General features: G+C 47.6%; 2 protein-coding genes across 5 annotated transcripts; one reads left to right on the forward strand and one right to left on the reverse strand.

The window, feature by feature from the left end:
* Nucleotides 1-13,000: 13,000 nt before the first annotated feature.
* On the forward strand, nucleotides 13,001-71,157 carry ILDR2 (immunoglobulin like domain containing receptor 2). 2 transcript variants are annotated; one of them, XM_045084639.1, is made up of 11 exons: nucleotides 13,047-13,132; nucleotides 20,511-20,641; nucleotides 26,954-27,286; nucleotides 28,204-28,323; nucleotides 46,482-46,538; nucleotides 49,227-49,373; nucleotides 50,452-50,628; nucleotides 58,472-58,585; nucleotides 62,366-62,582; nucleotides 63,764-64,451; nucleotides 65,626-71,157. In XM_045084639.1, the coding sequence occupies exons 3-11, from the start codon at nucleotides 26,956-26,958 to the stop codon at nucleotides 65,659-65,661; spliced, it is 1,887 nt and encodes a 628-aa protein (XP_044940574.1). In that variant the 5' UTR covers nucleotides 13,047-13,132; nucleotides 20,511-20,641; nucleotides 26,954-26,955; the 3' UTR covers nucleotides 65,662-71,157. The 2 variants fall into 2 exon arrangements, with proteins under 2 accessions (XP_044940575.1, XP_044940574.1); XM_045084640.1 differs by lacking the exon at nucleotides 20,511-20,641 and having other exon boundaries at nucleotides 13,001-13,132.
* On the reverse strand, nucleotides 50,628-73,810 carry LOC123393244. 3 transcript variants are annotated; one of them, XM_045084642.1, is made up of 5 exons: nucleotides 73,604-73,810; nucleotides 69,610-69,768; nucleotides 63,351-63,479; nucleotides 51,916-52,049; nucleotides 50,628-51,132 (listed from the first exon to the last, which is right to left on the reverse strand). In XM_045084642.1, exons 1-5 carry the CDS (start codon nucleotides 73,728-73,730, stop codon nucleotides 51,040-51,042), a joined length of 642 nt encoding a protein of 213 aa, XP_044940577.1. In that variant the 5' UTR covers nucleotides 73,731-73,810; the 3' UTR covers nucleotides 50,628-51,039. The 3 variants fall into 3 exon arrangements, 2 of the variants coding, with proteins under 2 accessions (XP_044940577.1, XP_044940576.1); XM_045084641.1 differs by having other exon boundaries at nucleotides 50,628-52,049; XR_006607981.1 differs by lacking the exon at nucleotides 73,604-73,810 and having other exon boundaries at nucleotides 50,628-54,154; nucleotides 69,610-69,688.
* Between the last annotated feature and the right edge of the window lie 29,744 nt (nucleotides 73,811-103,554).

Here is a 103,554-nt window from a genome sequence, read left to right on the forward strand (position 1 = left end):
TTTAGACAAATTTCAATGTGTTAGGAAGAAAATGTACAATAAGAAGCTAGATTTAAATAATGTCCTTGAATAAAATTTTATAGGTTTCCTCCTAATGGTTGTGTCATTTTTTTGTTAGTTTTATTCCTGGTATGTATTTGGAGCTACTATGAAAGTTTTTGTTTCCACTGCATCTTCTTTGTTTTCTTTTTATTCTTTAAGTTTAATTTAGTTAACATATACTGTATTATTAGTAGAATTTAGTGATTCGTCTGTTGCATGTAACACCCAGTGTTCATTACATCAAATGCCTGCCTTAATGCCCATCACCCAATTATCCCGTGTCCCCAGCCACTTCCCTTCCAGCAACTCTGTTTGTTTCCTAGAGTTCAGCTTCTCTTATGGGTTGCCTCCTCTCTATTTTCATCTTCTTTTATTTTTCCTTTTCTTTCCCTATGTTCATCTGTTTCATTTCACATGAGTGAAGTCACATGACATCTTTCTCTGACTGACTTATTTCACTTGGCATAATACCCTCTAGTTCCATCTGCATCATTGCAAATGGCAAGATTTCATTATTTTTGATGGCTGTGTAATATTACAGAGTATATATACCAAAACTACTTCATCCATTCATCAGTTGATGGACATTTCACCTCTTTGCATAGTTTGGCTATTGTGGACATTGCTGTTATAAACATTGGGGTGCATGTGCCCCTTCAAATCACTGTGACTGAATGGGTCAACCAAGAAATTAAGAATTTAAAAAATACATAGAGGCAAATAAAAATGAAAGCATGAAATTTCAGAATGTTTGGGCTGCATCAAAGGTGGTCCTAAGAGAGAAGTATATTACAATACAGACCTTTCTCAAGAAACAGGAAAAGTCTTAAATATACAACCTAACATTGCATCAAAAGGAGCTGGAAAAAGAATGCCAAATAAAGTTTAAATCCAGTAGGAGAAGAGAAATAATAAAGATTAGGGCAGAAATCAATGATATAGGGAAAAAAAAGAACAGAACAGAACAGACCAACAAAACTAAGAGCTGGTTCCTTGAAAGAATTGATAAGATTAATAAACCCCTAGCCAGACTCACCAAAAAGAAAAGAGAAAGGACCCAAATTTTAAAAATCATGAATGAAAGAGGAGAGATCACAACCAACACTAAGAAAATACAATTATAAGAACATATGAGCAACTATATGTCAACAAATTAGGCAATCTGGGAGAAATGGGTGCATTCCTGGGAACTTATAAACTACCAAAACTGAAACAGGAAGACATAGAAAACCTGAACAGACCCATAACCAGCAAAGAAATTGAAGCAGTCATAAAAAGTGTCCCAACAAACAGGAGTCTAGGGCCAGATGGCTTCCCAGGGGAATTCTACCAAACATTTAAAGAACTAATACCTATTCTTCTGAAGTGGTTTCAAAAAATAGAAATGGAAGGGAAACTTCCAAACTCATTTTAGAGGTTAGCATTACCTTGATCCCCAAACCAGACAAAGGCCCTACCAAAAAGGAGATTTACAGAGCACAGTTGCAAAAATTCTCAACAAGATACTAGCCAGTAGGATGCATGAAAAGGATTATTCACCACACCCAAGTGGGATGTATTCCTGGACTGTAAGGTTCAACATCTGCAAATCAATTGATGTGATACACTACATTAATTTAAAAAAAAGACAAGAGCCATAATATCCTCTCAATAGATGCAGAAAAGCATCTGACAAAATACAGCATCCTTTCTTGATTAGATGCTTCCACAGTGTAGGCATAGAGGGAATATACCTCAATACCATACAAGCTGTATATGAAAAGCCCACAGCAAATTTCATTCTCAATGGGGAAAAACTGAAACTGAAAGCTTTTCCCCCAAGGTCAGGAACACCACACGGATGTCCATTATCACCACTATTGTTCAACATAGTACTAGGTTCTAGCCTCAGCAATCAGACAACAAAAAGAAATAAAAGGCATCCAAATCAACAAAGAATTAGTTACAATAACTCTTACTGTCCTTATCTGTTGAGTCCCTCATCTGTGTCGTTTCTGGGTCTGGTTCTACTGAGTGATTTTTCTCCTTACTGCTTCTTTGCAAGCTTGGTAAAATTTGATTTGATGACAATTGTAGATTTTATCTTTCTGAGTGCTGCATATTTTTGTATTCTTATAAATATTCTTGTGCTTTTTCTGGGACAGAGTTATGTTATGGAAACAGTTGGAAACCGTTGGAGTATAGTTTTTCCTTCTTTTTGAGTCTTGCTTTTATGCTCTGTAATTTGATATCAGAGCAACCTTTAGGGCTAATTTTCTCCTTTGCTGATATAATACCCTTCTTAGTACTCTGCCTGACAACCCGTGAATTTGGAAGTTTTTCCGTTTTGGCTGATGGAAATACAAACTATTTCTAGCCCTGTGTGAATTTCAAGGATTGTTCCTTCTAATCCTTTCAGGTTGTTCTTTCTCTGGCACTGTGTAGTTTCCTCCCACACATGCACAGATCAGTATTCAGAAGGGAGATCCTTAGCACATTTCCAGAGCTCTTTCTTTTTACTGTTCTCTCTTTTTTGGTACTCTGCCCTGCAAATTCTAGTCACTGTGGCCTACCTAGACACCAACTCCATCTCCTCAACCCCAGGGAGACCACAGGGCTCTACCCAGGTTACTCCTCCTGTTGCATTCTGGACACTCCCTCCAGACAGCATCCTGGGGCAATCACATGGCTCACCTTGTTTGTCTCTGTTCTTTCAGGGATTAGTCACCTTGGCTCCTTGATGTCCAGTGTCTGAAAACATTGTTTTATATATTTGATCAAACTCTTAGTCCTTTAAGATGCTGGATAAAGTCATTCCTTGTTATTCTACCTTGGCCAAGATTGCTTTACCTTATTTTGACATTTTAAAACAATATGTAGATTTAAGTGCTAAATTTTTCAATGTGTAATCAGGACAAATCTCTCTGAGGAGATGCCATTTAAAACAAGAAAGCCTGCGAAAGAATAGAGCTAATCATGTAAGGAATTAAAAAAGAGCATTCTAGGTGGAGAGAACAATATACGAAATGGTCTCAGACAACAAATAGTTTGGTGTATCATCAGAATAGACAGAGGATTGGTTGATGTTACAGTGTCCTCTCATGTGGAGAAGGCACATGCTGAGGATGGAGTGATGAGCAGGAATTTGGACATGGCAGTGTCAAGGATTCAAGTATTACTAAGTATGTGGGTGGTCATTGAGAGATATATTTTTAAAAAGTGTCATGATATGGTTTACAGCTGAAGAAGACCAGTCTTGTTACCATGTGGAGAATAGGTTCAAAGCAGTAAAAGTGGGCATAGGGTGAACAGATAGGAGGTACCTTCAGAAGTCCATGTGAGAGGTGATGGTGACCTAGAACAGAAAAGAAGCAGGAGAAATGAAAGGGAGATGATGGCTCCAAATTATACTTTGGGAAAAAAGAACCATCTGATGGATTCGATGTAGAAGTGAAAGAAGAGGAGGAATCCTAGGGTTTTGGCTTGAGTAACCCAGTGGCAAGTCGTGTCTAGCAATAGTAAGAACTGGGGAGGGAAGACAGTGCTGGTACCAAAGAGGGTCCAATGCTCTTCCTAATTTCTATTACCTGCTCCTCTCCTTCTTTGATACAACTGATGTTTTCATCAATCTTACTTACAGTAAAGTTCTATGTGAATGGATCAGTTTTCCCTCTTTCCACCCAGATTGATCTTCTTATTCGGAAATTCTAGAGGGTGGCAGGTGTTGGCTGGGGTATTGAATGGCAGGGGGGATCAGATATGTTAATTTTGAAATGCCTCTTATACATTCAAGTGGAGATGTCAAGTAGGCAGTTTGTGGTCTACGTCTGGTATTCTGCACTAGAGATAGAATTTGGAAACAATTTGGACATAAAGTTGGTGCTTAAATTCATAGAAATGAAATAGATCACCTAGGCTGAGAGTGAAGAGAGGAAAAAAGTTTCTAGGATGGAGTCCTCGAGAACACCAGCATTTAGAAATCAGAATAGGAAAACCCAGCAAAGATGACTAAAAAGGAATGTCTGAAGAAGCAAGGAGAAAACCAGGGAAACCAAGACAAGAGGGTATTTACAAGAAGTGCCTAATTTATTCAATAACTATATATGGAAAGCCTATGGAGTACCAAGCTTAGTTTTAGGACCAAGAACACATTAAACATTACAAAACTTATAACATAGTGAGGCATGCAAACAAGAAAGATAAAACTCTGTATATAATAAGATGTCTGAACACACTAGTGGACAATAAATCTAGTGAAGAAAAATAATGCAGGATAAGGGAAGAGGCACTGATTGAAGGTGAAATTGAGGGTGGTCAGAAAAGGCCCTATTTGAGAAATGAAATTAAGCAAATAGTGGAAGAAGTGAGGAAGCAAACTGTGAAGATGTCAGGCAAAGAGCCTTCCACGCAGAGGGAACAGCATGGGCAGAGACGCCAAGATGGGCACATGTCAAGTGTGAGTGAGGAACAGCAAAGCAAGTCTGTGGGTGCAGGGAGACAGGCAAGTAAGAAAATAGAGAGGGGTTTGGAAAGGGGATTTGGGCCAAACCATGTGGCATTACAAGGCCATTGTAAGAAACTTAGACTTCACCTATATAGGGAAGAAGCCATTGAAGACTTGGAGGACATTTACTGTTTTTTGGGTTTTTTTGTTTTGTTTTGTTTTGTTTTTGTTTTGTTTTGTTTTTTTAACATGAAGTATGAAGAGATTTTCAACCTGGTGTTATGAAACCAAGAACACATGGCATTTTAGGAAAATATTTTTCCTAATGCTAGTTTTTCTTCTGATGCTCGTTTAAGTTAAGGCCCTGACATTGTTCAGTGTGTATCCTGTGCTGATAATAATAGTAATCCCAGTTCATGTTCCTCAAAAGCTACTGTGTCAGACTCTGCTAAGCACTGCACGAGGGCCATCTCCTTTCTCCTTCTCACAGCAGTCTTGTGAAACAGATTATAGAATCATCCCCATTTTGCAGAACAGGAAATTGAGGCTTAAACTAGTAAAGTGACATCCCCAGCTTGCACAGCCCATGAGTGCCTCTGACCTCTATGAGATCCCTGCTTCTTAAGCGTTCTTATTCCAAGCTGTTCCTTATCGATACTCAAGGATGTTTATTACATAACGCTTTGCCAAAGCAAAAAGAGGGATTTCCAAGTTCCTCATCACCTCCAAATGTTGCCCGAGTGCACAACCATACTCAAGTAACTCACCCAAAGCCTCATTGATTCCTCTGCCTTGTTCACTCAGGCCATGCGGATTCTACCTTGTGTCTCCCTGCCATGCCTCTCCCACTTAATGTTTGCTTCCCATTTCTGCTCCCCTGTAGCCTAGTTTTGGTGCTCGTTCCTTTTTGGACTCTTGTAATGAGCTCTCACATGGAAAAGGTTGTCTCTCTTGCCATGAATCCATCCTACACCCTGTGGCCAGAATAACTTGGCTGAAACACAAGTCTAATCTTGTTCTTCTCTGAGAAATCCTTGTGTGATCCACAGCATGTGGAATTGAGTTCAGACCTGGTAGCCTGGCTCCCCTTGGTCTGACCTCAGCCTCCCTTTCTGGCCCTATTGCTGACCCTGCCCTTTGTAAAGCCGTGTCACAGGCAGCAGACCCCCTTCTGCGCTGCACCTGTTGCCTTTGTCTGCATGATCTCCTGCTCCATTTCGGCTTTTAGAAATTCTGCCCAGATCATGTTTGAGACTTAGCTCAGGGATTACCTTTCCTTGAAGAGATCTCTGACCAGCACCCCTAGTGAGTAATTGACCCCTCTCTCTTTGTTCCACCACCATACCTGGCATTTGTCCTAAAATAAGGCCTGTCACACCCTCACAGTTAAAGACCATATGTCTGTCTCTTCCCCACCCCGACACACACACATTGCTGCATCTCACCTGTAAAGTCTTTGACATAAGGGACTGTGACTCATTCATCTTTAAATTCCTTTCATCTTCAATTTCTAGACAGCATGGTATCTAGAATATAGTAGGTGCTCAATAAATGTGTACAGACTAAGTGAATGAATTCAGGGAAGAGAGAAGAAAAGATAAGGAAAAAGGAGGAAGAACCTAAAACAGTTTGCAACTAATTAGACAAAAATCCACATGGTTCCTCTCAGTGTCTAAGGCGCCCACTGAGAACCGGGGTGGGAGTATGATATTAACAGTTCTATGAGAGAGCTTCAGGGAACAATGCCAACACAAAGGTCAAGGCTGCTGTTCTTTAACACCAGCTTTTGAGAGCCCACAGATGACCCCTCTTTTGTTTGAGCTGTTTCCTTTTATGCTCAGTGTTCTGGTTCTCTCATTCTAGCTCCCTTCCCTGTTCTCTGGGGGTGAGGTCATCAGATGACATACATCTTCTGGCTCACTTCCGTCTCTCAGGTCCCAACTTTGACCTGTGCCAGGGAAGAAGGGCTCTAGGAGAATGCTTAGGGCTAAGAAGCAATCCTCTGGCTTAATCATCAAGGCCTTGATAAAAATACAGGAAGACAGGCCCTCTCTCATCTTATCCTCTTTGGGCCAAAGGATACTGCTCCATCACAAAAATGGTCTCTGCTGCTGATCTGGGGGGCTGTTAATGTTGCGCAGGTCTTTAAAGGACACTGACATTGATGCAAAAAGAAACAGAAGGGGGCGCCTGGGTGGTGCAGTTGGTTGAGTCCAACTCTTGGTTTTGGCTCAGGTGGTGACCTTGGGGTCCAGGAATCAGTCCCAAGTTGGGCTCTGCACTCAGCACGGAGTTTGCTTAAAGCCTCTCTCCCTCTGCCTCTTCCCTCTACCCCCGCATGTGCTCTCTCTCAAATAAATAAATAAATCCTTAAAAACAACAACAACAACAACAACAAAACAACAAACAAACAAAAACAACAACAAAAAGAAACAAAAGCAAAAACCAGAGAAAGGGCTCATGAAAGAGAAGCAAGCTTACTTCATCTTTGGCTCTGTAACTCACAAAGAAATTACAGTTGAACTCTCAGTCAGTAAGGGCTCCCAGGGCCTCGACTGCTCATAATTAACTTGATTAACTGCTTAAGACTGAGACAGAATGAGAGCAGGTGCCCGTTTGGAGGCTTTGTATCTGGCTAAAGATACAGGCCTGACAAAACACCTGTCACTTCTTCTCTGTGCCTTTCTCCTTCCTCTAGGGATGTCCCAGAAACAGAGAATTGTGGCGCAGTTGTATCTTTTGTCTAGCAACTTTTTCTATGTTGTATAAAACATTAGAGGGTCTAGAAAATGAGGTAGAAGATAGAAACGAAGGACAGTCCTACCCAGAGATAACCATTCTTAGTCTTCTGTTGTTTCCATTGCCTCTTTTAACTGCATTTTCCATATTTTGGACCATGCTGTAGTACAGTTTTATGCGCTGCCCTTTTTTCTGTACATTGTCCTTGGAAATTGTCCTCTGCAAGGGAATTGTCATTAGAGAGCTAACTCAGGTGGAGGCTGCCCACTGTCAGTGGGGTCTGGCCTCCGGATGGGGCCGGCAGACAACATCTAGTTCAGCACCCTCCACCACTGTCGCTGTCATTTGCTTTGAAGCTTGAGACAGCAGGCCTTTGGGTTAAATCGGCTTCAAGTACATGGAATTTTCAGCACATTTTCCCAATCTTTTACTTATTATATACTTACCACTGTTCTTGGCAGTACAGCTTTTTAAATTTTTTGGCTCTTGCATTCCACATTTGCATTTCCTTTCTTTAAAGCATTTTCTTAATGAAACAATTTATTCCTCAATCTGAAAGGGCTTCCAGATTGAAAATGTTTCTAGTTTCCAGTAGAGTGCACCTAGAATCTCCAATTTTTTTTCAGTTCTTTGCTTCAATTTGGACTTTTTAAAAAAAACTTATAAGTCACTGAAGGTGGTTTGGAAGCTATGGGAGATGAGGGAAGTTAGCAAACCTGAAAGGTAGCCCAAGGGAAGGAAAGCTGAACAAAACTTAGATAAGAAACATGGTATCTATTTCCAAGTCACACCTCATAGATTCTTCCTGGAAGTCAAGATCAGAGAGGAGAAGTAGAAATGTGGTGTTATCTGTGCGCTTTAAAAAGACCTATGTTAAGCAGAATTCACGTACATGCGTGCCTGGGTGCCTGCAATGAAATCATGTTTTAAAGAGGATTCAGCTGAATTATATTTATAACAGTGGGGTTGCTACCAGCTACCAGCATGTCTCCTTGTGGTGGTTCACTTCTCTTCATGTCCTAATTCTGTTCTAAAGTGGGCAGCCTTACTGCAGCCGTTGGCTAGTCCACTCCCCGCTGTATCCCCGTGACACAGGATTCCGCTACGTCTTCCTTCAAGTCCTGCTCTGGTCCCATTCAGGCCGGTGTTCTGACCTGTATGTCTCTGGTTGTAGGAGAGAGTTTGAAGTATTGGGGCTTCAGATCCTGCCAGGGCTGGGAAGAACCAGTCTCTGCTGTCCTGTTCTATCTGGCCAGGAGAAATGGATAATCAGAGCATCTCCAGATCTGAATCTGAGCTCATTTGCAAGCAGCAACAACAATTCCCCGGGGAAACAATAAAAATAATTAGGTAGTAGCTCTTAAACCCTAGAGGGTTTCAGAAGTGCTGTTAAGACAGAGAATTTTCAGGCCCCACCCAGAGTTTCTGATCCCAGTTTTTTATAAGAACCAGGGGATCTGCATTTTAAGCAAACACTTTAATGTGATTTTGATGCGGAAAGTTCAAAAACCACACTTGGACGAGCACCAGGATTCTGATGTGGTACCAGTACCTCCACCATCAGCCCTACAGGAAAATAACACCATGGCTCTGCCTTCTTTCTATTACCATCCCTCAGGCTGCGTGTTTTGAATCCTTAGGTGTACCCTCAAAGTTTCTCTTAACCTTCCATTAGCTTGGTAGTAATGGTGCATTTGGGAGGGACACGCACTGTAATTTCTGGTTTGGCACCTCCTTAGCAATGGCTGGGAGCCCCAGCCACTCCAGAAGATGCAGGCTAGACCAACTGCTCCTTTCCAGCTGGAAGGTAGACATGCAGAGCGATACACAGAAAACAAATGCCCAGGTAGGTGGACAAGGCCCCGGGGTTCTATGACTCACTCTAGCACAAGTTCCTCCCCCAGTGTCTTGAAACCACGTTGACGTGCACACAGACGCATACTTAGAGCACACATCCAAAGCTCACTTCTTCAGCGGGGACTTATTTTCCACTTCCAGTACCTTTGCAGGTTCTCTTTGCTTAGACCCTCTCCCGTTCCCAATTTCTCAACTCTCGAAAGTTGTCCAAGGGTTGCATAAAAGACTGTTGTTCTGTGGGCTTAGACACTAAACACGGCTCACACTTTGGGGCATTATGTGCACCTGCCCATGCACACACAGCCACATGCACGCATACGATAAATGGCAGAGCATAATACAAATACGTCATCCATCGCCCATCAACTCTCTGGTCTAGGCGGTCCTTCCATGGCGCAAGGGCGTATGCGTTAGCATCAAAAGATTTCGTTTCAAATCCTACCTCTGCCATTTACTAGCTACCTGATCTTAGAGAAGTTAATTAAGGCTTGTGAAACACCTAGGACTGTGCTGAGAACCCAATAGGGAATGTTTGGTACCTCCTTTACTCTTATTTTTCTATTTTAATTTTTTTTCTTTATGAAAGAAAGAGTCCTCCAAATCTCTCTCACAAAGCATATTATTCAGGATTCTTAACTGCAAGTATCAGAAATCATCTCTGGCCAAAATACACAGTGAGGGAATTTATGAAAGGATATTGGGTGGCCCACAGAAATGCCAGGAAGGCTGGAGAACTAGGTGCAGAAAAATGGGCTGGAACCCAGAGAGATCTGTACAGCCAAAATCACACCTCAGAGCAATCTGGTGGCCTGACCTCTGTCCCAGCTGCTTCCAAACACTGTGTGCCCCAGAGTGAGACGGTCCCTGGCCATGCCTGTGGCCTGGGCCAGTACCCCAGCTGGGGTGTTTGGGGGAGGTTGTACTAGATTCTGTGGCCTCCACGGTTGGAAGTTTCTAAAAAATAATGATGTAGGCTGGCTGAGTCTGAGGACCCAGAGGGGGTCCTACAGGACCAGCTAAGAGGGTCCTTGGCTTTGTGCAGGATAGGATAGAAATCAAACGTGAGTGGACAGGAAATGAGAACAGGGTTTCCTGACGACAGAGAGAGTAGATACTGACAGAGCATCTGAGGGACTCGGAAAGGAAAAGGAGAGTGAGTCTTGTCTTTGCTTGGGGTCTGAGTATTTTATTGGGGTTGTGGTCTGGTGTGCATGTCTTCTCATACATCCAGGAACCAGTCCAAACAGGATTAGTGCTTAGATGTCCTCCATAAGTTACTTATGCCCTAGAGCAGAAGTCTTGGCATCAAGATGTCTGGAGTTAGTGGTCTACATGACAGCCTCACCCAGTCACTCCATAGATGTGAAATATGGCGCAAGAAGTCTCCAAAGAAATCACTAACTCCTTGACCTGTACGAGGATGACAGACAGTATCTGTACCGTAAGACATGTGTAAGGTGGGGATGTGGGTCTTAGCAAGAATAAAGGCAGGAAAAAGAGCAAAAATGCAGTCCTTCATCCGTCCTTTTAGTTTCCCTGTCTCAATAAGAAGGGAATTCAGTTGTCAAGCAGTCATAAAAGATCAACGTCCGGAGTCTTTTCTTGCCGTTTCTAATGGTCACATCTCATCTCTGTTTCACATATAAATTCGCTGTCAAGTGTGTAGTCTTTCTCTCCAGGAACTCTCCTCACACCTAGAACTACTCTGTTTTTGAGACAATTTTACACCTTTCTGCCTTGTCTCCTTTCTTTTCTCTCTCCAGAATTCCCGATCCTGCCCCCTTTCCACCGCCAATCCCAGTACAGCCCAAATCTTCCCCAGGCTACAAATGCCACAGAAGATGTTACCATTTCTTTCTTGTGGTGCAGCACCTCGTCCCTAGATTGCTCCTTCTATTGTGTTCTGAGGGTACTTTCTTCACGTCTCAATTATCACCTTTGCTCCATTTCACTACCAACATGTATTTAATGGCCTATCCTTCCTCCCTTTCCTGGACAACATGAAGCTCTGGAAGGGCAGGAGGTCTGCTTTATTTACACTGTAGCTTTGGTTCTTAGTACCTAGTAGATGCTTAAGAGAGACTTGTCAACCAAAGCGTAAGTTTCTGCTTACTCGTCTCTTAATATGTCCATTCAGACTCCTTTCCTACATACATGTGACAGATGCTTTTAAAAATGGAAACAATCGGAGCGCCTGGGTGGCTCAGTGGGTTAAAGCCTCTGCCTTCAGCTCAGGTCATGATCCCAGGATCTTGGGATCAAGCCCCGCATCAGGCTCTCTGCCTGGCAGGGAGCCTGCTTCCTCCTCTTTCTCTCTCTGCCTACTTGTGATCTCTGTCTGTCAAATAAATAAATAAAATCTTTTTAAAAATGGAAACAAGCTCTTCGATAAATGGTGCTGGGAAAATTGGACAGCTATAGTAGAAGAATGAAACTCGACCATTCTCTTACAAGTACACAAAGATAAACTAAAAATGGATAAAAGACCTCACCGTGAGACAGGAATCCATCAGAATCCTAGAGGAGAACATAGGCAGTAACCTCTTTGATATCAGACACAGCAACTTCTTCCAAGATATGTCTCCAAAGGCAAAGGAAACAAAAACGAAAATGAACTTTTGGGACTTCATCAAGATCAAAATCTTCTGCACAGCAAAGGAAACAGTCAACAAAAGAGGCAACCCATGGAATGGGAGAAGATGGTACGGACGGTACAGACAAATGACAGTATAGACAAAAGGCTGATATCCAGGATCTATAAAGAACTTCTCAAACTTAACACACAAAAAACAGATAATCATGTCAAAAAATGGGCAGAGGACATGAACAGACACTTCTCCAATGAGGACATACAAATGAAAAACAGTCTGAGGGCTTTGAAGGGACAGAGGGGTGGGAAGTTGGGCCAGCCTGGTGGTGGGGATTAATGAGGGCAGGTATTGCATGGAGCACTGGGTGTGGTGCATAAACAATGAATTCTAGTACACTGAAATTTAAAAAATCAAAAATTAAAAAAACAAAGGGAAACAATCCATGTGCATGCACCCTGCACACTGTGAAGTGTTGGCCACATGCATGGGATCTTAGCCAAAAGGCCGATCCGTGATTTAGAGTCGGACACACGTTAAGTGATAGACTTGTTTATTTCATTCGAGTTTTACATATTTTCTGTTAAAGAGCCACATGCCCTCACTATGCCTCACAGTGTTTCCACAGAAGGTCACAGCGCGGGTCTCCCTCCTACCTCTGAGCCTCTGGTGTCCTTGCATTGCCAAGCAGGGAAGCAGCCCGGGGCATGGGGGGCCCAGCAGAAGCCAACACCTTTGCCCAGAGGACCTGCTAGGCGAAGTCCGGGGACAATTGATGCCAAGTCCCCACAGGTCTCCCTCTGGGTCTGTCTGTCCCTGTCCCGGTTCAGGCTGGCCACAGCCACCTGCGTTCACCCCTCCCCCCGCCAGAGCCCCCACTCCCTGGGTTCCCGGACGCTGGCCTCCCTGGGAGCAGCCCCCCGGCCCCCCCCAACCCCCCCGGCCCGCTCGGCCGCCTCCCGCGCACCCTCCGCCCCGGCGTACTTTGTTCCCAGGCGCGACCTCGGGGCCGGCACGTGACCCAGAAACTTCGGAAGCCCCGGGGCGGCGGGCGGCGGGCGGCGGGGAGGAGGAGGCGGCGGCCGAGCTCCCCCGCGCGGCGGGCTCTGCGGCCGGGAGGCGCTCGCCCCGCGCCGCGCTCACCCCGCGCCGCGCTCGCTGCCTGGGCGTGCGGGAGCCGCGCCGGGGAGCCGCGCCGCAGCCGGGAGCCGCGCCGCAGCCCGGAGCCGAGCCGGGCCGAGTCGAGCCGGGGAGCCCGCGGCAGCGCGCGCCGGGCGGGCGGCGAGGCGGGCCCGGCGGGCGGCGGCGCCGGGGGAGGCCGGGGGCCCGCTCGCGCGCGCGGCCGCATCCCCGCCGCTGCCGCCGGGCTACCCCGAGCCGCGCGCTGCCGCCGGCCCCCGCTTCGCGCGCTGCTCCAGCCGCATGGGAGTTGGGGACATGGACGGGGTCGTGCTGGCGTGGACCGCCGTCTTCTGGCTAACAGGTGGGCGTCCTTCCCGACCCCCGCGAGCAACTTTGCGCGCGTTCCCTCGGGGCCGCGTTCCCACCCCACGCCCGGGTCCCCCCGGCTGGGCTTCCAGCTGCTCACAGGTCGGCGGTGATGGGGGAAGGGGCGGTGTGTGTGCGTGTGTGTGTGTGTGTGTGTGCGCGCGCGCGTGTGCGTGTGTGTGTGCGAGATGATGGAGGAGGCGGGGAGGACCCCGACACAAGTGAGACGGCCGAGGGGCAGGTGTTGCACTCCGCACGAGAGAGCTCGGCATGTCCTCTTCCGCACAACGGCTCTTCTCGGGCTTACCCTGACTTGGTGGGGCTGTGGGCCCTGGGAAGAGCCTGGTTGGCGGAGGGGGGAGGAAAGGAAGAAGGAAGAAGGCTCGGAGGAGACACTGATTAAGAGCACGGGTTTTCTGGAGGGGAGGGGCGCAGGAGCGTGTCTCCCCGATTCCTTCCCCGAGACGCGGGAGACCCCGCGGCGCCTCCCCGGGCTCCGGGGCTGCGGTGGGGCGGGATGAGGGGCAAGATGGGGGCCGGGGCTGATTGGTTGTGGAGTTTCGGGCCCTGCTCTCGCTCGCTCGGTGCCCGTGGGAGGAGCGGTCCCACAGCGGAGCCGAGCCGTCCTCCCCCAGGAAGGAGGAACCGCGGAGACACTCGGAAGGGAGAGCTGCTCCTGGCCCCAGAGTCGCTTGCTCCAGACTCCGTGGTTCTCCCTCCCTTTGGGGGAACTTTCTTCCCACCCGCCTGAGGTCTGGAAAGGTTCTTGTTGCCTGACGCCAGGGTCCTGCGAGGTCGAGGGGCCGGTGGCCAGGCAGGGTGGCTGGCCCTGAGACACTCACGAAGTGACCCAGCTTGGATGCTGGCGAGGTCGGGCGGGAAGGTTCCCGGAGTTTGGAAGAGACGAAGATTCCCAGCAAGGTGGAGACCGAGGGATGGAGAAGGGATCAGAAGGGTTGAGACGACGGGGTGAGGGCCGTGCAGGGCGGGGGAGAAAGCAAAAAACAGCACCCCAAAAATGCAATTCTGTCCCCTCTGGGGGCACCAATCAGAAGATTTGGAAAAATCAAGTCAGTAGGAAGTTTGAAACATCTAAGGCAGTCATTGAAAGAGGGTAGAATGTATTTAAGAAGCAAAGCAAAAGCTCTATTTCCCTTAGCTCCAGAATAAGATTATTGATGGCCCCGTTTTTTTTCCCTGTTCCAGATGAAGGACCCTAACGCTGGCTCTGCTCTGTGCCTCCTTGAGGCGTGGGGGTGGAGGTGGGCAGGCCTTGTCTGCAGGGTTAGCCTCTTCTCTGGGCTGCTCTGAGTTCGTCCCTCCCACATTATTCCAATATGAATCATCTCTAATTTCAGGGTTTGGCTGATCCATGTCTCCCCACTCCCCTGGCCTCCCAGTGCCTTCCACTTCCACCCGCACGGATTCTGAATGTCCTTGATTTGCCTCTACTTCTGTGTTGCCATACTGGGGGGCGGGGGGACTCGGGCCTGAAACTCATGTCACCACCTCCCTGAGCTCAGCTGGGCGTCCTGGCTCTAAGTCAGAGATGCTCTTCCAGACACCCCAGAGTGTGCCCAGAAAAAGCACTTGAGGTATTTGCAGGGAGCAGAAGCAGAAGGGGAACACGGAGCCCTGCTACATGGCTGATAGCATTTTATGAGGAAGGGGCCACGGGCCATCTAGGCCAGCCCTCATTTTCTAGAAATGGAGGCCCAGGGAGGTGATGGGCACACAGCACATGTGCAGCGGGACAGGGACTCGACCCCAGTTCCCCGAACCCCAGGCCGGTCCCATTTGTACTCTTTGAAGCTGCGTCTCTGGGTTTTCTTGGTCGTAGGGAGTTCTGTTTTGTGTTTATTTTGAGGGGAGTTGCTGCTCTGTCCTTGCCTTCTTTGCTTGGTACGCGGAGAAGCCGCCCCCTGCCTGGTGGCCCGCAACAGGTCCTCGCCAGGGCCATGTCAGCTGTCAGACAGCCGGGCTTCCCTGCTCGGCAGGTGAGGCCGAGGCTCGCTTTCAGGATCGCTCTGAGCACGGCAGCACCCCCATCCCTGCTCCGGCTCCCCGCTCAGGCCGCCAGGCCGTCGCGGTGCCGCCCCCCAAGGCCTGGCCTCTCGGCCTCCGCAAGGTGGAGAAGCTAACAATGGCGGCTGGGGGGTGGGGGGAGGAGCGGTCACGGAGGAGATGGGTTCAGGCTCCGCGTGCACAGAAAAAGCACGAGAGGAAAAGGTAAGACATTTCAGTGCGGCCCAACCCATGGATTCTCTCTTGAGGGGGCGGCACGGAGGGAGGGAGAAAGGGAAGGACAGATTCCAAGCGAGTCGGGGCGGGGGCACACATCCATTCTCCTTCCCCTCCCACCTCCTCCCCTGTTCGTCTCTCTTAATGCAGGCTGAGCAATTTCTCATCAACACTTCAGTTTTTTCCCTCAGCCTCAGGCAGCTCCTTCCTTGTCTTTCATTGCGAAATTCTGCTGTATATTTAGCCTCATGATTTCTTATTGTCATCGTGATGCTGCTTCCTGCACGAAATTGTTGTTTTGAACAAACACCGCTTCTCAGCTGCTATTTTAGCAACAGGTGCCATCCAGCAGTAGGACCTGAAGGAGGGTTCACTCGCTCTTTGTTCCTGAACGCGGGTGGCGTCTCCTCCTTGCTGGCAGCAGAGGCTGTGAGGAACGCGGGTGCTGTGTCCACTCGGCAAACACGCTCGCGGGCGGGAAGCAGGCCCTGCGTTGTCCTGGAGACTCTCGGGTCTCTCTGTGATGACGGTTGCTTGCTCTGTTAGCCTTTTGGTTTTAGTCATTCGTGTATCCATCCCTTCCACAAGCACATACTAAATTCCCGTGCTTTCCAAGTGTTGGGCTAGGTGCTGAGGGCAAAGAGAGAGCAAAGACCCAGTCCTTCCCCTCACAGAGCCGTCAGTCTGGTCAGTGACTCAAGTGAGTTTTCTGGTGATTTTGAAGATTTTATTTATTTATTTGACAGAGATTACAAGCAGGCAGAGAGAGAGAGAGGAGGAAGCAGACTCCCCACGGAGCAGAGAGCCCAATGTGGGGCTCGATCCCAGGACCCTGGGATCATGACCTGAGCCGAAGGCAGAGGCTTTAACCCCCTGAGCCACCCAGGCGCCCAGTTTTCTGGTGATTTTGATTGGGAAGCAGAAGGTCTTCCAGTCAGAGCTGTGAGAGCCATATGAGAGGCTAGGAGAGCATGGGCACCCCCAAGCCAAGCCTGAAGTGGGGATGGAGCCATCTTGAAGGGAACTCCTAGGAGAGGTGGTGGCTGAGGGAAGACACGTGTTCATGCCTCGTCAGCGGCTGAGTAAGCCTCTACATCCAGGTGCGGTTGGAACAGCCCTCGCAGTCTGGTGGCAGGACACAGTTATGGAGTAGCTCGTGTCCGAGCAATAATGGAGATCTGCACCAAGTGCAGTGGGGGTACCTCACGGTGGCTCCTAACCCACCCTGTGGGGGGAAGGACATTTCCAAGGGGTAGTTGTCACCTGGTCTGGTTTGCATTCGGGTAGATGCCCGGTGACTGTGTGCCGACAGGCTTGGAAGTGGAGAGTTCAAGTGTTAATATTAGTCCTGGAGAAGGAAGAGTACTGCTGATGCCTCAGCATCCCTTGTCTCCTTCCCTGTCCCGCACGCTTTTCATTTCTCTCCCTCCTCTGTTCTCCTTTTCCCTGCAGAAGAGATCTTGCTCTTACCCGAGCACCTTCTTTCAGCACCATCACAGCCCTCTGCTCTCCCCTCCTTCTCTCTGGACCAGGAGAGAGGGCTTGTTTCAGTGTCACTCTTTAGAGTTTAGACTCACATGATTCTGCTGGTTGGCTCATTTCTACAGGCTTGGAATTAGTAGTTGTAGCGGTTTTAGGGCAATACTGTGCTTATAGTCTTAGGGTAAGTACTTAGTGCTCAGTACTTACCCTAAGACTCAGTGTTCATAGTTTTAGTACCAGAACATGGTTGGTGGGAGGAACCCTGACCTGGGCCTTAAGGTTTGGGTTCTAGTCCTTCCCGCCCCATAGACTAACTCTATAACCATGGGATCTGAGACTCATAATCTGTTGAATGAGATGACTTCGGAGGTCACTTTCAGCTCTAAAGATGCTATGGTTTAGAATCTTGTCTCCACTTAATTTTGATGAGTTGGAAGTCATGACCAAAAAGTGACAGGTCCAGTCTTCCTTTTATAATTCGCCCAGGGAAAAGCCCATTTCTTTAGCCCTTCCCTGTTCATTAATGATTGGAATGAAAGACACCAGCTGGGGAGGGAGAGGTCTTGTTAGGATTTTCAGAGGAACAAATGGAATAGCACTCAGTGCTTGGTGGACAGGAGAGGGTCCACTCTGAACGATGAAATGTGGTCATCTGGGGACTGGTACAGGAAGGTGAGTTTTGGACCACATGGGATGAATCCCACTAGAGCCAACACGGCCCCAGGATGTCCCTTTGGTTTCAGGATGCACACACCTTTTCACTCCTTCCAACATTTTAGCTTTTATGTCTCCTTTTTTTCCCCAATCAAGAATATAAAGCAAGGTATGATGTGGGGGTTGTTCTTGCTTCTTTATATGCTATAATGCTTTCCCATATGTTAAAGGACTTTTATATACATTATGCCTTTTGATCATCCTAAGCAAGAAGGACTAATATTACCTACTTCTACATTAGAACACAAAGGCTCAGGGAGGATAAATAACTTGTCCAAGTCCATGGCATCTTATTGATTAAAAGATCAAGAAACAGTGTCACTGACTTAATATGACTTGGTTGTGTCAAGGACCAGAATCCAAGGGAAACATTCTTTTCTGCTCACAGTGGGTCAAAGTAGAACTCTTGATTTAAGTGAACATACAGGGTGTCTGTTTTGGGGCACTGGGTCGTGAGGCTCAAAATTCACAGAACTCGGGGGAATGTTGCAGGGGAACGTGAGAAAGAAGAGCATTTAGTTTTTCCAGTTAGACCCTGAGATCTAAAGGCAAGGCGTAAATGAGAAGTGAGGCCCAGCAGAGCAGAGGACGTGACCCAGCGACAGCAGATACTGCTGGCATCTCAGAGCCCATCTGGGCCTTGGGGCTGGTGCTGTGTACCCAGGAGCCACGCAGGATGTAGCTGTGGCATGTGCATGCTTAACATTTTGGTCTTCAAGATAGCTCTTGGCTCTCTGAAAGTGGAAGAAGGCATTTTGGATGACTAGTGTTCTTTATGGGCCAAGAAACAAGGAAGAGCTGAGAAGAATATGTTGCTTCCCCTGTTCTCCTGCAGTGTCCGCACTCCTGCAGGAAGTGGTGCCCGGCCTTGGGAGTCGAACCCTCGCATTCAGCTGGGATCCTGCCCTGTCACTCCTCCCAGGCCCCTGGCTCATCGGGAGGCAGACTTAGAGGCCGTGCAGGGAGACGGATTAGATTCAAACTGACCTGGGTTTGAATACTAGCTTAATATTTTACCCTATTTTCTCTGGCTTTAAACATGGGAAATTAATTTACCTGTCAGGGTTGTTGTGATCGTTAAAGTGGATATGTAAAACTCCTAGCGCAATGTTTGGCACACAGTAGGCCCTCAACACGAATTATGAGCCCCAAAGAGGTGTATCAGTCAGCATTTTGATATAGCCATGAGCAGCATCCACATCTCAAACGCTCTGAAGAGCAGATATCTAGTTCTTGCTCAGATGACGTGGGAGCCGAAGTCAGCTTCAAGTCAGCTGTGAATTGGCTAGAATTGGTAGACTTGGCTGAGTTCCAAATGTTTTCTTCTTCTGAGGCCGAGGACGAAGGGTCAGCCACTGTCTGGGCAAGCTTGTGTTGTGGGAGAGGGCTCAAAGGGTCAGGGCGAGAGCCTAGAATGACCAGAGCCAAAGCAGGCACATGCCTTTGAAGCGTTTGCTTGGACGCGTCTTAGAACGTGCAGGTCATGTGGAAGAGTGCAGGGCTCTTGGAGTGGTAAGTGCATTGTGCCTACAGGGAGCAAGGCAAGCTTCTGGAGGGAAAACTAACTGGGAACAAATAATCTGATCTATTAACTGGGTTAAATCATTCAACAAATGTGCTGAGTACCTACCACGCAGCGGAGTCTTTAAAGGCTGCTGGGGAGAGTTTGTCGCTGATGACAGAGACAGAGCGCGGGGAGGAAATTCTCAGCCAACTGCCCTGTCATTCTCTGGGGTGCTGGGACTTCAGTAAGAGCGAGAGGAAACTTCTGGAGGAAGTGATAGCTGAGCGAGTTTGGAGGGATACATAGGAATTCCCCGGGGAAAAGTGGGATGGAAGAAGGGGGATTTACAGATTTAAAGAATCAGGAAGGATGTGATCTCTGAAAATTCCAAATATTTTAGTATGGTTGGGGAATTTGGTGCCACAGGAGGAATGAAAGAGAGCGGCCCTCTCTGAAAGGGGGCCGGTTGTCCCTTGTGCTCCTGAAGTGGCTAGAAGGCCACTTTGAAAGGGTCAGAGCAAAGGAGTTCCATGCTCAGATGTGCAGTTTGGAAATATCGTTTGCATCGCAGTGTGGAGAGTGGGATAAGTGTGGGCAAACATGCAGCAGAGACCACGTGGGAGACTCGTGCAGAAAGAGAGGCAAGGCATACCGAGAGCCCGACGTGACAGGTTGCAGTGAGGATAGGAGAGGTGGACAGGGTGACAGCAGATGGAGGGGTGGTGGGGACATGGTTGGACCTGCACACCGAAGGGGCAGGAGTGCCAGAGACCCTTCAGGCCTGCGGCGTGGGATTGCTGGAGGTGACATTTTGGGGCATGAACTAACACAGGAGACGAAACACATAAGGGAGGGAGATCAAGGTTTGATATTTTGCATTTTATAAAAGTACAGTCTAAGTTGCTACGGCAGAGAAACTCTAAAATGCAGAAACTCACACAAAATAATTTCCTTCTCTTTCCGATAACAATTCAGACGTCCTGGGGGTGCGTCTGCCATTCCCAACATGCGGCTGCCCAGACTGCCCCCGGGACAGCTGTTCTCAGCCCGCCGGAGCGAGGAGAGGCCCAGGGCGTGCAGGTTGGCATGCGGCTCTGGGGAGGTGGCCCAGAAGCTGCAAGTCACTTCTCCTCATGTACCTTCGCCCTGAATATTCGGTCACCACTAACTTCAGAGAAGCTAGGAGACGTAGTGTTTGGTTGGGTTGCCTGGCTGGATTAAACCCGAGAAGTTGCTTCACTAAGGGAAGCAGGCAGTTAGTGTCTCCTTCTACAGAGTGACAAGTTGGAGGTGTCTGTGTCCCAGCCACATGGAGATGAGGTCATGTATTTGGGTCTGGAGCTCAGGTGGGAGATCTAAGCTGGAAATACGGGTAACGAGGTGGTAGAGGTTGGTTAGAACTTTCTTATAGGAGTTTTCTCTGTCCAAACAGCCGGTGCATCCCAGAAAGCTGACCCACCCAGTGAATCAGTGAACCTGTGAACCAGGACAGTTTCCAAAGGAACTCTGCCTTGCAGGACAGGGACTAACCTCTTCCAGTGCAGCTTCAGTCCCACTGGAACGGTAGGTAGGCCAGCTAGACATTACTCATGAGCTCATGTCGATCTCTGGAAGACAAGGCCCATCAAACAGAAAAGAGATCTGCTTCTGGCTTTCATCTGCACGGTGGCAGCTGAGAATGGGAAAGCATGGCTCAGTTGGACACGTAGGACATATGCTTAATGAATGGCAAGCACAGTGTGCACGAGTACCAGCGTTATGGGCAGCAAAGAAGAACTAGACCATGAGCAAGGCCCTCTTGGGCAAGGGCAGTGCTGACATTCACCATAGCACCGTAGAAGAGGGGGAGCTAGCCCTGCCTTTGGGGACTAATAGAGAGAAAACATACAAGGATGCTGTCTTTTTTTTTTTTTTTTTTAATCTCCAAATGGTACATCTGGTCCCCCTAACCATAAAATGGCTTGAGTAGTCAGGTGTCCTGTTAGCCAACAGGAGAAGCTGATCCTGGCCAATTTAGGCAGGAAAGGAATTTGCTGGAAGGCAGGCGATTAACTTCTAGAACCAGTGGGAGAGCTGGATAATCAGGCTTCGATATTAGGCAAATACCAAGGAATGTCTTCTATTCTTTGTAAAGTGTTTTTATTTTATTTTATTCTTAACCCAGGTATATAGGAAGATGAATAGTTCCTCTTTTTTTAGCAGGAAAAGTAGGTCCTATTGGCATGCTCTCTGCCTTTAAACCTTGAGCTTGCCGCCCGACATTTCTCCAAGCACTTTGCTCCCATCCTCACAGTGCTTCTGGGGGATGGACAGGCTTTATTTCCTCATCTGGACTGTGGACCCAACCCAGAGGAGATATGGGATACTTCATACTCATCTCCTACACTTAGAAAACCTGCCCATCGGTTGTCCCTAAGCAGTGTTTTAAGAAACTAGGACAGTCGTTAACAGTGTGAGGACAAAAGATAAACGTCTTAAAGAAGATCTAACTTGAAGCCAGGAAAAGGAAGGTTTGTACCGTCATACTGAATGAAGCGAAACCTTAGGAGTCTGAAGGTCAAGATATCCTGGGAAACATGTGATTCTGAGGTCAAAATCCCACTTCTGGGACTTCCAGACTTAAAAGATGCAGGGGCTGTACACAAAATTTCTGAAGATGCCTCTCTTTACAATGATGATTTTCCATGACCTTCAGCAGTGATCTTTGTTCTATAAAATGGAGCTGTGCGGGGCGCCTGGGTGGCTCGGTCAGTTAAACGTTTGCTTCAGCTCAGGTCACGATTCCAGGGTCCCGGGATCAAGTCCCATGTCGGTCTCCCTGCTCAGAGGGGAGCCTGCTTCTCCCTCTGTCTTTGCCCCTCCCCCTCGCGTGTGTGTGTATTCTCTTTCTCAAATAAATAAATATTTCAAATAAAATAAGGTAAAATGGGGCTGTGCTTCTAGGTCTCCCTCCCAAAGATGCTGGCAGGCAGGAATCGCTTACCAATTAACGAGTGGGGAAAAGGAACTTGCTTCGGGGAAAAAGGAAATTGCTAAAATAAGAACAGCTTTGCTTTAGATGCCGCTTCTGTTGTTCTTGCGGGAACATAGCTCCTTGAGTGTGGGATCCTCTTCTTCACCGGAGAATTGGGGCAGGACCTTATCTTGCTGCACGAGGGGAAGCCCGTGCCTGCACGTGGAGCTGAGCTTCCTTGGCCTAGTGAGCCGCCGAGCTGGGGCCGCTCTCTGAGTGTCAGTCACCCCGCTGCTTTCAGGCGGCTTTTCTAGTAATTTGCCAGAAACCCTTCTGTGCCGGGCAGCCTGCTAAGAAAGGTCGTTTAGACCCAATCCTTCATTTACTCTTCCAATCTTTGATTCCTTCCCGATTGTGGGAGCTTCACGCGTGTTCTGTGGCTTGGCTCTGTCCTGGGGATCAGAGTCAGCTGAATCCTGGTCCCTGCCCTCAGGGACCTTAGAGTCAGAAGTAAAGTTTATATTGAATTTCTCAAGATCGGGGACTGGTCTCTTAAACTGATTTTCCCAGATCTTAACACAATGTTTTGAAATATTATTTTGATTGAATTTGAATTTAATAGTCAAGGGCAGTTTTTCTGTGCATCAAGCGCACAGTGAAAACTACAGGAATGGTTTGGGGGGGTCTGAGAAGGAGAACTCCCTCCCCTGCTAATGCCCAAGGGCACGGAATCTCCAGTCTTCACTTATGACCTTCCCTATGCTGTCTGGACAGCTCTCAGTCAGGAATCCCAATTTTTACAGGTGCCTCCTGTACGGAATGACCCTACCTTGCTTCACTTCCTCTTCTGTCCTTTTGCCGACTTCTCTCGCCGTATCTCCCCAGTGTTCTGCAATACTTGCTTTCATTTGTAGGATGACACCCAGATTCTCCCCACACCTCCATAAGTCTCTTTCTAAGGGCACCGACACAGACGTCCCTTACAGCGTCACCAGGGCCTGGACTCTGTCCCAGCCTTGCAGGACCCACACTCAGTGCTGCTTTCTCTCTGGGCTGCGGGGCCTCCTTCAGTTACATGCTCTCGGGTCTCCCCAGGGAAAAGGAGTGACAGATTGACAGGATGGAAACTGTTTTCGTGCGTCTGGACTGTGCTTGGGGCCAAATCTCAGGGAAGACCTTACATGCCCTCTCTAGGCATTCAGATCTTACCCTGGAAGCAATGGGGAATCCATGGAAGCCTTAAAGCATGGATGGACATGATTCGATTAAACCCGTAACTCTAGATTTGGGCCTGGAAGTATGGAGGCCACTTAGGAGTTAATGAAGGTATGTGTAGAGGGATGGTCAAGGGCTTTGCGGCCTGGGTTCCTACCTGACCGTCACTTGCTAACCCTGAGATGGTAGGGAAGATACACACATTCTCTGAGGTTCAGGGTTTTTATCTATAAAATGAGTATGATAATAATACTACAAAATACTTTATAGAACTTTTGGAAAAAATGATGAAGATACTGCATGAATAATGCTTAACACAATTTCTGACACGTAGTAAGCATCTCATGATTGGTATCTAGTAGAAGGAGTGGAACCCTAATTTAAGGAAGTGACGTGGAGATCGAGAAGGGTCAAATTTGAGAGATGCTGACATTTAGTGACCAACCAAATGTACTCGGGGACAGACAGGAGATCGCCCAAGCTATGACTTCTGGCTGAGGTGATAGGATGGAGGTGCACTGGCAGAGGAGCTAGAGGGAGGCAGGGGGGAGGGATTGCTTTCTAAGAAACGAGTGGGAAAAGGAACAAGACTGGGGTTGGACATGTTGAACTTGAAGCATCTATTAAAACGTGCAGATGAGGCCTCAGAGAGGTGAGAGCCTGAGACTTAGTGATAGTTGGAACCGTGGGAAGGAATAAGGTTTCTTAGATCAAATGCACAGATGAACACCACGAAGACGCAGACCTTTTGTTTACCTGGCATACAAAAACGTTCCTATTAGCCTGTAGAGACTCTAGCAGAAGAAGTACTAGGTTTTGGTGTCTGACAAGTGGTGAAATAGAAAAAAACTCTGGAGGAGTTGGGACCAGAGCTCAGGATAGGAACCTCACCCCAGGGAAGATCTCTTGGAAAAGGGAAGCAGAGGGAGGGTGTTCCCAGGCCTGATCTCAGCGTGTGTGCGGCCTCAGGCATTTTAGTGTTTGCTGCAATTACGCACTGTCTCTGAGGGGCCTGATCTGGAGGTAGGAATGGAGGTCCCATGAGAGGTAGAGCCGGAACAGGTAGCAGAGAAGAAAGGTGGTGTGGTCAAGTACAGAGCGTTGTCCTGGGAACCATGTCTGTGATTAGCTCTCCAGCCTCAGCCAGGGCTAGCTGGTCTCTTCCCCTCTGTCCCTTTTCTGTTACCTGGAAAACTGGAGTGTGAATAGGAATTTGGAGAAGAATGACAAAGTTAAGAACTAATGCAATCGAATTGAAGGCGAAACTGTAAAGAAATCTATTTTCCCAATCCAGCTCTGTGAGTTAGGGAGCAGTGGAATGAACCACATCAATATGGGGGGGGGCGGTGCGGTGGAAGGAAACAATGGAGCCTAGAAAGGGGGGTTCTTCAGTGAGCTTCCAGAGAGGAGTGATTTACCCCTTGATGGGGCTGATCTGCATATTCTGACTGTGTTCAAACCTGTTGGTTGTGAATGTTCATGGATATTCGGGAGCCTTGGTGTGGGAGGTGAGAGAAAAGGCCGGAAACAGGAAGGAGGATTAGTGAGTAGTGGGCATGGTCGTGGGGCTGCTCCAGTGTCTTCTCCCTGTGAGCTGTTGATTTACAGCCCTGTGAGTAAGGATTATGAGGCTCCTTAGGGCCTCATGGCTACTGGATGGCCAGATGGGACTCAAAGCCCTATCTATGTGATTCCAGTGCTATTTTACTGTATTGTGCTACCTCTGACACATTTAACTGGTTTTCTCTACAAAATTCTAGAAATTTCCACAGAAATGACTATTACCATGTGCATGCATTCCTTCATTTATTCTAGGATACCTGGTAGGTTCAAAACACTAAGATTTGGCAAATCTCAAATACTCGCACTTCCTCATTCCGCAGAAAGCAGAAATTGTTTTCTCCTCAGAAGAATTAGAACATAGGAGACGTTCATAAGTAAATGTGTTTGAACCATAAGAGTGAGTGTGTTTGCAGGAGGTCATTTTGAACTCTGGCGGTGATAAAGGACGAAAGGCACCCGAAGGAAATGAGTCCTTCCTCGTGGGTCTCAAGTCCACTGTAATTCTAGAGTGAAATGTTCTGTCTCAAGCTTCCTGAAGCTGACTTGGCAGGCTCCTAAATTTAATTCAGAACCTCTTCACCGTGTCTTTCTATCCATATTCCTTTTTTCTGCCTCTCATCATCATTCTCTTTCTGCTTCGAATGTCAGATCAAGCTAGAAACTCTTGACTCTCCCATCCAACTGAAAGTTCTCTTTGCTTGGAATTTCTAGATCTCACCATTGAGTTAATAGAGAGCTTTTGCCTCTCAAACACTCCCCTGGTCTGCCATTCACTGAAATTTCCCTCTTTCTTGGACACCAGGCCTCAGGTTGGATCTTTTCACCACTTAAACTTCTCATCTGCTTTCTAGCATTTTTTTCCTCACTTTTTTTTTTTCTTGATTACCGTTCAAAGCTTTTGAACTTAGTCTACTGCTTTTGATCGGAAAAGTCTTCATTTCTTTTAAAGCTTTCATTTTCTCTTCATCTCTTTGCTTGGTTATCAGCTGGAAGGGAAGTCACTTCTCCTGAAGTCATACTTCCCAGCCTCATGGTCTTTATTTATCAAATATTTGTTGAGTACTTACGGGCTTCACAAGCTGGGACCATGGCATAAGACACGTTTCTTACCTGACAACTCTGTTGGGGTGACAGGCATGAAAATAAATACTTGCAGAGTAATTATAAGAAATGTCTAAAAGAGGATGCTGAGGTTCTGATGGCACAAAGGAGGAAGTGAGTAATGAATTAAGGGTCAGAGAAGGCCTACCGAAAGCCTTTAACCTGGGTTAAGAAAGGTGGAAAAGAGTTTCCCAATGAAAGAAGTGACGAAAAAAGCATTCCAGAAACTGAGAGTATCACGTGCTAAAGACCTAGAGGTGTGAGCTAGCAAGTCCCGCTTGGGGAACCTGTTACTTATTTGGTTATTCTTGGTGCTCAAATAGAGAGTTTATTCTGGTGCTCACCAGAAATGAGGCTGAGGAGGTAAGAGGGATTCAATGATGGGGCACCTTCCGTGCCTTCCCAGGAACTTTGGGTTCTCTCCTGAAGGCTATGGAGGCCAAGGGAAGGGTTTTAAGAAGGTGGGCCATAGCAGTCCGATTTAGAAAGATCATCTGAACTATATAGCAAGGATGGGCAACTGTAGGTGGGGATACCAGACAAGAGATTATGGTAATACCAGTAAGAAATGAAGAGGGTGCCAACAGAAGCAATGGCGGTGAGGTCAAAGAGGAGAGAAGAGAGTAAAGATATTAAGAGATCAAGTGGAGGGGCACCTGGGTGGCGTCTGACTTTGGCTCAGGTCATGATCTCAAGGGACTGAGCCCCAGGGCAGGCTCCCTGTTCAGCGAGGAGTCGGCTTCTCCCTCTCCCTCTGCACCTCCCCCTGCTTGTGCTGATGCTGTCTCTTTCTCTCTCTCAAATAAATAAAAACTTAGAGAGAGCGAGAGAGATCAGGCAGATACGGCTTAGTGATTGCCTGGATATTGGGAGTGAAGGCAGGTGTCTAGACAACGTGACCCAATGGATATTGATAGCATTAACTGTGATGGAGAAGGTGGGAGAGGGCAGGGTAGGGAGGTGAGATGGAGAGGTGTGCCTGTGTGGCGTGAGGTGCGGTCCAGGATGTGGGTACCATTGGATGTACTCATTCTGTCTTGCAGCCATGGCTGACGGCCTTCAAGTCACGGTGCTCGACAAGAAGAAGGTGGCCATGCTCTTTCAGCCCACCGTGCTCCGCTGCCACTTCTCCACGTCCTCCAGGCAGCCTGCCGTCGTGCAGTGGAAGTTCAAATCCTACTGCCAGGATCGCATGGGGGAGTCCTTGGGCATGTCCTCTCCCCGGGCCCAGTCTCTCAGCAAAAGAAACCTGGAATGGGACCCCTACTTGGATTGCTTAGACAGCAGGAGGACTGTCCGCGTGGTAGCTTCAAAACAGGGCTCGACCGTCACCCTGGGAGATTTCTACAGGGGCAGAGAGATCACGATCGTGCATGGTAATGACACCTCTGCGTTGAATCCCGGAATAGAAGGGAGATGAGTTCTGTTGTCCCAAACACAGGGGGATGTCAGCCTCTCCACCTTGCTACTCCTCAAGATTTTGATTTATGGGAAGTGGAAGCACCAAGAAGCCTAGCAAATGACTTAATGTGACAGCGAGGGGGAAAGGGGGAAGGGTGTAGTATCTAGAAGAGATACTGAGATGAGCTTTGGAAATGGTCTTTCTCAAACCTGACCCCTAGTCTGAGGAGCTTGCTATCAGAACTGAATTGAAAGAGGTTCTCATCAAAGAATGTTCTCAAATACACCTTGACATCAGCCTTTATGGCCTTTCCCAAAGTCAGAGAACAGACTTCCCTAAGAAGTTTCTCTGTTGGGAGAAGGGATGTATGTATACACCGTCCAGAGCCAGGTAGATGCCTCGGCCCCAGCCCCCTGTGGTTCTGTATCACTTCTACCCTTTCTTCTGCTCCCTAAAGTATTGGACAAGAAAAGGGCCTACGAGGCTGACCTGATCTATTTGATCATTTGAATTTCGAAGAACTCCTGTGAAGCCAGCTCATTTCCAGGAGTCCAAAGTAATTCGGGAATGACCTGGCTTTCAAGGACTTCTGCAGACCTAGTTAGTTGAAAGCAATCTTCTATTTCCAAAACTGGACTAGAACTAGACCAGTTTCTGGGAACGCCCTAAGTCTTTCACCTTAGGGATGCTAGTATTTGCTATCGGGTTTTTTATCTGTTTGTTTATTTGTTCATTGGAAGTAAAGCAGACATCTTGTCAACCACCATTTAGGCAGCGAAGTAGAACACGGCAGACATTCCTTCTGGAACAGCCCCCGCTCACCCTCCATTGTCCAGGGCTTGCCTTTCAGGGAGACATTTTAGGAATTGGACCTTCTTTTTATGGTAACAGATGCAGATCTTCAAATTGGAAAACTCATGTGGGGAGACAGCGGACTCTATTACTGTATCATCACCACCCCTGATGACCTGGAGGGCAAAAACGAGGACTTGGCGGAGCTGCTGGTGTTGGGTAAGTGAAAGCCCTCGGCAGCTCGGCCGTGTTAGACCCCTCGCGCTGCTCCCTCCGCTCACTGCTCCCTGCGTGACCCAGCGGCGTGCATACACCGGGCTTTATGTCTTGTGCACAAATGGGCTTTAGAAACTCCTCATGAGCAATAGCCATGTTTATTGCACCTTGTTTCTTTGGCACGGTCCTGATGTCTCTTCTGCTCTCTCAGGGTTGTTTTTCTCCCTCCTTCCCGCTTGTGTCCCCTTAACCCCGATTTCTCTCTGCTCTTAGGCTTCACTTCTCTTTTTGTGCGCTAAGTGTTGAAGAAAATGCCAGATGCCTTTGAAGCAGAGTAGAGACAACCGAGAGATGAGAATTCATTGCTGAGTGAGGAATCTCCCAAGATGTCAGGAATCTTTTTCCATTCAGTTACCTACATGTAAGACGGTCCTGAGGAAGGGTGGCTGTCAGCTGGAGGGTTTAACCATCAAACGTGCTTGATGGAAAGAACTATTGGAAAGTCTGCTAGGGTTTAGTTGGAAGGCAAATGCCTTGAAACCTAAAAGCTTCTGAGTCATTCTCAAAGCAAATAGATCTAATCTTTATTAATATTAATTTCTTTGTAAAGGAAAATTCATTATTTTTGGCCACGCGTCCTCTTTTGCAGATTGGAGGAATGTCAGTGGGAAATGACTTCCTTGTATGGAATTGAAAATTGAGCACATATTTCATGTTCTATAAAATGTTAGTTGTACAACAAAATTAGAATAAAATATACAGAAATTAGGAAAAGAAACTGCATTAGTTGTAGGAGAAAAGGTAAATTCTTGAGGCCATTTTTTAGATGAAATGACTTTTTTTTTTTTGTAGTTTCCAAGAAGCCAGGTGATAACAATGGGAGGAATGTTTCTTTTAAAGCAAATGAGGTTGAAGGTTACTTTTACCCTATGTGAGAAACTCGGGGCCCAGGGAGAAAGTAGAATTTGCTATTTAGGATTTTTAGTTTTACTCTGTGATGACTGTGTGCCTTTAGCAAATCAAGTATTCTGCTGCCTTACTTTTATGGTTTATAAAATGTAATTAAGGTAATTATTTATTAATAACTAACCCTTTAATTAATAATAATTAACCTTTATTAGGGGGCTGACTTAATTCAAATACATATTCCTTGGGTCTAATATGTAAAGCATAGCTGCCGTGATTTGTGAAAATGGGAAGTAGGACAGACATACAAAAGGAGGTAAAAAAGTAAAAAGGCTTATACTGACATTGTGAAAGAATGCAGAGAAATCAGATTTGGGATCTGCAGTGACTCTGTAAATCAGAAAGGAATAAAAAGACAAATTTCTGCCCAATCACACAACTCTCATGGCCAAGTTTGAAGGAACAAGTGGCTCATTGAGCCTGCAATTAGCTAATTGTGGACACAATTATCTGGCCAATGCAGACATTTGCAGAGAAGTAATTGCCTGTGCGGGGGAAAGGGATGCCAGGTAAAAACCACTTTAAATAATTTGTTCCCAATTCTGCAAATGTGGGAAAATGAATAGAGGGAAAGCCTTGTCCGCTGGGGATGTGCTGACCTGCGGGAAGGGCATTCCCCTGGATCCAACCTTGTAGTCATTTGGGGGAAGACACTGTCCTTGGGGCAAAGAGACGTGGGTGAAAGAAAGGCTCAGATGAAAACAGTCACCAGTGATGGGAGAAGAGATGAAGAACAGAAACCAGTGTCACTCTAAAAAGAATGGTAAAGAAAAACGGGGCGGGGCGGGGGGGGAGAGCTGCAAATCAACTCATCACAGAAGAGGCGTGTCTGTGAGATGAGCAGGTACATGCTAGCTTTCTTGGGGAGGAGAAACACATCACTCTGCTGTGTTCCACGTTATTTAGAAATGTTTAGAGCATGGTATATTTGCCATGTGAACTTTTTAGGGCAACACTAGTTGTGCTATTTATTTAAAGAAGTGAGTTTGAAATCAACAAGAATTTTGGGGACACAGGAAGGACTGTATTTACTTCCCAGATGCAAACTTCTGAGTCTTCTGTGTCTTGATACCCTTCGTAGAATGTTTCAAAATATCGTCACAGTTTTTAAAATTCTAACTGTTTGGCTGTTATATCCTACAGGCCCAATGGTTAGGTATCCCTTTCATGTGAGGCCAAGAGAGCAATCTGATGTCTGAGGTCAACCTCAAGGAGATGAAGACTTCAGGGGGCATATAACTGAGTCAATAGTCTGCTAATTGCAACCTCCATGAGCCACTGCCTCAGTCATTGAATATTACATCAGGAATGGTTAGAGGGGCTGGGAAAGCTTGATCTAATGAAGGAGGAATTGGGAAGTATCTCCAGTTGAAATTGGAGGGCCTAGAAACTTACTCTGCCTGTGTGGCTGCATAGTACTAGAACCAGGAGTAGAGGTTACAAGGGGCAGGAGTCCATCTCAAAATGAAAAAAAAAACTTAACAGTTGGAGCCATCTGAAGATGGAATAAGCCTTCCCAGGAGTAGTGACTTCTTTGTCCCAGGAGGGTGGAAAAAAATCTTAGGAGTTGTTATAAATGAGACATTTCCATATAAGAAAAGGTGTTGAGGTTACTTCTGAGATCCACTTCAATTTCAGAATTTGGGGATTGAGAAGTTGAGGAACATGAGGGATGTGACTACTTTGACAAACAAGAAAATGACCTCCCAGGACTTAAGTCCTCATGACAAAGATCGAAGGGGTTACAGGTTGGTTACAAGAATGTACAGGGTGACCCTGATTCACAAGGAAGCCAGAGAGAATAGACTATGGCCTTTTGCTGTAGGTCAGAGTTAAAAGGAATAATCCCACAAGAATGAAAAGAAACTGTTGATGGTGGCTGGAAGGAGCTGAGCGAAGCTCTGAAGACAATCACGAAGTGGGGGCAGAAAACTGGTTGGAATTTCAGCTGGCCAATTAGGAAGGAAGGGCGAGTTAAAGGGATAAAGTAGAGAAGAAGTTAAGAATTTATTTTTTTTCCATCATACAAAGGTGAAGACGAAATGTTGACAGAACAAGATGGTGACGTATCTTATATGTCAGATTAAGAAATTTGGACTTTGTCCTGAAGAATTTGGGGAGCCAGTACAGAAACACCAACAGAGGAATGAAGTGCCATCTCAGGGTCAAAAACACTACTTATCAGCAGGGTAGACCATGCAAAAGAATGCAAGAACAGAGGCTTGGGCTGTGGGGCTGCTGCAGCAGCGTGGGTGAAAGAAAGCCTGTGAGATTCTGAACCAGACCAGTGGCTTGAGAAGTGACAACACAGAAACATTTCAGAGACGGAAGGGATGGATCTTGGTGACTAATGTAAAAAAAAAGAAATGAGAGAGAGGGATGAGTCAAAAGGACACCATGATTTCTAGTTAGCTGGGTAGCCAGCTGTTTCATCAACCAAGAGAGGATACAGGTTGGAAAGCAGGTTGGGGAGGCAGGAGAATGACTTTGGTTCTTGACATGTTGAATATGGGAGGCCTGTGGGAATCCAAGGTAGGGATATCCTGCTGACAACTGGAAATAGAGGTCTGGAACCCAGTGGAGAAGCAAGGATCAGACATAATAGATTTGAGAATCCTTAGTGGTACAGCCATGAAAGAATAGAGGAGTCACCCAGAAAGTTTATATAAAGTGGAAAGGGCCAAGGGCAGAACCTGTCAGTCTTATATCCTGGCTTGCTTCCTGGGAGTGGTTCCCCGTGGTACTGCATTGGTACTTGTCTTGATTTCTCCCACAACACTAGAGGCTTCTCCATAGCACTGGACCATGTGCTCTTCAGAGTAAAGGACTTATGCTCGTTTGTCTTTACATCTGTAATGCCTGTCGAGTATAAAGAGGCTGGTGTGAATGTTTTTTTAAAAATGATAGATAGATAGCATCTATAACTAATATTTTATGCCCCTTAAATGTTGGCAAGTGCTAAGTATATATTTGTTGACTTACAAAGGTCAGTACCATAGATGTCTACAGTCTCAAGTGAGGTAACATGGTTTCATCTCACTGGGCCATAATTCCTTATCTGGCTCTTTCAATTATTACTGGTGGTAGGTCCATCCAGGACTGTGGTTGGAAGCAACAGAGTTGGACTCTGGCTAACTTCGGCAGGAAACTCAGTTGTTGGAAGGGTGTCATAATCGAAAGGAAGGCTGGACAGTCTGTCTCTGAAGAGGATAGTATGCTAAGGTAATGCTTGTTAGCTTCTGTAAAAACATCCCCCAAGTCTCAGTGACTTACTACATGTAGTAGAAATCTCTTACTTCCTCTTGTCCCAGTCAGATATGAGCTAGGAGGCTTACCTGGGTAGCCCCCTTCCAGGTGCTGGAGGAGGGGTCTAAGCTTCTCCATTGTTTGGCTCAGCTGGACCGAAGACATTTGCTCCCACCTTCTCAGAAAGAGAGAGTGAGAAATGTCATATGGGACTTTTTAGGGACCAGGTCTGGCAGTGACATGGGTCACTTCTGCTGTTATTTTGTATTTCCCTGGGAAAAAAGTGAAGATGTTTTGATGAACACCACACAGTCCTTGATGTGTCAGAGATGCTGTAGGGTCTTTGTAGCAAGAATTAGTAAACAATGTCTTTAAGACTCCATAGCCAGAAAAAATCAATTTAACTGTTCTATTGTTTTTTGGGTTTTTTTCTTCATTTTTCCACTCAAGTCAGTCTCAGGTGAGTGAGTTGAGTTAGCCCAGTTTGGACATGCGTCCGCTGCTTAGCCTTGGGAGACCAAGGACTCTTGGCGGCTAGTCCAAGATGTGGAGGAAAATCATCTCCCCAGAGTAAACTGGGGCAGTCTTACAAAAAAAAAAAAAAAAAAAAAAAAAAGGAAAAATCGGGACACCTGGGTGGCTCAGTGGGTTAAGCCACTGCCTTTGGCTCAGGTCATGATCCCAGGGTCCTGGGATCGAGTCCTGCACTGGGCTCCTTGCTCAGCAGGGAGCCTGCCTCTCTCTCCGCCTCTGCCTGCCTCTCTGCCTGCTTGTGTGCTTTCTCTCTCTCTCTCTTTCTGACAAATAAATAAATAAAATCTTAAAAAAAAAAAAAAGGAAGAATGGATGGAAGAGCAAAAAAAAAAAAAAAATAGAAGAAAAAGAAAAAGCAATTCATGTCCACTATTCATAAGGTACACTGATAATAAGTTGTAGTTCATAAATTTTTTTTTTCTGTAAGAGCCATGTAAGGTAGGAGAGGAGGCATTATTTTCCTTGTGTTCCAAATGAAGAAATTAATGTTCAAGTTTTATAATAGTTATCCCTGTCTAAAAAAAAAAAAAAAAAAAAGCAGTGATGATGACCAAACCCAAATGTCTTGGTTCCTAGCCTCATCTCTTTCCACGATACCACAGGCCCTGTCTACATTAAGAGGCTATAGAATACTCCTCTGCAGAAGCCTTGTTTGTTTGTTTATTTATGTAGAGTGCTACGAGCACAAGTGGAGAAGGGGTAGGAGAGGAGGGGCAGAGGGAAAGGGAGAGAGAATCTTGAGCAGGATTCTCGCTCAGCACCGAACCCGACGCGGGGCTTGATCTCATGACCCTGAGATCATGACCTGAGTCGAAATCAAGAGTCAGAGGCTTAACCTACGGAGCCACCCAGGCGCCCTGTAAGCCATGTTTTTAAAATTGTGGTTGCTGCTTGAGGTCGTGGGTAATAATTTTACTTGTCCCAGATTTGCTTTCGTATTTTCACTTTATTTCTTAGGGAAACTGCCTATACCAATGACCTAGGCCCTTCCTTCAAAGGCAGAGTTGTTTTTGCCCGGATTGCATACCTCCCCCACTGAGCATGACCCCAGACATCTGAACCATCTATAAATCACGATGGATGCTTCTTTCAGAGGTTTCAGAAATATCTGAAGACAAGGGATTCAGAGAAATGGGAGGACAACTGCTGATTCAACATTAAACACAAAAAGTATACTGAACATTCTTTAATCTCTTTTTGATGATTCAGAAGGTAAAGTCATGCCAAAGCTAGAGATACACATGGTGTTTTGGGTACATTGAGAGGACTGTGACAGATACCTTAGAAACATTTAGAGGTTTGGGATCATAGAGCCATACCATTAGACAGAAGAAAGGAGTGTCCAGAAATCTGCCACCCTGAGATTAGATGTTGGTCTAAGATCTGTGGCAAGGACAGGATGTTTATAACCTGGAAACATGCCACTGTTTGGATAGGAGCAAAGTCCCCTTGGGCAGCTCCAGCTGGCAGGAAAAGGACTTCGCCATTCAGGAAGGCTCCAGCAGAGACGTTATTATTTTAAAATCTAAAAGCAGCTCGCCTTGTTCTTACGTCTTCCCATGTGCAGTCTGAGGGCTGACCTGTTCTGTCTGATGCCCCATACGGTAGCTTGTTTTTTAAGGGCCTTCAAGTGGAAAAGTGAGGGAAAGGGCCCAGGTGGGAACGTGGGTGGGGGAACATCCGGATTCTGGACTGAGAACAGAGTCAGGGGACATGACCCAAGGGGTACTTAGATTAAAGTGAAGGAAGGCTTTCCTAGGGGCAAATAACACTTTTTAGAAATTCTGGTTCATGAGGGGAATTAGAGAAACTTTGTCTCGGATGAGCTTTCAACATGAAACAGGTTCTCTTGTCTTAGATATTAGGATAAACAAGATCCCTTTCAGAGTCCTTTCTTCCTTTCTATGATTTTGACTTCACTTAGAAGACCCACCGATTGCAGGATTGATTCTCTGTATAGGGTGATGCCTGAAATACTGCTGTTTTGTTTTGCTTTGATATTGTTTTAGAAAAACATGATGCATGTATATTGTAAACATTTCAAGCAGAACAGAAATGTACAAAAGAAGAAAATATCTCCTCAAATCCCGCCATCCAGCTCCAAGGACCGTATTCTTCTGAACTCTCCCAGTTTCAAGGGCTAGACGCATAATCTGGCTTAGGGAAATTTTTTGGCTTAGGGAACTGGTAAGTCCAGGCTCAAGCGTGTCTGAGTCCCAGTGTCCAGATTATATTTTAAAGAATTTGTTTCTTCTGTGTTAGCTTAATTCTCAGGCAGGCTCCCCATCTGGGGCAAAGGTAGCCCCCAGCATTCTAGATTTCCATGGTCTTCAGTGCCTTCCCTCTCAGGAGGATAGATGCCTTTCTCCACGGTGTCGGCAGAAGTCCAGGGTCGGGGGTAGGCCGTGCTTCGGGAAAGGAGGGAAGTAAGCCGACAGCCCCCGTTGAACCGCGCGGACTGAAGGGAGAAAGGGAGAGGAGTAGCTTCCTAAAGGGAAGTTGGGCCGTTGTTTCCAAGTGAAGAAGGCAGGCAAAAACAAACACTGTTCATATTTTGTGGAACTCATCCATTTGTGTTTCTTTATAGGCCCAAAGGCAACGCTATTCCAGGAAGCCAGAAATAGGTTTGCTCCCAGCAGGTCCTTGTGAGTAGGCGCTAAGTCGGGATTGGTTCTCTTCCTGTGACAGTGATGCCACAGAGACACCTTTGTTTTCCTGTCGTGCTTCTGGTTCTCCCTTCGATCTCCTCCTGTGATTTACCCAGAAGCACCTGGGCAAGGGGCGGAGGCACAGACATACATGGATTTTCATAAAATCACGTTGTTACAACACTGGGCCCGAAATTGCTATTGTGGTCAAAAATACATTGTTCAGCCCATTAGTATTAAGAAGCCATTAAGAACACAGTCAGAAATCAGGGAGCTCTTGGGAGGGGACGTCTCAGAACTTCGGGGATTTTTGACAGGTGCGTATTTCGGAGGCTGAGCGGGAACTCACCCCGTGTCAGTGCTGCACCCCCCCCCCCACATTAGTTCTGGCTGTTCAGAAAGGCTACTTGTCGCCCAGGCCCCTCCTCTCCCTCTCCCTCTTCGCCAGCCCCAGCCCGGTGGTGCTGCTGCTAACCAAGGAGATTTGCCGATTAAAAGGGCTTCAGCTCCTAGAGTTCCCATGGCAACAGCCTCCTTGGAGGTCTTTGTTGCTTGCTAAAACTTTGATCTCTCAGAGTGGCTGCTGCTGTTTCTCTCCAAGATTTACAAACAGAAGAAGAGGGAAAAAGAATTGGGGGAGAAGAAAGAAGAAGTTTACTCCTGGCAGAAAGGAGAGAAGGAATTAGTGACGCTCTAGCGTAAATCTGGGATTTACACCTTTGGACCATCTTTGGATTTTCATATTTTCATTTGTAGACTCAATTATACCTCAGAGATCTGGGCCCCACGTGAAAGACCTTAACTAGGTTTCATTCCATTAAAAGGGCGGAACCATCCTTTCTGTCTTCAGTAGACACCTGGGCCTTCAGATTTCCGGAGAAGCCAAGACAACCATGCTGACTCTGTGCCAGGAGAGAGAGAGAGGACTAATGAGGCGTGAGCTCTTTAGGCTTCGGCACCGTCACCTGTCTTCCCAGCCCCCTCTCCCGCGCCTGGTCTGTTCTGCTTACGTAGATTCCTCTGTTGGAGGAACGAGAAAGCCATCCAGGCAGCAACTGAAATGTGATTCTGGTTAGTGACTGTCAGTGACAACCATTCTATGGTGTGAGCCATGGGGTGGGGTGCGTGACTGCTCCAGAGACTTGGGATCAGGCCTTTTCGTCTTCACTGGAAGTCTCCTGTGGCCTTCAGGCCTCTCTACTGCTTAATTGCAACCTTGCTCTTTGATGGGCACTGTGATAGTCAGTTCTGCTTCAAGTGTGATTTACATTTAAATTATGATTTACATTAAACTCGTCTTTTTTGCATACTATGTCCCCAGCACAGTGAAGATACAAAATAAGTGACACTATCTTGTCCTATAAAAATTACTGTCTTTTGGTAAAGATAAATATTATATTTCTGAAGCAATTAGAGAGTACAAGAAAAGATTAAGACTCTGTTTGATATTAAGTATCAAGGCTATTGGTTCTCAAGAGGGGGCTGTTTTGCCCTCCCTCTTCCCCCTAGGAGACCTTTGGCAATGTCTAGAAATATCTTTGGTCATCACAACTTGTGGGGTGCCAAAGGGGCCGAGGCAAGTGGTAGACTTTCTACAGTGCACAGGACAGCACTTTTATGCCCAGCAAAGAATTATCTGGCCCCAAATGTCAATAGTGCCCGTGTTGCAAAGCCCTGATCTTGACCAAAGGTCCATCTCAATACCGGACAAAGTCTTCTGTGAAGTGTATGCGCTCTGGGGTAAGATATCCCTGGGCTCAGGGCAGCGACTTGACCTAGCGTGAGTCGATGTTGATGAGCCTCCGTGTCATTATCTGTAAATGTGGGGAAGGGGTCACAAAGGTTACGTGGAAGCCTGATTGCGAGATGAAACGGCCCATCAGGAGAACTCCCACCAGTTCCCATCCCCCACACTTCATTGCTAGCGTGGCATCCTTAAATCTGAGGGAACCCTCTTTAGAGAATCCTGGGTTCTGGGAATCCTGCTAGCAAGCAGATTTCCCTTCAGCCTGTTCCATAGGCAGAGGCTTTGACGAGCCATCTGCGGATCGGCAATCCTATTACTAATAGATGCACGTTTTCTGCTGGACATCTGCGCGGTGCCTTGCCAGTGGTGACCCTAATCAGCCCTGTGGGACTCTTCCTGCTGGTGGATTTCAGGACATTCTGTCCCAGCATGCTGTGTGTTGGTTACTACGTTCTGGTTGCTGTTGGAAGTCCCCATTTCTCAGCGGATGGCCCCTAGTTAATTACAGGGTGGTCAGTGCCTAGATACAAGCACTCCATCACCCGGACCATTTGACGAAGTCTGGAGGGGCTTGGGGAACCCCTGACTTGGTTTGGGATCTGGAGGGCCCTGGAAAGACTTTAGCTAGGGTGACTTTCTGATTTTCCGTCCAAACCAGGATACCTCAGGGTGAAAAGGGAACAGTTTTAATAATTTATGTCAAGACAACAAGCATAAGCTTGTACGGTCCAGTCAGACCGGTGCGACGGTCAGCCCAGGGACGTGACCACCTTGGAGGTTCTCCTTTGGTTTGAAGAGAGCAGAACATGCAGAGAAGCTGGGGGCAAATTCGTGTCCCTCCTGCCCTCCCGGCTGACTCCTGCGGCCAGCAGCTGTTTAAGTCCTGGAGACCCGGGCACGGGCCCGTCTCCATTCGTTTACTAGAAGCGCGCAGAGGCCCAGCAGAGGGACGTGGGAGATTCCTTGTCCCCTGGGAGATGTCGCACCAGCATGTCTGGGGCCAAGGACGTCCCCTGCGCTCTTGCCGACGCTGGGTCGTTGCGCGAACAGGCGAGGCCTCCAAGGCGCTCTTTGCCTTCGTCTTCCCCAGCCGCCGGCCCGCGCCGCCCGCTCTCCCCTCCGCCCCCTGCCCGCTCGCAGCCTTCACCCCGCCTCACTATTTCTGCTTCACTTGTTGCTCACGCCGCGGGAGGAAGCGGGGCCTTCCATCGCCGCATTCCTGCCCCGCGTTGCCGTGGTTACGCGGGCGCGAGCCGGAGCAGCTGGGTCAGCCCGCCAGCTCCATTGTGGTCCCGGGGCACAGGGGGAGGCCCCGGGGGGGCCCCGGGAGAGCGGGTGTCCCCGAGAAGCCGGCTCAGCCCTGGGAAGAAAGAGCCGCGGCCCTTGAAAGCCGGGCAGGAAACAGTCAATCCCTGTTCCTCCAAAGCCGGCTGCCGCCCTCCCGGGGTGCGGGGTCGCGTTCACACGGGGGGGGGGGGGGCGGTGCCCCCACTGCGGCCCTGGTGGAAGCCCCGCGCTCGCGCTCGGAGAGGGAGGAAAGGGCCGGGACGCTTGGCAAGCCAAGACCTACAAGCAGTGACCCCCTCCGTGTCTGCCTCCAGCCGCCAGGCATTTGGGGGTTAAGTAGCCATTCTTGGTATCTTTGTGTTTAAGTTGCCGGTCGCAGGTGCCCGTCCGCGGAATGGAGCAGAGTGGGCTCAGGAAATCACACCGGGTCCCCAGCGAGTCCCTTTCCTCCTTCCATCAAATCCCGCCTTCCTCCGTGTCATTTTGGAGTCAAATCTAGCTGTCTTCAGCGTTTCCTCGCAGGCCAACTTTTACATGTTCGATGACTGCTAAGGCTTGGCATCTCTTCTCTCTCGGGGGGGCAGGGAGTTGGTTCGCCAGAGCACTTTGCAGAGTACTTTGCCATCATTTCCATTATTGTTTATTAGTTTGTAGCAGCATGGTGAATGTCTTTTAATTAGCTCATACTGTGTTGTGATGGATTCAGTAATCATTTTCTGGTCACAACTTCAAAAGCTGCTGAAAATTTCAACCATCTCTAACATTTCATGTATCCCAAAATTATACTTTAATTATATAAGTAGAGCAATAATGCCACAAACATAAATTTCAGAGTTGCTCTCTGCAAATATTAGGAAACTAGAAAGCTGTTGCTGCACATTTCTAAATTAAGGATAAGCAAATCTTGAGGGGGATTAAGATGTTGGGGGAAAATATACCGGAATGGGGGTGAGTAAACCCAGGTTTTACTCCTGGTTTGATTAGTTGCTGTGTGACTGAGTAAGAGCCTTAATCTCTCTGAGCCTCAGAATTCTGGAAAATATGGGTGGGTTATGGATTAGATGACCTCTGAGATTCTTTCTAGCTGTAAAATTGAATCCTGAAATTCTATGTGAATAAAAGAAGTCAGCGCTGGGGTGTCTGGGGGGCTCAGTTGCTTATGTGTCCAACTCTTGATCTCAGCTCAGGTCTTGATCACAGGATCATGAGTTCAAGCCCTGTGCTGGGCTCCATGCTGGGTGTGGAGCCTACTTTAAAAAAAAAGAAGAAGAAGAAGAAGTCAGTGCCTTAGGCCAACATATAATCACTGCCAAAAAGCCTAAAGCACTTATTAATAGTTAATTGCAGATGGTACAATACTAGTCATTTTGTGGAAAGAATTCACTGTCAGAATTATTCACTATAATTTAAAGTGACCTAAAATGTAAAAGATATAAAAAGAAAAAAGTACACACATGAAATGCTTAAATACACTTTATAAATATATGTAAAAGAAAGGGAAGCTATATTCACATTTGTGATGGACAATCATAAATTATATTTATTGAATGCATGGTTGCTATGGGAATATAGAATAAAAACAGGGATGTGTGTGCACTTGGGAAATTTCCAGGCTATTTGGGATTCCAAATAGCCATAGAAACAACTTTATACTCAAGGGGGCCAGAGAAAACCATCTGCTCTCCTAAAAGACTTAGGAGAGAAACATTTTGGACGGTTAGGAGCTGAGAGACCAGGGGGTGGGTACGGTACATCCCTGGAAATGGATCTAGGACATGTTAGAAAAGCTTGGAAGTGGGATGAAGCCCAGATGTGCCTTAAACAGAAAGGAGAAGAGGGGAATTGCAAGGAACTGGGGAAGAAAACCCTTCTGAACATCTGATCATCCTGAACAGAAAGGTCACCAGTATGAATATTGGCAAACCTGAGGAGGACTCCAAGGTCACCCAAAGAAATGAATGGAGATAACAGTCTATCAGTGGTGGTGACATCATAAGAAGTATTGTTTTTTTTCTCCTTTTTGTGAGTTCCAGGGCCTTAAATAATTTAGTGTCTGTTGTCAGCAAGTAAGTGACTAACAGATCTGGGATCTGAGAACAAGTTTGTCCTAAAGTAGGATTTCTGTAGTTTCCATTGCACTTCGAAGGTTTGGACTAGTAATCAGAGCTCAGACTTAAGTTTTAAGAGTAGAGACAAAAAACAACTTTTTTGGCTGAATGTTGTAGGCTTCTTGTCTCTCTCCATAATGTCTGCCTTAATAACACCATAGCCTGGTAGTTTGTAACTTTTGGGGAGTGGGGTGGAGTGGTGCTTCCATCCCCCTAGATAGCAAGATGTTACAAGGACTAGAGGATGCTCCTGGCAGTGAGCCCTGAGTCCAGTACCTAGAACAGCGCTGAATGAATGAATGAATGAATGTCTCCTTCATGTTCTTAATAAGAGCTTGTTTCCGTCTGGGATAAAAAGTGAACAATGAACTAGAAGTCCAGCCAGAAGTTCAGCACACCGGACCATGGGGATTTGCTACCGGAAACCCTTCAAGGGGCTTCCGTCCTGCTAGTGGAGGTCCACGTAAAATGGCCATGGTAGCAGAGAGATAGGCGCCCTCATGAAGGTGTGTACAGGGTCTTCAGGAGCACGGAGGAGGGAGCACCCTCTCAGTCTCAGGGCAACCTCCTTCCAGGGCTCTACCAGAGTGGACTGGAGAGTGCACATGGTAAGGATTTGAGCAAAGCAGGAGACTGAGAAGTGTCTTAGCTGGTGTTATTAGTGAAGAAAGTAATTCATTCCTGCCTTGAGGAGCCTGGCCTACCAAGAAAAGAGCATCAGAACCTTGGGGAAGTCCCATCAGGACGTGGCTTGTTGTGAAATGTGCGAAGATAAGGCCCGGAGGAGAAGAGAAGTGGGAAACCAGGCAAGGACTGTGTCTTTGGGGAAAGGCCTCTTGACCAGGTGGAATGAGATGTCAAGAAAAAGAAAAGAAATGAGAAAAAAAAAAAGCTGATGATAATTGGATTTGGCAGGAGGAAAGTCCTTTGACCTTAGTAAGTGTGCGGAAGAGCAGCCGGTAACTGCAACTCTTAGACCGACATCGCTGGACAGGCTGCAGGGGCTGGACACGAGCCTCTCAGGCACAGCTTCCCGCCTTTCTCCTGGTCGTGTCCACCGGCACAGCCCACCTTTCTTTGTTGACCCAATGATGAACGAGTTGAGTTGGAGACATTCCAGAAGTGAGTTTTCCAGAAGTGGTTTTCAGGAATATGTCCAGAGAGTCCAGGTGGGGATCACTTCAGTGTGTCAGTGGCAGGAAACAGCTGACATAGGGACTTGCATAGCTAAGATACAGGGTTGAGTCACAATGCATGTTTCTGCCCTGATTGTTCAACCCCAAGTATGAGAATGTTTTTGGCTGCAGAGTTTGTGATGGTAATTGTAGGAAGCAGGCACTTGTGTTTGTGTGTGCATGTGCAAACTATTAGTATGCCTAATTTGTTTGGTCTATTCATGTGGAAATGTCTTAAAAGTAATGGATTCTGCAAGGTTTGGGGAAAACTGTTTTGAGTGCTTACATAAGACTGGTATTTTCTACTGATAGTTTGAGCTGTGGTTTGAAAAGCATGGATGTGGCCTTCTGTTCACAGGTTCTGTTCTCTACCCTTTCCTCAGACATGAAAGTGACTTGTGATTGCCCCTCTTAAACTGAATCCTGGAAGAATGGCAGTGATTCACAAGTGTTGGTAAAGTGCTACTGAAAGCTGGAAAGGATTTACTGGAATTGTTTGGACTTTCTAAGATCAGACCTTCATTGGATGTGATAGAATAGGAAGAAAAGATAGAGTCTTTCCAGCCGGCAACAGCATTTCTTAGGAACTGTTCATCAAGAAGCTGGAAGCAAAATTATTTTCAGAAATATATGATTCCAACATAAATCTACTTTTAAAAATGTCCTTAGCCCCAGGAAAATATAAATTGTGGTATAAAAGCTATAGAGATTTGCACTCTCTCGTTGCTGACATGATACAGTCATATTGTCTGCTATCCCCAAACCCCTTCAGGGTCCTGAAGTCTGAAGACATTACATTTCACCCACCGTATGGCAAGATCCTGTCGCCCATCCTGGGGCCAGCACTACACAATTGCATTATGGGAAAACTTCATCTCTCCCTGAAGCATCAGCTACTCACTGTTGCTTGAGGGCAAATGAGAAGATTGATGTATGTCTCTCTGTTGGAGTGACAAGCTTTGTGGATCTCCTGTCCATATTTTTGATACCACCCTATCCTTAAGGTTTTAAATTACAAATGCAAACATATAATCTAGAAATGAAAATCCCTTCATTGTTCTTCCATGATGCCCATTCCAGCTCTTCAGATTTTCATTTGAACATAGGTTCTTAGAGCTCACACTCACTGACGTTCTGCTGTGTGTAAACAATGTCAGAAGACCAGCAAGGTGATCTAAACAGCCTGTGCGGAAATCCAGCTTTTGTGTTTTATGTGCTCACAAATATCTTGGTCTGTTTATACCTGTCAGTGGTTCCAAGTATGTGATCTCTGGGCCCTATACAGCCCCCAAATATATTTTGTATGGATTGTCCAGTGTTTTAAAAAAATCTATGAATCAGTTGCCAACATTTGAAAATAAGGATATTTCGCACAAAAAGCCTGTGGTCTGGCTAATCTTGAGAAACAAGAAGACCTGCAACTCAGGAGACACATTCCCGTCAGGCAGCAGTTGGCTAGAGGTGAACAGCAGTAGCCCCAGAGACACGTAATCGGCCATTCGCTTTGCCCCTAAATGTTCCCTGGTGTGTTACCCTCAGCTAGCTGCATTTACATGACTTACCTGCTCTCCCTGTAAACAGCTGAGTTTGCAGCTCTAACCATTAAGCACCAGATTTGAGAGCCAAAAATATTATAGATAGGGTGACCGTATAATTAATTGTCTAAAATAGGACACCCTGAGAGTTAAAGTAGTGCTATTAATATTTACACGAGGACAGCAGGCACACACCCGGACATATGGTCTCCCTCTTTGTAGATCACTTTATTCAATCTCTTCACTTGACTAGGGAGAAAGTGGAGACCTAGAAAGAGGATTGCCTGTGGCACTCACCAAGCAAACGAAGGACAGAGTTGACTCCCAGTACCCTGCCTCCCAGGCCACTGCTTTCTCCAGTATAATGTCATCTCTATCATATATATGAGCTCCATATTTTCCTTGAATATACAGATTTTTTTTTAAAGATTTTATTTATTTATTTAACAAAGAGAGCGAGAGAGCACAAGCAAGGGGAGCAGAAGAGGCAGAGGGAGAAGCAAGCTTCCTGCTGAGCAAGGAGCCCGGATGTGGGACTCGATCCCTGGGATCATGACCTGAGCCGAAGGCAGGTGCTCAACCATCTGAACTACCCAGGCACCCAAATATATGGATTTTTTTTATAGTTCATAATTATTACATGGCTAATACCCTGTGAGGGTGTATAGATCTGCAGTTTGTATCATCAATAATATTTCAATTATGAATGTGGTTAATTATGGGCTACCACATATCTAGAGATGTTTAAAACACTGGTAGGTTTGAGAGCTCAAGGGTAGATGCAAGAAAAGCTTTTTCATTTCACTAGCTACAGTAAGAGATGCATTCAGAAGTGCTAATTGTCTGGATTTTTAAAAAATCACCATTAAGTGACTCTCTGACAACTACCTTGCTGGAACAAGAGAAGTCATTGACCGTTGGCTGGTAGTTAGTATAAATCATGTCTTTAAGAGATGGCCAACATCCCCAGCTCCCCAGTCCTTGACCAGTTGTTTCCTTGTAGAGCTTCCAAGAGGCATTTGTGTGCAGAACACTCCAGATGAGACCAGTGCGTGCACTTATCACTGGCTCAGACTCTGGTCCCAAATCCCTGTCTGGTATTCTGTCCCAGGAACGGGATGGGACTGCTGTGAGCCTCAGCGGCAACTCTTCACATTTCAGGAAGGCTTAGGCTGAAGGCTCGCCTAGGGATTCTCCTCCAGGATGCCTTTTTCCAGTGCTCCACTTGGCTCCTGCCTGTTCTTCCAGGAGACCCTGCGAACAGCAGGCTATCCTTGGCAAGTTAGCTGCACAAGATAAGAGACAGACAGAAGCCCTTCTCTCCAAAACCTAGTCACTCGTTCTATACTTCTTTGCCCTTGGAATGTACTGTGGTCCCAATTAATCTTTCAGATGAGGGACCATTACCTGCGCAGGACATGCAAGCAGGACACATTTTACCACATTGGCCTTGTCTAGTTAGGGAGAGCCAAGAAAAAGTAAATGTCCCAGAGGAGCTGCTTTTTCTTTGACTTTTATCAGTGCTTCTTCTCAATGGAGTGGTTTGAGAGAGGAGGAGCCAGTGAGCAGTCATGACCCATCTTAAGATTCAAACTATGAACCACACACAGGTACCTTTCTCCTCTAATGCAACTCAACAAACTTAAGTTGTTTTCTAAATGAACCAAATCCATATGCATAAAACACACGCCCTCAAACTGTGTTCAGTAGGCTCTTGAGCCTTTGAAGGGTTAATAGTTTGGCTACATTGGTATAAGTAAAAAAATAGTATTAAATTTCTTTTTTTTTTTAACTCTTTAATGTGATTACTAAAAAAGCTAAAGTTAACGTGTCGCTCACATTATATTTCTATTGGACAGAGCCTTTCTGGGGGAGTATGTTAGGCACCTTAGTCATAAGGTTCAGTTCATGCTTGAGTGGTACACCAGTGGCTTCTTGCCTTCGGAGTCTGAAAGGAGGCAACCTGAGAGGTGCTTCAGAGGGCAGCTTGCTCGTTAGCAAGGCTTCAGTGTGGTAGAAACATCTGGGACGAGTGGGAAAGTCGTATCAGGGTCCTTACATTTAGCGTGATAGGAGAACGGGGCAAAAGCATTCGGTGCTTCTTCCTATACGTCAGACTAGCGGTTAAAAGGACGAACCTCCGGATCCCCCACGTCTTCCACGGTCTTGGCTCCTGCGCAGCTCTTTGCCTTCCAGAGCCCCGAAAGGCACCTGTTCTGACACCAGCCCGTCAGCTCACCTGCTGTCCCACGCAGAAGGCACTTGGGTTCATACAAGGCCAGCTTCGGGTCCCATATGGAAAAGCCACACCAGATACATATGTAGAGAGTATTTCTGAAACCAGAAGGGGTGTAGAAGAGCATGCCAGTCATCTAGCTTTATCTTTCCCTTGCCTTTGAGAATTTTAATCCCTGAAGCATCTTTAGGCTATAAATAGAGTCACGTAGTGAGACCATTCCAGGTTAAAACCAGACATGGACTTGTGCTTTGATATGGACACAGGGGTATGTATGGATGTATGAAAACGTGGGTTGCACGTTTGGATACAGATGGGTTTGACTCTCCGATCACATGTGTGGAGAAGACTGTGTACATGAATGGAAACAGCGTATGTCAGTCTGCCCGAGCTGGGCTTTCATACGGGAAGCAGAGATTTCCTCCTTCTAAAAATAGTTCGAGAGAAAGTTCTGTTTCTGCTTCCATCTGCTTTTGGTGCAAAGTTCACTTAGGTGGCTGCCGAAGAGCGATGGAGAAAGCTTTTCTCTTGACTGAGCTCAGCCCCTGGGACTTGCCCCTCCTCCCGCAGAGAGCCTGGGTCCCCAGCCCTGTGGACGACGGGGCCACCGGCGCCAGGCTTCCGGCTGTGTTTGCCCTTGGAGTAACCGCTTCCCTTCTTTTCCTTCTACCTCCTCCAGGCAGGACAGGGCTGCTTGCTGACCTCTTGCCCAGTTTTGCTGTGGAAATTATGCCAGGTACTCAGTCATTTCACTCTTTATTTGCTTAATTTGCTGTCACTCTGTCTGTCTTGCTTCTGCATTAGTCGCTAATCTCTCCTTTAACTTATTTGCACATTTGTCTGTATGTGTCCGTGGTCTTTACCAGGATGAACTAAGCCCAGCGGAAAAGACTTTAGATTGTGTTTCTTCCGTCACCGGGCCCTAAAAGAATCGTGATAATTAAAATGGGCTGCAACAGGGACCCGCCCTTTCGGGGCTGGGCCTTGCAGGCTCTTTGGCAATCTTCGGAACCATTCAGTACCTCTGCTGTGCCTAGACAGCTATAAGTATCCCTAGCGGAGTGACTGTTTTTATTGCATTTCCTTATTCCCTAAATTATATGTTTATCTGTTCATTGGGGTACAATCGCGTTGCTGCGAATTACCTTTCATAACATGATCAATACATATTTCCAAGCCTTATGAAAGTAACACACCCCGCCTCCCTTGAGAAGTACACATGTAAACACCTACATTGCTTTGTATGCAATTTCAGGAGCTTCTGGGGCCCCCCTAAGTCCCTGGGATCCATACACCATATGTCAAGGAAACACCCAAATGCACACCCCTGTCGTTTTCTGTAGCTTCAGTTGAACGCACCAGCCTAGACCAGCCAGCCTCAGCTCGCTGCAGCCCCAGAGCCCGTAATGGAAGCGGGTTCGGAGAGAAAGAAGAATGAGCTATGGGAAGGGACATATGCCAACTCAGGGAATGGGGAAGGCTATGATTCCGACTTGCTTTAGACGGCTTCTGGCAAAGGGTTAAGAGCTGCCTAAGTGTTGGGAGCAAGAGAGAGAAACAAAATATTCCTGGCCGTTGGTTTTGACTTTGTTCAGGTTTTAAAACATCTGAAGTCTTTACGGTTGAGTTCCATGAATTCTCCCGTTTTGCCGTTAGCTGGCCGTCCCAAATACGACGTTCTTCATATAAATGTTGATCCCAGAGACGTAAGTAGACACCTCTTTGGGACTCCCCCTTATCCAGAGTTGTGTCTGTTTGTACCCATTTGTTCATCACACCCACGATGTTACAAAGCATGACTTCCAACTAGATGTTATATCTCCCGGTCTCAAGAAAGAGTTACTGTATTTTTCATATCTGGTCCTTGGCCGTTGAATATCCCTCCCTGTTGGCTCCCAAGAATCCTTTCATGGAGAGCATTCTTTTGTTTCTCTGAGATAAAACTGCCAGTCTTTAGCCTTGACGGCCCGAGCCTCATTGTAGCCGCCGAGCCACAGCACCGCTCTGTTCCTCAGGGCTCCTATCTGTCTCAGGCTATAGAATGTTACTGTGCTGTAGCTGAGGACTGGGGCAAAACCCTCAGCTATCTATTGTCCTCAGCAGGAATGCTCTCCAGACCATTCTCACCAGACCCAAGACCTTCTCATTTCCTCACTGAAGAGATGGTGACCTGGTTAATTTGAGTGTATTTCAGAGGGAGAGTGAGGACGGACATTCAGAAAACATAAGTTGCTTGTTCTCGTCCTGAGGAAATCATGTTCTAAACAAAGATAATTTTAGCATTAAGACAAAACCCTTTATATAACAAAAATATCCTATTTTCAAGCTCCAACTGAATGTCCATTTAACTGAAGGAATATTTAACAACCAAAATTCAATAAAAACAATATACACTTAAAGTTCATTGTAAAGGTTCTTCTGGTAGGCGGCCTTCCGTCAAAATGAATCACTTTAATCTTTGGACGTTCAAAGGCAATCCTGGCTCGTCCAGTCCATCCCCGGCCTCCAGTGGGAAGCTGGGTCCTATAGCCAAGTCCTGAAAGCATGACGTAAAGTCATGGAGGGTCATGCCATTTTTATGTAAGCCAGATGGAATGTTTCCTTTCTTGAATCTTGTGGACAAGCAGATGAACCGGAAGTTGTGTTCGACCCCTGGCAGAGGTATGAAAACAGCAGAAGTTAACAGCTGGTACGGCCGTCAGAGCCCGGAGCCATTGTAGCCGTGGGCCTGCTGCCTGGTTCGCACAGCCGGCCTGAGTGCGACCAAACCAAGCCACTCCTGGGGCGTGGGGACAGCACGAGAGTCTTTGTCTCTCGTTTTCTCCCTGGTTTGTTCCACAGATAGAAGCAAAAGGCTTTGATCTCAGCCCTTGATGCTGAGGACAGGAAAGGGGTTACAGGGGTGGTCAGCAGGGAGAGACCCGGACCACCTAAATATCTTCAGACCCTGTGACACAGAACTTTGTCTCAGGACTCGTGTTTTTAGAGGTAAGAATAAGTTGCCCACAAAAGGGACATATTCACAGAACCCACCACTTCCCAGCTCAGCTGCCAAGATTCCTCTCCCCAGCCAGGAGTCTTTCTGGTCCTGCCCCATCCTTGTTCAGACACTACGGTGGATATGGTAAGCCCTTTGCCCCGGAAGGCCCCGAAACTCCGCCACCACCCCGTGCTGGTCATTCCACGGCGCTCAGTAGGACCCTAGGGACCCTTCCTCCCTCTTCTCCATACCGCGCAGCGTCAGGCCTTCTCGCTCTCAGAGTTCCCCCTGAGCCGGGGGCGCTCTGTGCCCTGTCGTGATGCTTCCTTCCCCGGGTCCCCCCTGCCCCCACTACCCACTCCTCTGACAGGAGGCAGCGAGAAGAGGGTCCCTGCCGGTGCGGCGGGCCGCCCCCAGCGTGGGTTTCTCTGTGCGTCCTTCCAGAGTGGGTGTTCGTCGGCCTGGTGATCCTGGGAGTCTTCCTCTTCTTCGTGCTGGTGGGGATCTGCTGGTGCCAGTGCTGCCCGCACAGCTGCTGCTGCTACATCCGCTGCCCGTGTTGTCCGGAGTCCTGCTGCTGCCCGCAGGCCTGTGAGTAAAGTGCCGGGCGGGGAGACAGGGCGACCGGAGGAGAGGTCGCGTCTCTGTCCGAGAGCTGTGTGCCCGACTTTCTTCTCCACCTCCTTTCCTTCCGCCTCCGGAGCTGGTTGCTCCAGCCTCCCTCCTCTGCTGGGAGCCCCCGGCTCCCCGAGCTGCCCGTCCCCATGTCCTCACCCGCATGCAGTTCTCCTACTTGGCATCCACACCCGTCCCCCTGCATCTGCATTTCACTCTGGCGCCGCCCACGAAGGGAAGGGCAGGCTCCGATGGTCAGGTTGTGGGGAAGGCTTCTGCCCTCTCTTCAAGCACTCAGGCTAGAGGAAAGCTTCTCTGGTCGTGCCTCTCAAAGGCAGAGAACTCCTCTTTTTACCAGCAGAGCTCGGCACACCACCCAGCCGGGGAGGAGTCTTATTTGTGCCCGAGACAACGTGGCCCACCAGACCAGTCCTCATCGGGGGATGCACAGTTGCACCATAAGGGCCGAGCCCGTGCAGCCACTAAGCTGGGCGCCCCAGACCAGAAACCAGACACATCCTGAAGGGGAAAGACATGCAGGCATCTTCAGTGTCCTTAGGCATGAAGCAGCTTCCAGGGGGGGTCCGGTGATCTGCTCTGCCTTTGAGATCCCAGAGCAGAGCCACGTGCAAGCTCTGTGCCTGCCCGGCCTCTCTAGAAGAGGCTTAGGATCCTCCGGGAAGGAGCCCCGGGTGGCCTGGCGCTAGGCTTCCCGCGGGGGCCTCACGCGTGCTGAAGGGTGGGCTGCTGCTGGCACTGGGGAGGCCGCCATGGCCGCTCCTAGGACCGCTTAATGACTCCGTTGCCAGCTACTGAACCCCGTAATTCCTTATGTCGCTGCCTTTTGGTGGAGCCGGAGGAGTCCAAGGGAGTGGGAGAGACGTTCTGATGAATAGTTCAGGCCTAGGAGAACACACGCACACGCACACGCACACACACGCGCACACGCACGTCCCGGGGCTCCCTTAAGCGCATCCTCAGGCAGTTTCGGTGTGAGGGTTGTGGAGGGTGGGACGATAATATAATCTCTTTTGCTCTTCATCTCCCTCCACAGTGTATGAAGCAGGGAAAGCAGCAAAGGCCGGGTACCCTCCCTCTGTCTCCGGTGTCCCCGGCCCTTACTCCATCCCCTCTGTCCCCCTGGGAGGAACCCCCCCAACCGGCATGCTGATGGACAAGCCGCACCCGCCCCCCCTGGCACCAAGTGACTCCACGGGAGGCAGCCACAGTGGTAAATGTAGTTCCAGACCACCCTGCCCCATGCTCCTCTCTGGCTTCTGCTCTGGTTCCTTACTGATGGGAACCGTCAGCTCGGTGATGCTTCTTTGGAAAATGATGGTCTCCATTCCAGAAATGGGATCCCTCCAGCAGTACCAGGTATCATCTGGAGTGCATGTCAGGCTTTCCAAGGACCGCAGGATGTCGCTGCCCTGCTCCCTTCCCCAGCTCCCCGATAACTGAAGTGATGAGGAAAAGAGGCAAGGTAGCCCTTGAATGCTAACCATCCAGTTCATAAATAGTTATCTCATCCCTACCTAGTGTTCAGGACTGTCAAAGGCACGGTGAGGGACACTAAGAAGTATAGGACATGGTTTGTGTAGGAAGCAGAATGGCCCAGCCAGGGAGAGAGAATGGATTTTTATTAGGACGATGAGATGCTGCAAAGAGTGTGGTGCTGGGTGTTCAAAGGAGATGGAGCTGGAGCGGTTACAGAGGGTTCAGGGAAGAGCTGGGCCTAGAGGAACACAAAGAAATAGGAGAGAGAGGGAGGCTCTGAGCACCCCCCAGGAAGGACACGTGGTAGGAGCTTGGAGCTGGAAGAAAGAAGGGGGGGTGTTGGACACTAGAAGGAAGTGGAGGGCTTTGATGGAGCCTCACCCAGATTAAGGAAGATCCTGAAACCCATCCAGGAGAGCCCGAGGTTCGGTGCCATAAGTGAGCGGGAGCCACTGGCAGGTTCCTGAGTCCTTGGAAAGGCGACACGCCGATGAGGCGCGTGGCAGTGGAAGAGAGTGGGATCAGAGATACCGAGCTGAGATGAAAATGAAGCCATTCAGGGAACGTGAGAGCAGTCGGGCCACGACAGAGGCCACGGGAATTGAAATGAGTAGGTCAATCTGAGAGATACTTCAAAATAAGACTTTGGGAATGAAGGAAAGGGAGGCTTCAGATGAGCCCAGGCTGTCCAGGGACGCGCATCATAGAGAGAATTAGGTAATGCGTAAGGAGAGCGTATTTGGGTGGAGATGCACCATGGTGTGTTAGGGCATGATGAATTCATGGTTATTGGCAAAGGCAGAGGGGTAGAGGGGCGGGGGGTGGGGGGCAGTCAAACAGAGCTTCCATGGAGACGCTTGAACAGGATTACAGAGTAGGAAGGTTAGACGTGTGTGAAGTATCTTTAGGAGATGCCTGTTGAATTCCTAGGTGTGGATGAGCTAGTGGGGTTGGTAAAACAGGCATGTCCCCCCAGAGCTATCTGGCCTTCTTCCGGTGGGAGCAGGGAAGAGTGTCTTACCCACTGGATGAACTGTCCGTGCTTGACCCTGGAAGGAGTGGATGTCATCAGTGAGCAATTGGTATTTGTGATTTTTTCTCTCCCTGGAACAGTTGGTAGAATTCTGACATCGGAGCCTGAGGATGAGTCACAGACTGAAAAGTAAAAGCTCATGATCAAGGACACACCGGGAATTAGAGAGACACAGACAATACGGTTGTTTCCCCAACGGCGGAGGGGCCAGGGGACATGAATGGGACTTGCCTCATGATCAAGGACACACCGGGAATTAGAGAGACACAGACAATACGGTTGTTTCCCCAATGGCGGAGGGGCCAGGGGACAAATACTTCCTCTCTCCTGATTTCAACCTTTTTCTAGCTCTTGCTTGTTACAGTTCGATCATTTTGGCCCCATCCTGCCTCACTAACCAACTGCAACTAGAAGTGGCTTGGGGGTGCCTGGGTGACTCAGTCGGTTGAGGATCCAACTCTTGATTTCAGCTCAGGTCATGATCTTAGGCTGGTGACATCGAGCCCCATGCCGGGCTCCACACTCAGCAGGGTTGTGGGTCCCTGCTGGGGTCCCTCCACTTCTGCCCTTTCTGCCTGCATGCTCTCTCTCTCTCTCTCTCTCTCAAAAATAAATAAATCTTTAAAAAAGAAGAAAGAGGTGGCTTGAAAAATAGGAACTTTTCTTATTTCGCATAGCAAGAAATCCCAAAGAAAGATGGCTCTGGGGTTGGTTGATGGATTAGTTCACGTGGCAACACTGAAGGACCTAGTTCTCTCCATCTTTTGTTCTGTGCTTCTGAGCTGGCTCCCCTTGTGATCCTATGAAGACTTCCATAGTTCCAGGCACTAAATGCATTCAGAGATGGAAAAACATATCCGTTTTCTTTGTGCTGCTTCTTTCAAGAGTGAGGATACCTCTTCCAGAAGCCCCTCCCCTTCCAACAGACATCTCCTAGCAATTTTATTGGCAAGAATTGTGTCTCGAGCCCATTTCTATACCTGGTTGGTTTGAACTAATCAAGACTCGTCTCTTAGGCTGGAACACTATTCATCTTGGAAATGAACAAAATCAGGGTTCCGTTAGCGGGGAAAAAGGGAATCTGCACAGCCGATGTCGGCCACAGCCGGTCTGGCCCAGGGTGTCGTAATCTGGTTCGAGTCAGGAAGGAATTCTTCATGATCCCCCAATGGACACATTCCTGTCCTCATGGTCCCATGGCCAGACTTACTGATGGCATTTGGCTATGTGTCCTTTAAGAAAAAGGTGGCTTAAGCCCATGTTTCATGTAGCTTATTTTTGAAAGAATGTTAGAGATGTTAGGAAATGCTGACTGAAAAGATGTAAATTTAGCCTATTTTATATTTATATGCTACTTTAATTTTAGGGATTTTAGGGTAATCATGTAGCAACAGTGATTTTTTTTCAGATTACATTTGTACACAACACCCCTTTGGACCCTCTCAGTAGTTGAAGAGGCAAGGTTACCAAATGCGAGCGACAAGAGTCCCCTTGATTCCTTTTCCCGACCTTCATTTGTGATCTCTGTTCCAACAGAAGAAGACCGTCTCCTGTCCTTCTCTGGATACAGCCTCTTCCTCTTTGTCAAGGTTCTGTCTTTACGGAGCAGCCACACTCCCTCCGGTCGGAAGACTGGCTCTCATCACCCGCCGTTCCTTCTCCCTGTCTCCATCCTAGCAGCGTTCAAACCAGGCTTAAAGCTCTCCCATTAACATATAACAATCTGCAAAACCCCCGCAGTCCTCTGATGTTACTTCCCTGTTCCTTTTCTGCTCTTCATAGCCCAACTCCTTCAGCGCTTTGAGTAGTTCCTGTCTCCATTTCCTCTGCTTTTCCCCAACTTCTCAGCGAACTTCCATCTGGCTGTCACTTTCCCTACTCCGGACACCAGTGCTTGTGACGACTGCCCTACTGCTAAATGTAACGGATGCTTCTCAATTCTTACGTCCCTTGACTTCTCAAAAGCATTTACCTCCTATATCACTTAGTCATTTTCCCTACCTGTTTTGCTCTTTGCTGGCTCTCCTTCCACGGCCCACACCCCAGATGCTGGTGTTCCTGTTTTGGCCCAAGGTCCTCTCCCTGGGAAATCTTACCTACTCCAATGGCTCTGTCATCTTCTCCGTGCTTATGACTCCCAGTCGCCATCTCCAGCCTCTCCTCGGCTCCCCAGTCCCATATATCAAATTGCTTTCTGGACATCTCACGGGCATTTCGAACTTAAACTCTAGGAAATGGAATTAATCTGCTGTTTTTAGACTTCAAATGAACTCCGACCTTTCTTATCGTAGTGGGTGGCACTACTGTCCACCGAGCAGCCCGAACGAGAAGCGGGGACCTCATCCTTACCTCTTCCTCACTTCCCTCATCTGATTTGTCACCGAGTTCTTCAGACTGTACTCAAAATAGCCTTGAATCCGTTTACTTTACTCCGTCTCTGTCATACTGTCCTGGTCCTTTCTAGCATCTCCCTCCTTGATTAATTTAATGCTCTCCCGCCTCAGCTTCCCACAGCTTCTCTTGCCTGGCTCTAAGTCATTTTCCCATCTACCTGGCCCCCACTCATCCTTCTTACAAAAGAATTGAGTAGGCAAGTAGGGTTTTGAAATGTCATTTTCAAAACTAATAAGGATGTGGGTCTATATATATGCCACTGTATGTATACAGAGAATATGCAAATTTTGAGCATCACTTCTCCCACAACTGAGCTGCTCTCCCCCTGGGGGTGGAATCTGGCAGCTGTTCCATCATCCATAAACAGCCTGACTTAGCTCATTAAGATAGGACAGGAAAAACAAGGCTATATCCATAGGTATCTGCCTTAGAGACTTTTTTTTTTTTTTGCAAGTTTTATAAGTTAGATTTGGCTGTGAAGGAGAAATTAGCTGAAAAATAGTTAATTTCAATTAACTGGGTCAAAAATATCTGCTCAACTACTTAAACAATACACATTTTTGAAGTTATAGTTCGGCATCAAAAGAATAGCCCAGTATTCCCTCTCCACTAAAACCAAAGGTGCCAAGGCTAGTAACTTAGAGGGGCCACACCAACCAGAGGACTTGGACTGGACAGAACTTGAGAAAGACAAATCATTCATCCGCCTGAAACTGGAACATCCCTGGGGGGGAGGGTCAGTTTCCAAAAAAGTGCTGGACTTCGGCCAGTAGTCAGGACACATCTTATTAAAATATCACCATACATCAGAGTTCTCTGGTTTTCAGACAAATTACGAATCGAAAACCAAAACCAAATCCAAAACCAACACCTTTTACTGGGAGAATTGCCTAGCTTTTAGGCTACTGAAGCCAAATGATGTTATCTCTAAAGTCTAAATATCCATACTCTGCCTCTGTCCTTCTTGGCCAATGAGAGGGATTTCGATACCTGAAGGCATGCGCTGGAGGGACCGAGAAGTCAAGGCTGAAAATGCCTCTTCTGCTGGAGTCCCTGGATAATGCCGGAGTTTGAGAGGTGAACCTACCACCTTCATTCAAGGCTGTCCGTAGTTATAACTTTTCAGGGACATGATAACCTGCACATACATAACCCAAGCTGTCTCATAATGAGGATTATAATTTGTTATAATGACAGAGAAAACAATCTATGCTTTGGTCCGAGTTGCAGTTAACTGAGAGGTGTCCAGCGGTCTCTGAGCGGCCGCGGTCTCCGACGACCACGGGACAGCCGGTACACTGTTCCGTGCAGCAGCCACCCCCTTCCACTCCATCTCAGTGTGACTGAATGGTTTATCTTAGTAGCTTCATGTCTAAAAAACACACTGATAAAGTCATAGCTCAGGTAGAGCAGGCCTGTTCCCTGATGCCTATCAAATGCTAGTTTTCTCCTTTAAAAAATAACCATCAACAATAACAACCAAATCTGCCTATGCCTTGCTGCTCCCTCAAGCTTCCATTCAAGTCCTCTCCTTCCTGGTCAAATCCCTTCAGTAAAGCAACCACGTGGCTGCTTCACTCTCACCTTGTACTCCCTCGTACTCGTAGTTTCTATTCCTGATTTCCATCTGTCCGTCCATCCGTCCGTCCATCCATCCGTCCATCCATCCGCACACACACGTTTTGAGTGTCTACAGTGTGCCAGGCTCTGTGCTAAGTGCTGGGGATGCAGAGATAAGCAGAGAGAACTGGTCCTCACCCTCAGGAAGCTGACAGGCTGGAGAGGGAAACTCTACTAAAAATACTATTTCCAAAGGAATCATGAACTTCACCATCGTCTCCAGACTGGCTCAGTTCAGCTCCAACAGACATTAACGCCTACTCAGCAGTGTCCTGGGCTTTACACTCATCTAGAATAAGAATTCTTCTCCTTCAAGAATCTTTGGGAAGATTGGACCTTTATACACAGAATTTGGGACAAACTAGAATATATTGAGAGTCATAATGAAAGTTCCAAGTAAATGATTTAGAAGAGAGAAATGAGATGGAAAGAGAGAGGGAGGAAAGATAGAACTTTCTAGCTGTGAGAACCAGAGAAAGCTTTTTGGATGTGGTGCTATTTGAGCTGCCGCTAATAATTACAAAGAAAGTACTCTAGTGATTTGGTCTTTGTTGTCTTTTTTTTTTTTTTTAATTTTTTCCTATATTTGTCTTCTTTAAGATGAGAAGGGTTGAGAAGTATTAGCTGCATTTGATAGATGTGAAAACTGGGTCCTGGATAGGTCATCATTTATGTGAGGTCCCTCAATGAACCAGAGATGTACCCACGAATGCAGGGCTCCCCACCTTCCGAGCCCTGTGTTTCATCCGTCAGACATCACTGCCTCAGAACAGACATAGCACTTCCGTGGGATAATTGCCTTTTAATTGAACTGTCTGTACAACTCTGTAAACGCCTCTGCAGAGATGGAAGGCTGTGCAGCTTGATAAATAAAATCATACCTACTAATAATTGCTTTGGCCTAAGGATTACGGCTCCAACCTCCAGGAGAAGGTACTCCTGAAAAGCGTGTGCAGAGATTCACTGATTTTTTTTTTTTTTTTTAAAGAAATCTCACAAGTGGAGGTGACTAGGAAGGGCCCAGAATGTTCTCACAGAGAACATCGGTGCACCTGCAAATGGGCGTGGGGGCGTTCTCTCGGTCTTCAAAGCCAGGGCTGTGAGGAGAGCGCTGAGCAGTACAGTATTTTAATCCTCCGTGTGCGTCGTTTGTGCACACATGGGACTTTGTCCACAGCCAGGGTCACGTGACCAGAGAGCAGCATGTGGAGGCTCTTCTGGAGGCACACGTGGCCATATGGTTTCTTTACGGTATTTGCCCTACTGTGGGAGCCGAGCGCGTTGGGAGTTGGGTTACTTGCTTCCATCCTGTTGTGTAGTCCTGACTGGCCAGAACACAGGACCGATAAGCCTGTGCCCCTGGTCACACCACCCATGACACACCTACGAGCATTTCCTACTCTGGGCCTTCTTGTCTTCCTCTTGGGTTGCTCCCTCCTGCCTCTGCTTCTGGGCTCCCGAGTTTCAGTCAGGTTACGTAGGTCTAGCCCCTGTGCTGCCCATTATTCTGGAGCAGGGCAGGAAACTCTCTGAGCCAAAGTTTTCTCGACCATAAACTGAGGCTATCAGCAAATTTGTTAGGGGTTGTGAGGAGCAAATATCCATGCAGAGCATTAGGGCAGTACCTAGCACACTGAGAGGCTCGATGCATGCTGTCTCTTACCACTGGCATGTTGGGTCCTTCTCTCTCGTTTTCTCATATTTGTGAAGATTTGACTTGCCTGTGTCTGATCACCCTTGGGGCTGGTATTGGACTCGACTGATACTAAGTGATGTGGGGCTTAAACCGTCTTTGTTCCTGACAGTATGAGTGATGGGAGCGTAGGAGATGGTATTCTCTCTCGTTATGGAGCACCCCCAAAATAACCCCTGCTTCTGACCACACAGCAGCAGGTGGAACTAATCGTGTATGGAATACTATGGTATTTCTTCTCCCAAATGGAAAACTTCAGAGAAATAAAGTGGAACCAGAGTTAGCAATCCATGTATTTTTGCCCCTCATTTTCGTTTTGCACAAACGCTTCTTGTAGCCTATCATCCTGGCTCATATGCGCCACCTGTGAGGGGATTTTTGCACCATCTCCCATGAAACCAGAGGCGTTCAGGCCACCCTCGTCAAGGTCCCCGATGTTCGGGTATCTGTTTTATTTACTTGTTCTCCCACCAAGCGGAGCTGGGACCCGCAGATGCTATAGCATGATCTATGTCCTCCGTCCAGAAAATCTGTCTCCCCCCCGGCCCCAAGCTTTAAGTGGAGCTAAGGAGGTCAGAAAGTAGGAAGCAGAAGTTAACAAATGACCCCAAATCTACTGTGAGCGAACTTGGTGGTGCACTGCTGTTCTTCCATTCCAGGGCCACCATCTGATAAAAGGGATCTCAGTCACGGTTCCATAAGTATAAATATAGATGATTATTTCTGGCGATTTCAAAAAGAGTTGTCATAAGCAGGAACGGCGGGCTTTACTTGGTAAAGTAAAGAGAGGCCGCCTCCGGCTTTTCTCAGCTCCCCTTCCTGTCCTTTTCTCCACAGTTCGCAAAGGTTACCGGATTCAGGCTGACAAAGAGAGAGACTCCATGAAGGTCCTGTACTACGTCGAGAAGGAGCTGGCTCAGTTTGATCCAGCCAGAAGGATGAGAGGCAGATGTGAGCATCTGTTAGTGCCACGTGATCTGGGCTTCACGGCTAAAGGGGGTTTGGGGATTCCCAAACGTGGGCAGCCCTGAGCTCTGGTGGCTTAGGACTAGCAGGGGGGCCGGCGATGTCCTGAAGAGAGTAGCTCTGAGGGCACAGAAGGGAGAAATAGGGCTCCTGGTGGGAAGGGCAGAGCGGTCGTTCCCACCTTGCTTCGTGCTGTTTCTCTCCGTGGGGCAGTCAGCTGTGCTGGGCCCAGGCAGTGCTGGGGTTGCAGATGTTTTCTTCAAAGGGTCATTCCCTTCTATTCAAAATAATGACTAAAGATGTGAGTTTTTCCCCCAACATGAAAACCTCTACCATTGAGCAACGGTCCAGCTGCCGACTTGCTCCACGGAGGACTCTAAGCAGCGGAAGGAAAAGTCTACCAGCAGAAAAGGAGGCCTGTGTTCCTCTGAGATGCCCGACGGCAGAGACTGAGGGCTAGGAAAGAGGCTGCCCCTCTTATCAAAAGAACTTTCCAGTTCCTGAGCTTGTAGGTGGCAGGACCCCAACCTTCACTCACAGGCCCTCGGACACTCCGCAGCGGACACGGCTGAGTGCTGGCGCGGACTCCAGCTTACCTCGGTGACGAGACCCAGCTCCGGGCAGGTCTGACATGGACGGGCCGATTACTGGAGGGTGCTGGCTGGCATGGTGGTGAGGTCACTACCTCTCTCTCTCTCTCTCTCTTTGAACCCTCCTTGCCTTGGAAGCGAGGAGAGGCTTGATGGAACTGTTGGGGAAACAGTCCCAGACTAGAGGCACTGTATTCAGATTAAGGACAACATATTCCTCCCAGTTTGCAAAGCTAAATTCATCCTGTCTGAGCTGCGTTCCTTGCCGCGTCCTCCCACCGGCCTGCCTATAAAAAGACCATCTCCAGATTGGAATGTCAGGAATGCAGATGTCACTGCACTTGACAAGTTAGTTGTAATGTGTTGTCATGGAGCCCTGGGAGGGGACAGAGACAGCGATCCAGGAGAAGGAGCCTGGGGAGGAAATCTGTGAATCTCTCAGCTCAGGGTAAGAGTTAAAACCTGAGGCTGAAACTAAAGAATGAATCCTGATTTAGGTGATGTCACCAGTCTACCTGGATTGAAATGGTCTCCAGGGACTGGCTGGTCAGAAGGTAATGACATCTGAACACCCAAGGGGACCTTAGTGGTGGCCGAGGTCAGTCTGCACAGTGTACAGATGAGGAAACAGAAACCCAGAGGGCTGAAGTGACTGGCCAGACCGGGATTAGAACCCAGCTCTTCTGATTCCCAGTCCTGTGCTCTTTACACAGGACGTTTTTGAGCCGACTCTTGGCTCTGTGGCTGTAGTGGCTGTTTCTGTTCAGAGATCACAGCCTTCTACCTCCTAGGACTTTCTAGTATGTTGGAACAGAAGAGACTGAGGTGGTTGACTCCCACCTCCTTCATTTTACACAGTAGGAAAGGAAGCAGAGAGGGAAAAGACCCAGTGTTGGCACCTCGGTACCTGCGCCACAACTGGAACCAAGATCTGGAACCTGCAGGTTGACGGTCCCATAATTGCATAGAGGTGAAGTGGGAATACAGTTCACTTGACTTTGCCAGGCTCTCTTTCTGAAGAGCAGAGTAAACCCTGGGACAGATCATGGACAGGGGACAGTCTTGAAGATCTCATTGTAAAACGGATCTCATGGCTTCGGGTTGTGACGAGATTCTGTAAGAACGGGGAATGTCAGGTTCGGGAATTTGCTGGCCAGTAAGACCCTCACTTTCCTTGCCCTGGTAAGTAGGGGGTTGCACTTGGGCTATTTTTAGTCCAGAATCCCAGTGTGGTGATCTTGCAGACGACACCTCCCAGGGCCAATAGGTTCCATCTCCTGTTCTTGGGAAGTTTGTCCTGGAACAGAGTCAGGCCGGTTCCCTTACATGTTGTCTGGCTGCTTTCACACTGCAGTGGCCAAGTCCAATAATTGTAACAGTGTGGCTTGCAAAGACTGAAATATTTAATATCTAGCCCTGTACAGAGAAAGTTTGCCTCTCCTGTTCTAGAGTTACATTATTAGGTGTTTGTGAAGCAGGGATATTGATGTTTACATTCAATGCGGCAGAAACGTTAGAACGGCATACAGCCTAGACAGTCCGTCGCTATGAATGGTGAAACTGAGACGGCCCTCAGGATGTGGAGAAATGGAAAAGATCCATTATTCCCTGAAGTTTAAGGAAAGTTCGGAGGCAACAATAGGATGTTTCAACAGTTTCACTTGAGGCATTTTAAAGTTCTCTTCTGTACTGCTCCCAGGAGATTAGAATTCGCTGGGATCATGAGAAAAGGAAGGTTCTAGATTTTATTAATCAGTAGCATCTGAGCTCTTTTCCTTTCAAATGGGGAGTCACTAGTCCATTCTCCCCCGGAGGAGGAAAAAGTTTAAAAATTGTAATTCAAAACCAAATGATTACATGACCAAAATGAATGGCATTCTCAGTAAGCCCCCACCCGGATAAAACAGGACCAGGAGGTTGTGTTTATGCAGCAGGGGGAGGGAGGGGAGGCCCTTCCTTTCCTCTGTGGGTGGGAGTGCTCCTCCGAGAACTCTTGGGGCTAGGGAAGAGAAGTAGAGGGGAACCTGAGACACAGATTTGCGCTGCCCACGTCCTATCTTGGCTTACCTTCTACTCAACAGCCAAACCTTATACTTTATAAATGTTGATTCTGATAATATTTTGACGTTCTGACCAAAGGATTTTAGAAAACAAACGGATCCAATTGCATGACAAATAGATTCACTAGATGCGTTTTTAAGTAAAATGATATTCAATCCGTTTCAAAATTCTATAAACAAGTGGTTGTGGTTTTTTTGTTTTTTTTAATTGGTCCTCCCCCCTTTCTTTCTAGACTGTGATTCTTGACTTGTTCACAAGTGCTTTTGCAAAATGCTACTTAGGCCACTTTGTAGGAAATGAGAAAACGGTGACCACAACCCCCTTCTTTGTAGGAGGAGTACAAGTGGAGGCCAGGAGGCTGCGAGTGCAGCCGCCCCGCTTCTCTTCCCTTCCCTCGACTCGGCTGTCCTAGCCACCCAAGGCCATACACACCTGGAATATTCGTTAGGGAGGCAAAGAAGTCTTTGTGGGCCCTGGAAATGGACTTGGTACCAATTGGGAAGGATAATCCACGTTCCTGGATGAGCGTCCAGAAAGGGGATGATTGGACACTAGGTGTGCAGTCCCCTCGCCCCTGTGGACTGTGCCCTGGGGCGAAGGGCATAGCTGAAGGAGGCAGGAATGGGGTCCCTCGAAAGCACGGGGCCGCACTGGTTTTGAAGGCCCATCCTGGGACGCAGCCACCAGTGAGGAAGATTTTGTGACCTGTGGGTTCTCTCTCGTGTTGCCCCTTTTGGCTCAAGATACCTGGGATCATCGTAGCTTTCACAGAATTCTACAAGAAGAAAAACACTGGAACAAGGATGAAGACGCCTTAGGAGGAAACCAGCTGCAAAGAGCCCAAGTTCTGGGAAACGTGCCTTAGGTGGAGCAGTAACAATTATTTTCCTATTTTAAGAACAGAGCATGTAGGAAGCCTCCCTCTCTATAAGCCAGTGGGCTTCTGGACGGAGCCTGTTCCTGCTGAGCTAAGAACACAGACACTGTTAGTTCAGGTCTACAACTAAACCAGAACAGGACTGAAGCCTTTGGGAGGCAGTTTCCCCAGAGCCGTTAACAGAGCTCCCTTCCTAATACGTAGAAAGCTCTGTCATGCCTGGTTTTGTCCCTGCAGATAACAACACCATCTCCGAGCTCAGCTCCCTGCATGAGGACGACAGCAGTTTCCGCCAGGCCTACCACCAGATGAGAAGCAAGCAGTTCCCTGTGTCCGGGGACTTGGAGAGCAATCCTGACTACTGGTCCGGGGCCGTGGGAGGCGGCAGCGGGGCCAGCCGGGGGCCCTCGGCCATGGAGTATAACAGGGAGGATCGGGAGAGCTTCAGGTACAGGTCAAGGTGGCCGCACCAGGCTGCAGCTGTGGGGGCGGGGGGGGGGGGTGGGGAGGGGGCTGGAGCTGGCAGGCAGATGTGGCTCTGAGACAGCTGTTTTCCAAGAGCATCTCTGTCTCCCGTTCTAGGTTGTCCTGCCACAGCTCTCCTTGGGCTGTTGAACATCCCCTTCTCATGTTTATTAAGTAAAGGGACACCTGTGGCACCATGTGCAATCATAGCCAAGTCCCTTTGAAATGGGGACTCTGTGCTCCTTAATGAACCTTAATAAACATTTCCTTGCCTTTCTCATAATATTTTACCCTACATCCTCTAAAAATTCCCATCCATCATCTCCCTCATTTTTAAGAGATTTATTTATTTGAGAGAGAGAGAGTGTGTGCGTAAGTCGGGGGAAGAGGCAGGAGAGGCTCTTCAAGCAGACTCCCAGCCATCAGCTCGATTTCACAATCCATGAGGTCCTGACCTGAGCCAAAACCGAGAGGCAGGTGCTTTACCCACTGAGCCACCCAGGTGCCCCTGCAGCATTTTGGATCATCGTTACGTGAAAGGCAAAATACCAAACGTTACACTGATTGATTCTCCTGACTCTAAAAGGTGGGGACTGTTGGGGAAACCGACGTTTCCCTAGAGTCACCTGGCCAGTGGTGTGGGAGGCCAAGATGTGCACCCTGGTTCGTATGGCTGCTGCCCACTGAACAGCACGGTCACCACTCACCTGTCCTTTATCTCGAAGGACAGTAGACACTGCCTTTCTCTTAGACTTACCAACGGCGGGTAACTCGCAGGGATACGCTGGCCCCGGGGCCCTGAGGGAGCAGGAGGCTTCTCTGTGCATCACCGAGTACCGCAGGGTTTCCCTGGATCGCCGGCCACGCCAGGCCCCCGGCTTCGAGGCTGGGAGAAGGGAGGCCAGTGCTGGTCAGCCAGAAGCCACACTCACCACCAGCAGGCCCCGCTGTGCGCCTCGGCGCCGTCTGACTCACAAAGGAGTGTGACCCACACGACTCCGTCTTGGTCCTTAGCACGAGCTCCAGAGAGAGCCCCGGTCGCCCCGCTTCCCGGCGGTGCCCCCGCCCCGCCCGACCGCGCAGCCAGCCCGGGGCACCCCCTCCGCCCGGCCCGGCCCCGCGCGCCCGCCTCGGCGCTCACCGACCTCCCCTCCCCACCTCTGCCCGCAGCCAGCAGCGCTCCAAGTCCGAGATGCTGTCGCGGAAGAACTTCGCCGCCGGCGTCCCCGCCGTGTCCATGGACGAGCTGGCCGCCTTCGCCGACTCGTACGCCGCGCGCTCCCGCCGGGCCGACGGCGACAGCCACGAGGCGCGGGGCGGCGGCCGCTTCGAGCGCTCGGAGGCGCGCGCGCTGGGCGGCTTCTACCCCGACGGCTCGCCCGACGAGTACTACGGGCCGCGCGGCCGCAGCCGGGAGCCCCTGGGCGACGCGGGCCGCGCCTGGGCGCCCAGCCCCCCGCGCCGGCGGCCGGACGACGCGCCGCTGCCGCGCCTGGTGAGCCGCACGCCGGGCACCGCGCCCAAGTACGAGCACGGGCCGCGCGCGGGGGCGCTGGAGCGCCAGGCGCGGCCCGAGGGCGCCAGCCGCGGCGGCAGCCTGGAGACGCCGTCCCGGCTGAGCGCGCAGCTCGGCCGCCGCAGCGCCTCCTACTACGCCTGGTCGCCGCCCTCCACCTACAAGGCGGCCGCGCCGCAGGACGACGACGACGACGACGACGACGACGACGACTCCGCCGACGACCCGCTGCCGCCCTACAGCGAGCGCGAGCTGAGCCGCGGCCCGTCCTACCGCGGCCGCGACCTGCCCTACCACAGCAACTCGGAGAAGAAGCGCAAGAAGGAGCCCGCCAAGAAGACGGTGCGGCCCCGCCGGGCGCCTCCCGCGCAGGGGGGGTCGGGCGGGGGCGGCGGGGGCCGGGGGGGGGGGCGCGGCGGGGAGGGGGCCTGCCCCTGCCCCGCCTGGCCCCAGCCGCAGGCAGTGAGCGGAGGCCCTGGCCCGGGGCGAGAAGCAGGAGGAGCAGGTGCTTCGTGGAGAGTCTCGGGTCCCCAAGCGCCGCCCTGAGCAGCAGGTAGCCTCGGGCCTGCAGGGCCTCGAGACTGCGCGGACCTCTGGTCTCTGCGCGCAGAACGTTCTAGGCGCGCCTCTTGCGCCTCCCGCCCCAGCTCCCACCCTCGCGGGAGGGTTTAGAACTTGCAGAAATTGCCAGAGCGCTCACGGCCCAGAGGAGGTCAGGGGCGACCGAGTGTCCGAAGGGCAGCTCACTCTCCTCCCGGACGCGGGGCGGAAGGTAAACTGTGACCTGTGCCGCGCGCATGGCCGCTGCCCAGTTAACTGTCTCTCTTGCAAGTGGCCTTACCGAGCTTTGCGGTCTCAGTAAATGCCAAGAGCAGCCCAGTCCGGCCCTCGGCCCCCAGATGTGAGCTCCGCAGCTCAGAGAAACGCTGGGGGACAGTCGCAGATGTCCGCTCTGGCTGCCAAAGTGCCTCTCCCCCGGTGCCCTGGCGGCCGCTCTGCCAGCCCCAGGGCTTGTGCTCCCTCCGCGCTTCCCCTGCCTCCTCCACCGTTCTGTTTTTCATACTTCAAGGGGGTCGTTTTCTGAAGCACGTAGTTTGGGGAGAGAATACAATGGAAAAAAGATACTGACCCCTCTAAAACAGATCTCTTTTGTTCTCTAAAGAGAACAATGACATGCCCCGAGAAGTACCCGTGAGCAGGAGTGAACTTCCGGGTCCTGCCGGGTTCGTGTGCTCCATCCACACTCGCAGGTGGAGCCATGAACCTTGTGGCTCGCCCTACAGGGCTGGGAAGTTGTTCTGTGGCCATGGAACGAAGTTCCGTCAGATGTATGTTGGCTTCAGCACCAACTGAGGCTTCTGAACGGTAGCCACAAGCCTAACGAGATGCCTGGAGTCAGGCTGTGCAGGGTTCTGGACAGGGTGTGGACTCTGCCCGGGGAACCATCTGTTAGGTTGTATTGGGTTTCTTTAACCGTTGTGTGGTTTAACGTTGTGCCCTTTCTGCTCTTTTCCAGAGTGACTTTCCAACCAGAATGTCCCTTGTGGTCTGATGTTTGTTTTGAAGACACTTCTCTGGCTGACTAGAAATCAGAAGCAGCCCACCGGGACAAGACACAAACCTAAGAGCCAGCAGGCCCGGGACCTTCTCTGGCCACCGCCTCTGAAGATTTGCTGATCTTTGCTTTGCCAAGGGGGGGGGGCAGCCTTTAAGGAAGGCTGATTCCAAACCTCAGCATACATCCAGCTAGTATGCGAAACTCAAGATGACTATGTGTGAGAACATTCCCACACATGGGGTGTCTTCCCCACTGAGTTCATCCTGCCTGATGTTCTTCCGTAGCTGAACCAGGATTCCTTTTCCAATTCTGAAAGGGAGTTAGCTCTGGACTGCTGATCTCTAGAAACTGCCTCGTCCTCCAGTATGTTCTTCTATGCCTCCTGTGCTGTGCTTAGAGACAGAAAAACATTACTACTATTAGAAGAAGGTCTTGTACTGACAACAGAAGATAGCTTTAGGCAAAATATACCTTTTATCCCCATCTCCTGCCGGTCATGAGGCAATGACTATTGTTACACTGAAATCAGAGGGCCCTTGGTGAGCTCAGTGACAGTGACCTGCAGGACAATCACAGAAATGACTTCAATTTGCTGTTTTGAATGACAGCTCTTGAGTGGCTAGATCAAGACAAAAGAGAGCATCCCTTTTTGAAAAGCGGTGTAAGTGCTATTTCTTTTTCCATTCTGAGAACTTAAACTGCTTTTTCTCTTTCCGCTGTGCACAGTGACCTCCGAGTCTTGGACGTTAAGGGCTCTCCTCGCCCTCCCTTCCCCTGGACTTTCCACACGTTGGTGCCACCCACAGAGCCCCACTTCCCTCTGCACTCTGATTAAATTGTCATCAGGTGCCTTTCGAAAAATGCTTAAAATACACACATGAAAGAGAGGAGGAAGGAAAAAAAAAAAAAAGAAGGAGAAAGCAGTTATGCAAAATAGAGACAAAAGAATTTAAGAGGAAAAGAATCTGTGATCTCACTCTATTTTGAACGTGGGCCATTTTCCCCACAAATTCAGACCCCGGTCGTCTCTGGTTTTGTACTTCGTTCGCCAGGAGCTGTTCGTGCTTCCCGGCTCTGTCGTTCCAGGACCCCAGGGATGGCTGGAACGTGCGTCCCTTCGCCTCGCCAGGCTGCTGCTCCGGATGCGCTGGGAAAGGAGGGATCTTGTTCTCAGGAAGGAGCGCTTCCTTGTCCCACCCTGGCCTAAATGATAGATTCTACCTAAATCCCAAAGCTAGATATTTCTGGATTTTGCAGTTTTGAGAGATTGCAAGAAATGGCCACACTTTCTTCCCTTCTCAGCAAGAGGTGCAGTCCGTTTCTCCACCCGTCCCTTCTGGGATGGGCCAAGAGATTTGCTTTGGCCAGTGGCCCCAAACAAATGGAACACAAGCAGAGTCCTGAAAAAGTCCTGTGCATGGGGCCTATTTTCTCTTGCAGTCGCCACGAGGTGAGCAAGCCTGGGCTGTCCCGCTGCATGATGAGAAGAACAGGCCCAGGACCCCGTCCGCCCCGTCTGACAGCCTGTCGAGTCGCCGCTGATTGCAGACAGCTGTGTGAGCCGCCAAGCCCCATGGGGCAACGGCCTAGCTGAGCCCAGCCCAAATTCTTTCCGACTCAAGGCACGAGAAGTGCGTGCACCTTTTCAATGTTCGTTTCTCTTCAAGGACAAGCTGTTTCTTCTTGTCTCGTGTTCGTCCCTTAAGCCTCGACTCCGTCTCGCCTTAGGTGTCTCACAGTCTCCACTTTCTTTGGCAAACATCTGCCAAAGCTTTTCACCCTGCACCATTATGGAGGCAGCCATGGTTGGGTCAAAAATCACTGGGAGACAATGATGCTCGGCCTCCCAGTGGTGGTCAGCTTTCTGTCTTCGAGTCCACGGGCAACCTCTGAAGGTTTTTTCTTCAACATCTTCTTGGTCTTGTCCACAGCCGCCTGACCGGAGCTGGGCCCTAGTCTCAGAGCACCATTCCACTGGGATCTTTACTTCGCGGCCTGTCCAAAACAGTCCTACATGTGCAAGGAAATAAAGAAGTGGCTGGTGAAGGTCGGGAGCACGAGTCGCTATCCTTGCCTGGAGGAGACCTGGCCTACCAAAGGACTTTGCGGTGGCTTTGGCCTGAGAGGAACCAGGGACAGCTCAGCCCAGTGCTGGCACTTCCAAGGGCAGGAAGACACATGCCATAACCTGGTGCTGAGTGTTAGACTTGCTGGTGTCCCCGGCCTCTGAGAGCCGAGGTCCCGTCTATATGGGCCCCACATCAGATGGGAAAGATGACTAAACATCATCATTTCTTAGTCACCAGCTTTGGATTCCAACTTGCTCAGGCAATCCTGGAGAATACTGGGTAGCTGCAGAGCTATTATCTCTTCAACTGAGCACTGTGTCAGGCTTCTCTCCACCAAAGAGCCCCATAGCACCAGCTGCAGAGACCAGACATATTGCTTTTGTTCGCCGAGGGCATGTAGGATTTTGGAGATGGTTCGGGGAGTCACAGGGAAAGAATTACTAAAATTGGAAACCTGCAGTTGCAAAGAGAACAAAACTATAGACCGTACAATCAGAAAACACGAAGACAACAGGCTCCTGAAATAACCTGGGGAGATGGGACCAGGCTGTCCCCTGTCGGGCTGCATAAATCCCTGAAACTTCCAGAGAGAGAGAGAACACTGTTGTTTCTGGGTATGTGGATAGAGCCAAGAACTGGCTGGACAAGTAAAGGCAAAGCTGGCCATCCTCGGCACCCTAGCTTTTCCCAGTGGGTCCTTTATTTTCTTCCCTGAATAGTGTTTCCCACAGAGGAAGGGCTTATAAATATTAGCTTCCTTCCTAGCTTTTACTGGGGGTACAGAATGTCTTGCGTCAGGCACAATCTCCGTCCATTGGGACCCTGCAGTTGAAGAGCGGAAATAAGACATGCCCAAGAAAGAAGTAGATTTTATGCACATAATGTGAAATATTGCCATGGATGACAACAAACCCAGAGAATTAAAGTTTTTAAATTTAAATGGGTATATTTTGATATTTAAATGTTGTGTGTGTTTGTCTATCCATTGTGTTTAAAGATAAGCTCAATGTTCTGAAAAGCCAGTCAAAAAAAGATCTGACTGGAAGAGATGAATTAGGATGGGGAGCGGTGCGCGGCACAGGACCCGGAGGGATGATGCCGGAGCTGCTGTGCGCCTGTGAGTCACAGCTGAGTCAGGGATGTGTTGGATAAGGGGGTGTGGACGCAGGTGGCAAGAGGTGTCCCCTAGAACAGCTTCTTCTAGGCCATGCATAGGTTCACCAGGAAGCTGGGGACGTGTTCCCCGGACCTGCGGGTACGTGTCAGCTGATCCTCCCGGGCACGCTCCCGGGGAACTCGGCATCTGCTTTTCCGGGGGCTCCGTTCTGCAGCCGTGAGTGCTGCTGGCCACCCTCCCCAACGCAGAGAAAGTCTGGCAGAGATAACGGGCCTCTCGTCTCCCTTCACGTCATCCTCACTGCGCACGTGGGGGCCCTGCCCCTCTAGCCCGAGGCATTCTAAGCCGCAAACACCTAGCCCTGTCTGTAAGTATTTCTAAATCCTCTGAAAGACAGCACACAGGTAACCTGACTAGGTTACCTGATGGCCTTCAGAGGCTGACGTAGATATTGTTGTGATCCATCCCTTCTCTTTAAGACGGAGAAATAAACCAGCATTGCCATTAGTGAAGTTGCAAATCTCATTAGGCCTTTGGATTCCAAGCCTATAAATCTCTTCTGCTGGACCTGTGTCTCCCCAAGTTTCCTGACCATACAAATTCCGCGATTGCTGTTAAAAATAATACTGCCGGGCCCCACCCACCCTGGAGATTGATTAGGTGGGTCTGGAGTGAGTATGGGTTCTTTTAACAAATATTTCAGAAGAGCCCTGTGATCAGATGCATTTGGGGAATGCAGCGCTAGATGGGTCCTACCTGTGGTGGGCCCCGAGCAGCTGCTCCTCAGGCTTCCTGGGGCTCGGGGGACGTCTGCAGAGGTCCTCTCACTCCCCCGGGGCTGGCAGTGGTGCAGCGCCCAGCAGTCTGGCTGCCACGGTGGTGACTGACTCACCAGGGTCCAGAGGTGGGAGAACTCTGTGAGGCAGAGAGAAAGGAAGGCTGGAAATACCCCCCAGGAGCCAGTTCTAGATGTTTCTAATCCTAGAATAATGATCTGTTGTGACAATCTCAGATCTGACAACAGGAATTACAGGTAATTTTCTCATTCCCTTGATGTCATTCTGAGCAAAACTTAGATCATGAGTAGAAAGAAAAGAGACCACTGGGGAAATGGCAAATCATTTTCTGAAGTGTTCAAAAATATTTTGGAGTTGATCAGCCTGGCTGGTCGACTCCCACTTCCACCTTAACGACCCAAGCGGGGTGGGCAGGAATAAGAAAATCTACATCATATATACCCTCCTTCCAACATCAGATTTAGATGCTGCCAAAATCTCGCTAGAGTTTCAAATTTGATTTATAGGATGTGGAGATTCAAATTCACCAAAATAGGGCCCCAGGTACTTCAAGTCCTGGAGGAAAAAAGTGCCTGGTTTTTTCCCTGCTAGGGTCCTACCTCTTCGTCACCTGGAGGCTGGTCCATGGAGCTTACAGGAGAGGCGTTTACCATCAGAGTGGAACAGACATAATGTTGAGCTGCTTAAAGCAGCATCCTGAGTTCTGGCCCTGCCTGAGGGCGATCTGTGTTGTTTTCATGGTGCATTACTGTTTACAGAGCACTTCCACAGGCATCATATCCTTTGGTCCGAACACCCTCCCGCGACCGCGGCACGGGGGATGCTGTGGCCTCATCGAGAAAAGCTGAGCGATTTGCCGATAGTCCAAAGGTCTTTAAGGTTGTACAGCCAGGCCCTCTGCCTGTCTAGGGTTCTTCCCCCACAACTGCTGCCACACCCATGGGACTGGTTGATCCGTCCCTGGTGCAGAGAGCCCTGGACCCTGCGCTCAGTCACACGCCCGCCGGCGCCTCGAGGCCGTGAACTTGGGCAGCCTTGCAACACTCCTCCAACGGAGCTCTGCGTGGGAGCCAGCCCCGCTCAAGGACGGTTTCTGTTTCACTAGCTGTGCTGGCGAGGGGAAAAGGCTTGGACTACAAGCTGCTTCAGGTCCCTTTCTGAGGAGGCATTTCTGAGCCAAACTACAAACTCATCTAGACTCGGGATGCCGGGGTTTGGGGTATCCTGCTTAGAAGTGAACCATCTGGCACCTTCACTGCATTTAGGGATTAGACACACTCCAATGAGAACTTTCCCTTTGGGAACACACAAGAGGGGAACAGAAGGAGCCACAAGACAAAGGGGTCAGAAATCTGTGTCACGAGAGTCACCTGCCCAGTTACTTGTGCCTTGTCTGTGGCATCAAAACTAAAATGTTGTATCACTCTTGCCCATGATTTTTTTCAGTGTCAAACAGATAAAGTGAATTTGCTTGTCATGTTGTAATCTAAATAAAGTATTTCACCTACATTGTTATCAAGAACTCATAATTAACACGGCGATGTTTAATCATGATCTGATATTAAATGACTTCAGCAGGGAAAAAAAAATCACACAGGACTGCCTCTGGTTGTTTTACGTACTGTGACAGAGAGTTAAATGCCGTGGGATTGCAGGGGACCCTAAGTAGTTTTCACAGACTTTCGTAAGCCGCGGCCTGGCTGGGTGTCTGTTGCCGCCTCACTACTCTCCACACAGTAACCTTCGGGAGAACATGAGGAGTAGGAAGGACGGTGGACAATGTGATGGGACCCAGCTCATTTCAAGAAGGGCACAAGTATTTGCTTGCTAGAAACAGCACTTGGGGAAAGGAGGGGAGAAAGCTGTGGGGGGTATTTTTAAGTTCCGAGAGATCTGGAAAGTTCTACAGCATCAAAATTCAGAGAAGGCCACTTAAAACCTTTGTTAGCAAAAGAAGAGATAAGTACTTCAGGGATGTATTACTCCTTTCTCACTAGCCAGGCCCTATCAAGGGAATCTTGTATTTTAGAGTCCCACTTGAATACAAAGCCTGTCCACTTGGCTTGAAGCATCTGGACTCATTTCTCTTAGCAGTGAACTTAAACATGTTTACGTGTAGATTTAACCTAAAGATAGACTCCAAAACAGTATAACTCTGATTACTTCCTTTTGACTTGCTGCTATTTCGTCCCTTGTCTTAATTTTATCTTGCTTTTTCAGCTTTATAAAATACTGTGCTTAGAAAAATAAAATATCTGGGACGCCTGGGTGGCTCAGTTGGTTAAGCAGCTGCCTTCGGCTCAGGTCATGATCCCAGCGTCCTGGGATCGAGTCCCACATCGGGCTCCTTGCTCCGCAGGGAGCCTGCTTCTCCCTCTGACTCTTCCTTCCACTCTGTCTGCCTGTGCTCGCTCTCGCTCACTCTCTCTCTGACAAATAAATAAATAAAATCTTTAAAAAAAAAAAAAAAAAAAAAAAGAAAAATAAAATATCAATTTATAAAGTGTTTAGAATCACCTGTTTTTTCTACACATCTCTTCTTTTTGCATTTCAGGTCATCTTTTGAAATCTTTTCCCCTCTTCCTGAAGGAAGTTTTCTCTAGTGTGGTTTTTTGGTAGGATACTCTATCCATTTTTATTTATCCAAAACAGTCTTTACATCATTCTTGTTTTTCAAAGATAATTTCACTGAGTAGACAATTTTATTTATTTTTTATGATTTTATTTATTTATTTCACAGAGATCACAACTAGACAGAGAGGCAGGCAGAGAGAGAGGAAGGAAAGCAGGCTCCCTGCTGAGCAGAGAGCCCGATGCGGGGCTCGATCCCAGGACCCTGAGATCATGACCTGAGCCGAAGGCAGAGGCTTTAAACCACTGAGCCACCCAGGTGCCCCTAGTCGACCATTTTAAACCAATTTTCCCTTGGCACACTGAAGATATTAGTGTATTCTCTTCTAGCTTTTATTGTTGCTTGTAAGACTGTTATCAGTCTAATTATCCTTCTTTTGTAAGTAATCTGTCTTGTCTCTCTGGCTGTTTTTAAGATTTTCTTTTTGTCTCTAGTGTTCCTTGGTTCAATTAACATGGTGTGGATTTCTTTTTTACTTATTCAGATTGGAACTTGTTGTGCCTCCCGAACCTATGGATTGGATTTTCCATTAACAATGGAAAACTCTTAGTTATTAACATGTCAAATATGTCTCCTCTCTAAGCTTTCTTTTGAGAATTCCAATTAAATGTATGTTAGGCCTTCCCATTCCATCCTCCAGCCTGCTTCAGCTATCTTTTGTATTTTTCATCTCTTTGTCTTTTTGTACTATATTCTGGGTAATTTAATCAGGTTTATCTTCCAGTTCACTATTTTTCTCTTCAATTGGCTCTAATCTCCTTTGAGTTTTAATTTTAATTAATAATTTTTTCATTTCTAAAAGCTCAGTTTAGTTCTTTTTCAGATTTGCATGGTCATTGTTGATACTGTGCTGCTCCTTATTCTTACAGATCATTCCCTCTTATTTTCTTGACTACCTTAAGTGTACTAATTTTATACTTTATACCCAGGAACTCTGCATGAAGTCTTCGGAGGTTTTGGAAGTTTGTTACTTTTGCTAACTCTCACTCGTGGTTTCTTATTTCCTTTTATGTTTTGTAGTTGCATTTTTTTATGGACTCATGTTTGGTAGAATGCCACACTGCATTGATGCCAGTCAAGAAAGACCTTTGTTGGGCGCCTGGGTGGCTCAGTGGTTAAGCCGCTGCCTTCGGCTCAGGTCATGATCTCAGGGTCCTGGGATCGAGTCCCGCATCGGGCTCTCTGCTCAGCAGGGAGCCTGCTTCCTCCTCTCTCTCTCTCTCTGCCTGCCTCTCTGCCTACTTGTGATTTCTCTCTGTCAAATAAATAAATAAAATCTTAAAAAAAAAAAAAAAAAAGAAAGACCTTTGTTGCTCCTTACCTGTCCTCCTTCTCTCCATAATGACTCCACAAATACACAGTAACTCTGGAAGGCCCAAGACAAATGAGTAATTGAGTGAAGAGGGAATGGAAGTGCTAAGTGGGATAAATCTAAGAGGTACATGCATTTCTCTCTGATGCAAACTTCCGGACTAGAATGAGCCTAAGATAAAAGAGAACAAGAAGATTTAACTTTACATATTATTCATATTTTTTTTAAAGATTTTATTTATTTATTTGACAGAGAGAGATCATAAGTAGGTGGAGAGGCAGGCAGAGAGAGAGAGGAAGAAGCAGGCTCCCCGCTGAGCAGAGAGCCCTTTGCAGGGCTCAATCCCAGGACCCTGGGATCACAACCTGAGCCGAAGACAGAGGCTTTAACCCACTGAGCCACCCAGGCACCCCTATTGTTCATATTTTGATCATTATAAAAGAATCCCTATTTTAATTCTAGAAATAAGACTATTTGAAGGTGAAAGTGAACAGAAGTCCATATATTTAGTCGAATGACCAAATTAATTATGGATCCTGATTTTATTCAAAAAGCAGAGAAGTATGAAACCCATAGGATGGATTAGAATTAGGCACTTGTGGGGGGAAATATGTTATCTTATGTTTGCACCCTATCGATTCTCATTTGTCTAATGTAGAAGTCATATTTTTACATACAAAATCAATTCATGAAATAAAGAACTAGGCTTAACTAGGTTTCGGAAAGCTTCTGAGAAATCTTGACAGATACATCCTAATAATACTTATCACACCATTTAAGAGAAAGATTTTCTGCTGAATTTGGTTTTAAGCATTTCCTGAAAGCTTGTCAGGTGGTCTGAGATGACTCACAAAACGTGGCAGGAGGTAAAGCCACAGCTAGCAGGCCCGCACCTGACGAGGGCAGTGTGTTGGCCTGACACGCCATCTCGTGGCCCACGTCCAAGGGGATACCTCTGGTACCAAATTTCCAGGACTCAAGGTATTGGATAGAGGTGCTCCTCACATTGTTCAGGAGGTGTCTTCTTAAAAAGCCGTGTATGAATTCACTTTTGGCAAATCAAATTGAAGTGCATTAGGAGATCTTTATTTAGAAGTGCTGAGTGTTTCTGTATGTTTTTCAAGTGTAGACCTTGTCCTATTACATTTTCAGGGCAGACTTCTGTGCATACCATGTGGGGAAAATCTCGGGCTTCTTCTTTGAGACCAAGTGAGAATGAGGCACGTGCCTTCTTTGATTCAAAGCTATTTTAAAGTGTGCTTCTGACCACCATTGAGCTACAAGTCTCTTCTGAAGTCAGGTCAGACTCTGATACTACAGACATACAGTGAAGTCATTTTCTCATTATTGAGCAAATATTATGTCACTGAAATGTGCAACCAAACAGTCCATTCCCTGGCTTTTGGTGGTAAAAAGATTAATCAATCACTCTCTCTCGCTTTCCCCCTCCTCTCTTCCCTCCTCACCTTCTCTTTAAAACAAAGCAAAATAAAACAAGACAAAACAAAAACACAAACAAAAAAAAATAAAAATCAGAGAAAACTCTATAGTCTCTTGTATTACAACAATTTTTAAATACAACTCTTGCTCTCAGGAGGTGTATTCTTTTATTTTGTTTACATATCTTGCCCAACAGCTCAGCAACAGTGCATTCTTCCTGGCTCACTTTGTTTTTTTCTGGAGATGATCAGTCTCTAGCAGAACAAAGCCAGAAAGATAGATATGCTGACTTCTGTTTACCACCGCTCTTATAAAAGATCTTTTTTTAACTCCGTGGAATTCATTTATAATAGATGGACTAGCATCCCCCCTCCCCCATAGCCTCTGATGTTGCTGCTATGGTCCCGGAAACTGGCTTTTCTCACTCCTCATGACAGAGAGACATGAAGTCCCAGCTGAAGTTTTTCCTTTGGCATGGATATTAGTCAAAAAGCTTTTGGTTGCAAATGACAGACAGAAAGCCAACTCAGACAAGCTGGGAAAAAAAAAAAAAAAAGAGGGAATGAAGGTAGTTTATTGTAAAGATCCTGGGGTAGCTCATAAGATGGAAGAAGAGCTCTAGGAACTGAGGGAAAATATGGGGCTAATGTAGTCAGAGTCTCTCTATGTCCATCACTCACATCTACTTATTTTGACATATATATTTTTCTCCCGATGAGGACAGACTGTCTCGACAAGGCAGGAATAAAGACACTAGCAGTCCCGGAGTCACAATCTTCCCGCTTATGTGACAAGATAGGGGAAAGGCCTTACTCATGAGAGCAATGAGGAAAGGCTGTGACGGACCCATGGGGAGTCCTGTGCCCATCTTTGACCGAATCATTGCGGCCAGGAAGATGGCAAGTCCACTTATGACCAGGAAGGTGAGATCCTTTGAAGGACTAGAGAGTGGGAGAACATTTCTCCAAAGGAGAGAGGGGGATACTAATAGGAGTGGGATATGCAATGTTTGTGCAGGCAAAACACGGTAACAACAACAGGTATCCACTAATAAATCAAAAAAGATTCTTTTCTTTCATGTAAATTAAATAAAACCCAGTGCCCATCGCATCAAGTGCCCCTCTTAATGCCCATCCCCCAATCACCCTACTCCCCCCCAACCCCCCTCCAGCAACCCTCAGTTTGTTCCCTAAGAATTTCTTATGGTTTACCTCCCTCTCATTTTTCGTCTTATTTTACTTTTCCTTTCCTTCCTTTATGGTCATCTGTTTGGTTTCTTAAATTCCACAGATGAGTGAAATCATGTATTTGTCTTTTTCTGATTGGCTTATTTTGCTTAGCATAATGCCCTCTAGTTCTGTCCACGTCATGGCAAATGGCATGATTTTATTCTTTTGGATGGCTGAGTAATATTCTATTTTATATATATCTGTGTGTACACACACACACACACACACACATCTCGCATCTTCTTTCTCAACCATCTTCTGATGGCTGTATGGACATCTGGGCTCCTTCCATGGTTTGGCTACTGTGGACATTGCTGCTACAAACATTGGGGGTACAGGTACCCCTTAGAATCTCTGTTTGTATCTTTGAAATAAATACCCAGTAGTGCGGTTGCTGGGTCCTGGGGTAGCTCTATTTTCAACTTTTTGAGGAACCTCCATGCTGTTCTCCGGTGGCTGTAGCAGCCTGCATCCCCACCAGCAGGGTAGGAGGGCTCCGTTTCCTCCGCATCCTTGCCAGCACTTGTTATTTCCTGTGTTTTTGATTCTAGCCATTCTGACTGGTGTGATTTGATATCTCACTGGTTTTGATTTGAATTTACCTTATGCCAAGTGATGTTGAGCATCTTTTAAAGTGCTTCTGGACAGATATGTCTCAGCAGATTCTGGAGGAGAAAATCTATTTATTAAGCGTTCTTCCCTCAAGAGAAGTGAGCACCACGTACAAGTTTTCCTCACGAGCACCTGGGGAGTCCTCATTTTCCCAATACTCTTCAGATTTAAATAACTCTATTAAATAAAGGTGGATTTTCATAAGGATTTAAACCCTGGTCACTCAGAACTGTTCATGGGGAATTTTGAAAAGGAAACTTCTTCTCCAGCCATTTGAGGGCTTTTGTGTTCACTTTCAGAGCTTCAGAAAGAAAACGCTTCAAGAATTAGCAAACAACTCTTTATCACAGCAAACATATCTCTCATTCCAAGAAAATTATCAGCACATTTTTATCTCCCAGAGAAATTCAGGACTAAATAAAATGTTTTAAATTCTTGACTTTAGGAGACCAGCATTTTTGATAAAGCTGCCCAATACTCCTCACAATTTGAGAAAGGAAAAAAAAAAATCTACCTAAAGACCCTCAGTGTAAGAACTGCACGGTGGAAGAGGGTGCTACTCATCTCAGCCTTGAAGTAGAAGGTGCCTGGCACCCGAAGAACGGGGCCCCGGGCTGTGTGCCACGAACAGATGTGTTCCTGGGCCCCTGGATCCTGGCACAACAGAACAAAACAAAGCAAAAAAACCCCAAAACTAGCAGCGCACAGTTCATTCAAGACGGCAAGCACAAAAGCCACATCACATCTTGGTAATGACCCTCAGTTACGAAATTCCGTATGGGCGAATGTTTCCTAAGCAGAAAACTCAAATAACAAAGAGTTCATTCAAAATTAAGATGCGTGGCAAGACTAATAAAGTCTGACCCTGTCCCTCCCTGCTGAAAACGTTTCTGGCTCCCCGTGGTCTTTAGGACACAAAACCAGCTGCCTGAGAACCTATATAAGGTTCTCTGTGATCCGCCCACCGCCCCCCCCCCCACCGCCCTTCCTGCCGCAGCAGCTCCAGGGCCGGGTTCTGCTTCTGCGGATGCAGAACCGTTGCTCGCATCGGAATACACCATGTGGTTTTGCACCTCTGTGCCTGTATGGCAGAATGCTGCCTTCTCTCTGTACATTCTCATATGCACGCTTTAGGGTTCAGTTGGGTGTCAGGTCCTCTAGGAAGCCCTGCTCTCACCACGCTGAGCTAAGAGTGCTCGTTTCACCTTCCCCAGCACTATTCAGCCTGTCACCGCATCAACACAGTATTCCACTATGGTCTCTTTCTGCGTCTGTCCACCCACAGCAATGCAAGTGCTTTGCACCTGTTCTGTGACTTCAGATCACTATGGCGTATGGCACCTCGTAGGCTGCCCAGTGTTCGCTCCCCTAAACCAGAGCACGATCATTTCTGATGTTCTGAAAGCTCTGACCTCAGGAGGGCTAGAGGCCAGTCACTGCCATGTGGCTGAAGTGCCCAGACCCTTACACATCCGGGTCACCTCTCAGCCTGGACAAATGATCTCAGTGACTTTAGGGCTTTCGTCTTTGCTGTATGCTAGAGCAGAGCTTGGAAAACTTCAAAAGATTTACAAAACAAACAAACAAAAAACAAAGCAAAAAAACCCCAAAACCCCTGCTCTCTTTCACAATGACTACAAGCTAGAGGGGTTGGAGAGCAGGAGATGGGGACTGTGTTCACTTATAAGCCATGGGTGAGAGGCCGAAGATTTGGGGGTATAGGAACACCCGAGGTGCCCTGTGCTGGCTGCTAACCTCGGCGCTCAGTTCAGCTGAGGATTCCTGTCCCCGGATGTTACTGAAGAGACCGCAGGTGAGGCACGAAGGAGGCACCTGGCCCACAGGTGAGCCATTTGCAGAGTTTTCACCAATGGCTAGATTAGGGATTACTGTGCCCAAGGTCAAGAGAACCACACAAGAGTAGAAGCTACGTCGACAAGACAGAGACATGAGGATTAGACAACTGAGGGGCTTGGAGGACATCTTCTCCCGGTCCTGGGGAGGATGAAGCATGAGCAACTGAAAAATCCCTCAAACTTTGTGCCTGCTGTACTGCCGGTGTCTGTCCCCTTCCTCACCGCTGTGTCTGGGCTGCAGTTTCTTTTCGTCTAAAAGGCGACAGATCCATGTAACAGGTAGGAAGCACCAGTGTTTCGAGCACACTTCAGCCTCCTTCTCTTGCAGCATGCACCCGTTCGTCAACAGCCAGCTCAGGGCCTGCGACCTCCAGTATCCGACAAGGTAATGGTGAGGGAAGAACGCAGGGCACCCAGGTTCACACGGAAGGATCGGAGTGCCGGAGAGAAGAGCACACAGGATGATGGTCAGGATGCGCTCAAGGATTTGGAGAGTTAAACACACACAGATCTGGGGTATAACCGTCATTTATTTGAGCTCTTGAGGAACACATGAAAAGAAGATTCTAAGGATTTGTTGTTGTTGTTGTTGTTGTAGTTATGAGTGAAATCCTCTTTGGCAATTTTGGAGAAACCTCAACATGTGCAGTGATAAGGCCCTGGGGTACGCTGGCTCCCTTTTTATCAAGGCCATTCTTTCATCATCTTGCACAAAGGGATTTTTTTGATGTCTTCTCTGAGGGGATGTCTCCAGCTTGACACAAAGACTGGAGGAAAAAGGCCAAGACACCCTACTGTGTACAGAAATAAGGTGGGGGGAGCTGGTGATTTTGGACACAGGCTCCCCAACAGTCTCCCACATTGCACAGTATCTCCCTGACTCCTGTCATCTGGCCCGGTGTCCTGGAGTGCTACCGTCCATTTCAGTAGAATCTGGGACCATTCCATGGCATGTTTATATATGCTGTTATCTGATCCTTGTAACACTTTTGTGAGGCAAGCAGAGAAGGCATTTCCCCCTCTATTTTACATATGTGAACATGAAGACCCCAAGAAGACTCTGGCAAACCGGCTCTGGGGCTGGCACTCAGATCTCTTGAATCCTGGTTCATCACCCCTCAAGACACACAATCCCTCCTTGTAAACCAGCGTGGAGACTGTGGGGACGCATATTCAAGCGGGAGATGAAATGAGAAGGAAACACAAAGCCCCTGGGAATGGTGAGTGCCCGTTAACACAGCGAGAGAGGCCGACGGTAACTTGCACGGGAGGCTGGCAGGACCCGCAGGTCCTGATCCTAGGCCAAGGAGTGCGCAGGTCCAGAATCGAATCCCAAGAGGGATCTATAGATTCAGGCAAGTGCGCCAAATCTGACAAAATAAAATTAGAAGGGAAAAATGCAGTCTTAACTGTTGATCTGAAAGATAATTGCACAGAGATGAGATGGGGAGATATTGCTTAGAATCTTTTCATTCAATCTACTTTTTTAAAAAAAAGATCTTATTCATTTATCTGAGAGAGTGAGAAAGAGAGAGCGCGTGATAGAGCACTACGGGTGGGGCGGGGCGGGAGGGAGAACCAGTCTCTCTGCTGAGTGGGGAGCCCAGTGAGGGACCCCGGGACCACAACCTGAGCCAAAGGCAGACACTTAACCGACGGAGCCACCCAGGCACCCCGCAAGTTACTTTTAAAAGGATTATTTGGGCACCTACCATGTCTCTACAGTATTCTTGGCACTGAGGGTGGTTGTAACCTCAGTAAACAAGAACAAGAGAAACAAAGCCCCTAACTTCACAGAATCCCAGTGAGATGTCCAGGGAGGGGGACAGCCAGTGTGAAAACAAGTAAATGATCTCACGCGTTGTGAAGAAAACGCAGCAGAGTTAGAGCCACTGACGGCGAAGACGGTTCTGGAAGGGCCGCTAGAGAAGGAAGGTCTCTCAGAGGAAGAGGCTCCCCGCTGCTCCCCGGGGATTCAGAAGGAGCCCAGCTGTGAGGATCGCCAGAAGGTTCCAGGCTGAGGGAGAGCGAGTGAGCGAGTACAAAGGGTTTAAGGCAGGAATGACTTCAGGATGTTTGAGGAGCAGAAAGGAAGGCACCGCAGCTCGCAGCTCGTCCTCAGTGAACTAGGAGAGAGGCAGGAGGGCTGTTTCAGGAGCTGCAGGGGCCAAGCCATCCAAGCCCTGAAGGCCACACCACGCACAGCGCCCGGCTGGTCACCCTCCCCACATCTTCTCCCTTGTCTTCCTTGGCAAAAGGGTTTTACGGGAGCACTTAGCCAGACACGAAGCTTCCCGGACTTCGCTGGGGTGAGGTGCAGCCATACCACCAAAGTCATTGCCCGTGGAATACGAAGAGAGGCAGGCGATGGGCACGACACCCGCCTCACTCGGTCGAAGGGGAAGTGCTCGGCTTTGACTTCTTCTCTTTCCCTGTCCCTGGAGGGACCGACCTTGCGAACGAAGACAAAACTCGAGCCTGTGGAAGGGGGAGTGAGAAGTTGGAAGGGAACTGGTTCTCCAAACAGCCTCACGGGGCAGGACTGTCTGTTGTGTGAAAGAGAAATGAACTTTTATTTGAGATTTTTATTAGACTGGCATCGTCTTTCCTATAATTATGAGATACTTGGATTTTTTTTCTAAGGGAGAAAGCACTAGAAAGTTTTCAGATGAATAACATGACCTACGCTTTAAGAAGAAGATCATTCTGAGCTCTGCCTGGATGACGGATTATAGGAAGGCCAGCCAGTGAGAAGGAAAACCAGGTAGAAGCCTACTGCAGATGTTACGTGCGAGACAACGGAATAAGATGTTGGCAATGGAGACGAAGGTACAGAGTGGAGGATGAAGACACGTTGGAGGTTAGAATTAATAGGCTTTCTGACGATTAAGTTCTGGAGATGATGCAGGAGAAGTCAAAACAGATTTGATTCCTGGGGCTCTGACTTGAATAACTGATTTGAGACAGTGACAGACTTCCTGAGGTGGGACAAGACCGAAGTACGGGGCAGAGTAAGACCTTTTCACAAGGAAACAAACTAAGAAACCAACAAACCCATAACCCAAACAACAGAACAACAACAACAAAACCAGAAATCTTGACACACACTAGTAAAAACGACGAGCACGTTCACTAGTCAACAAAATGTAGAACAGGTCACAATAACTGGCTGTTTCCATGGCGCAAATTCATGTTACCGATGATCTCTTTCTTTAAAAAAAGAAAAAAAAATTATTTATTTGACAGAGAGAGATCACAAGTAGGTAGAGAGGCAGCCGGAGAGTGGGGGGAAGCAGGCTCCTCGCTGAGCAGAGAGCCCAATATGGGGCTCGATCCCAGGACCCTGGGATCATGGCCTGAGCTGAAGGCAGAGGCTTTAACCTACTGAGCCACCCAGGTGCCCCTTGATGATCTCTTTCTAACTCTGTTCTTTGCCATCCAAGTTGAAGCTTCATCCTAAAGCTGATTCCTTCTTTGGTCAGCAACTGGGACAATGCATTTTTCTGCTCACACCCCACGGGAAATGAAAAGAAGAAGCCATTCCTTCTAGGACTTAATACAAGCCCTTTCTGCTGGCCTGAATCGTCATCTGAGTCTGCCATGCTCTGAATGGCTCGAATGAGCAAGTGCTAGAGTTGGAGTCACTGTCCTCTGAGTCATGCCTGCTGCCTGGGGGGGGGGGGGGGTAGTGGATGACATGGTGAGGAAAGGGCAGGGACCAAGTTCTCTTGGGAAGGACAGGAGGTTAGGGTCATGCCCTTCAGCTTTCTCCTGATCTGTGAAGTGGAGGAAAGAGAGCTGTGCAGCCTTAGCCTAAGGGAGAAGAGATCTTTGCATCCATGAGAAGAAAGAAGACTAGAGCTGAAGTCTCTCTGGCACCAAGAGGAAGATCCCCTTTGAATATCAAAAGGACCCACAGGACAACACGGCTGTGTGAATGATGTCACGTGAGGATCAGTGACTTTATTATGGTGACGTGTTGCCCTGTAGGGGAGCCGGGCAGAAGGCAGCAAAAGAAAAACCCTTTTGGCCCTGGTTTCTGGGTGATAGGAAGCCAGTCTTTTGGTCTGGAGAATGATCACAAAGGATTCTAAAACTGTCTTCTTTTGTAAGTCAGGCCTGTAATGTTTCCAGATACCAGGCCTTGACTATAAAAAACAAATTGGGATTGTGCCATAGAGGCCAAAGGAGCTCGAGTCCAGAATGCGGGGGCTGTGGGGAGAGAACTGGCAAGAGTAAGGCAGTATTATAAGCCACACCGGCTCTCCAGGGAGGCCCAACTGGGTGGGCTGCTTTCTTGGTCATCATTCTATGAATAAGAACCTTGTCCAAAAACTGTTCCCAGTTGACTATGGAGAGGGATAGTCAGGAGTAGGTCTTAGCTAAACTTTGTGATAATCCTGGGGCACCAATGATTGCCCCACTGATATGGGTTGGGGTCAGCTGTTTCTCCCCAAGAGGAAGAGAGCAGGGTTTATTCCCTATCACAGGTACTGCTGCCAAGAACCTAACAAACTCAGGGGACATGAAGCCTTTGGCACCCCTTCCCCCAGTTAGTTTGCACTGGACACACAGAGTCTGAACAGTCTTTAGCCCCAGAGTGCTCCCCAAGCCGTCAGCTCCTACTCCTAGGGATGGAAGTCACCAAAGGAGCCCGGCGAAGCTAGGAAGCTACCAGAGCTTCAGTTCTGATGCTGAATCCCCTGTAGGTATCGCCAGCTCTCATTTTGTATTTCTTCAGGAAGACGTTGGCATATTGAATCCCAAAAATGAGAGCTGACAGTTGAACAAAGAAGGAAGGGAAATAGAAAACAAAGCAACTTCTATATTTAACCTCAGGAATCAACTGGAGTTTGAACACAGAGTACGGGTCACTTAGCTTTACCCGTACGGCTCCCAAAGCCAAGGGCTGATCCTTCCGCCTGCTTTTCCCTGAGATGCTCATGGTCTCACCTGTCCCAGTGAGTTTACCGGAGCCCCCAGTCAGGCTTCTTCCGTGCAAATCCTCTCTTTGCACTTTACAGCTCTGTGAATTTAGACAGGGTCTAGGGCCTTTTTGAGCCTTGGTTTCCCCATTTTTGAATGAGGATAAGAACACAACCTGCTTCACAGAGTAGCACAGGCCATGGCACATAGTAAGAATGAAATAAACGTGAGGCAATGTTGGGAACAGCCTACCGAGTCCCTGTAAATATCTCGTGCGTTTTCTCTCCGTGGCCATCTAAAGGGATTCGCAGTGGGATGAGAGGCCGCACTTGTATAGAGCAGGGTGCTTGTTGCGGGAGGAGAATCAGAGGGAAACACGCGCACCAGCGGGCCGTGGGAAAGGGGCAGACGTGGACAGGTCAGGCTTTTTGAAGGGGTCCTCGTGAGGCAGCCCTGGGAGGAGGGTATGAAAGGCAGTGACAGAGAGAGGAGAAGCCGAGGCTGGCAGGTGTGTGGGACTTGGCTGCAACACATGAGAATGTTTGAGAAGTTTCCTTTCTGCGAATTTTTCATCTAAACATCTGTATTGTGACTTCCAGAAAACCTAGAGTGAAGATCTACATTTTTTTTCCTCTGACAATTTTTAAATTAAATTGAACTTAATTTACGTTCAATTAGTTGACATACAGTGTATTGTGGGCTTCTGAGGTAGAGTTCAATGATCGATCAGTTGAATATAACACCCAGTGCTTATTATTTTTAAAGTGATTTGGAACCATGTTTGGATTTCTTTTACACATGGCGTAGTGCAAGATGGTCTTTAATGGACCTGTTTGACTTGGACCACACGCAGTGCCCAGAACAGACACAGCACTCGGGGATCGGGGGGTGGGGGAGTAGGGGGAGGGGGTGGTTCTCAGCGGCACAGAACAATGGAAGACCATGATCTTCCCCGAGCCAGAGACCAGACCTCCTGGTCAGCCTGTATGGTACCTCTCTCCATCACCCTACTTCCTTTATGGCACATGGTGCTATCTCATTAGCTTGAGAATGTGTTACTTCTTTATCGCCTCTCTTCTCCAGTAGCATCAAACACGAGCTTAATGGAATGCAAGCTCTGTGAGGGCAGGAATCTCACTATTTTGTTCATCACTGCATTCCAACACCTTGCTGAGGATGGTGCCCCGGTCAAATATTTGCTTAATTAATCAATGTAAAAACAGAAAACCATAGGATTAAAAGATTTTAAAAGATAACCTTAAAATATAGAAGTACTTGAGAGTGTTTTCGTCATTTGTCCTATTCTGCCCAGGGACAGAGCTCTCAGGTAAACGACTCTGGGAGTCACCAAATATCAGCACTCCAGTTAAAGAGATCTCATAGATGGGACACCTGAGCTTTAGCAGTCCTGTCCAGAGCCACAGCTTGCTAGGGTCTGTAGTGTATGGACGGAAGGCTCTTCCAGAATCTATGTCCTAACCACAAGAATCTGTGAATGTAACTCTATTTGGGGAAAAAAAAATCTTTGAAGCCACGATGAAGTTAAAGATCTCAAGATGAGATCATCCTGGACTCTGATGGACCCAAATCCAATGACAAATGTCCTTATAAGAGATAGAAGAGAAGATACAGAGAGACAGAGGAGGCCACCTGAAGACAAGAGGCAGAGACTGGAGTTCCATAGCCTAAAGTCAAGGAACAGCGAGGGCCACCAGATATGGAAGAGTCAAGGAAGCATTCTTTAGAATTTTCAGAGGGAGCACATCCTGCAGACGGACTGATTTCCAACTTCTATCCTCTGCAACTGGGGGAGAACAAATTTCTGTTGCTTTAAGTCTTCAAATTGTGGTGAGTTATTATTAGTGCAGCCCCAGGAAATTAATATAGGGGCACAGCAAGGAGCTATAACCCACGCTTCTTAATCAGCACACTTTCCATGAGCTCCTGGTTCCCCAGAGTCATGGGATAATTACAGCTCCAAGTAGCAAACCAAACCATTAACACCCAAGTCTGAAGGCACTTAATTCGAAAGAAGGTACACATCGAAATCCCAGGCAAAACCATTAAGAGCTGAAACCCAAAGAAAGAAAATCTGAATTCTGAATCCAGGCAAAGGTGTTTCCTTAAGCCATTAAAAGAAGGAATGCACTGGGCTCCAAAACAGTCCTGATGTTCAGGTAGTGATGGGTGGGTCTTGTTGCTCATGGACCACATTTCTTCCCCAAACTCCATTCCAAGAAATCAAAGCATCAAGAAACTGGGTTCACTTTGCACGGGGGCCACCCTGAATGCACAGCCTATCTCCACACCATTGTGCTGAGCGAAGGTCCCTCTCTCGAGATTCTTCTCCAGTTCTGAGGTGGGAGAAGGTGCTTGAGCCAGAGGGAGACTCTTCTCTCCACCAGCTCATTAGAAATGCTCACCAGGACATGGAGAGTCCCCACCATGCACCCAGTGTGTACAATAGGACTGAAGTTTAATTTCCCTGGCATCGTAACAGTGTTTCACGAAACTACCCGATGTTCTCTGAGCAGTGCTTCTCAAACTTTACTGTGCCTTCGAATCACCTAGTGATCTTGTTAAAAATTCAGATTCTGGGGGTGCCTGGCTGGCTCAGTCGATGGAGCATGTGACTCTTCATTTCAGGATTATGAGTTCGAGCCCCATGTTGGGTGTAGAGAGTACTTTTAAGTATTTAAAATAATGAACTATCTCGCCGTGTTATATAACGTACAAGAGATAAGACGAACCACCTTGCAAAGGTTCCAAGGTGTGCCCTCCCCATCCAGGGGACTCTTGGAAAGGGCAAGAGTCACGGAGCAGGTTCTCAGATGGAAACCGGGGAGGGCAGAAGTGAACGGCAGGCCGGCTCACCGGGTGTGCGGATGCGCTTCGAGCCACCTGCTTAGCTACCCTGGCCAGAGCATCGGCTCCATAGTTGGGTGGGAAGAGAGTTTTAGGGATCACCTCGGGCCAGAGTAGGAAGAGCGTGAGGAGGGAGGAGTCCCTTGGGTGGAGTTTGGTAGAAAAGGCCAAGGCACCGAAGATCTGTCTAGCCGGGGGGCGGCAGATGAAGGAGCAAGGGCTTTAGAGGCAGAAAAATTCTTATTTCAATATCCTGCATATGGGGCACTCCGGAACCTTCTTCTGTGGCCCAGATTCTCTCCCAAACTCCAACGGTGTCGCTTCCTAGACATCTCAACCCTGAAGTCAAGGGACTCCTCAAAGTTGACAGGAATAGGGCTCCTCCTGTCCACCCCGGCTCTGACCCAGACCCGCATCTCTACTGAGCTCCCCGCATGTTTCAGGCAGAAGCTGTGGAGCCGTCCTCGACCGGTTCTTCCTCACCCTGCGATGCAGCCCCGACACGAGCTGGACAGAGTTCGGTTAACTTCCACGGGCTAAGGCCCATCCTCCCCCAGGACTGCTCTCACTTTCAGATGCCAACCACAACTGGCTAAAAATTAAGGGGTTTTCCATAACCCCTTCTGGTTTGATAATTCACTAGAATGACTCACCGAACTCAGGAAAGGGTTATACTTCTGATTATGGTTTATCATATAGGATACAGATCAGGACAAGTCCCCCAAGGAGACCACAGTACAAGGTCTGGGAGGGTCCCAAACGTGAAATCTCTGTGTCTTCAGGACACAACACCCTTCCAGCCCATCCATGTGCGGAAGTTCAGTCAGGCCTCAGTGTCCAGAGTTCCTTATTAGGGTTTTATTGTACAGGCATGATTGCTTGAATCACTGTCCACATGACTGACCTCTATCTCTAGCCCCTCCATCTCTCCCCAAGGTAGGAGGTCTGGCTGGTATCACTTAGCTCAAAGCCCCAACCCCCCACTCATATGACTGGTCTTTCTGGCATGGCCAGTCCCTATCCCGAGACTACCTAGGGGCCCACCATGAGTCACCTCATTAGTGTAACTCAGGTGTGGTCCACCATGAATAACAAAGACACTCCTATCACTTGGGAGATTCCCAGGGTTTTGAGGTTACCCCCCAGGAACCAGGAACAAAAGTTAAATTCTTTATTGCACAACACACCCCTAGAGCCGTTACTAAGCTGTGCTAACTTCCATTCCTAAATATATTTTCAATATAGCCCCCCACTTCCATTGCTACTACCTTATTTAGGTACTTACTGGCTCTTAAGGGAACTACAGTGATAGTCTTCTAACTGGTCATTCACCTTACTCCTGGCTGAACTCTCCCACGAAGCCATCCTTACCCCCTTGTAATTATAAAACCCCAATTCAATCACGTTCTTTTCTCTCTCAAAAACTCTCAGTGGTTCCCAACTGTCTATAGCAACCCTGTCCATAATAAATATTACATGAGCTGGATATGTAATTTTAAAGGTTCTAGTAGCCTCATTTAAAAAAAAATTTATTGGGGCGCCTGGGTGGCTCAGTGGGTTAAGGCCTCTGCCTTCGGCTCAGGTCATGATCCCAGGGTCCTGGGATCGGGCCCCACATCGGGCTCTCTGCTCAGCGGGGATCCTGCTTCCTCCTCTCTCTCTCTGCCTGCCTCTCCACCTACTTGTGATCTCTGCCTGTCAAATAAATAAATAAAATCTTAAAAAAAAATTTATTTATTTATTTGAAATAGAGTTGGAGGAGACGGGAGAGGGCCAGAGGGAGAGGGAGAGAAAGTCTAAGCAGACACTGTGCTGAGAAAGGATCCTGGCTCAGGGATTGATCTCATGATAACTGAGATCGTATCCTGAGCCAAAATCATGAGTTAGAGCCTCAACCCACTGAGCTACCCAGGCACCTCTACCCTCATTTTTAGAAGTGAAATGAAATAAGTGAAATTAATTTTAATTTAAACCAGCATATCTAAAATATAATCAACATGCAATCTACCGACATTTATTTTAGACTGTTTTCATTTATAAATTTAAAAAATTCTGCCCCTCAGTTGCTCTAGCCACATTTCATGTACTCAAGGGCCACATGTGGTCAGTGGCTCTCCGACTGGACGGCACAGGCCTACTGGACCAGGTCAATTTCCTTGTGAAATTCCACGTGAAAGTCCTTCACAGGCTGCCACATTTAACCCTTTCTCCTACCGATGCCCTTTCCCGCCACCAGCGGGCTTCTCCTCCCACTGCTCTGAGCCACTTGTTCTCTCTCCAAGCAGACCATACTCTTTCCCACGTCGACACCTTCGCACACACTGACCTTCTGCTTTAAAAGCTCTGTCTCTCCCTGTGCTAGGAAAAGTCATGCATATGGTGGCATATTTTGCCACCGGTGTGAAGACTTCTCAGAAGACTTCTCCCGTGTGAAGACTTCTCAGACCCTCCAGGCTGAGTCGGTCATGCTCACCACTGAACTTTTGGTGTTTTTTTAAGATTTTATTTATTTATTCACAAGAGACAGAGAGAGAGAGAGAGGCAGAGGGAGGGGGAGAAGCAGGCTCTCCACAGAGCAGGGAGCCCAATGTGGGACTCGATCCCAGGACCCTGGGATGGCAATTAGAGCCAAAGGCAGACGCCTAACTGACTGAGCCACCCAGGCGCCCTGCCACTGAACCTTCTTCTGTGGTGTTTTTATTACTCTGTTAGCGCAAACTGTATTTTCTGCCTCAGAGCCGGCCACATATGATTTGACACTTTCACTGACAGCTAGGCAGATGATTTGAAAATCAAAGATACATGGTTTTTTGCAATCATAGAACTTACTATGTTACATCGAAGTTGTTCATACATGCCGGGTGATGAGCTCCCCAAGGACATGAACTCCTCCTCTTCATTGTGAGTTCCTTCCCCACTTACTAGATTGGAGAGTTCTCTCCCTGGATACAGCAAACACTCCTAGGAGAGGAAGGATATGGACCAGTTATGGACACTGTTCTTCCCCTTAACCTCCCCTCCATGTTGCTTTATCAAAACACCTTCAGAATGTTTATTCCTCGTCAAGGTACAGCTAATAGATGACAATGAAAATCGTTACTAATCATCTAGGGGTTTGCATTTTGACAGAGCTCAAAGTCTCAAACCAAGAAGATGACACATAAGGGAGAGGGAGAGACATCTTCAGTTAGAGAGAAAACACTGGTCAAGCGGGAACGTTTTCTAGAGTCTCTGAAGGCACACCTCATGTAGGGAGCACTCGGGGTGGGACTAGGTCATTCCAAAAAAAAGTGGCACTGTGCTACTTTTGAAGTTTGATTTTTTTTTTTACGAAACTAAACATAATCTTACCATATAACCCAATGGTTGTACTCTTTGGTATTTACCCAAAGGAACAGAAAACTTATTTTCACACAAAAATCTCCACATGGATATTTCCAGCAGCTTTATTCATAATTGTCAAAACTTGGACACAACCAAGATACACCGCGGCAGGGGAATGGATAAGTAAACACATCCAGACAACGGAGTATCATTCAGCGCTAACAAGAAATGAGCTAGCAAGCCATGGGAAGATATTTAGGAACTTGAATGCATATTTCTAAACGAAAGAAGCCAATCCAAAAACGCTACATACCGTAGATCCCTATTACAGAACATTCTGGAAAAGGCAAAACTGTGAAGACAGCAGCAAGGTCAGGGCTTGCCGGGCATTAGGAGGTAGTAGGGGGTGAATGGGCAGCCCACGCGGGACTCTGAAGGCAGCGAAACTCTTCTGTACAGCACTGTAATGATGGATATGTGTCATCATACATTTCTCAAAACCCACAGGATGTACGACATTAAGAGTGAACCCTAATGTCAACTAGGGACCTTGGCTAATAAGGGCAAGTACACTGTGTTACAAACGTACCTCTCTGATGCCGGGATGGGGGTGCATTTTGTACAGCTGGGGGCAAGGAGTATTTGGAAACAGTATATTCTGCTCAGAAAGTCTACACACACAGACACACACCATAGAATGAAGACAATTCTGTCCGTGCACTTCCATGGTGCTTGAGGAAAACACAGACTTCTACACTCTCCCAGGCTGGGAGGTCTGCTGAATACCAGACTGGGTGAGGTAGGTCCTCACTGCCCTGAACACCCTGACCACAGACATTTACTCATTCATCTCCTCTGGGACTGTGTTTGATTCAATGTTGCCTCCTCAATTGCCTGGCTGCAGGCCTGGCATCTGTTTGGTGTTTAAAGCACATGGGCTCAATCAATGAATCAGACAGTGTGGGCAGCTACTTAGCTACGAAATTTTATGCAGTATGTCTTTACATGGAAGAATGTGAATGACTTATAAATTAAGAAAAGCAAATTGCAGAACCATATAGATCCCATTTGGGTAAGAACAAAACCCTGTAATTGTGCATATGCAAAAATGCATATTTGTATCTTTCTTGTCTACACAGAGAAAAAATATGGAATATAAAAAGTATCTCTGGGTATTGCAGTTGGAGTAGAGAAAAGGAAACTCCTGCTGTCAGTTTTTTAAATGTCATATATGAAACATATATAAGACAGAAAATGTATCAAGTAAAAGATATAAAATGAAAGTGAAAGTTTCTTTCCTTTTCTTCACACCAGCTCACATCCCACTGATAACTGTTTCCTGCCATTTATTGCCAAAAATATTTTAATGCACATATTCATGTCATATATAGATAGATAGATATAGATACACACACACATATATATCTGTCTATTCTCGTAAAAATGTTACACAGTGTTCTGCAACTTACTGTTTTGATCCTTGAGGACACAGAACTATTTTATTCTTTTCTTAGCAGCATCCTTATTCATCATACGGATTTACTGCAATTTTGTTGACTTGACTCCTATTTTTGAATAGTGAATGTTTCCAATCTTTTGCTGCCTCAAAACAATGTAGCAATAAACATTCTAGCACATACATTTTGCTAAACATTTGCAACTATATATATCGGGAAATTTTAAGGCAGAAGGATTAATGGTAAAAGGAGATGGGCATTTTTAGTTCTGACAGATACTTGTCCAAGTATCCTCCAGAAAAGATGCACCAATGGCCATTTTTCCCCAACAATGTATGAGAATGCTCATTTTCTCCTCAGTCCTGCAGAAGTAATCCTCACTAAACATCGATATTTGCCAGTCAGATGAGTGAAACAACAATCTCATCTCTTTATTCACTGTAGCTTATTTGCACTTATTTAATTATGAGCGACACTGTACACCTTGTCATTTGCCTTCTGACTATTGCTCCTTTCTTCTGCAAACATTAGTTTCTTTTGACCATTTTTCTCCTGGCTTGGTCATCTTTTTCATACTGATTCCTATAAACTCCATGATAACTAAAGAAGTTTAACTTTTAACCATTTTCTTTATAAATACATTCCCCAGTTTTTCGTTAGTCTTTTAGCTTTGTTTATGGCATTTTCCCCAACGCAGCTTTAGAAATGTTTACATGGTCAAATATAGTAATTTTGTTTCCGGATGGCTTCTGGAGTTTGTTCTGGCTGAAAACGATCTTGCTGATCACAGATTATAAATTCTTCTAGAACTTTTATAGTTTTTTTTTAATGTTTAGATCTTTGACCCAGCCAGAATTTATTTTGGTAAGGAGAGGAATGTTTACTTAAACTTTGCAGGCATCTATATTGTTTGTCTAAAATGAGGATGTGGGACGCCTGGGTGGCTCAGTTGGTTAAGTGGCTGCCTTCGGCTCAGGTCATGATCCCAGCGTCCTGGGATCGAGTCCCACATCGGGCTCCTTGCTTGGCAGGGAGCCTGCTTCTCCCTCTGCCTCTGCCTGCCACTCTGTCTGCCTGTGCTTGCTCTCGTTTCTCTCTCTATGACAAATAAATAAAATAAAATCTTTAAAAAAAATAAAAATAAAATGAGGATGTATTTGGTTCGGCAATTTAAACATTCCAGTAAAGGAAAAGAAAAAGAAGATAAAGCATAAAACCCCACAGGACAAAGCCTGGAGATGGACATATCAGGTAAGAGCTATTTTAATACACTGACCACCTATTATTTGTCAGGTCCAGTGCTAGGTACTGAAGACAGAGTAAGGGCCTGGATTGCAGAATTGATGACGGTAACGGGAAGGAGGGGAAGGATTGATGGAAGTCATAGAATGATCGCCATGGCAACGGGAGCCTGAATCATCACTATGGAGACAACGTGCTTGAAATTATGACTAGAGGGATAGTGTGACTCTGCTGGTAAAGATTTTGAAAAAGGTAAATAGGAATGTTACAGTTGTTTCAAAATGACACTGTTTCTCTCAGTAGAGGTTATTGGCTTTTCCCCCCGATTGTTTTATTTCTGGGGGGGCTAGAGGCAAATAGTTCAACAATAACATGGATTATGACAAGTGCAAGTTTTATTTGGTCATTGCTACTCATGAATGCACTGGTCAGGGAACAGCCTTTTATTCAAAAAGTTACTATCTAATATAGTATATAATATATGATACAATTATATTAGATATACTATCTAATGTAATGCACATTGCATATGGTGTCTTAGAGCTCTGCTCCCCAAGATACCTTGTTGGGAGAAAACACTCGTATACTTTCTTCCCTGCAGCAACCAAAAAGATGTCTAGCCAGCACTTAAGGCCAAAGAGAACTTACATATGTTGGGAATGGGGCTCTGTGTTAATGGGAAATTGGAGGAGGGCTTGAGGTACACTCCTGAACTATTAGATTATGCCAATATGCGGTAGCCTTCATCTGCTCATCGGTACAGACTATTATCAATGTCCAAATTCTAATGCCTCTTTGCCCATCTCTCTCCCCCCGCCTTTCATATAGAACCTCCAGCCTCACTCTCAGTGGTGATGGGGACTTGGGCAGACTCCAGGGCAGGGGGATTCACCCAGGTGCTAGTCAGTCTCTGACATCACCATATTTCTGCCTCCATGGGCTCTGGACGCTGGCCCTTGTCCTGCCTGTGATCTCTGTGCATGCTACTGCTGACTTTCTCCTGCAGTGCCCAGCCACCGTGTCGTCCTAGACCAGGTCATTGTTGCTCTTTTACCAGCCCACTCTTAGATTCTTCCCTGATCCCATAGCACAGCTCAAACAAGATTTTCACGTTAGGTGTGTATTTTCTTAAAGTTCAAGGGTAACCAAAGGGCAGCTTATAGCTATTTGGGGCCAAGGCCCAAGTTCAACCTCCATCATATGACAGAGGCTGATTTACCTCCATCCTGGAATGCCCTCAACAGGTCTAAATCCTTTGTATTAAGTGACCCTATAAAACTGATATCTGATTTGACCTATAGCAAACATACTGGAACTTGCCTTTTTAAATTCAATCAGATCAGCATACTCTTTCCAGGAACATTTGCGGTTCCCTGCCCATAGGCCTTTGCCCTAAAAGGCCTGTAGGTGCCCTGCACTGTAAGTCACTTTCAGGAAGAAAATTATGAAGAATGGATGTACACTGACATTACCTGGGTGAGGGGTGGGGGGAACTTTGAAAAATACCAATACCTGGTTTCATTCCTCAGACATTCTATTTTAATCAGTCTGGAGGGTGGCTTGGGTGTGGTGGTACTGAAAATCTCCCCACGTGGTTCTAACACCAAAGTTGAGAAACTACTTTTATTGACGTTCTATTGGGACAGGCAAATTAAACAGAAATAATTCTCTGTCAGAGAAAGCAAATTCCAGTAATCTTTGGCCATATCTGGTCCCAGAAATGGAGGTAGATACCCTTCATGTCTTCCATAGGCCCCATGGGGCTCCCCAGAGTTAGCAACTGGAATTAATTCCATTGTCCTGGACTGGTTGGTTCCTAGGAATCCCCTACATGACATGGAAGCCACGGAATTAGGTTGGACATCAGCGTAATTTGTGTGGACATCGTAAGTGCTTGGTAACTTTTTATTAACATTAATATCTGATCAGAAGCTGGGTGTGCTGGCATTAGAACACATGGTCATCCCAGCCACCCAGCAATATAATAGGTACTTTGGGGTGTGAGGTTGCTCATCAGTCCCTCCTAGCTAGTAGAGAACTGACCCCCATTTCCTGCCCTTATGGTATTAGACAGCCAGCCCTCAAAGTCATTGGTCATAGGAGCAGCCAGATTTCATTGCTATAACTTTCTCCACACACAAATTTAAAATCATAGGGTCTCTACAGATCATAATGATGGAGAAGTAGCAAAAGGCACACTTCTGGCATTTTTTATTTGCTTGTTTTAGTTGTTTGCTTTTGGTTTTGAAGTCCCAAGCCTCTAGAACCCTACTGGGGAACAGTAAGAGTAAAGCCGACTGGATCAGGGTCTACCATACAGATACAATACCACAAAGTTTATTTCAAACAACATGTAGAAATTATGGTATCCTACTTCCACTGGGTGGAAGACTGGGTGGACCTGCTTCATGCTCCTGGACTGGAGTCAACCCTTCGCATATTATTTTCTAGGTTTGGACTCTTCATTACACTCGGTAACAGCGGCGGGGGGTGGGGGGCAGGTAGGCAATAAACCCAGGCATCAATTTGTGCAAAACACAAAACAGAAAGAAAGACGACTCTGCCTAAATCTCCCAGCCTAGCTGATGTGCATGTGATGGGGCCAGTGCAGTGTGTAGAGGGGTCTCTCTTGTAACATGGGTTCAGGACATGCATGACCTCTGTCCCCACAGTGCACAGGAATCATGGGGTTCCAGGGGGTTGCATTATGTGTAATACAGATGGTTGGAAGGATGTCATCAGCTATAGCATTGGAGGGCATCAGGAATTTTCACCCTTCCTTAGCTTTCTCAGATGAAATCCTTGGGAAGAGCGGGCCTGAGGCATGGGTAAGAGGGAGAGCCCTAGAACATTGTGGCTCGTGTATGTACACACTCGGGCGTGGGACTGCCTGGGCTCAACTCCGACAATACCAGTGATTAGCCATGCGGCTGTAGGCAAGTTTCTTAACCTTTTTTTTTTTTTTTTTTTTTTTTTTTTTTTTAAGATTTTATTCATTTGAAAGAGGGAGAGAGGTCGCAAGTATGCAGAGCAGCAGGCAGGTCAGGGGGCAGGGGGGCGGCAAGCAGGCTCTCCACTGAGCAGAGAGCCTAATAGGGGGCTCGATCCCAGGACCCTGAGATCATGACCTGGGTTGAGACAGAGACTTGACCCACTGAGCCACCCAGGTGCCCCAGGTTCTTAGCCCTTTATGACAACTTCTCTCCCTGTAAAATAACAGTGATGATGAGAGTACCTACCTCACTAGTATCCAAAATCTATAGAGAACTTAATGCAACTCAACACCCAAAAAACAAAAACTCCCGTCAAGAAATGGGCAGAAGACACGAACAGGCATTTTTCCAACAGACACGTGAAAAAATGCTCAACATCACTTATCATCAGGGAAATACCAATCAAAACCACAGTGAGATACTACCTTACACCCGCCAGAAGGGCTACAATTAACAAGTCAAGAAACAACAAATGTTTGCGAGGACACAGAGAAAGGGGAATCCATCTGCACTGTTGGTGGGAATGCAAGCTGGTGCAGCCACTCTGGAAAACAGCACGGAGGTTTCTCAAAAAGTTAAAAATAGAGCCACCCTACGAACCAGCAATTGTATTACGAGGCATTTATCCAAAGGATATAAACATAGTGATTCAAAGGGGCACCTTCTATGCAATGTCCACAACAGCCAAACTATGGAAAGAGCCCCGATGTCCATTGACAGTGGAATGGGTAAAGAAAATGTGGTGTATGTACACAATAGGATACTATGCAGCCATCAAAAAGAATGAAATCTTGCCATCTGTAATGTCATGGATGGAACTAGAGGGTATTATGCTAAGTGAGAGAAGTCCGACAGAGAAAGACAAATAGTACATGATTTCACTCATAGGTGGAATTTCAGAAACCAAAGAGATGAACATGGGGGAAGGGAAAATAAAATAAGACAGAAACAGAGAGGAAGGCAAACCAGAAGAGGTGCTGAGCTCTAGGGAACAGAGGAGAGGTGGGTGGGAGGAGATGGGGTAACTAGGTGATGGGCATTATGGGGGCACTTGTACAGAGCACTGGGTGTTGTAGGTGACTCGTAAAGCACTGAGTTCTACCCCTGAAACTAACAATACAGGCTACGTTAACTGAATTGAATTTAGATAAAAGATTAAAGAAAGAATGGTACCTACCTTATTGGGTTGTGGTGAGGGTTAAAGGGAGTATTATGGTAATAATAAGCTACTATATGTGGGGCGACCTGATTGCGTGGAGGCTGGCGGTGTGGGTGATGAAAAAATCCACCCGAAGCAGAACAAAGGAGACAGAAGCTCATTGAATATATTGAGAGGGCCAGCGGGTAGGACAGGAAAGGACAGTGTCTGCCAGGAGGCAGTGGCGGGAGCTATAGCTAAAGGGCAGAGTGAAGGGTTATGGGAACATGTGCAATTTCTCCTTTTTTGGTAACTGTGCGGGGTTGTAAGTAGCCACTGGTTGGTGAGGGCCTGTGGCTATTTCCCGGCGGGGAGCCGAGTGGGCCTGTTTGCACTCAGCAAACAGGCAGCGGGCCTTCTGCTTCCTAAAGTTTCGGTGGCTCAAGTCCGCCGCCTAAAAGCAGCCTCCACGTTACAGCGATAGCAGGCACTGCGAAAACCACCTATCTGCCTCTCGGTAGGTCGTGAGCCTTAAATACAGCATTACGAGGGGCGCCTGGGTCGCTCCGGGGTCCAGCCTCTGACTCCTGATTTCCCCTCTGGTCATGCTCTCAGGGCCAGGAGGTCACCGAGCCCTCGCTCTCTCCCTCTCTCTCTTTCTCTCCCTCTCCCTCTGCGTCCCGCCCCTCATTAAATAAATCTTTAAACAACAAAAAAGCATCACAAAACATCCCACTCAGGGCTTGGCAGATATTAGACACTCGGCGGAATTAACTTTTATGATTAGGATTATCATGGTGAAGGGGATAAGCTCACGAACTAGTCTCAGGCAGACCCCCGCCCAGTCTCGACCCCACCGCTTCTAGCTCAGGGCATCGCAGCCTTCCTGGGCCTGGGCTTCCTGGCCCACGCGGCGGAGCGGTCCCCCCCCCCGGGCTCTGGTCCCGACGGCAGGAGGTCCCGGCAGAGCCCCGCCGGCTCCCAGCCGGAGCTACCAGCGCCGCCGGTTTCGGTCCGACGGGAAAGGCCTTTGCGCGCTCCCCCGCTCTGGGCCCAAGGTCTCGGGGCTGGGCGAGCTCTCAAGGCCATCACCACCCCTGGGGCTCCGCACCCCTTTGGTCTTCGGCCCGCAGATTGCTCCTAAACGGGGCAATTCGGTTTCTCCCCGTCGGTGGCGACCCTCGGCGGAATCGGGCGGTGACTTTGAGCGCAGCGGGGCGGGGGCCTCCTGGTGGCCCCGCGCACACCGCCGACCCCGGAACCGAGCACCCAGCGGGCCGGGCCCCCAGCGCTCCTGGCGGCCGCTTCGGACTGCCGGCAGGTGCGCGGACGAGGAGGAAAGCGGCCCCTGGAGCCGCGGCCGGGGCCCTCGGAGCTCCCGGAGGGGCGGGGAGCGGGGTGTGGCGCTGGACTGGGGCAGCCGCAGCCTCGGAGGGCGGGCGAGGACACATCGCCCCCTGGTGGTCGGTCGGCACACACCAGCCGGGCGGGGCGGGGCGGGGTGGGGCAGCGGGGCGGGGTGGGGCAGCGGGGCGGGGTCTCCCCCTCTCCCCCCCCCCCCCCCCCCCCCCCCCGGCGGGAAGCACCCGCGGAGCCGCTGCGGGACTCGTTGGCCACCGCGGGGACCCGCTGAGCCTTCGCTTTGCCTCCCGCAGACGCGAGCCCTGACGCGGCGCCCGCACTGCCCCGCCCGGCCCGCGCCGCCAGCAGGGGCTTCTCGAGCCGGGCAGAGCCCAGCACCCACGTGCGGCGCTGCCCGCGGCCTCCGCAGGGGTCGGGGTGGGGGGTGGGGCGGGAGCGGCCGGTCACCGCTCTAGGCGACCGGAACCCGCGCGGTGTCACTGCGCGTCCCCGCGCCGTCGGGTCACCACCTCCACACGGAGGGGCAGTACCGGCCCGACCCGGGAGCGGCTCCCGTTGTGAGGCCGCTCTGGGGCCGCCTTGGTGGGGTGCGCCTGGGGGGCGCCGACCCCAGACCCCCGGGTCCGGAGAGCCCAGCGCAGCGCCCGAAGGAGCCCCCGCGCCCGAATTAGGCTGGAAAATCCGAGAACCGAAACTGCCTCCTTGTGGAGATGTGGTGAGAAAACCGAGACCCCACACGGGAGAACCCACAACCGGGCTTCCCTTCCTCACGTGACCCTGCGGAGTTTTCTGTGGAAAAAAGTTTCCGTGAATTAGGCCTGAGCCGGGAAAAGAGCGGCCGTGTTCGCTGCGTCCACCCGCCGGGGAGAAGGCGAGACGCCAGTGGGACGCCAGTGGGACGCCAGTGGGACGCCGCCGCCGCCCCCACTCCAGCGGGGAGGCCCGCCCACGCGCGGCTCCGCTGAAAACCTGGAGGAAAGGGGAAAGTGTACAGAAAAGACGCATCAATATTCAAAAGTTAACTCCAGACAATACGGGAAACCCCCAAAATCAGGGAATGGAATTGGGACTTTTTAAACATCTGCCCTCTTCTCGCCCAGAGCAGGCTCGCATGTTTTCACAGGGAAACGTTCTCAAACTTTCAAACGACAGAGAAGCCGCTCTCCTTTTTTTTTTTTTTTTTTTAAATATTTTATGTATTTTGACAGACAGAAATCACAGGCAGGCAGAGAGAGAGGAAAGGAAGCAGGCCCCCGGCTGAGCAGAGAGCCCGATGCGGGGCTCGATCCCAGGACCCTGAGATCATGACCTGAGCCGAAGGCAGAGGCTTAACCCACTGAGCCACCCAGGCGCCCCCGCTCTCCCTTTTTAAACATTACTTGGGAAGGCAGAAAAGTGGGGAAACTCCCCAACTCATTTAATGATGCGATGCTTGTGCCCCAACAAAGGCAGTATTCAAAAGTTTTAGATCGATATTAATATTATTCAGAAGCATTATCCCTAGATGCAAAAATCCTAAACAAAATATTATCAAATCACATGCCGCAGTGTATTTTTAAAATGGATCACGATCAAGGAGGATTTATCTCAGAAATACAAGGGCGGTTTTACATCAGGAAAAAAACCAATCGGTACAAATCACCACACACACCCCCCCAAAAAAGGAGAAAAATAATACAATCCTTTGAATAGATATGCAGAAACACACTGAGGTATTCAATCATAATCCATGGTAAAACTTTCAGCAAACTAGGAACTAAGGGTATTTTTTTCCAAGTGTACACCACCACACCTACAGTCCTCTGCTCTACCAGCTGAGCTACAGAGGGGCTCTCTGATTGTCCTAATTCTATTTCTTTCAGTTTTTTACAATACTTCTATTTTTACTCCCACTCCCCTAACTGGGAGAAGGAAAATTGTTACAGGATAATTTTTAAAATAGACTTTAAAGACTAGACTAGGTAATGTTTATAGAGTTATTTACATTTTATAAGGGTTAAGTATTGTACAGTTGACTGGCTCTTAATTATTGTCCATCTGTCACAGATCATGCTTCTTCCTTGTACCCTTAACTTCTGAGACTAAGTCCAGCAAAAAGGCTTTGGTCAAGTCAACTATGATAGTAGCAAAGTATAGGTAAAAACAGTGTTTACTTTTCAGTATTCTTAAGGTTGTTTAGCTGTCTTTCATTTACTAGAATCCCTAGATGTCTTCCATTTCTCAGAGTCCTAGAACTTTAATTTCCAAGAACTTCTGAGATAGAGAATGGGAAACTATTGTTCACTTCCTGTAGTACTATTTTGGACTGAATATCTGCATCCCCCCCCCCAAAAAATTCATATTTCGAAGCCCTAAATCCCAGCGTAACTGGTTTTGGAGATGGGGCCTATAAGGAGGTAGTTAAGGTTAAGTGAGGTCATAAGGGTGGGGCCCTGACCCAGCAGGATTAGTGTCCTTTCAAGGAGAGACATCAGAGAGCTCCCATGCTCGTGCTCTCTCTCTTCTTACGCATGCGCACATGCGCATAGAAAAGCCTTGTGAAGGTAACAGAAAGATGATGGCCATCTACAAGCCAGGAACAGAGCCCTCACAAGAAACCAAATTTGCTGGCACCTTAATCATGACTTCTAGCTTCCAGAACTGTGAGAAAATAAATTTCTGTTGTTTAAACCACCTAGTCTGCAATATTTTGTTATAGCACCCTGAGCAAATTAAGTACCTATAAAGCTTCAGAGGGCTTTAATCTGGCACCCAAGTATAGAACGGTTTTAATAAAACTGTTTAAAACATAACCCTAAGTAGTTTATGCATGTGGGAAGAGTATTTTGAGAAGGGCTGCAAAGGCTTTTCCAGACTTCCAATGATGTCCATGGCATAAAAAAAAAAAAAAAAAAACAGCCTCGTCACCTCCTTCTGGCAGACGTAAAATAAATATATGGGGTGTCAGGATAACATGCCTCTCTAATTGTTTTCAGCCATAAATTTAACTTGGACTTAATATATTCTAGTCTGTAAGCTTTAACGATATTAAATTCCGTACCTCAATATAGATATAGATTAGGAAGACATATTTTATTTGGACAGACCTATATGGTGTGAGCCAATGTGTATCATTGTGTACAACTATACATATTATACCCCACATGTATTGTACCCGTAATAAGTATTACGAATTACAGTGAATGCTACAATGGTTAATTCAAAAGAGTGACTAAAAATATTATCAGGGGCACCTGGGTGGCTCAGTGGGTTAAAGCCTCTGCCTGTGGCTCAGGTCATGATCCCGGGGTCCTGGGATCGAGTACCGCATCGGGCTCTCTGCTCAGCAGGGAGCCTGCTTCCCCCTCTCTCTCTGCCTGCCTCTCTGCCTACTTGTGATCTTTCTGTCAAATAAATGAATAAAATCTTTTTTAAAAAATCAATATTTTAAGGCTGAACTCTAAGAGTCCTCGCAGTAAAGCCGGGCTGCTGATGTCCGAAAGGGAACACCAGCTCGCACAGTTGCTGGCAGTGCTCTGGGAAGAAGACTAATGAGCCACTGCTAATGCACAGAGTAAGAAAGCCAATCAGCAAGTATTTATAAACGAGGAGTCAGAGGTTTATAAATAGGTCTAAAAATCCTAAGTATGGTATCTGTGAAAAAAAATAGCAACAATAATATAATTTCCAGAGCTGAGACATCTCACAACTCCATCAACATCAAAGCCTACTGTCAAAAATCTGACATTTTATAAAATACAGAATGGGGAAGAATTAAGCAGGCAGAGGCCAGACTTTTGTAGCTACCCACACAAAACTGGTATGAAAATAAACTTTTGGGGGGTTATCCTTTGTCTCATGTTTGTACACAGGCATATTTGCATATAGTTATGCTTGTGTAATTGCACATGGAAAGAAGTTGCATAAAAGCAGGCAATGTACAAATACTATCAATGTTTTAACTTCATTTTAATGAAGTGGAAAAGGATATGTGTATTAATAATAGAAACTCTTGTTTTATATTGTCTGTTCCCAATATACTATCGAGTTGATTTTACTAGTTACCCTAAAACTAACCTGCCATCAGGAAAGAGAAAATTGCTATGGGATAGTCCAAAAAATAGCATTTTTTAAAACTAAAAGTAACATTTATAGAATTCTTTACACTTTTTAAAAATTTTTTGCACTTTATGAACTACTTTAACCTACATTCTCTGAAGCTGTTTAATAGTTGTCTGTATGAGTTACTGGTCTCACTAAAAGCAGATTTAGAATTAGTTTCTTTAAAGTAAATCACCAAATTACAAGTTTTTAAAAATTTAATATCAATTTAGTTAACATAGAGTATAATATTAGTTTCAGGGGTAGAATTTAGTGATTCCTCAGTTGCACATAATACCCAGCGCCCGTCACATCAAGTGCTCCTTAATGCCCTCCACCCACTTATGCCATTCCCCCCACCTCCCTCCCTTCCAGCAACCCTCAGTTTGTTTCATAGAATTAAGAGTGTCTTATGGTTTGCCTCCCTCTCTGTTTTTTTATTTTATTTAAAATAATTTTATTTTATTTTTCCTTCCCTTATTCTATGTTCATCTGTTTGGTTTCTTAAATTCCACATATCAGTGAAATCATATGGTATTTGTCTTTCTCTGACTAACTTATTTCACTTAGCATAATACCCTCCAGTTTCATCCATGATGTTGCAGATGGCAAGAGCTCAGTCTTTTTGATGGCTGAGTAATATTCCATTCTCTCTCTCTCTCTCTCTCTCTCTCTAATATGCCATATCTTCTTTATCCATTCAGGACATCTGCTAAATTACAAATGGTTTTTTTTTTTTAAAGATTTTATTTAGTTATTTGACAGAGATCACAAGTAGGCAGAGAAGCAGGCAGAGAAAGAGGAAGGGAAGCAGGCCCCCTGCCGAGCAGAGAGCCCGATGTGGGACTCGATCCCAGGACCCTGAAATCATGACCTGAGCCAAAGGCAGCAGCTTAACCCACTGAGCCACCCAGGCGGCCACATTATTTGGTCAGACTTCTGTGTATATTACATTGTCTAACACAACAGTTTAAAGGGACGTTGAACAATTATACTGAAATTGGTGCTAATAGGTATTCAAAGTGATGAGAGAAAAAGAAATATTTAATTGAACTAGGTGTAGAGCGTTACTAATGTTATCAAGCACAGATGTGAAGTGCTTGTGAAGCAGAGAGCCATATTTTTCTTAGAGGATAGGTAGTGACAGAAATGTGAAATGAAAAACAAGGACTGTTCCTGGAAGATATACCTAAACATTTCCTTGTGCCCTTTCCTAGAGCTGTTGAACGGGCCCTCTAACAGGTTCTTGTACATGTCTGAACTTGCCTGTGAAAAATGTAGGTCACTACCCATAGGTCTCAAAACCAGCAGAAGGGAGAGAGATGTGTAAAGGGACTGAGTCATGTGGTTTGTTTCAGAAAGTCAAGTAACTGGAGTGCAAAGTGTGTTCTAAGGGGTGATGGGGACAGGCCAGGATGGGCATGAGTTGTACAGAG

This window comes from Mustela putorius, unplaced genomic scaffold (genome assembly GCF_011764305.1).
Source record: "Mustela putorius furo isolate JIRA1106 unplaced genomic scaffold, ASM1176430v1.1 tig00000785_pilon_pilon_pilon, whole genome shotgun sequence".
Classification (NCBI taxonomy): Eukaryota; Metazoa; Chordata; class Mammalia; order Carnivora; family Mustelidae; genus Mustela; species Mustela putorius.

Bases quoted from the DNA above. Each gene is read 5' to 3' on its own strand.
- ILDR2 (XM_045084640.1), top strand. From the start codon at position 13,072: ATGGGAGTTGGGGACATGGACGGGGTCGTGCTGGCGTGGACCGCCGTC. The intron at 58,586-62,365 runs GTGAGCATCTGT...TTGTCCCTGCAG, and splicing joins CAGAAGGATGAGAGGCAGAT to ATAACAACACCATCTCCGAG. The intron at 62,583-63,763 runs GTCAAGGTGGCC...CTCTGCCCGCAG, and splicing joins CGGGAGAGCTTCAGGTACAG to CCAGCAGCGCTCCAAGTCCG.
- LOC123393244 (XM_045084641.1), bottom strand. From the start codon at position 73,730: ATGCATGTACCTCTTAGATTTATCCCACTTAGCACTTCCATTCCCTCT. The intron at 63,480-69,609 runs GTAGGACCCATC...CCCTTCTCCCAG, and splicing joins CTGCTCGGGGCCCACCACAG to CCTCGAAGCCGGGGGCCTGG. The intron at 52,050-63,350 runs GTAAGTCTAAGA...TTTACTTTTCAG, and splicing joins CTGCGAGTTACCCGCCGTTG to TCTGTGACTCATCCTCAGGC.